Source organism: Lontra canadensis, unplaced genomic scaffold (genome assembly GCF_010015895.1).
Source record: "Lontra canadensis isolate GAN:19392208 unplaced genomic scaffold, GSC_riverotter_1.0 scaffold94, whole genome shotgun sequence".
NCBI classification, from domain to species: domain Eukaryota; kingdom Metazoa; phylum Chordata; class Mammalia; order Carnivora; family Mustelidae; genus Lontra; species Lontra canadensis.
Genome location: NW_022631088.1, coordinates 4,525,551 through 4,668,254, shown reverse-complemented (window position 1 = coordinate 4,668,254; position 142,704 = coordinate 4,525,551). Strand labels below are relative to the sequence as shown.

The 142,704-nt window shown below is 49.8% G+C and overlaps 2 protein-coding genes across 2 annotated transcripts; one reads left to right on the top strand and one right to left on the bottom strand.

Moving 5' to 3' along the window:
• Positions 1-87,172: 87,172 nt before the first annotated feature.
• LOC116854757 (40S ribosomal protein S27-like) lies at positions 87,173-87,534 on the bottom strand. Its single transcript, XM_032836903.1, has 2 exons — positions 87,300-87,534; positions 87,173-87,216 (listed from the first exon to the last, which is right to left on the bottom strand). Exons 1-2 carry the CDS (start codon positions 87,532-87,534, stop codon positions 87,173-87,175), a joined length of 279 nt encoding a protein of 92 aa, XP_032692794.1.
• A 15,586-nt stretch (positions 87,535-103,120) lies between these two features.
• BNC1 (basonuclin 1) lies at positions 103,121-128,837 on the top strand. Its single transcript, XM_032836845.1, has 5 exons — positions 103,121-103,227; positions 118,765-118,864; positions 119,935-120,170; positions 121,938-123,814; positions 127,860-128,837. The coding sequence occupies exons 1-5, from the start codon at positions 103,219-103,221 to the stop codon at positions 128,542-128,544; spliced, it is 2,907 nt and encodes a 968-aa protein (XP_032692736.1). The 5' UTR covers positions 103,121-103,218; the 3' UTR covers positions 128,545-128,837.
• Positions 128,838-142,704: the final 13,867 nt, after the last annotated feature.

Genomic DNA, 142,704 nt, shown 5'->3' with positions numbered 1-142,704 from the left:
CTTGGGGTGGGCCCTACTCCAGTGGGACTGGTGTCCTTAGAAGAAGTTTGGACACAGGCATGTGCCAAAGTTAACCGTGTGGAAATACAGGGAGAAGATAGAACCATCTACAGAGCAAGGAGGGAGCTTCAGAAGAAACCAAGCCCGCCTGCACCTTGATCTTGGACTTCCGGCTTCCGGGACTGTGGAGAAAATAAACCCCTGCTGTTCATGCCCCAGCCTGTCGTATGTCGTTATGGCAGCCCGAGCAAACTTACAGCCATGGGGTCGCTCTGTGCGCAGAGAATCACAGCAGATTTGGTCTCCTCTTTGGTCTTCATGATTCTCCCCATTGTCTGCTTCCTCCTCTCTGCCCAGCTTCCTACAGGAGCTGCAGACATGAGCACAGGCAGGCTCCAGGCCCCAGGGAAGGGCCCTGACGGGTCCAGTGTGAGTCGGGGCTCCATCAGTAGACCAGTCCCTTGAGGCCAGGAGGCTGGTATGGAATGACTCGTTCAGGAGGCATCGAGGACTCGCCCTCCACACAGGGGCTGCCTGCCACTCACATGCCAACTTCAAGCCAGCCAGAGACACCCCGAGAGCGCCCCACTTCCTGGCCTTCCAGAGTGTCGCCCTGAGCAAAGCCATGGCATGACAGATGAGGCAGACCCGGACGGGGACTCCCGAGAATCCAGAAGAACCCTAGACCCTCTTGGAAAACACACCCATGTTCCTGGTAGTGGTTACATGTTGAATTAATGGTCACGCTAAATAATTTCTTCATCGTCCTTTATTTTCTTTGTAAATGAATGGAGCAGAGGGTCCTAGAAATTATGGGAAAGTCAAAGACGATAGCTCTCGGAGGGGAGTTAGAGACAGGCAGTGAGTTTCACAGATTGAAAGCTCTTGCTGGGGCTGCCTCTGCCTCTGGGTTCCCAGAGAGGAACCCTTCACATGAGATTAGAGTCAGAGTAAACACGTGCACGTCTCATTTAGACGCTACCCAATCTAGGGGCCCGAGGTTTGTGGAACAAAATTCGTAAGTGCTTTGTCCTTATCCTTCTCGTGGTGCCATAATTTAACTGTGTTCCCTAAAAGAAAAAAATCAGAAACATCCCCAAACTTGACCTTCTGTCTTCCCCCACCAAGACAGAGATCTGTCTTACCAGACTGCTGGCTCTCACAGGTTTCTCAGTTTCAAGGTTTTACTGGTAACTACCAGCAGGCGAGCGTCACATGGTCTAGTCATCCACAGGGATGGAGGGGTGGGGAGGAGGCTGAGATTGGCTCACCGGGCAGGTGGCCAGGCTGCAGGAGAGCCACTGGGGCAGGGGGAGTGGCTAAGAAGTTAGGTCACAGGATCCAGGGCTGATGAGACTTTGCAGGACTGTAAGCCTGAACCAGTGTAAGGGCGAGGCATGTGGGTAACAGGCCTGGGGCAGCAGCAGCGGCAAGCCTGCTTGGAGGTCCAGCACTGAGGCTGCCATGTTGGCCTTCTGGATCTGGCAGTGTTTCCAGAAATGATGGATTCCCCCATCGGCCCCTGAAGCTCCTTGGCTTGTTAAAAATACAGATTTCCTTAGCTGCACCTCATCCAGAGCTAGCCCCCTACCCCCCAACAACCCAGACCCACTGAATCAAAATCTGTAGGGTCCGTGCCCAAGAAAGAACAATTTCAGAGCCCTGCACCATGGTTTTACAGAGCTATGTTATTAGAACTTTACTGAAGTAGAATCTTGTGCCTTCGGAGAGTTGGTAACTGGGTGCAAGTAGCGAGAGGGACATTTCTGAAACCGGAACAGCAACCAGGAGCCATAGTTTCCCAGCTTGGTAGATCTGGAAAGTTTGGCTGACAGACTCCTATCTCTTGCCCTGACATTGGCCCTTCCAGCCTGCCACTCCTGGTCTCCTGGTGTCTCTATGCAAAAGCTCAGCCTGACTCCTCCATTCCAGAAGGCACACATGAGGCAGGAAGTCCTCAGGCTCCCCTCCCCCAATGCCTGGAAGATCACTGCCCCCGGCCGACTAGCCCAGGACAAGGCAGTTCCACCAACCTTGCCTCTCCGTCCACTACGAGGTCCAGCTCACAGGATCAGAGATCAGCTGCTCGGACTCCTGTTTTTAGTGTTACTGCTAGTGCTTTGGGGGCCCGAGGTTTTGGTCCCAGTTCCTGGTGGTTGGGATTCCTTTTCCCTCAACCATTTCTGGAGCCGCTGTCTGGTTACCCATTTTCTTTAGACTCTGGCCAACCAGCCTCTTCATGAAGGTCTGTCTGGTGCCAAACCCAGGGGCTAGGAGAGTAGAAGGATGGAGGGATGGTCCCTTCCATTGAAGGGACATTGATCTAAGAACGTGACAGAAGTCACGTTGATCTGAGGTGAGGTCCTGAGACCACAGGTCTGTCTTGCTTCTGCTGTCACCCCAGGGAGCCTCCGCTAAGCCACTTCCGTGAGAGGTACACACAGCTGTGCAGCTGGAGACCTCCACCCCATGCCTCCGGACAGCAGGTAATGCCCACCAGCCCCCACATCGGAGGTATTCCTTTGGGTGGTCCCCAGGGCCCGTGGTCAGTAATCAATCCGTTCCCTTCTCCTGCCTCGCTCTGATGCCCCAAATGTAGCCTCACTCAGAGGCTTACTGAACTGCTGGATTGAAACTTGAGATCCAGCCACATGAAAAAGAAGAAAAGAAAGAAATCATTCCAGTTGCAAACATTAAGCATCGGAAGGAGACTCAGAACACACACGAACTCAATACAGCCTGGTCTCCGCTTCCCTGTCCGTAAAAGTCAGCCCAGTCCCCAGATCCCTCAGGACGAACCGGCGGCTCCCAATGCCAGGAAAGTGCTCCCCCAGCGCCAGGTGAGCCGGACAAATGAGAGGTAATTGACAAGCGAGCCGGCCGGAGCAGCCAGTCCGGTCAATGCCGAGAGCTCTTATGCACTTAAAGCCCAGGCTGGGTGATAATGGCCTGAACCCCACCAGGGATCTCCCGAGTCTAACTTCCAGGCCACGTGGCCGTGGTGCTCCATTTCCATCGGGCTCATTAAGGCATGGCGAAGACGGCATCCGACTGAGCAGCTCCCCCTGGCCTTGCTCTAGATTTATGGAGGAGATAAGTTGCCAAGAAGGCGAAGTAGACATCAGCGGGGCTTCCCCCAGGATGATGAGGTCCCAGGAGCGGGAGGACCCTGAGAGGCAAAGTGAACATAGGTTGGTGCTGAGCTGTGCGGAGAGACGGGAAGTCGTTCGCTCACTGAGGGGCCTGGGTTTGCTTCACTGTTCAAAACATTAATGTCTTCGTCTGCAAGGTAGAGCTGATATTATCTATCCCAAAGGTGGCTGTGAAAGTGGAATGTAAGAGGGTAGTATTGAGCCGGACACGGAATGAATGGCCAAGAAACAGTAGCTATTTTTTCATATTATGTTATATATAATGGTTGGTCTTTTCTGCACAGGGAAATAGCCCCACAAGGGCCCAGCCCTGAAAAGTGAAAGTCAGTTGATCTTTCAGACCCAAAGACAGCCTAGGGATACCTGCTCCTTCAAGGAAGATCTATGGAGATGGGGATGCATTTGTCCACAGCTGTTACTGTTTCTATCAGCTCCGTCAAAGAACCAGTCACTTCAGCTGGAATGTGTGCAATTTATCTCCTCCACCTCCAGAACTCTGTAACATTAGCATTTTCCCCATTTCTGTGCATCCGTTTCCCACGAGTGCCGCATGCTATGTTAGACCATCGTCCGGGGGACCATAGCCTGGGAAGGCTGCAAATACAGAGGAGTCCATGCCCATCTCCAGATCATTCCTGCTGACTCTCCTCAGAGATAGTAGAGACATAGTATCCCCATGTCCAAGCTGGAAAAACAGGTGCTAGCAGTTGGAGTTACAGTTTGTAGCTCAACGGAAGAAGAGTAAAGAAATTTCCATGGAGTAGGGCCATTCAACATGTGTACATATGCACAAATACGTATGTGCATCCATACACTGTGAAAAAGAATTTCAAGGGGGGCCACCGTCCAAATCCAGTCCATGCTAAGGTCAGACACTGGAAGACACGTTATTGTTTACACTTTAATCCTTTCCAAAATTAGTCTGTGAATTAAGTCCAATCCAAATGCCAGAGGGCAATGTTTATTGAAACATTTATTTTTGTTGAAAAATGATGAGTTCATTATAAAGTGTATGTGGAAATACAAAGAGCCAAGAATAGAGCAATCTTGAAAAAAAAAGCGCGAAGACACACACTGTTTGCAAAATTTTTTTATAAAGCTATAGTAGTCAAGAGAGGGGCACCTGGGAGGCTTAGTGGGTTAAGTCTCTGCCTTCAGCTCAGGTCATGATCTCCGGATCCTGGGATCGAGCCCCGCATGAGGCTCTCTGCTCAGTGGGGAGCCTGCCTCCCCCTCTCTCCCTGCCTGCCTCTCTGCCTACTTGTGATCTTTCTCTCTGTGTCAAATAAATAAATAAAAATCTTTTAAATAAATAATAAATAAATAAAAGAGAATGTGGTATTAGCAGAGAAATAAAGAGGTTAACGGCAGACACTAGAACCTGGCAATAAGCCCACATATATAAAGACAACTGATCTTCAACCCAGGTGATTGAATAGGGAAAAAGAAAGTTTTTCAATAAAATGAGCCGAAATGACTGGACAAACATGCAGAAAAAAAAAATGAACCTTGACCTCTACCCCAACAAAAAATTTGAGGTGGATTTATAGATATAAAAGCTAAGATGGTAAAGCTTCTAGGATAAAAACAGGCTGGACAATGATTTTTTACAAAGGCACAAAAGGTACTAAATGTAGACAAAAGTTTTGATGAACTGAGTGGCCTCAAAATCAAGATATCCTGCTTATCAGATGACACCACCGAGAACGTAAAAGAACAGAGACTGGAAGGATGTAGTCCTAATACATATGCAGGACCCCCCAAAACCTTGTATTTAGATTATATGAAGAACTACAGATCTATAATAAAAAGACAAAACAGTTGAATTCTAAGTGGGCAAAATACTTGAACAGCTGTTTTGCAAAAGAAGCTACACAGGTGACAAATGGGCCCGAGAAAAGATGTTCATCATCACTTGTCATCAGGGCTGTGCCAGTTAAAACCACGATGAGACATGGTCTCACATCCTAGAATGGCTACAGTTAAAGCAAACCAGTTACAACAGCAAATATTGGCAAGCATGGGGAGCAACTGCAATTCTCATGCATGGCTGCTAAGAATATACAGTGAAATAACGGATCTGAAAATGGTCTGGGCATTTCTTAGACAGTCAAGCACGCAACCATCCTATGACGTGCTGGGTATTTACTTAAGAAAAATGAAAACATTTTTCCGTAAGGAGACTTTTGCAAGAATGTTGATGGCAACTTCATTCATAATTGCCAAAAACTACCAAATGTCCATCAAGAGGAGAACAGATAAGCAGATGGTAATATAGTCACACTGTAGGATACTTTTTAGCAATAACAACTTATATGTAACAATGATGCAACAACATATATGAATGAGTGAGTGCATTCACTTATACATGAATTTGAGTTTCGGGGCACCTGGGTGGCTCAGTGGGTTAAAGCCTCTGCCTTCAGCTCAGGTCATGTTCCCAGGGTCCTGGGATCAAGCCCCGCATCAGGCTCTCTGCTCATCGGGGAGCCTGCTTCCTCCTCTCTCTCTCTCTGCCTGCCTCTCGGCCTGCTTGTAATCTCTATCTGTCAAATGAATTTGAGTTTCTTAGATGAATCTGAAAAATATGTTCCATGGGGCACCTGGGTGGTGACAGTTAAGTGTCTGACTCTTGATTTCAGCTTTTGTCATGATCTTATGGTCGTGAGAGGGAGCCCTGTGATGGGCTCTGTGCTGCACATGGAGCCTGCTTAAGCTTCTGTCCACCCCTGCCCTTCCCCTGCACCTCTCTCTCTCAAAAAAAAAAAAAAAAAAAAAGTTGCATAAAAGAAACCAAACAAAAAAGAGTACATACTATTTATTATGTTTTTATCAAGCTCAAGAATAGGCAAAATTAATCTGTGATGATAAAATTCAGAACAGTAATTGCCCTTAGGGCATAGGATTTACTAAAAAGGGGCATGAGGGAACCTTCTGGGCTGATGGAAATATTCTGTGTCTTGATCATAATGATAGTTACATGGTTACATAGGTGCACACACTGATCAAGTCTCGTCAAGCTGTATATTTAAGATCAATGCATTTTACCTTATGTAAATTTTACCTTAAAAAATTCATCATTCGGGGCGCCTGGTTGGCTCAGTGGGTTAAGCCGCTGCCTTCAGCTCAGGTCATGATCTCACGGTCCTGGGATCGAGTCCCGCATCGGGCTCTCTGCTCAGCAGGGAGCCTGCTTCCCTCTCTCTCTCTGCCTGCCTCTCTGTCTACTTGTGATCTCTTTCTGTCAAATAAATAAATAAAATCTTTAAAAAAAAAATTCATCATTCGTTCTAGTTCATAGATTTTGGTTTTTCACAGTGGGATCTGTTAGTAATTCAGAAGCTACTTTCTGTATGGAGCAAATAAGTATATTTTTTGAGGATAATGGAAGCCAAATCTCTCCCTGTTGAAGAAGGGAGTTAAAAATACGGAAAGACAAAGACTAGAGTAAATCTTATAGTGTTGGACTGGAAGAGAAGTATCAGTATGAATGGTTCATGAAATATGGCTTTTAATTTACACACTGATATGGAAATATATAGAGAGAGCCTAGAAGCAATGACTCTAGTAGCTGTGGACCCAGTCCATGCCCAGATCCGAAGTCTAAATACCACTCTTCCCTCCAGGCTGATAGCTCCTTGGAGAAAGGGCTGATTCCAGGGATCCAGGAACAGGAAAGAGAATGTACAGATGAACGCGAAACATCTTGTCCCACTGGAAAATATGGATGTGTTCAAAAAAAATGGTGGGAACATGTCTAAAGGACACGGAGCCTACCTGAAGGGCTGCCGTTGGCCAAATCTCGAGAATTTGGGAATCAAATGAAATAATCATGAGAAATCAATGTCAGCACATTGAAGGATTTCTATCCTTCTGAGTAAAGTGAGAATCCACTAGTCCACTCTGATACAATAGATATATACAGACAGCTCTTCCTTGCACAGAGAAAAAATAATGCACGGTGGAGTAATGACTTTAAGATTACTAGTGGATGCTTGAATTGGTGACTAACAGGATATTTACATAATCTCCAAGGATCTCCCATAAATTGCTTATTAAGTATAGAAGGAAAAACTAGACCTTTGCAGAGAAGAGCCTTGGCGGGCGTATTCTTTTTTTTTTTTTTTTTTTTTTTTTTTTTTTTTTTTTTGACAGAGAGAGATCACAAGTAGAGAGAGAGAGAGAAGAGGAAGGGGGTGGGACTCGATCCCAGGACCCTGAGATCACGACCTGAGCTGAAGGCAGAGGCTTAACCCACTGAGCCACCCAGGCAGCCCCTGGCGGACGTATTCTTAACCCAGATTGACAGTATCGTGTCAGTATTCGGTTGTAGGTGTGGGATCGTTACACTGTGTAGGATCATGTCCGTGTTCTTAGGAAATCTGCGCTCAGGTAGTCAGGGATCTGGGGGCTGTCCTTATCGGTCTGGGCTGCTGCAAGAGAAAACTATACAGTGAGTGTCTTATAAACAGGAGAAATTTATTTCTCACAGTCCTGGGGGCTAGAAAGTCCAGGAAAGGGGACAGCAGAGTCATGTCTGGTGAGGACTTCCTGGTACTAGATGGCTGTCTTTTCTCTGAGTCCTCATATGGCAGAAGGAACAAGAACAGTCTGGAAGTTCTTTTATAAGGGCACTAATCTCATTCATGAGGGCTCTACCCTCATGACCTATCACCTCCCATCTCCAAGTGCCATCACACAAGGGATTAGGTTTTAACATAGGAGTCTGGGGGGGACACAAACATTTAGTTGATCACAGAGGCCAACGTCTGTTACTTATTCTCAAATGGTTCAGTGCACATCGCTGTGGTACACACAGAGAGAGAACGATGAAGGAGTCAATGGGGCATGTGCAGACCCCCAGCAGATCTGGATTAAGGAGACATAGAAGTTCTTCGTACTGTTTTGGCAACTTTTCCAGAAGTTTGAAATTGTATCAAAATAAAGCTTTAAGAATTAGTTGTCCTGACTCTGTATTCTTCTGAAATATAACAAGAACGAAAGTATTTTTATTCCTTTCCCATCCCTCAAAACTCATGGAAGAAAAAAATAGAGAAAAGATGGGATCTTTGATGGGACAGAACTGTCCAGATCTGGGTGGAGGCAAGAAGTCATGCTGAGAGCCAACACATGCTCCTCGGTGGGTTTTGGGAGGAAACAGAATCTAAGACAGAGTAGAAAGTGCAGAACCTTTCCTGGGGCTGTCAACACCTCTGGAAGGGAGAAGGGAAGCAGGATTGGACAGAGAAAGGAAATGAACCGCGTGCTCTCTTGACAACGGCTTCAGTCCTTCCCATGGGGATCTCTAGAGCTGGGATGGCCCTTTGCAGGTGTCCAACGTTCGGAGGAGGAGGCCAGCCTTTCATATCCCTGCGTCAGTGGTCACTGGGTGAGCGCCAGAGAAGGAGAGGGAACAAGAGAAGTCAGCAAAAAGAGGAGAGTTGATACAAGACCTCAAGAGAGACCAACTCAAAATCTGTCATGAGAACCGACTTAGAAAGACGCGGTAGACTTCTACAGGCAGCAGGAAAACGAAGATAAATCCCTTTAGAGTAAGGAAAGCAAGGACATCAAACAGCATATTCATGGACATCAGAAAACATGAAATATGTTTGAATTGAGACAAAATCTTCTGCAGCTCTCAATCCTGGTTTATCCTGTGACCTGTGAGCACAGTTGAGTTTCCTGTGCTGCAGAAGACTTGGCAGAAAAGCTATACAGCCCAGCAAAAGCAGACCCCCTGACATCTGTCAATGGAAGAGTGAGCTTGTCACAGGCCCAGTCGGGGCTTCTGGACCAGACGCCCCAACAGAGAGCTGTCCCTGCCCCACAGCCCCATGTGCCCCTGGTCCTGCCATCTGGACAGTGGGGGAGCCTGCTCTCTGAACTTCCATCTGCCTTTGACCCTGGATCCAAGTGATTGGCACTGGCCCACATGGACAGACAGCAACGTTCTGTAAGTTTTCTTAATACATTTTCTCTATTCCTTGACTGTGTCCCCAAGATTCTCAAAGATAAGTGATTCTGTGCGAGCCAGCTAGCAACACACAGTGTCACCAGGATCGACTCTGTAATTCAACTAATTACGCGTGAAGCTCCAAGTCTTTTTCTTGCTTGTTCCAAGTTTTACAGCCTGAAGACAGTTTTCCCCCCTCATCCTAAAGACGGTCCCACTTCATGCTGTCAGGCAGACGTCCTATTTCAAGGAATCCTGGAGTATTGGCCCTTTTCTATTTTTCCTGCATTTTTTTCATCTGTGCCAAGGTTTCTCAGCCTTGACGCTGTTCGACATTTGGGGCTGGATGATTCTTTGCTGTGGCAGAGAATGGAATGGCTTCTGTCCATTGTGGGATGTGAAACATCCTGGTTTCTATCAGAAGCCCACCACCCCCAGCTGTGACAGCCATAAACACCTCCATGTGAAGCCAGATGTCCCCCTTGGGGGCAAAAGTGCCTCTGGTGGAGAAACAACTGAAATATTAAAAATGATTCCAAATATTTTATAACGGCTACACTTTATAGCCAATCTGTTCTCTCCCAAGTCAAGGGTTTTGTTATTAAAAAAAAAAAAAAAGCTGGATGAGGTATGATCCCACTGTTCAGGGGTCCCTCTGGCCTCTGTCCATCTCCGCGTACTTGCAAATTGCAATGCCTCATTGATCACCCCTTTCAGAGGTGCCATTATCCATTCATATTTTGACACTAAGAGATGTTTGCTCAAGGCACGTCCACTGTGTCTAATGGTCTCGGTAATTTAAAAGCTTCCTGCCAGGCAGGAGGCATTTCCCACTATTGACTGTGGTCTTCTGGAAAAAAGCGTGCTGCCTGTGCATGATGTGCCTGGGTCTCCCACCCCACGCCAGAGCTTCAAGTGTCCTCTTGTCTGCACACAAAGCAGTGGAATGTCAAGAGGCTGCATTCATTTGCTTGTGATTTTAGTCCCATGGAGATGCTGACTGGACTGTTGGTCCTGATGCTGCTGGGGGAAGTGGACCTCCAGGTGGAGAATAATGGGGAGATTATTGTCCTCTCTCCGCCCCCACCGGTCTAGTCTGAATGGGTTTTCTTTAAATCACTGGGACAGTGATTTAAGTGATTCTTTAAGTGACAGTGATTCTTTACTGCAGACAGGTTTTGTGGTTCAAGTGTTCTCTGGAAACCTACATTGCATTTTGCTCTTGGGAAACCATTTTTTTTCTTCTCTTAGAATAATTTTATAAGATGGACGTGCTTCGTGCGGTGGACATTTGTCCCCTCGATGTTGCTCAGGGAGGAAAAAGGACTATAGGCTCAGCAGCCCATGTGCCTGGGATCCTAAGCCACTTTCAGCAAAGACCTGCCCCTCCAAGTCAGCTGCTTCTCCTTCTGTTTCTTCTACCAAAACTCCATGACATGCTCTGTATGAAACCGAACCTCTGAGCGTTCCGTGGTTCTCTCTCTGGAGCACTGTTCGACTCCTGTGCCCTCTCCTCTATTGTGCCTGCAAACAGATTGCCGAGAACAGGAAATGCAATGAGACACGGGCCCTAAGGCAGTACGTGTGTCGGGCAACATACCTCAGTTCTGTGTTTTGAGGGTTCACTTGCTCGAGGTGGCTCGTATTTTGGAGGGTCCTGAATTATTTCTTATTATGATCATCCATCCTCGGAATCCTAAGGCCCCATTTCGTGTCTTCAGTTGGGAGGTAACGCTGTTCACCAACCTAATGAACAGCCAGAAGACTGTCACTCTGCATGCCCAGGTGACAGGCCTGGGTGGGGACACTCCCTCCCCTGTGGCCCATGGTGAGACCCGTCCTCCCTCGTGCCAGCTTCCCGGGGGCATTAACAGCATGCAACTGCCATCCAGCATGCGTCAAGTTCCATCAAAGATTGTCCTGCATCTCGGTTCTTTTCCTCCAGCGGCGTCTTTTTCTTCCCACCCTCGCTGCAGAAACCCAGCATGAGTTAGTTCAAACCCGAAAGAAATCTAGCTGTGATGTGAAGCCCGGGGTCTTCTCTGCAAGTGTGGCGGCCCTCCTCCAGCCCCCAACATGTGGTTTGGGGGCTCCCACTCTTTGGGAAAGGCCACAAGGTCTCTGAGGAGCACAGTGCAGCTGAGTGTGGCTTTCTTGTTCTGTGGGTTCAAGGTTGCCTCTCTGGTGGAGAATGTGCCGATGGTTTCCTGTCACCTGTTCTCTCCTTCCTTTTGGTGACAGGATTTCCTGAGTATTGACCGAACACTCGACCGCAGGGTTGGAGACAGGATTAGAAGGTCGTATCCAGGATGGACCGACTCCCTGCCCCCTGCACCCATCCGGCAACTGCCTTGGTTCAGACCAGTGGCATCTCCCCACCTTGCACCATCCCCTGGGCCAAAGGCACCAGGTGGTGGCAGTCGCATCAACCAGAACCGGGTCCGCAGGCGTGGAGGAGGGGTCTGGAGTATGTTTTAGAAGCAGAGCTACAGGACTTTCTAGGGACATGGATGGAGCAGATGGAGTAAGGAAGGACTCAAGACCTGTCATGTCCTACAAGATCCTCAAGACCAACATCCTTGTCTTTTTTTTTTTTTCCTAGAAAGAGAGAGCAAACAGGGAGGGGGGCAGAGGGAGAGAGAGAATCTTAAGCAGGCTCCATGCTCAGTGCAGAGCCCAAAGTGGGGCTCAATCCCACAACCTTGAGATCATGACCTGAGCAGAAACCAAGTGTCAGATGCTTAACCAACTGGGCCACCCAGGTGCCCCTCCGATGTCCTTATCGTGAGGCATACAAGGGTTGAGCTCTAGTTCCTGATTGTTTTACAAGCTGCATTTCTCACCTCTTCTTTTTCCCGCCTTCCAGACTCCCTCCCCAACACCACGCTGTAGCCATAATAGACAACATGCCGTCCCCTGGGCTCCCTACGTTCTCTCCATAGCCGCACCCCATCCTTTATCCGACTAACACCGACACCTCATTGCCACCGGAAGCTGCCTCTTTAGGGGAGATGAGACTGGCTGGGGCTTCCTCCTGTGTCCTCTGTAGCACCCCATACTGACCCTGCTGTCACCAGCACCTTGCATTGCTATGACCTTGTAGATTTCCATGTCTCCCACTAGATTACAGGCTCCTCGGGGGCCAGATGGAGGTGTCTTAGTCATTGTCACACTCCCCAGACCTAGCACCAGGCAGTAAACCCTTGACATGCAGTCAAAGCTCAATACACATTGAATATATGCGTAAATAGTATGATTGATGAAGCTTAGAGGGGCGCCTGGGTGGCTCAGTTGGTTAGGTGTCAGCCTTCAGGTCGTGATTTCAGGGTCCTGGTTTGGAGGTTCATGTCAGGCTCCCTGCTCCATGGAGAGCCTGCTTCTCCATCTGCCCGTCCCCCGACTCGTGCTCTCTCTGTCTCTCAAATAAATAAAATCTATTTAAAAAAAAAAAAGGAAAGCTCAGAGCGACTGGCCAACTTTCTCAAGGTCACTGGACAGTAAGTGGCAGAGCTAGGATTCCGGTCCATTAAGCAAAGAATAGAGACTTTCTCTTTCCTCACTCTGCCTCCCAGAAGTGAAAATGATGAAAACAAGGGGCCTGTTTGTGGGGGAGGGAGAGAAATTCTAGGAAAGCAGTTCCCTCAGTCTCTCCCTTCCCAGAAGTGACACCAGTGGCCGGCCTGGCCCTTCCTTGGCCACATGCAGCAGCCTGGAGCTGGAGCGGAGGGAAGGAGGGGCTGGGTCAGGCAGAGTCTCAGACACCTCAGCTTCCAGGGCCTTCCTAGAGAATTCGTGCAGCCCCCCCCCACCGCCCACCTGCCTCTCATCCCAGCCCATCAGCGCAGGCTTTGTGGAGCACTTACTCCCCTTCTGAAAGAGAACAGTCCTGGGGACTTGCTGGGAAATACTAGCTTATTTTTATCCTTTTGTGGACATACACCTGTCAATGAGATTTTTAGAAAGTGAATATGTTCGGGCACATGGCGTATATGCCCGCATTTGCGAGGCTGCCTCAGGCCTCAGGTACGCATCCTGTTGGTGGCTGAATGTGAAAGTGTTCTTCCTCTAGATGTTTCCTCTAGATGAGACCGTCTGGCCTAAGAGTTTTCAAGGTGATGCTCTCCTTCTAAGCGGATTCATGAAAAGTTAACACAGGACTTTTGCGTCACTGCTGCTGTTAAAAGCTGCTCTGTGTTGTCTCTGTCCTACGAAAAATGTGGGTTTTTATTTTAAAATCAGATCCTGGGGTTCATTTAAAGATTACGGCAAGTGTATGTTCCAAATCCACTCGCTCCCTCTGACCTGCAGGAACACATCTGCTCCGCGTTCCCCCCCCCCGACTTCTGATGGTGGCCTGATTCCTTTGATTAAAGAGAAGGGTTTGTTGGGGTGTCATGTACAGTATATCAAAGGAGATCAGGCACCCGCCTGCGAGTCAGATGACCAAAGGAGCGATCGGGACGGGGTGGGCTAAGCAGACATCGTGCCGCATCGGCTCAGGGGAATGAGTCATGAGTTGGAAAGGTGTGCGTTAGCGGTGGTTTTGGTAAACGTCACACACAAGTCCCAGGGTCTGCAGCGTTCAGAGAAGCATGGTGATTTCCCGAGTATCCTCCTCTCCCTCGCACAGGCTTCCAACCGCACTGTACAACTGGCATGGCAAGGGCGATTCCACAACATGTGGCAATAATTTCCCGAACTGAGATGTGCCCAGCTGTGCTGTGGATGGGTCTAGATTAGGAAAGCACCTTTCCTTTAATCAAAGCATGATGAAAAGTGTTGGTTTCTGAATAGCAAGGCTGCCCAAGAACATTGTTTCATTTTTATTGGAATCAAAATGTACATTATTTTCTGTATTTTTTTTTAAACTCCTAGAGTAATTGGCTTCCACGCTGGACCAGTTCCTGTGTCTGCGAGGTGGGCTGTCCACCCGGGGTTTTAGAGATGGGAACAGAAATGGGTCTCGTCCTGTGGAGCTAATTCCCAGACCACAAGGTTCTTAATATGGGAAGCATGGGATCGAGCCCAGCAACACCGGTTTCCTGCGATACCCAGAATGCAGGATCTCAGGCCCCCCCCAGACCTACTGAACCAGAACCCACATTGTAACATTGTGATTCCAGCAAGTCAGATGCCACATTGTTTTCCTTTCACAGCCTGATCATTTTTAAGAGAGAAAATTACATCAAGTGGCAAAAAGCTGCTAGTCCCTCGACACAGAGACACAAAACAGATTGCCTGTTTCCTTCCTTGGTTCCTTTTTAAAATTTTTTTAATTATTTTTTTTAAGATTTTATTTATTTATTTGACAGAGAGAGATCACAAGCAGGCAGAGAGGCAGGCAGAGAGAGGAGGAAGCAGACTCCCCGCTGAGCAGAGAGCCCGATGCGGGACTCGATCCCAGGACCCTGAGATCATGACCTGAGCCGAAGGCAGCGGCTTAACCCACTGAGCCACCCAGGCGCGCCTGGTTCCTTTTTTTAATGTGGATTTTTTTCCCAGCTCTCTTGATGTGTGATTAGCAAATAAAAATCATCTATATTTGCCTGTATCCAAGGACCAGACTGCACACCTTGAACTTACACGTTACGTCAATTGCAGGTCAGGAAAGCTGGGGGATATTCTATCTCTTTAGATTTCTTCAAAATATGTTTCTCTTCTTGCTCCATAGGGTGGAAGGGTGATGGATATCGGGGAAGGTATATGCTATGGTGAGCGCTGTGAATTGTGTCAGACTGATGTTTCACAGACCTGTACCCCTGAAGCAAATAATACATTATATGTTAATAAAATAAAATAAAAATAATTATTGAGCATCTACTATATGGAGAAAAAAAAAAACTAAGTCCCACCAAGTGACAAAAGCAAAGTCTGTTTATTCAGATCTTGATGTAAGAAGGGAGTCAGCCACCGTCCCCTGCATGTGGGCAGAGACTCAAAGCAGACAGCCCTGATTGGTGGCTTTGGTTGGGGTGGGGTGGAGGAGTCTGTAGGCCGCCCGGCCAGAAGCAGGGCATCCAATGTGGTTGGTTAGGAGTCACACTTGGCTTTCTCTGGTCGATCCTAATTTGGAAACCAAGACAAAAACTAGGGAGGTTCTCCGTTATGAATGAAGTCCCGGCCAGTCAGGGCCGACCGTTCCGGAAGCGATCGCCTTGTGGCCTGGGTCGCTGCTGGAGACAGCAAGCTGCCTCCTGCACGGCTGGCTCCAGGCCGGCTTCCTGGACTGAGTGTGGTGACGTGGTGGCTTTCTGGGCAGGCTGCTGCCGGGTGTGAGGCGAAGGCTGCTCGTGTCTACGTGTGTGTTCAGTCTCTCAGGTATATGCCAAGTGCTTGGTGCTGGGACACGAAGTCACGAGAAAGTGGTGTCTGCACTCAGGGAGTTTGCGGTCTGGTAGTTACCGTGGTTATTAACTTTGAAAAGTTCTTTCAATGCAATAAGACGTGAGAAAGAAATGAGGAGTCAAGATTGGAATAGAAGTTTACCCACATCATTATTTCCATGTGGCCTATTGTAGTCTTTGGTGTTAGCATATGGGGGAAGGCAGACTTTCAGGCCAGTGCATTGGCAGTGGGGGCAAGAAGGAGCTTGTTTTTATTTATTTATTAATTTTGCTGAAATTATACTCCTTAGAATATAATGGAGACCTCCTGCTTAGGTAGCACCCTCCAGGCCAGGAGAGACCTGACCCTCAGGAGCAGTCACAGTCTCTGAACATGCACAGTCCAGAGCACCCTGACCTGGCTCTGGGGGAGGGACTCCGCCCCGCACACAGACACGAGCAAGGCAGGCCACAAGCAGGACAACTGGAATGAGGAACCCACAAAGATCACCCCAAAGCAAACATCTTAAAGATCCTCTCCACCCTCTTTTGGGGACTTGGTATGCCTCTCTTTGGCATGGGTGCTAGTGAAAGACCCAGCTCCAAGAGTGTCCTTCTTGAGGCCCTGATGAGAGCATGGAAGGAAGAAAGATAGTTAACTCGTTTTTCTACTGTTTCTGAACGATCAGGATCTCACCTCCTCCTCTGCTCAGAAGAGAGAAGGACCATCTCTTAAAGGGTGAGCTGGCTTTGGACTATGTGGGCTCAGATGGAGCTGGGAGGAGAGTCCTGAGGGACCCGTCATAGCTGACCCACCACGGCGTGAGCACCCTCAGTAGTGATGTCTTTCCATCCATGGGATGGGATGCTGGGTGACAACTCGCGGGGGGTGCCAGGGATGCTAGGGAGAGTGTGGGAGACCTCGTGCTAATGTCCTCTACACCCACCCCTTCCCCACCCCCTGCTGTGTAGCAGCACAAGACAGGAATGCTCCAAGAGTGACCTCTCTTTGATCTAAGTCAACCAGGACAATCACAAATCCTTTGTCACTGTGATTGCCTGAACCAGTCAGCCCTCGGCATTCTCCAGTGAGCTTGTGACCCAATTCAGTGCTCTGGGCTATAAGGTGAGGCCCTTCTGAAAGACAAAAATGCTTACTCAGCTTTTGAGAGCACTTGAGGAAAGGAAACCCTCTGACCTTCCAGAGGGCATGGGGTGCACGTGTGAAGCCAGGAGCTGCCGCAACCATTTTGCTGTCACGAGAGAGACCAGGTTTAGGATGAAGCTTTCAGAGAGAATAAAGTCGGAGCATAAAGACAGCAAGAAAACACCGTCCTTAATTTCCTCACCAAAGTGCTGGATCATACCAGGCCTGAGGCCAACCCAACTACTTCTGGCCTTCAGTTTATAAAAGCCAACACATCCCTTCATTCTTTGAGCTACTTTCAGTTGGGGTTTCTGTTTCTCAACCTTGAACAGAACTTATGCAAAGGGGATGCCTCTCCTGGAAGACAACCAGGCCGAGTTGACTTCTGAGGATGTTTCAGACTTCGAAACATTTCACAGACAAGATAAACATCTTCATCGAGGACTACTGCTGAGCAAACAAATTACATATTAACTCTAAATTCAAGAAGCTAAAAGACATACCTAGACTCGAGGGGCTTAGGAGTACTTCCTCCTCAAATACTGCAGAAGGGACTGAGTGGGGTCTGGGCATCAGACAGAAAGAGGGAGCATCTTGGCTAAGGCCTGTGATATCAATACTTAACAATATGCTTAATTTGCCTAGGATCTGATGCTGTCGTGACAGTGCCCTGTTTGCTTATAAATTTGGTTTTGTTTGGCGGCAACTTCTCAGCGTCCCGGCCATAGATGACGATTAAGACCTCAGAAGGCCCAGGGTCTGCTCTTCCCTAAATCTCTTAAGATGACTCCCCACTTCTATAAGCAGCCTCCCCCCGTGTGTGCTTTGCACACCAGGGTCCACATCAGGGCCCTGCAACAGACAGGAAAAATGTAAACTCTGGGGTCCAAGATAACTTTTTAAAATAAATAAAGATGAGCAAAGACATGATCGTCCACAGAGCTATTTCCCCTTGGTCGTGGTTCCGTTATCTTCTCTGGCCAAGAGGATGCGTGGACACCAGAACCAGGGTGTGGACCGAAGCATGCCTGTTAGGTTTCCAGAAACACGGGGTCATGTTTCCTCCAGAGCATGAACAGGAGAGAGGGGTTGCTGTTTCTCTTACAAAGAAGAGTGCATGGCCGGTGGGAGTCCTGGGGTTATCAGAAGGCGTCCGTGGTCACGGGAGGGGAGCTGTCGAGACGGCTTCGTAAACTGTACTTCTCAAATGTACTGCCAAGAGGGGTGCTGTCCCTCTCCGATGGGAGAGCTGCCCCAAGCTGAGGACAGGGGTGGGCACTGCTATGAGGCCACGGCCGTGAGCCCTCAGTTCTGGCGGGGAGGGGCACGGGGTGGAGGAGATGCTCCGGACCCCGGGGCAGTGGTGGCACGCGGGACTGGCAGGCTTCCCTAAATGCCACTACCTGCCCCTCCACACCCCGTGACCAACCACACATGCCCTCCTGACAGTCCCAAGAGCTAGCTCTTCTCTCACGGAGCCAAGGATGCTGGGTGTTAGGACGTTTTTAGTGAGTTAGTGACAGGCTGCCCCTGGCACCCTGGGCAGAGGCCAGGCCCTCTCCTCCTTAACGTGCATTTTCAGCCCAACGTTGGCCTCTCCGATTATCGCCCTCCCCTGCTCCCCAGGGGCTGCTGTCTGCAATGTAATGGCTTAGCACGATGCTTAGCATCCTTTTAAGGTCTCCAGGATGCCAGCCGTTATGACTACTGTGTGTCTGGCCTTGCCACAGCTGTGCCAACACAAAGCCTTTAAAGATCACCCAGAACCCATTTCCACATTGATGGGTTTTCCTTGTCAGTCACCTTCAGCTCCTCACCACCCCCTTCCATGGGCAGTAACTCACCAAAACGCAGACAGGGAAAGGGGCCCAAGGACGGTGCTGTCCCCCAGTCCCTTTCAAGGTTTCAGTACTCTCCCTGCCCTCAGGCCACCCATCCCATCTCTCCCCCGTGACTCTGATGAAGGAGAACTTGCCTCATACCCCCCGGCCGCACCTCCTGAGCCTGGCATCCCGCGCCAGTTCCCGTCCCCTAGAGCTCTGCTCGGGGGTCACATCCCGTTCTCTTCCCCGGGCAGCTGCTGTGCCCAGAGGAGTGGTGGCCTCCAGTACCAGCCCCTCTCGCTGCGACAGGACCACATGGCCTGTAACAGATGTGAGCCAGGACCAGCAGCAAGGACCAGGGTCTTTCCTCCCTCACCTTCAGTCCCCTGAGTGACTATGGGATGCCTTCGGGTAACCAACCAGGTGGGGAGGACACACCACGGGGCACGGAGACTGCATCCTGAGCCCAAAAGAGTTTGGACTCTTTGCCACAGGTGACAGAGCCCAAGTGTCTGTGTTCGCATTGGGCTGCTGAGGCCGGGGTGAGCCACCGTCGTGAATCAGGGGAAGACTTCCCGTAGGCGGTGATGGGTGCTGTTGCTTGTCACCGCATATGCCTAGGAAAATACTTGAGACATTGTGCTGGTGCTCAGAAGCGTGGTCTCCACGTCTCCCCTTCGGGTCCCCCCTTACCTCCCCGGCGGGGCCGCAGAGGAAGGGAGTGGGCATCGATCTTGGGTTCTAAGAGGTTTCCACCTGCCTTTAGTTAGAGAAGCTGGTTTAGGACCGCAAAGCCTTAAAGAGAGAAAATATTCCCAATATGTGGCCGACAGGTGGGTTGGGGAGGTGGGTTGATAAAATACTTCTTTTCTTTCTTCCTCTCCCAATATGGAACCAATTGATAAATGTAAGAGACGTGAGACAGATGGACAGAGATACAACCCATCAGCTTTAGTATTAACAAGCTGATTGGAAAATGTGTCTTTAGACTCCTCGGCGAAGGCTTGCCAACACTGGCTATAAATGCGCCCCCGCTGTTGCCCCCGGGCAGATGTTGGGGGCAGCCGAGGCAGGGAAGGGTCAGGTCAGTCATGGATGTACGTTCACCCGGGACAGCAGCCTGGCCCCGGCAAGGGGAGGGGAAGCAACAGACTTTTGATAGATCAGCTCCTCCGTCTGTGAACCGGTGTGTGTCAGCTTCTTTTTGGTCTGATAACTTAGCCCCCCCCTCCCCCCCCGCCCTCTGTGCCCACGTGAAGAGAGGAAGGACCCGGATGAGAGACAAGAGGTGTCCCTCTCGATGTAAGTGTCGGCTCTGGAAAACACGAGGAGAAGGGAACGGGCGGCCTTGCCCAGACACGGGTATAAGCCAGGTTTGCTTTGTAACCTTGTGTCCGCTATAGAGAATCATAATGACTCTTCTGCAAAGCGTTATTAACAGGAGAGGCTATGGACTAACAAGGTCATTGGGCATCATCGAGGGGAGCAACAAGTCATGGGACCTACGAGCTGTAGTCACCAGTGGTGCTCCCCGACGGGCAACTGGACTCTTCTTTGGGTACTTTGCCGGTCATCACTGGAGATCGCGGCTCAGGGCGGCTGAGGACTGGTCCTGGGCGGGGGTCCTGAAGAGGTCCTGTGCGTGTGCCTGCCTAGAGACCTCTCCCAGCATGTCACCAAGCGTGCCAAAAACACGGGGACACTTGCCTCCAGTGCCCGGATCCTGCCTGTCCCTGCATTTGGCTCACGTTACTCCTTCACCAGTGGTCTCTAGTCTTTGGCTCACCGGTCGCTTTCTCAGAAAGGCTCTGCCCCCACAGGCTCACGCCCACTGCTCACGTCTTTCCTGTCCGTGCCCGTAGCTCTACGGTCCTTTCCTCTGAGGCATCTACTGGCGTGTGGTCTTGTGCTCCTTGGTATGATTCTTTGGTCCATGTCTGTTGGTCCCGATAGACCGTCAGCTTCAGGAGGACAGAGACCCTGTCTGCACCGTGGCTGGCACATAGAAGGGGCTCAAATGCCGGAGCCTTGACTAAATGAAAAAGCAGATGATTTTCCTGCCACACCAGAGAACAACAACTGAAACCGAGGGAACCCCCACTCCCCGTCTGCTGAAGCGCAGGAAGTGGAACTTGAACCCTCAAGGCGCTACCAGGAGTCAAATCCTACTTTTCAGTCATTGTTTGTAGCATGACCTTTGGCCCATTACATAACCTGGCTTCCGGTTTCTTTTCCTGTCATCTGGGGACAGTAAGAGGACCCACTTGACTACGTTGTTGTGAGGACAAATGCACGCGTAGCCTGGGTCAGAGTAAGGACTCGGCAGACGCCGGTGGTCACTGCTCCTCGGGGAGGGAAGCTCGGAGGAGAGAAGTTGAGAAAGATCCGACAGACGTGACATTGATCCTTTAGCTGTAGGGGAAGGTCACCTGCTGGGGAGGATGGAGGAGGAAGGACGTGGGGTTTGAAGGGGCCGCTCTAGGGCTGGGAAGGAGGGGGCGTGTCATGACTGCAAGGCGACGCAGGAGCCAAGACTGCAGAGCAGCCCGGACCGCAGAAGTGAACGATTCCCCACGCGGCTCCCCGCTGCAGAGGAGGAGCAGGGAGACGGGAACGGGGATCCAAGCAGGACTGAGGTTTTGTAGGGCGGAAATCTCAGAGTTGAAAGCAGGGCAGAGGCAGGATATCAGCAAGGGACAGGACCTGGTACCTACTGCGTGTGAGATAAAGGTGACGGTTCAAACAAGAATGTAAAAGCTTACTCGACAAACAGTGGTGGGGGCCCTTGGGTCACACTTTGGGGAAAAGGTAAAGTTAGATTTTTGTCTAATGTCACATGTCAAAATAAACTGTAAATAAATGGAGTGGGAAGTAGAAGGCAGTGAGGTAAGAAGCAAGAAAACCAAATAAACTTCAAGTGACAATTGATGTGATCTCGGCGAGTGGAAAGCTGTTCCAAGCCCAGCAACCGAGTCAGAAACCATCAACAAGACAACGTAAAGGCCGTATAAGCCAAAATGTTTTATGAAAATTAATTCTCCGCATTCACACTGGGGAAAGGATTTGCAATATCATTTGCAATATCAGCAAAACAAAGGAGTGTGTCTTCAGTATATGCGGTGTGCTTTCCAATCCACGAGTGAGGAAGTTGCTGAGAAAAAACAGAGGATGTGTGTGTAGGCATTTATGGAAGAAGAAATGCAAAGGGCTAACAAGCATATGAAAAATCAAAGTATTAATCAAAACAATCACATGTTAAATTTTTGGAAAAAAGAGTGCTCAACCAGTAAGGTTGGGGGGGTTAAGAATGTTGGGAAAATTGGCCAAACTTTTGGGAAAAAAAGTTAATTAGATCCTCAGTTTAACTCAGACATCAGAATACATATGAGAAGAATTAAAGATTGAAATGTAGATGAGAAAATTATAAATGAGAAGGTATAGAAAATTGTTTTGGGGGATGCCTGGGTGGCTCAGTGGGTTAAACCTCTGCCTTCAGCTCAGGTCATGATCCCAGGGTGCTGGGATCAAGTCCCACATCAGGCTCCCTGGTCAGTGGGGAGTCTGTTTCTCCCTCTCCCTCTGCCTGCCGCTCCCCCTGCTCGTGCTCTCTCTTTCTCTCTCTGGAAAATAAATAAAATCTGTTTTTAAAAATTCTTGTTTTATATTCTTGATAGGGACAAAACTTTTCTTGCTGTAACACCAATTGGGCCACCACAGTTTGGACCACATGAATATTTAAAATTTGTATAAGGCCAAACAAACACACAAGCCCAAAGTTAAAAGACAAGCAGGGATGAAGGCTTCATAACAGAATAAGCACGGGCCTAATAATATTATATAAAGAGTTCCTAGAAGTTAGAGAGGAAAAGCCGAGCACATCAAATAGTAGAAAATGCTTGGGACGCCTGTGTGGCTCAGTGGGTTAAGCGGCTGCCTTTGGCTCAGGTCATGATCTCAGCATCCTGGGATCGAGTCCCACATCGGGCTCCTTGCTCGGCAAGGAGCCTGCTTCTCCCTCTGCCTCTGCCTACCAGTCTGCCTGACTGTGCTTGTGCTCTCTCTCTCTCTCTCCCTTTCTCTAACAAATAAATAAATAAAATCTTTTAAAAAGAATAGTAGAAAATGCTCGATGTCTGGGACATCATAAGCATTCAGGAATAAAATAAATTTTGCAAACGGGCAATGTACACAAGGAGAACTGAAAACAGTGTAAAGATGCCTTGAATACCCTTGCTAAAAATCAAAGTAAGGGGCATCTAAACGGGTAATGATCCCTTTCTTCCAAGTTGACAAAGATTTTATTTTTTTATTATTTTTGTTAAAGATTTTATTTATTTGACAGATCACAAGTAGGCAGAGAGGCAGGCGGGGGGGTAAGGGGGAAAAGCAGACTCCCCACCGAGCAGAGAGCCCGACGTGGGGCTCGATTCCAGGACCCCGAGATCATAACCTGAGCTGAAGGCAGAGACCCAACCCACTGAGCCACCCAGGTGCCCCTGACAAAGATTTTAAAAGATGGATAATATCCAGTTCCGGTGAGGCTGTGGGGCGACAGGCATTCCCCTACTTTGTAGGTGTGTGGGTAAATGGAAACAACCTTTCTAGAAGACAACTTGCCACCATGTATCAAAGCGTTACAAATGTGGTACCCACGTGACCAGCAAGTGTCTTCCTCGGAATTCGTCCTAAGAAACTCGTTTTGCACATACTCGTGTGTGTATGGATTTGTTTCTCGGGCTGGTCATCACCACTTTATTTCATGTCTAACCGTTGTAAGCCACCTTTGTGTCCAACAGGAGAACTGGTTACATCATTTTGGGCAGGCTTACAAAAAGGCATGCCAAACTGCCATTAAAAAATAATGTAAGAGAACATTTATTGATGTGTGCAGCGATCCATGGTATACCCATGAGTGGATACAGTAAATTACAAAACAGCGTGTATAACAGAGAATGCAGAGAGTAGTTACCCGTCGGCATCCGCTAACGAGTGATTTTTGTTGGCCTTTCCGTGGTTTCTCCGGATTGTCCACATTTTCTAAAGAAACAAAAACCGAGTCGTAATCAGAAGACATGCAGTAAGTGGTATTTTATTGGGGGAAAAATGAGAAATAATGAAGAGTAAGTTCTGTGCTTCTGGGTTCCTGTCCTCTCGGATGTCTCCAGCTGGCGGATGCAAATGGGGACACATCTTCAAAACTCCTTCTGGTGTCGGTGTCTCTGGACCCGTCTTGAGCCGCTCCATCTTCCTGGCTGCCTCGAAGCCTGGCTAGGTTATTTCTGGGGAGAGGAAGGGAGGGAGGGGGAGCGAGATGCTCACCACCCTGAGCCCCGTCCTCCACTTGCTGCCCTGAAGCCACTTGAGGGCGCTCGTGACTGTGGCTCTGTGGCCAAAGGGACCTGTCCGGACAGGACACTGCGTCCTGGATCTCCAAACAGGGAGCCTAAACGAGCCCCACAGTGCCTGGTGTCTTCACTTGCCAAGTCGTTCCAGAGCGAAGAGAGGTCCCCCTTTCCTGTTCTGGTCACATCTGGACAGTTGGGGTCCCCTTGTCCCCCGCGCCCCCTACACACAAACACCCTCTCCACTTCTGCCTTCAGCTCTTCTCTTAGGGAACCTCACGCAGTCCTGCCCCGGGGCCCTCCACCACAGCCTGCCGCTTCTGAGCAGACCCCTCCCGCCGCCCGGGGCCAGAAATGACAAGCCACAGCCCCAGGGAAAGGCAGCTGGGGAGCCCCTCAGAGGTTTCGTGCATTCCTCGTATGCATGGAGCATGTTGGAAAGGCCATGAGCGCACCCCAGGAACCTCCACTGGCCTCCCATCCCAGCAGGGAGGGGTTTGTGTCCCCATCGCCTAACAATACACCTTGTCACTTGGGTCTCTGTTTCCCCAGAGATCTGGGTTCCACACCACCTGCCCTGCTCAGCACTGGGAGGCTGAAGGCGCGATGGGACGCAGAGGGTCGCTGGAGCAGGAAGGCGGGGCGGGCCAGTGCACAGAACACCAGCCACGCAACCGGCCTGCCCACTTGGCCTTGCTTTCTGCCACGGATGGCGGAACCTGCCCAGTGTCTGGCGGTGACGAGGCCCGGAGGCCAGGACCCGGCGCTGCCTGGCAATGAATCCCCAAGGTCTTTGGTGAGTCCAGGAGCCCACGGATGGGGCGGTGGGCGGTACCGTCTCCACTCAGTGTTTAAGGGACAGGAAATTCCTACTGGCGGGATGACCTCATGCTGACAGGGCTGGAGAGCGTCTGCCTGGGGCTTAGTCTGGGAGAGGCACAGTGGCCTGTCCCAGGACGACGGAGGCCACGGCCCATGGGTTCCTCCCAGGGGGACGCAGGCTGCTCCTTTAGCATCCTGGAGGCTTACCCTTCTGCAGACCCCAGAGCTGGGATCAGGCATGCAGGCCACTGCCCATCCAAACCCTGCCTGCGCCCACTCCTGTGCGGTTTCCTGGGCCCATCCCTGGTGCCGAAGGCAACCTAGACCCCACACCTCCACATGGCTGCAAAACCAGCTCCCTCCCCCAGAGCCTAGGTTCAGAGGATCCGCACGCACCTGTCCCCAGGACAGGGTTGCAAACAGGCCCTGCAGGGGTTGGAGGCAGGAGGCAAAAGGGGTGGCCTGGCAGCCACAAGATCAGGCCCCAGACTGCTGGGGGGAGCACAGAGGCCTGCTGGGTGACATCTAGGCGACGCTGGGCCCCTGTCAGTAGCGGCACCTCACTCCCAGCCCTGCCCTGGAAGTCGTGATTAGGACATGCCCGGCTTGGGAACGTCCCTTCCGCAACAAGCAGGCTGAGGAGCGGGCGGACCTCGGCAGGGACTCCTGGGCCAGGGCCAAGGGCGGGGCTGCGCGCTCCGGGCAGAGGTGGCTCGGCCCGAGACACGCCCTCCATAGTGGAGCCCAGGGCTCTGGGCCACGGGATCAGCCTCACCGAGGCTGGGGACTCCTGGGAGAGGCCCAGTGTCTGAGCTCAGCTGCCCCTGCTCCAGCTCTCCCTGCAGGCCACAGGTCGTGGATAGGAGGGCGACCTCGGTGCTCAAGGGCAGAGACCTGCTGCAGCGCGCATCTCCGTCTCCCCCTCTCTGCCCCCAGTGTGGGGGACACAGCCCTGGGTGCCCTAGATGGTTTGGCTCAGAGCGACGAGCTTCGGGGGTCATATACCCTGTGTGGACTTGTATCATTTGTCCGTGGTCTCTCCTGAGGCGTGGTCTGGCTGAAGACGGACAGATGTATTCGTGGAATGACTGTAGGGGCTGCCTCTGGTCCAGGTCTCGGGGGGTCTGCAAGCAGCCTCCTGTCTTACCCGGTCCTAAGGGCGAAGTCCCGACCCCAGCGTGGGGCAGGGGGAGCATGGGGGAGCTCTGGAACCTGAGGCGTTCTGGCCCTCTAGAGGGGCAGGGGAAGGGGAGGGCGCTCTGGCTGGCTCTTGGAAGAGCTTGGGGGAGGACATACCGTCACAGAGAAGTGGGAGATGGAACTTCATCTCACACCTGACGGGGAGCCCCGTACAGGTGACACTCAGCAGAGAGGGTGGTGACTTTCATGCCTTTGGATTCTGTCTGTTTCATACTCTTTTATTTCTGGTTCTTCAGGGCCTTGGCCTCAGTGATAACATCGGAGATAAAACTCTCAGGAGATAACAGTCTGATAACAGACACTGTAAGTGTCCCAGCACTGAGGAAAAACAGGGACCCGGGGGTGGGCGGGTGGGGGTGGAAACCTAGGCACATTGCCTGGGAAAGCATGTGTACCCCCTGGAGTGTCGGCTTCCCAGGGGAGGGTGGGGATTCTTACTTGGTTTTTTTGTCTCTGGCAACCACGATAATGCCCAGCACGTAGCAGACAGCCCGCGCATACTTGGTGAATGAATGATGTGGGTGGGGGGGGTGAACCCTAAGCCTGCCAGCGCGCACCCCACGGCCGAGCAACCCTTTCTGCTGGGAACTGGTCCTGAGTCAGCCCTGCCCTCTGCCGGTGTCACCCTCCTCATCCCCTCGCTCATGACTCCAACTCCGCCGCTGGCGACCGCACCACGGGAGTGGCAGGTGTTGTGGAGGACACTGTGAATCAGACAGGATCTCTGCCCTCTGGGCACTCCCAGTCCGGGGCGGGAAGCCGACCAGAAGAGAGACAGATCTCATCAGTGGGTTGATTGTCTGGGGAGAGGATATGTGCGCGTGCGCCGGGAAGGCACAAGTGACAGGGGTGGGGTGAGCCCCAGGAGAGTTCGCCTGGTGCTGGGGAGCAGCACTTTCCGAGTCCCGGGCAGATCGGGGCTTGAATCCCGGCCCCACCCTGGAGGAACGTGGGGCAAGTTAACTTACCCTGTGCTTCCGTTTCTCATCTGCCAAGTGGACATGAACCCTCCCCCGCAGCTTCGTGCGCGGATAGAATTGGGACAGTTCATGTGAAATGCTCAGCCCAGCGCCAGATACCTATTTGCTAGTGATGGTGTTACTGCTGTTAAGGTTTTAAAAAGAGGGGACCTTTGAACCGGGGCTTAGGAGAGGACAAGGAAAGAAAGAGTAGCTCTAGGTGAGTCTTGAGAGAAGTTCTGGGCACTAAGCATGTCCATCCGGGAGAGTAAAGCTGGGAGAACACGTTCATGACCTCTGCTTGCCCAGGGAGGAAGTAGAAAAGAGTTGATGAGAAGAGTAGGGGCTTGATGGGCCATGGGAGACATTTGGAATAGCCACCTCGGGGGCGGGTGTAAGAACCAATGGACTCTATCAAGAACCCGGTTATGGGGCTGAACATCTGGGATCTTGATGGCCCAATCAGCACCATTCCAGCAGGAGTGAGTACCAAGGAGGCAAATGATCAGGCTGGACTAGGACCGGTGCTGGTCAGGAGGCGGTAGAGAAGAGGACGGGACTAAGAGTCAGCAAACTCCTGAGCGTGTTGTTGAAGAGGGTGACCCATGATTCCAGGACCTGGCACAAAGCCTGTCGTGTGGACATTGCCCCATAAACGGTCATTGAATTCGTGCGTGAAGGAAGGGATACATGAAATGAACCTATGTTCTAGCTTGGTGAAGAAGACGCTCGAAGGCAGATCCAAGGGTCTGGTCATGGCCTCTTCAACCCATGTGCTCAGCCTGTTGACTACTGGTAAAAGGATGCGGGTGGGCCCTTGACGTCAGGGCAAGCACTGTGGTTGACAATCCTGTTCTCTTCTGTTTGGGTCAGCATGACGTTGGAGCTCTGGACCATAGCTCTTCTCAGTCCATAGCTTTCTGTCTCTGCCCCTTTCCTTCCACCTTGAGCCACTGGTGTCAGAATACAATATCCAGAGCTATGGCAGGCCTTTTGCGATGCCGGGAGATGAGCAGTGGGCACAAGGCCAGTGTGCTGAGCCTGGGTCTTCGATGGCAAGGCGGAGCTGCTGCCCCGGTCCTGGGAGTGCTTGGCTCCAGACTTCTCGCTAGGTGACCAGTAAACGCCATCTTGGATTAAGCCATCTGTGGTTTACTGTTCCTTGCAGATAGACGCCTCCTAGGTGGGCATAGTGGGAAGGGCCGCCGTGTGCACAGTTCATGCTGTGGTCTAGTGGGAGCGCCCCAGGAGTTGGGCAATGTGGCCTCGTACCAGCAGGAGAAGGGGCTGGAGATCGTGAGAACTTGGAAAGTGGGTTGATAGGACCTGAGCCCAACACCTGAAGCTCTTGCCTTCCCAGGGGACTTTCCCCACCTCCACTTTTGTGCTTTTTCCTCCACTGACCACCTGCAGGTTCCACAGCTCAGCCAGCAGGAACACGAGCCAATCTCCTCCTCCGCCCCTCCCTCCAGCCCCCTTGGCCCAGAACTTGCAGTCCTGTCTGGTCATTCTCTTGGAGTCTCCATCCATCACCTGGCTTTTGGGGGGGGGGGGTACTTCATTCCCCTCTTGCACATGGAGAAGGGAAGGTACGGCCCAAGCATACCCAACCCCTGAAGGCCAGAAACCTTCTCGTGGCTCTTTCCATTGGGAGTGAGAGAGAGGGCAGCTCTCTGGGAGTGGGATTGGTCCGTCCGCCTCCCGGCAAGCCTTGCTGATAGTGACCGCTCTCACTGCAAGACCCTGGATCCTAGATTGAGTGGCTTACTGTAATTCCAAGGCAACGGGAGAATCCCTCTCTCATCCCGCTACTGCCGGGTGAGTCACCCCCTCCACTTGCATAGGCCCACAGGGGCTGCGTGGTCAGCCTCCTCTTTCTGCTGGATTGGGAACCTTGCAAGTTGGAGGTGCAGCTATCCTGTATTTTCTGAGTCTTTTAAGTCCTTTGGGCCAAATTTCTGCCATATATATATATATCTGTTTGGGGGGTCCCTTGGGCATTTTAGAAAATTGATGCCCTGTTGGTCCATTTAGCCCAACTTTGGAACTATTGCTGACTCGTGTGTGTGTGTGTGTGTGTGTGTGTGTGTAATGGAAAAGTTCTTTGTGATTGTCTTAGCTTCCTGAGAGGTAAAGTCTCCGGGGAGCCTAGAGCAGCCCAGATGGGTAATGTAGTTCCAGTTGGAACAATTGAAATCCCAGCCCCAGAACAATTTTCCTAAGAGCACCCAGACCTGACTTGCTCCTTTCCTGCAGCACCTAGAAAAACCACACCACGGGCCGGCCCACCATTACGTCATCAGGACCCAGTACAGTGAAGGGCACCCAGTGGATCCTTCTCAATTATTTAAGGAACGTATGACTATTGGTACCGAGTTAACTTATCAGGGTCGGAACTGGTAGTTAAATTTCGTGAAGATTCTTTGTTTTCTCTAGAGAATTTGTGAATAATAGCTAATAGTGTGTAGATTGTGCATGCTTTGACAGAGATGGGTAAAGATCCGTCATTCAGCTCCATATAAAGAACCGTAAACAAGTCAGGTAGGGCAGGAACTGAAAAGCATCTTAAGGACAGTGAAGTTGATGGTCAGTGGTGACCTGAGGTGGGCGATTTGGGGACACAGGCAAGAGGAGATCAAATCACGGAGGTGTGAGGGGTAAATGAGGGAACCGAAACGGGGAGAAACCAGGATAAGCAGTTCTTTGAACAAGCTTCGTTGTGAAGAGAGCAGGATTTCTCAGGGCATTTTTCTGCTACGCACCCTCCCCTTCCTTCTCCTTCCTGGTACCTGAAAGAACAGAAATAAAATCAGCTTATCCCAGGGCACCCTGGAAAACAACAGGTGTTGGCAAGGACGTGGAGGAAAAGGAACCCTTGTGCACTGTTGGTAGGAATGCACACTGGTGCAGCCGTTGTGGAAAACAGTATGGAAGGCCCTCAAGAAGTCACAAGTAGAACTACCCTAGGACCCAGCAATCACACTCTAGGTATTTACCCAAAGAACATGGAACCACTAATTGGAAGAGATACACGCCCTCCCGATGTTTAGGGCAGCATTATCTACAATAGCCAAATTGTGGAAGCAGCCCAAGTGTCCATCAACTGATGAACGGCTAAAGAAGATAAGCTGTGTGTATACATAATGGAATATTACTTGGCCATAAAAAAGAATGAAATTATCTTTAAAAAAAAAAAAGAATGAAATTTTGCCATTTGTAACCACATGCGTAGATCTAGGGAGTATAAAGCTTAGTGAAATAAGTCAGCCACAGAAAGACAAATACTATATGATTTCGCTCATCCGTGGAATTTAAGAAACAAACTTGGAAAGAAAAAAAAACAGGCAAACCAAGAAACAGACCTAACTCTAGAGAACAAAGTGCTGTCGCCAGGGGGAGGTGAATAGAGAGTGGGTGAAACAGGTGACAGGGATTAAAGGGGACACTGATACGATGAGCAGTGAGTCAAAGAGTTGTTGAGTCACCATCTTTGTACACCTGAAAGTAATACAACTCTGTATGTTATTTCTACTGGAATTTTTTTAAATGCACCTTGAAAAAGCATCCCGGGCCAACCTCTTCAACCCCGAGGACCACCCAACAGAGGGAAGACACAGCATCAAAACACCCTACTTTGTATTAAACCCCAAGTCTTCTGAAAGCCTTCTGTTTCCCATCTCCTAACAACCCCATGGACCATTGGCTCTGAAACACAAGGCAAGTGGCACTTGGCCTCTTGGCCCACAGGTGCCTTGAAACTCAGGTGATAGTAACAGAGAAAAAAAACTTGAAATATTGCATATGCTTGAGGAGGCTTCCTAGAGCAACTAAAGCCCACGGTGGGGTGTCGTGAATCTTGGATATAAAACCACCGTGTCGGGGCACCTGGGTGGCTCAGTGGATTAAGCCTCTGCCTTCAGCTCAGGTCATGATCTCAGGGTCCTGGGATCGAACCCCGCATTGGGCTCTTTGCTCAGCAAGGAGCCTGCTTCCCCCTCTCTCTCTGCCTGCCTTTCTGCCTACTTGTGATCTCTCTTTCTCTCTCTCTCTCTGTAAAATAAATAAAGTCTTCAAAAAAAAAAAAAAAAACCCACCGTGTCAGGGGTTGGATGGTCAGCTAGGATCCATGACCCTGGAACAACTCGATGAAGAGGGTGTCTTGGGTGCTGCTTCTGGGGACATCTTCCTACACCTTGTCTGGGAGACTCCTAAGGAACGCCTTCACTGCTTGACAAAAAGACTGGGAAATCTCCCTCAAATTCATGAACTTACTCTGCTTTCCACTTTAAAATCCCGGGGGATCCCAGATGCGAGGGAAGTTCGAGAATTTCTTCCCCGTTGGGCACGGGTGTGCCTTGGCTCATCCCTCCTCTGCCCCCACCTCCTTGGCAAGGCGAGTGGGGATGATGGAGGATTCCCTCGCCCCCCCCCCCCAAGCAGCCAGGATGCCTAATGCTCTGAATGGTGTCTAGTCTTCAGGCCGGAGGGAAGCCCCTGGCCAGCCGGGGTGCCGGGAGTCTACGCTGTGGTCCTGGGCAGAAGGATGCCCGCCGGGGGAGGGTGCACACCTCCCCAGACCAGACGCGCTGGCACGCCGTCCCCTCCTCCGAAGAAGGCGGGTGGACACTGGAAGCCACACCTTGCCGGGATTTGTGTCAGGCTGTGGACCCTGCAGCTCTGCTTTGATTCCAGAATGAACCAGACTAAGGGTGACCCAGGAGGTCAGTGTGGACATGAAGCTTTCTGCTCCCCGCCCTCCCACTTGTTTCTCTTCTGTCCTCTCTTCAAGCTGAATCTTCCCTGTGGCCGGATCAGCGGCTTCGTGTCTGGCCGTGAAAGCCGCCTGTAGCATCTCCCGTGAGAAACAGGTTTCTGAAATCCCTCCCTGGCTGGACACTGCTATGGAAGGGGCACAAAGACACACACGGCGAAGGGGAGATGTATCCCACGGGGTAGGTTGGGTTTAATAGATCCATCCCTGAAATCATGGAATTCTCACCCAAACATGCAACATAGTGACAGGTGGGCTTACGCAATCATCTCTCCTAAGTCTTCCTGTCTGAATCCCTCCCGGAACGTCCCTGCTCCGAGCCCGCCGGCTCCGGGGCCATGACTCCGTCCATCCTTGCGCCAGGAGGTGAGGTGGCCGGAGAAGGGACGAGGCGGGCGGGGAAGCCTGGACAGAGCGGCAATGGATTTGCCCCTAGCGACTGCAGACACCACACCTCAATTAGAGGGACCAGTCTGGAATGTGAAAAGGTCAGGAGCGTTGGGGGAGACGTGGTCCTGACATTCTGGAATGTAGGCAGCGGGAGCAGGGGCAGGCCGGCCCAGTCCTGAGGCCTCTGAGTCAGACGCAGCAAGGCTGGAATCCCAGCGTGACCGCCGATGGGAGGAGGGACGCTGCGGGAGCGAGGAGGGAGGTCCCCTCCTCCGGGCATCCCTGTGGGTCCTGCACACAAGGCACCCGGCCCAGGAACATGTGTCATGATGGGACAACACTGGGTCACAATTCCCTTAAGTCGGGAGAGCAGAGGCCAAACACTCAGACCAAACGTAGTTTTAACCGTGGCCTTTTAAGGAACTGTTTCTTCAAAAAAGGAAATCCTGGCCACCGTCACATTTTGAACAACCCAGAAGAGCACAAAGATGGGAAGCCTGTGAGGGAAGCTCTCTCATCAGCTCAGGTGTTAAAAGCCCATGTAGGGGCGCCTGGGGGGCTCCGTCGGTGAAGCATCTGCCTTTGGCTCAGGTCATGATCCCGGGGTCCTGGGATCAAGCCCCGCATTGGGCTCTCTGCTCAGTGGGGAGCCTGCTTCTCCCTCAGCCTCTGCCACTCCCCCTGCTCGTGCTCTCTCTCTCTCAAATAAATAAATAAAATCTTTAAAAAAAGAAAAGCCCATGTACCCCAGATGGAAGGGGGTCCCCTCCCCAGGAAAACACCAAATAGCCTTCCCCTCTGCTTCTTACCACTCCCCGTCTTCGAATCAGAGTCAGCCCCCCGCTGCTGCCCCCCTTGTCTTGTTCAGTGATGCTTCCAGCGCGCCTGCCAACTAGACGCCACACCTCTTAGTTCCTCCGTACCCACCTGCGACCCGCCCACCCCCTTTCCACTGAGGCTGTCCTTGCCAGGGTCCCAGAAGGACCCTCTAAGTGCTTCAGGGGACAGCACTCCCCCACACACAGTTCTTACCTTCCATGACCCAGCGGCATCTCCGTTCTATTGGGAAAGCGTTTTTTTATATCCCTGCTCTGTTCCGGGCCCCCAAAATACAAGGGTGACTGTTCCCTAGTTAACTGCTTCCTCTTGGAGCTCCTGGTTTTCCACAGTAGTTTTCTTCCTTCCTCCCATGTTGTCTGCTGGCTCGTCTTCCCCGGTCGCTGTTTAAATGGGGTTCCCTCTCGACGACCTTGTCATGGCAGCTGGCCAGCTCCATCCCGGAGAGCGAATGATCACGTCCAGCCCAGACCTCGCCCCCCCCAGCTACTGACCCTCATCTTCTGCCTCCAGCCGACACGGCCCACTGACATTCACGGGGCCCTCAGATTCCACCTGTCCAAAGCACGCCTGTCTCCCATGACCTGGGGGGCCCCCACATTGAAGCTGCCTGTCAGGCTGCCCCCTGCTTCTCTGTCCTTTCTGTCCCTCCTTATCAGCTTCCTTCTGCCCGGGGCTCTCACCTCCCAGCCTCACCGCCTGGAACATGCTTCTTCCTTCTGAATCTGGCTCCCATCGCTCAGCGCCGCTGGCCCTCGGATCACCGGGCTGCGTTGTTAGAAACGCAGACTTCTTGGGACCCGCCGTGGACATCCTACATCGGAATCTTGGGGAAGGGGGGAGTGCTGGAGTGTTTTTTTGTTTGTTTGTTTGTTTGTTAACGAAGCTGCCCTGGTGATAATGATGCCTTCTCAAGTTAAGAAGGAACAGAAAAACGAGAGGCTGTAGTCTAGACGCATTACAGGCAATAGTTGTCAGAATCTTGTGATTGTCTGGGTAGGGGATGTGAAGGAGAGGGAAGAAAGAAAACCCTTCCGGACGGAATGTGGAGCTGGGAGAATGGCATCCCGGGGAACCAACGGCAGGAGCCCCGAACTGATTTTCCTGGGTGAGCTAATCAATTCAGTTGCTACACCTTCAGTTGGACGCATTCCGGAGCCCCTAGTGGGAAATGAATAAAAACATTGCCAACCTGTTTTCTGAAATTCATTCTTTGTTCAAATTCAGAATGACCTTTTATTCTTTGCCCTCTACTAATGTTGAAACCCAGGTTGTCAAACCCTTATGCCGTATGAAGGCACAAGACCGATGATCTTAACGACTGAGCCACCCAGGTGCCCCAAGACCGATGATTGTGAAGTAGGTGGGTCTGGGGCTGTGTCGACGAACAGAAGGGGTCATATCTGGAGTTGAAGCACGATCTGAAAAAGACTCTGCTTAATTGGACCTCAAACTGATCAGCACGTCCCCTTCTCCAACCATTTTCTGAAACAATTATCCTAATTTATGTTTCTGAATTGCCAAGGGAATAGTTATCCCTGAACTCCCACTTGCCAAAAATATTTAAGCCTCCTTGGAGAGTCTTTTCAGAGGAGCCTCTTACTGACACCATGGTTCAAACCCCAAAATACACCTTATCAATAAATTCTTTCTCTACAGAATCGCTGCTGCCATCCCTGATATGTAAGCCTCTGTCTTAATAAGAGAAAATGCGTGTCCTAATTGTTCATTCTGTGAAGTTAGTCCGTGGAGATCTGAGCCTTGAAAGGACAGCCCAGCCTCAACGTGGTCCAGCGGTACAGAAAATCGTAACCGGGTCCAAGTTTTGCAGTTGCTAACGAGAAGGGAGAAAAACAAACGCTAACCGAATGCTGATGATTAGAGAATAACTGTTGGACCTGAGAAGCATTTTCTGTTAACATTTGTGTTTCAGGACCCCGTGCTTTTATAGATATGAAAGTATTTAAATTTGCTGTCACATTCCTTCCTAGCCTTAAATCAGCAAAGCCCAGGCTTCTGCCAGGACTAGAACCAAATGTTGTTTTCCAAAGACAGGAGCTGCGGGATCAAGGAAGTGTCAGGCAATTCATCAGGAGGAAGGAGGACAAGACACCAAGCCCCTAAGGCTTTAGGGCTTATTAGATACTTAACCCTTTCCATAAAACAGAGAGGCTTTTTTTTTTTTCTTTTAATGAAGAAAACATTTCTGAATTCATGCTTTCTTCTCTGGGTAGACAGCGTTTGGAGTCCTAAGTTGGAATTTACCAACTAGAGACAGATCTTCAGAGCTGGGAAGCTACTGTAGCACCTTCCTTCGCAGGCGGGCGTCCAGGGTAGGGAGCCCTGAGACCAGGTCCGTGGCAGAGCCAGGAGCACGTCCCCTGGCCCCAAGGTCCCTCCTCCATGAGGCCACCATGTGCAGCCTTCCTCTTCCGTGCCTGCCTTCCCACTAAAAAAACACCGTGCTCCTCCCTCACGTGATTTCTAATGGGGATACCATCATAATCAACTTGATAGCTCGTGCCCAAATCCTGAAATAAAATATGGAGGATATATCTGGCATTGTGCTCCATCTAAAATTAGGTTTTTAAGTTAAAGCAAGGATCTCACTAATGAACAGTGTTGAAAATCTCAGTCGCCTGTATGGATACGGGTAGATGATGTCACTACAGAGGTCGGCTTCAATTCAGTAAAGATACAGGAAGGACTTTGTATGCACAGGCCCCTCTGGAAGACGGGGGAGGGAGACAGAGGAGAGACATGGAATCAGCCTTCAAAGAATTCACCGCCTAGCAAGAAGTCAGCTGGCCAGCCAAAATACTTAACTGCAGCGGGTTAAGGACATCTAGGATAGAGGGGGTGGCGTGCTGGAGCAAGCTGGCAGGAGCCCATGTCTTGCTAGCAAGCATGAATCTCGTCCCAGCTCTGCCTTCATCATTGTCATGCTGATAGCGTGAAACTGACCAAAGCTGAGAAAGAAAGAAAGAAAGAAAGAAAGAAAGAAAGAAAGAAAGAAAAAGAAATTGACCAAAGAAAGAAAAAAGGAAAAAAAGAATAAAAGAAAGAAAGAAATTGACCAAAGCTATAAAAGCGAGTTCTGGAGAGTCGATCGTTAAACACTTAGCAGTGCAACATGGGATGGCAAATACCACAGAAGAGATGTGTTTTGAGGGATGAATAGGAGTTTGGTGGAGGGAGGGTCAGGGGGAAGAAAAGTCGTCTAGCCAGGAGGAATACCTGTATCGGGGCAATTGTATGTTTAGGAAAAGCAAGTGCACCCATGGTTCGCAAACCCTAACGTGTGTCAGCATCACCTGAAGAGCTTGTGGCTGGGCTCTGCCCTTGGACTTTCTGATTTAATACATCGGGGGTAAGGCCCACGGAAGGGCATTTCCAGCAAGTTCTCAGGAGATGCTAATGATGTTGGTCGGGAACAGAGGTAGATGCAGAACACCCCATGCTCGCCAGAAACCCTGACTTTTCTGCAGCTCCCCACCTTTCAGAGTGTGGTCGGGGGCCCAACGGCATCAGCATCATCTGGGAGCTTGTTCTAAAAGCACAGGAACCACGGGCCCCCAGGCCTAATCTGCAGCTTAACAAGATCCTTGGGTGATTCGCATGTGTGGAAGTTTGATAAGCATTGGTCTGCATAGCCCACGGGCTCTCGGGCCCGACCCTGCGTGAGAATTACCCAGAGGAGGTCTTCCAACATGTTTATGCCCAGGCCCCATCTCCAGAGACTTGGATCTTACTGATTTAGGTGAGCCTGGGCCTGGGTGTCATTTAAGAGACCCACAGCGGTCCTGATGTGCAGCTGTGGCTGTGGACCTGGGTTCCAGCCACAATCTTCAGGTGGGAAAAGGGCTCCTTGGCAGGGCAGCCATGGCGAATCGGCCACGGCAGGGCTGTGAAGTCATCACTAGGGGTAAGAAGAGCTGGAGAAGGGACAGCTTTCCCTGCTCCCCCAAGACCTGCCTCCTTCCCACCCCTCTCTCCCTCCTGCTCGCCTGGGACCTCCAGTTCAGTGTTCACTTTCTCTTTCTCCCTCTCTCCATGGTCTATATTAGCTAACGTAATAAAGACTCCCCAGGAACGTGTCATTTCCATATGCAAAGTACTCTAACATGAAAGGGAGAACATGTAAAGGCCTTTCCGTTTCTCTAATAAGGTACCTGGTCCTGATCTGTCATCTAAACGGACAGGTGAATTGGAGGGATTGGATTTTTCTCTCTGTAACTCAAAACCGGTACCAGCTGGTGATGGAGAGCCTTTGTGTTTGCAAACAGCCCTCCCCTGGCCCTCCTCCCCTGCAACCCCTTAGAACTTGACCCTGAACAGAAAAGTGAGTTGCTCACTCTATGGCAGGGGACATGTCTATGCAGCACGTGTTCTGAGAGCACACTTAGCATGTACGCATTAGATTACGTAGCCTTCTGGGACAGTTTGGCCAGTCCAAACAGCTTTGCCAACTAATAAAAGCCATTAGCACTGAACTTCAAAAGCATTAGGCTAAGTGAAAGAAGCCAGACACAAAAGACCACCTATTGTAGGATTCCATTTGTATGAAATGCCCATGGAGAGAGAAGGTGAATTAGCTGTTACCTGAGGTTGGGGCTGGGGGGTTGGGGGGGCGCGGCGGGCAGAAACTACAAATGGGCATTGAGGGGTTTGTGTTGGAGGGCTGGTAGAAACATTCTAAAATTAGATTACGGCTATGGCTGCACGAGTCTATAAATATACCCCCACACCATTGAATAGTCCTGTAAAATGGACAAATTCCATGGTATGTATATCACACTTCAATAAAGCTCTTTGAAGGGTAACAACAGAACACGAGCGTTCAGTGCTCGTGCACCTGAGAATATGCTTTTCCGGCCTCCTCCCCCTCTAATGATACACGGTGAATAAGAGACAGCAAAATGATGTTAATACAGACTCCTTTAAGAAAAAAATGTGTTTACATCGCATGTGGCTCGAGAGCATTTTTATTTGCCTTAAAGTGCTATTAGGTCTAGTGAGGCCATGAGAAGGAAAGGAAAAAAGAAGAGGAAAGTTTAAAAAGAGAAGAAATTAATGCTGTTGTATGTTGTTGACACTAGCCCCCTGGGGAAGCTTGGGGCCCTGGGAGGGCGGGGGCCAGAGCTGCGAGAAAGGGTTAACCTGGCGGGCGCCGACATCTGGCGGGAGTGAGGGCGTTGGCAGAGCCCGGTCCGCCCGTACCAGTCTGTACAGGGGAGCTGTCCCGCCTGCTGATTTATCATTCCCTAATGTCACGGGGATGGGATGTTGAAATTGTGGCTAGAATGTGAAATACGAAAAACATGAAGATTATGATTTAGCGTCTGGGGAAGATCAGCGTTCGCCGGAGAGCAGCTTGTAAATGGGAGACATCCGTGGCATCTGCCTGTGGTTTTCAGGACTCGGGCTCTCGGGGAAAGCAAGCCCTCGGGACGGGGGCCGCCAGGGTGTTCCTGTGCTAGAACAGACAGAGGCGAAGATGGAATTCGAAAGGGCGAAACCGCCTCCGTGCTGGGATGGAGATCCCGCCAGCGTGCGCCAGGAGGACCAAAGTCAAGTTTAATTAAACAGAGATGTGATGTTGAAGGATAAATAAAACAATGTGGGGTGTAAACAGCTTAAATCAGTGATTCAAATGACACCGGAGGGTGTCTAGACATGAGCTGCGTCCTGATAATTTGTAGTCTCCGAGAAGTGCAGATGAGCAGAGGGATATCCCCAAATGTTGCTCATTAAAAGAAATAATAGCCTGAATTTTAAGGAGGTGCTGAAGAAGGGACCTAAGGCTAGGATGGTTTTCACAGTTAGACATGGAGAAAAAGGTGAGTCCGCAGAAGAAACAAAGTTGCATATGTGTATACGTCACCGATGGTTGCAGTGGGTGCCTTTCTTTTCTGAGAAAAATTATTTGGAAAGATAGAACAATTACTGAAGGGCCAAAATCAAAGTCCTATCATAAAGGACCTAAAATCTGCCACCACCACCCCCCCCCAAAAAAAAAAAAAAAAAAACAGACCCAAATGTGTGGCGTCTTTCTCCTCGCGTGGCGCCTTTCTTCCCAACTAGATGTTACGTGTTGTGAGATTTTTGCATTTCCCACTTGTCAGCATGCCCCCGTTTCCTGGGGGAGGGTGGGAAATGCAGTTTCCACATTGCTTGTTGGTTATAGAAATGAGCGTTGACAACGTTCCCTCAGTGCTTCGGGTGTATTTTAATTACTTCCTGTCATCCCGAATGCATCTGCAGTGTGGATCATAAGAATTGGCCTCGAGACATGAGTGTGCTACACCGACGGTTAAGTAGGACGGCCTGACTGCGAAGTCTTCACTGTTCGTTCACTGGTTCATGCATTTGTTTGTTCATCCAGAAAAAGCATCGCTCCGGGCACTCTACAAAAATGGACAAGTTGGACCCTGCCTTCAGCGAGCACCCAGTCTGCCCAGTGATGTAGGAAACTGAGCGTGTGTGTGGGTGTGTGTGTGTGTGTTTTGCTGGGGAGGACTTGTTCTGAACCCACTTTGCAGAACTGCATGGGGAAAATAATTATTAAGGAATACTTTTTCTATCCGGCAAGGTTGGGCAGTGGGACTTTGCCCCAGAAGTCAGTGGTTCCTACCACTGAGGGTAATCGCTCTTCAGAACCAATTAAAAAAATGATGAATGTTTGTTGGAACTCACCCTAAAGCATAGGGCTCCCTCTCCCACCTTCCTTGATCTCACTGGGTCAGGCCAACCCCAGGTTACAGTCCCCTTGGCAGAGGGAACTGGGAACCTGCGATTTTATTTTTGGTCTGTCTGTCATATCACGGTTTTACGATTATTGCTGTGCGATTTGAAGAAGGTCCACCGACCTCCCGAATTGTGCTTCTTTATAAAAGGACGGGGTAGAGGTCACAAGATGTTCTTGAAGGGCCGTTTCTAGTTCTGATATGTACCTTTCATGTCGTGCCATCAGAACGGTCCCGCGTGCCTTGTCAGTGGAAGGCGGCGTGCCCATGACAGTGTGGGGCTCCTGCCATAGCACCAGGGCCCAAGGCCGCACACACGGTCTCGGAAGGAGGCTCTGCCAAGCTCCTAGGGTTTCCAGGGCATGAAGCAGACACCACGGCCTCATGCGCTTAATGGACCATCCTTTGGGTTTTTGTGGATTTTTTTTCCTTTTCTTTTTCTCTGTTTTTTTTTTCCTTCTTTTCTTTTTCTTTTCTTTTTCTTTCTTTCTTTCTTTCTTTCTTTTTTTTTAATTTTTTGGGTTGTCTGTGGGTGTTTTTTTTTAAGATTTTTTTAAAAGACATTATTTATTTATTTGACAGAGAGAGAGAAATCACAAACAGGCAGAGAGGCAGGCAGAGAGAGAGGAGGAAGCAGGCTCCCTGCTGAGCAGGGAGCCCAATGCAGGGCTCAATCCCAGGACCCCAAGATCATGACCTGAGCCGAAGGCAGAGTCTTAACCCACTGAGCCACCCAGGTGCCCTGCTTGTCTGTGTTTTTAATCGTTGTCTGGACAATTGAAGTCCATTCAGTCTTACTCTAAATGAGTGGAGTAGAACTGTGCATTTACACACCTGTCCGCGTACTTCTGTTTCTGTGACAGAGTGAAATTTCCCCTCTCGTATGCCCCAAACTTCCAGAACAACGTCACAAAGCACAGGGTGCTTTCTTTGCATCATCGAGTTTCGTTTCATGCCTAAAACTGATGCCAAGGAGTTCAGCAAACACACGTGAGTGCCTGCACCAATCCAGGCCCCGAGCGGGGTGCCAGAGATCCCGAAAAGCCTGTTCCTGCCAGCACGGCCCCCCCCCCCAAGCATCCGCAGCTCCGTGGGAGAACATCCTCACAGAGCCCACCGGCCCCATGACCCTCGCTCACAGATTTGTAGGGTTTTTTTTTCCCCCAGAGAAGGACCTAAGCACAAAATACCACTATCCTTCTATGAGAAAAGAAAACACAGTTGATATTACACCGATCCACGCCCTCTCCAGATATGTTACGATCTCGGAGTGGCTATTCTCTATTGCAAATGTAATCCGTGCTTATAGTAGAAATTTTGGGAAAATACAGAAAAGGAGGAAGAAGGAACACTCATCAGTGTGAGTTGTCCCACGGTCAAGGCAAAACCACTGGCAACATTTTGGCCTGTTTCCCTCTGGTCTGTATTCCACAAATACTAACTGAGACCCTGTGCCAGGCATGGTGCTAGGTACGGGCCAGTGAAGGACTCAGTACAGCCAAGAGGGAGAGATCCTCGCTGAGTGTGATGACCTGAGAGCCCCTGACCTCAGGGCCCTTGCTCAGACCGTGGGTCTAGCAAAGGGTTTCCAGCAGAAGAGATGTGTTAAGGTGGGACCTGAAGAATCAACGGGAGTTGGGCAGGAGAGGGGAGGGGTGGCCGTGGGGGTGCAGGCGTGAGTGAAAGGTGGGTTTAGAATGGCCGCCAGGCAGTGGGCAGGGGCCCCAGCAGCAGGGGTGACGGGAGGTGCTGCCAGAGAGCCTAGCCAGGCCCTGCCACGCAGGGTGCCTATTGCTGTTCTGTAGCTGCAAGACTGGATCCCGCTTCTGTTTGTTTCTGGGTTCAGACTTGCTTCTGCGGCATAATCAGATATGATTACCCACTATCATAATGGATACAGACTCCCCCCCCCCCAGTGGATGAGGCACCATTTACTGAATTTTAAAGGAGAGGGAGAGAGAGAGAACTTGTTTTTCTGAGTTTCACATTCCCCTCCTAGTTCTCCAACGTCTTTGGATAATGGCAAATCAGAAAATTCTAAGTAAGGTCGATGTTCTTTTATTCCAAGTCAGAATTTGAACGCTCCACCAGTACCCACCAGCTGACTTCTGACTGCAGAGGTTAGACTCGCTTCTGGAAGTAGAATCGACATCGCTTTCATTCCCTTGGCTGGAAAACCTACTCAAGCATCCAGAGAAAGATAAACTCACAGGACCCGTTTCTGAGGAGCCACAAGTCCCTCCTTCTCCCTCCACGGGGCTCCGAGCTTGCCCACCTTCCTTCTCCTCCTCTGTAGAAATAAAACATCAAAGACTGTTGACAGTATAGCAACCTTTCAGTAAAGAAGAAGCTTGAGAAGTAAAAGAAAATCTCAGTTCAGAAACAATGCACCAAGAAACTCACTCCTTCATCCCTCTTAACCCCAAAGAAGCAATAAGCCCTGGTTCCTACATTCGTTTATTCAGCGAGCACTGTGCGGTGAGCCTGTCTGCCCTCTTGAGTCTGGAGTAGAGGCCGACACCTGTGTGGCCTCTGCCTTGCAGACCTGACTGTTGAGAAAGAGTCTGATGTTCAACAAAGAAACATCAATAAGCATTTTATTTCCTACAGCGGTAGGTAGGTGCCATGATGGGAAACACAGTGGAGGGAAAAGCAGAGAGAAGCAGGGTACATTTAGGGAACTGGAAGGAGGCTGGGAGGCCAGAGCACAGAGAGAGGTTCGGGGAATGTTGGTTAGAGGAACAAAAGGAACAAAACAAAAACAAAAATTTTCTCCTCTGTTCCTCTTTTCTCCCTTGGCACGGCCATAGACATCTTATGAGAGACCTTGCCCATTTGGAAACCCAGCAGGCTCGTCTTCAGACTGGGTGGGCTTGGCATTGGGGTCGGGGAACAAGTCATGTCACCTTCAACTCATGCAGCTCCTTCCTTCCTTTGGTCTTTGAGGCCCTGAGGGTCTGTAACCTGGTGAGGAAGGCAGCCCTCACGACTATTAAAATGCTAAAAGCATCCATGAATGGAGTTCTGTTTATGTGCGTGCCTTTTACCTACCGCTCATTGATTTTCCTTCTGTTGATTGTTCTTAAAAAGTACCCGAAGATAGAATGCTCTCCTGAGCACAGAGCCTACTAGAATGCCATATTCAACACCCGCAGAGTCTCAGAAAAGGAAGGTTAGCTTTAGACCACATTATTGATTTATTCTGCGCCCCCGAATCAGTTGGAGCTCTTCGAGTTACAAGCTGGCTTGAGCAGAAGGGGAGTCTGATGGCCCATGTTCCTGGACTGTCCTGGCAGGGTCGAGCTAAGTGGACAGTGCACCTTGACGCCGGCAGGGTCCGAGTGATGCAGTGGACTCAGCCCAGCTCCGTGTTTGCAAGTGTGCTGATTCTCTTCTTGGGCCATATCTCCCACCCTCCCCCCCAACCCCCTTCCCCAGGTCAGAAGCTACCGCAGCTCAGTTTATGCCCCAAGATGGAGAGAGCTGAAGACTGTCAGTGCCCACCCGGGGAGCTAGGGAGGGAAGGGAGACCTGCCCAAAGCACCTGGCTGAGAGTCAGCGAGGCAGGGCCTCATAGAAAGAGCAAGGTCCTGGACTTCTTATTTAATCCAAGAAAGGAAAATAGGCCTCACCCTCCCCTTCCTCCCCCCCCAAAAAAATCACTATCCCTCAAACCTAACTTTTGATAGGACCCATTTACGTGATTTGATAGAAGGAAAATTTGCAGACCGGAGGGGCTGGAAAGCCAGCAAAGTCATCTAGTTTGATCATCTCTCTGTTGGCAGGATCAAATCCAGATCTTTCCAGGCGGATGAAAGTGTGTAAATGTTTCCAGCGAAAGAATCAAGTAGTGGGCCCCCGGCCTCTAATGATTCTAAGCCTTACCATCACCCCCCGGCCCGTCCTTCTGGCCAGGCCGTCCACAGAGGAAGAATCGGATTCTATTTTCATTTTCTCCGGGATAAATTCTGTTCTTTCCTGCTTCTAAGGCTTCGAATTCCACCATAACATTTTAGATTCACATCGTTTTATTGTTATGTCATCCGACTTCCTTCCTAGGTTTCTTTCATCTTAATTCAGGTTTTGTGTCTTGAAAGCATTCCTGAATTTTATAGAGAGAATAAAGCAGATGCCATGTGAAATGTATTTTTTTTTTTGCAGTAAATATTTTTTCAGAAGTGTGCTCTTGCCCTCCCCCGTCCTCCAAGTTCTTCAGCCTCTCCGAGCCTCCATGTGCACATCCGTGAAATGGGCACAGCAACACTAAGAGGTCCCCTGGGGGTTTTCTTGTGAGGATGAAACCACTTAGAACCTTATTTCTGGCAGTTTGTCACTTATAACAAATGTTAGCCTCTGCTGCTAGAATTATATGATTGTTATGATCATCACCGACATTTTATAAACTGTCCTTAGACTCTCCTCGCTGTTGGTATTCTCCTACCCTTGCACCATCAGAATTTCCTTGAGACCTGTTTCCCCACTCCACGAAGCAAAAACAAAACCCAGGTTTTCAGTGCTTCTTGACTCTGTCCTCCTGCCCTCTTGGTCTTCGTATTGTTCTTTGATTTGGTTTGCTATGTGATCTTTTTTTTTTTTTAAGATTTTATTTATTTATTTGACAGAGAAAGACACAGCGAGAGAGAGAGAACACAAGCAGGGGGAGTGGGAAAGGGAAAAGTAGGGTTCCTGCCAGGCAGGGAGCCTGATGTGGGGCTCGATCCCAGGACCCTGGGATCATGACCTGAGCCCGAGGCTTAACGACTGAGCCATGCAGGTGCCCCCTGCTAGGTGATCTTAAAACAGAAGCGTTCAGTGGCCCTGCCACCTAGGGATAAGGAGAGGGAGATGGATTCTTGCAAAGTGCATGTTTCTGCTACTAGATTCTGCACCCGGGCTCTGGTCTTGGGGCATGAACAGCCCTCCCCAAGTACTTTCACTGTGTGCCTCCTCATGGACCCCCCCCCACCCTGGGCCCTCGGGGCAGCTCCCACCACACGGGTGCCTCCAGGGGCCTGAGGCTGAATGGAAGGCTGCCTCTGCAGCAAAACTTCCAGCTCAGTGGCCCCCAAACTTACCCAAGTTGCCTCCAGGGGCTGCTGCGGGGACACGTGCCTTCCCTCCCTGCCACCCTCAGTGCCGCTTCCGAGCCTGGGCCTCAGCCCTGCATCCTCCTCTCCCTCCACCTTCTGCCTCTTTAAGCTAAAAGATATTCATGATGTCCAGCATCGGCCCCGCATCTGTCCTGAAGTTTGGCTCCTTTCTTAGGAAGCTCAGTGGGTTATAGGTTGAATTGGGGCCCCATTTGTTTTTGTTTTTGTTTTCCATTTTGTACCATTTATTCTCCATCTAACAGAAACTCCTTGACATTTTCTGACTTTCGTTTGGCACCCTTAGCCGGCTTCTAGCAGGAATGCCGACCTCCCCCCTTTTTATGGATCTTCCTTAATGTAACAGTCGTAACCAGGGTGTCTGTGTACCTGAAAAGCTGGGTGTGCTGTGCTTCACTCCTTCCACATGGAATCTTTCTTAAGTGAACGATTGCAACTTTGAAATGCAGCCTCTCTTCCCGCTTGAGATTGGAAAGAGGGCACTATTTCATATTTTTTGCAAAACGTTTCAAATATCGGAGCCTCCGTAAAATGCTGTTCCTGGCACCATGCAGGGGAGGGGGGGGGAGTGGTAATGAGCAAACCCCTCCTGGGGAAAAGAGTGAGTGTTTCTTTGCAGCGATGCAGGGTCTGAGCACGCCAGGGCTTCTGAGCAAGGCTGCCATCAAGGGCTCTGACTTGCCCGCCCCATGGGCCAAAGCTTGCTGTAGCCGCAGCCGTTTACTATGCACAGACAAAAAAGGAAATTCACGAGCGCAGAGAATGTCGAGGGTATGGGTGCCGCCAAGAACCAGAGCCAGATCCTCCTGGCTCTCTCCGAGGCTTCTCCTTGGCCTGTCCTCGTTCACGAGGGTGGAGCACCACCAGGTAAGCCAGCCTGACCACGTCTCTGTGCGCAAGCCCGTGGCTGGCTGACGGAAGCCTGTCCTTCCTTGCACGGTTGTTTACGGCTTCTCCTTGGCCTGAGTGAGGATGCCCGTTGTCCGCACGCCAGGTTTGCAGGCCAAGTTCCTGTCCTGTGCAGACCCACAACTTGCAGCTTCCTTGGGGAGTGGAGGGCTGTGGGGAGGGGCTGCACGGGCTCTCTCCAAACCATGTTGCCTTCTTTTCTCCTATGATTCCCAGCCAGCCCGCCAGCCCGCCTTGCCTCTGCTCTTTGCTGGAGAAGGCTCTAGGGAGCCCCACGACTAGAATGGAGCTTCACAGTGTCCCTTAAGACCCAGGAGCCGACAGTACCTCCTGACTTGGACTCGGAACAGATCAGGACCAATGAGCATGCCTTGTCCACCTTCAGGGTGGTCGTTCCTTTTGGGGAGGTGGGTGCTGGAAGGGGAGGGGAACGTTTGCCGAGGCCTGTGATGGGCAGGAACTTCCAAAGGACGAGGTTGGAGCCCTCGTTCCTTTGCTAACCAGCAGGGTGGGCTTTCTTCCCCCCTCCAGGCTCCTATCTCCTCCAGAGTGAAATGAGGACTGGACAAGACAATTTCTATAGCCCTTCATGGCTCTAAGCAATAGTACAGTGAACACGGGTTCAGACCACAGCTTCCTGCAAGTCGCGGTTCCAAAGGGAGAGAGGTAGACGAGGCACCGTTGAAAGGCATCTTTCTCCTCCTGGAGACACGGCACAATGCCTGGCAGTGACAGACATCTCTTCTCCCTTGTCTGATGATCCTGGTGGAGTGAGCACTGCCTTTATGGTGCTGGGTATGATCCCAGGACTAGACATCAGCATGGACTCCTGGGTTCTCTTTGTTCTGGGAGGAAACCTGAAGTTCACTTGATTTACATAAATTCGGGGGCCATCCCTCACCTGCCACTACGTGTGAGGTACCACGTGGAAGATACGGAGAAGTAGAAAATACCATTTACACCCTCAAGGTGATTTCTAGCTAATCCGAGCTGCTTTTAGTCACTCAGTGCTCTTGCTTTTTCTTGTTTACTTCCAGGCCTTTGCACACGCTGTGCGCTCAGCCTGAATGTTCTGTTTATCCCCATGCTGTGTACAGTTGTGTGGGTTGCAGACCGCATAATTCTAGATCTATTTACACATGTGAATGGTGCCCTCAGAAAGGTGCAGTGCACAACCTGTACGACTGCACAGCATGGCTTTGACTGTCATCTCACCCCATTTCTCCTATCTGGGGGTAGCTCATAGTCATCTCGGCTTTTGGCTTAGTCGTTGCATTTTTTTTCCTTCCTTCTTTCCTACTTCCCTCCCTCTCTTTCTTCCTGTCCCTCACATTTATTGAGCATGTACAGTACATCAGGACCTGGGCTAGGAGCTGGATATACAGTTGCGAAACAGATAGGGTCCCAACCCTGTGGAGTTTATACTGTTCTTCCTCTGTCTTCCCGGTCTGCGCCCATGAATGCTTCAGGTGCCTGCTGATCGCCTGAGGAATGGCTCTGGCTTGGGGACCTTCTGCTCTAGAATGCAAGGCATCTCCTGGGGCAGGGGGAGTCTGAGGGGGGCAGGAGGGGCTGAGGAGACCAACCTGAAGCCGACTGAGCTAGAGCGCCCCCCCTCCAGCTTCCCGTCCTTGGAGCACCCCGGGGCATTTGTGAAGCTCATTAGTGCAGCAGCGATTAATATGGGGCCCAGAGCAGGACTTCCCCCTGCCAGGGAGGCCGCAAAGTTCCAGAACATTCCAGGGAGGAATGGAGCACCACCCAGGCCTGGCCTCCCGGGGCTGCAAAGCAATCCCTAATGAGTCCTCTCCCGGGGAGGGTGAAGTCACCTGCAAACAGGCAGCTCAGCCTCAGGTGTTCTCCGCGAGGCTTAAAATAGCCGGCCCCCTCCGCGAGCACCTTCCAGCACTGTTTAGGAAGGCGAATGCCAGGAAACTAATGAATCTGAGCTTAGTGAATTAATTGTTGATGAAATAATATGAATAGTGTGCTTCCTGTTCATCAGTCTCTACAGAAATTAATTAGCCCCGCTTGGCAGCAAGCAGGATCAAATTTTCAACTTAATTTATGATTTTGGCCAAATTGTCTATGGGAAGCCTTGCCTGGAGGACCTTCCGTGGCTGCTTCGTGTCCGGACAGGCCTTGCCTTTCATAGAAGACATGACTGCTGTAAGAGCCCCAACAAGAGAAGAGGGGAGGGGAGGAGGAGGTGGGGGGGAGGGGACGAGGAGGGGTGTGGGGGGGAGGAGGAGGAGGTAGGGGGGGGGGGGGGGGGGGAGCGGGGAGGTTCACGCTTAGCCTGTGAGGCTCCAAGAAGATTCCAGGTTCCCACAGCCCTCCCCTGCTTAGCCGTTTGCTGGGGGAAGGGGGGATGGCCCAGCAGTGGGGCTGACTTGGGAGCTAACTGTTCTGAGCTGTGTGCACTCACGCCAGCTTCAGGATGATATGAAATAAAATACTATGAGAAGTGGTTGTGGGGGGGCACTGTTGTAAAGTAGGGCGCAGGGCACTTCTTGGGCCTGGGGGACCCATCCAAGGACCTGGCTGTCATGAGATGTGAATTAGCACCTCGGTCCCGTGTGCCCCAGAACAGAGCCCAGAGGAGCTCAGCTTTCGTCACCCAGGGGTTGGGGGTGAGGAGGGTCAGGCTCTGACTGCACCAGGTGCTGACAAGAACCCCAAGCAGGCCGCCCCCACCCCAGGGCAGCCGAGAGTCGGATGTGAACCTGGAAGCAGACTTCCAAATGATGCCAGTCTCTGACACATTTCCGGGATGTGGATGCGCACGTGTGTCCATATGCTCCTGTTCCAAAAACACCAGCTTTCTGAGGGAAAAGCCTGTAAACTGCCGAGTTAAAACGTGCGTGAGGTTAAGAGGATGTGTTCCGGTCAAAACCGGAAACTTTGGGGCACCTGGGCGGCTCAGTGGTTAAGCATCTGCCTTCGGCTCAGGTCATGATCCCAGGGTCCTGGGATCGAGCCCCGCATCGGGCTCCCTGCTCAGCGGGATGCCTGCTTCCCCCTCTCCACTCCCCCTGCTTGTGTTCCCTCTCTCACTGTCTGTCAAATAAATAAATATTTTTTTAAAAAATGAAAACTTTTGGGCAGGCTCAGCCGTCAGGAAAGGACTAGAGCCCCCCATGGTCATTTCCACTACTCAACCTGAGTCCCGGTTGTCCAAGCCACGGTGAGGCTCTGTTCCCGGCCTTGGAGATCCGGCAGGGACCCGGGTTCTCCCGGCCACACTCCCATGAAGCTTATCTTCTACGATGAGCACCAGACACGAGCCATCGGCATCTGGTTTCTGATTCTGTTAAAGCTTAGACTCGTTAATATTTTATTTGGGTCCACATTACTGAATTCTGGGTTCTGTGCCGGTTTTCCGTTTTTAAAGCGAAATGCACATTGCCTACGAGGCACGTATGACGTCCTGTCCCTTGTGTGTGTGGCTGTTTATGTCCACGTCGGTGCAGATGCTCTCAGATGGAGTCCCAGCAGGTCCTGATCTTCCAAAGGGAGCCGGAATTGGCAACCATTTCAAGATGTAGGATGCTGGGGAAGGAAGCCCATTTGCCCATGACCTTGGCCGTTTGTAGGTGCCCCCGAGAGGTTTGATTCTTGACTGAGAAGCGTGTTGGATCCGGCCGTGTGCGAGGGCTCAGCGGGGCCCCAGGTCTGCTCCTAGGATCGGGAAAAGCCTATTTGGTGGAAGGTGCTGGAACCCGGGCGAGTGCCTGCCTCCTCCCTGTAGGCGTCTGAAGCTGCAGCCAGACTACCCTTCCCTTTAGGAATTTGTGATGTTATTACCCGCTCACTCTGTGACCTCAGGCTCTGTCTGCCCTTTGTTTACCTTTGTTCTCCAACTGCCAGGTATATAATTCCACAGCTTCCCTCAGGTAGCTCCCTGGGAGAAGGTAGATTGCATCAACAAAGGTGTGTGCGGAAGCATGGTCGTCTCCCTTTCGCCGGGCGTCCCTGCTGCACGAGGCACTGTGCCGTATCAGATGTCCTCTGCTTGTCCCGTCCCCGGCCTCTGTCCACCTGTCTCCCCCGTTCTCAAACTAAATGCGGCACGGGGGCCACTCACACGCTAGCCCACCGTCTAGGGCGGCCCACGCTGTCCTTGGAAATGACCCACACCCCCTCACCCATTTGCCAGTCTTCAAGGAACACCCATGCATTCTTAATCTCTGTGTCCGCTGTCGTCTTCGCACTGACAAGAGACTCCATAGGTGTCTGCTCCGTGTCTGTTCCACTCTGGGAACGTCTGAGGACCAAGAACTGTTTACAGAATATGGCGAGATTTGATGCACGAGGTCTTACTGTTAAGTCCACTAGTGCTGAACAGTCTGTTTCTTCTTTACTGAAAGCGAATAAGCGGTTACTCTCCGTGGTGCCCCAGCACCCAGAAATGTGATTTAGTGTGGTCTTTCCACCTTCCCGCGCCTCATTCTTTCTGCTGTGTAGAGCACGCCCGGCACAGAAGGTGGAGACCGTGGGTTGACCGCAGGAGTCAGGAGACCAGGGGTCAAATCCCAGCAGAGGGACCCTGCCCCAGCTTCAGTTTGCTCAGTGCTGGACTAGAAATGATAGTATCCATCTTGCCCGGCTCGAGGACGGCTGTGAAGGTTCAACGAGAGGGCATAGGTGCAGGTGCTTTAAAATGTTCACCCCCGGAGCACCTGGGTGGATCCGACCGTTGAGCGCCCAACTCTTGGTTCTGGCTCAGGTCATGATCTCGGGGTCCTGGGATCGAGCCCCACGTTGGGCTCCACACTCAGCGTGGAGACTGCTGGAGATTGTCTCCGTCTCCCTCCGCTCCTCCCCCTGCTTGTGCACTCTCTCTCTCTCAAATAAAAGAATAAAATCTTTTAAATAAATAAAAGTCTCACCCCAGTGCGTTCTCTGTGGGAGATTCTCCGAGCTGCACAGTACAGCGTGTATCCACCTCACTGCCGTAAAGTTCTTTGCAAATGAATGCTTTGTACAGACATTTCCAGTCGTATTGTTATTAAGCTGTTCGTTGAGGGAAAAGATGGGAGAACACAGGAAAGTTGGCTGGATGGAAGTCATTAACATAGTACAGCATTGATGCTGAGTTCACGTGGGACCTAGCCACTCCAGTGGCTAGGGACAGCTCCTCATTAGGTTATTACTTCGTAATCTCAGTGTTTTAGCTTTATGGTGGTCAAATACAAAAGATCCACCTTTTAGTAATCTGGAGACTTGAGCCAGAAGTAAAATTGAGGCACTCTCTGTGGGAAAGTGTGTGCCCCAGTGAAAGTGATTTCTCTTACTCATAGACATTTTATCTTTGAAATAATGATCAGGATGTAGGAACTATTCTAATTGTTTGGGTTGCCAAAATGAACTATTCGGACTTCATCAAGATAAAAAGCTTTTGCACAGCAAAGGAAACAGTGACAATGACAACTGACAGAATGGGAGAAGATATTTGCAAATGTCTTATCAGATAAAGGGCTAGTATCCAAAATATGTAAAGAACTTATCAAACTCAGGGCGCCTGGGTGGTTCAGTCAGTGAAGCATCTACCTTCGTCTCAGGTCCTGATCCCAGGATCCTGGTATCAAGTCCCGCATCGTGCTCCATGCTCGGTGGGGAGCCTGCTTCTCCCTCTATCCCTCCCCCTGCTTGTGCTCTCTCTCTTTCTCACTCTTTCTCTCTCAAATAAATAAAAATTTTTTAAAAAGAACTTCTCAAACTCAACACCCAAAGAACAAATAATCCGATCAAGAAATGGGCAGAAGAAATGACAGACATTTCTGCAAAGATGACATCTAGATGGCCAACAGACACATGAAAAAAGGCTCCACATCACTCAGCATCGGGGAAATACAAATCAAAACCACAGTGAGATACCACCTCACACCAGCCAGAATGGCTAAAATTAACAAGTCAGGAAATGACAGATGCTGGCGAGGATGTGGAGAAAGGAGAACCCTCCTACACTGTTGGTGGGAATGCAAGCTGGTGCAACCGCTCTGGAAAACAGCATGGAGGTTCCTCAAAATGTTGAAAATAGAGCTACCCTATGACCCAGCAATTGCACTGCTGGGTATTTACCCTAAAGATACAAACGTAGTGATCCGAAGGGGCACGTGCACCCGAATGTTTATAGCAGCAATGTCCACAATAGCCAAACTAGGGAAAGAACCTAGATGTCCATCAACAGATGAATGGATAAAGTGGAGTGTGTGTGTGTGTGTGTGTGTGTGTGTGTGTATACACAATGAAATATTACACAGCCATCAAAAAATGAAATCTTGCCATTTGCAACAACATGGATGGAACTAGAGGGTATTATGCTGAGTGAGTAAAATAAATCAATCAGAGAAAGACAATCGTCATCTGATCTCACTCATATGTGGCATTTAAGAAACAAAACAGCATCATAGGGGAAGAGAGGAAAATATAAAGCAAGACGGTATCGGAGAGGGAGACAAACCATAAAAGAATCTTAATCACAGGAAACAATCTGAGTGTTGCTGGAGGGGAAAGGGGTGGAGGGATGGGGTCACTGGAGGATGGACATTAAGGAGGGCATGTGATGTTACGAGCACTGGGTGTTATACGAGACTGATGAATGAGTCACTGACCTCTACCTTAAGAAGAAAGAACCATACATTGGGGAGGAGTTACCATCAAAACCTCACTCTGGACTTTATCACCGAGCAACTAGATTCCAAATGCGGATGGGGGTGGTTTTCTGGGCCAAAGGCACGCACAGGAAGAGGCCTTGCAGAGCCCACCAGCCCCTCCTTCCACCAATGGGAGAAGTCAGTGGTGCACCCGCATGGGACCACCCTCCTGACGTCCTGCACAGCTGGCATCTCGCCTCCCCACGCTGATGTTCCCTTTCGCTTCATGGCTCTTGGCCTTCGTGCCTTTGGCCTACGGCATTTTGATCAAACTCTGAAACCGTGTGTCGGGTTTGAGGATGCCACGTGGCTCCAAGAGTGTTGACCTCCCTCTAAGACAAAACTGGTGGCCCCCACCTGTCTTCATCCTCACCCCAACTTGCCTCAAACCTGGGTAGTGTCCAGGTCTAATGAGAGAGGCTAAGAAGAAACAGCACAGAGCATCTTTATGCACTGATCTCCGACGACCAGCGTTGGTTTTCTTTACCTAACTTCGGGGTCAAGTCTGTGGAACAAGACCCTCGGAACTGGCTGCCCTCTGACTGTGGGAACAAAAGCAAACGCAGTGGAGTGGATGGAGAGCACAATATTTAACCGGTCTAGGGGTAAGGGAACTGTAAAGATTTTTCTTTAAAGATTACTCTTTTGGGAAAAATCTAAAAAGACTGATAGTATCTGGTGTTAGTGAAAGTAGAGGTCACGTTCTCATAAAATCTTCCAGCGTATATATCCTCAGATCCAGAAATGTCACTTCTGGTTATGTGTCTTATAAAAGCTGTCCCATAAGTATAAGTAGACAGTTATGCACCCGCAGGTACAGAAGGCTGGTCTTTATAGTGCTATTTGCAATAGTGTAAAAATTCAGTAATTACAGGAGAGGTCAGTAATTGTGGCGCATGCGCATAGGAAAAAGCATTCAGCTTCCAAAAGAACAGGGATGACGTGGAAGTGCTAACCATGGGAGATAAGTTTCTATACACGCACATATCGATCATTCAGAGGAAATAAAGCAAATTTCACAATCATATGTGCAGTCCGATCTCATTCTCCTTCAGAAACTCTTCTCACTACACACAGATATATTTACATCTGCACAGAAGACTGTCTTGAAGATCTTCTAACAGGAATTACCCTTAGGGAATTGGAAGGGAGAATGGGGACTTTTGCACTTTACTTCATATTTTGTGGCTGTTTTTACAATCAACACATATGCCCTATTTTTGTAATGTAAATAGTCTGGTGTGAGTTCAAACGGAAGCTTTATAAAGGAAAACCTTCTGTGCCAGGAAGCTGGGGCCAGTTCAGAGCCATCTCTTTCCCATCGTTTACACTTTAAAAAAAAAAAAAAATTTTTTTTTTTTTTTTTCAGGGAATCCCACCGCTAGGAATATTTTGGTAAAGAGGGCTGGTTTCTTTGTGTTCTTTTTTAGAATTATTCTCCTCAGATTTGGAAAAGATTGCTATGCAGGTGGTTCCTTGCTGGTAGAGAAATTCCCAGCCTGGCTATTTTGCCATCGAATTTTCTGTTAGGTGAATGTTAAGATACTCTTCTGTCATCAGAGAGCGAGAAGGATAATGACACTGTCAGCGGGGCTGGACCCGGGGAGTAACGTACGCATGCCACAGAGCTGGAGACCCGTGTTCTAAGCGTAAGGTTTCCCATGTCAGAGACGATAAAGAGAATCCAGAGGTGATGCTGGGGTGAGTAGCACATAGCTCTCACCTCCCAAACACCTACCATCCACCGACCATGATCTTTGGGGATAAAGATGTGAAGAAACGGGGGCCAATTTGTGGTTCCCCTGGAAAGCTCTGCAGGTCAACCAGTGATGTGTGCAGGACGCAGGAAGGGAGGCTAGGGACAGCTGCGGTGAAATGCCCACAGGAGAGAAGCAAGAACAAAGAACGACGAAAGTTCATCACTAGGGTGAAAAATGTGGTGGTTCTTTCTTTTCCATTTTTCTCCATAAAGAACAAATAAACAAAGCTTATTCCGCTGTCATAACTCTAACTTGGAGTTGACAACAGTAATCAAATGACTTCTCTACGACCACGCCATCCAGCATTATGGCGTAGGTAGAAGGATACTTGAGTTCTTGAAACAGCTGCATGCAACTCGAAAACACTGATCTGAGCTCATATTGACTTCTGGTTCTCTTAATAAAGAGTTATTCAGAAATTCTCATTAACCAGCTGATGAAAATGTTCGCGGCTCTAGGCGCCAACTTAAGCAATATATGTGTATTTTCACCGGGTCCAAATTGCCAAAGAAAGGAAGGGATAGGAAAGGTTTTCCCCCAGAGAGCAGGAGACGGTGGTCCGGAACAGGCACAGAAGTTCCCTGCCCAGGAGGACAGGGTCCGTCCGCCGTGCCCCAGGTAGATTAGCCTGGATGACTATTCAAAAGCCCTTGGAGTCAAACCTGATCGCGGTCAATCCTTGCTGATATCAGCACCTGGAGGAGAGGAATTTTGAGTAGGTGAAGAAGCACGAGAGACTTCAGCCTACCACTGTGGCCGCCTTGGCACCGCATGGCCCCTACGCTCAAAACGTGCCTCACTTACCAGCTTACCATCCCCGGACTTCGACATCAGCTCCTTGATGCAGTCCCAGGCTTCCGGGTCTTGGCATGCACTTGACCCTCTGCCTAGAATTCCTTCTGTTCTTTCTCTACTGCCCCTTCCTACTCTGCTCAACTTCTCAGCAAAGTCTGCCCTGATCCCCCCAAGTCTGAAGGACCCTATTAGGAAGCAGAACACTTACCTTGTTTTCCCCTAATTCTTTCCGCTGCTTCCCAGACACTTTCTTGATGCCTGTGTTACACGCCTCATCACAATTAGATTGACGTGAGTAGCTGTGTGCAGAGAACACTCATCACCCCCCACCCAGAAGGCAAGTTTCTCCGTGGCAAGGGCATGTCTCCATTCTCATATCATCCGTGCACCTGCCTCTTTCTTATTACACCAAGTGTGGACTAGTGCAATACCCATAGAGTTTCTCAATATGGCGGGGGTGGGGGCGGTCTAAAATACATCCTCAGCAAATGCAAGGGGCCAGCAAAAGGTACTCAAAGAGGTCATGAGGGAAACATTTTGATGGATTTTCCTTCACTATGTGAAGGACCAAAAAAAAAAAAAAAATCAACCTGGGGAAATAAAATCGCACACATTTTAAAAGAAAGCCATTTGAAAGTACTTATGGTAGACTCAATTTTGAAAATACGGACCTTTGTCAAATAAGCAGGTACACTGGCAATTTTTATAGGAAACAACGTTTTGGAACAAGAATGGAAAGCAACTCAGCTTAGGGAGACAGCCATTACAGTTAGGACTGCATAAGCTGATCGATTATCTTTATGAAGTGGTGTTGAGTGTGTGTGTGTGTATATATATATATATATATATATATATATATGGAGAGGTCATGATGCTGTAGGTAGAATTTATGCACAAAGGACATATTATAAGGGTACACGCTCAAAAATAATGAAAACAGTTAAAACAGCAGTATGTTGGAAGAATGAGATTGCGGGTAATTAATTGCTTTTCCTGGTTACTATTGGTTATAGAATGAGTACAGTTGGGGAGGAGGACCCCAAAGTAAAAAAATTTCACCGAACACATTATCAGTTAACCACACCTGTGATTTGGGCTCTAGGTTGAACGACGTAGAGACGGTACTTTTTTCCACCCCTGGGTCAGCTTCCCTCTAATCTTTTGAATTTCATATTCTCCTATTTTTTCAAAGAGATAAAAATTCTCTGAAGAAAATTTCTGCTTCTGGCAATGACAGACTAGCTCAGTTGCCAACTGATCTTACTACTGACATCAACCTGATAAATACTCAGAAGATACAGCCTCTTGAAGTCACCCAAGAGCTATGCAGACAGCCGATCTGAGGGGCCAAGGTCCTGGCAAGAAAGGAAGGGTAGGAGAGGTGAGCCTGGGAGGCACACTTTCCCCAGTAAGGAATATGTCACCTGGAAGACAGCCACCAAGGAGCTGTGAGCAGAGCAGAAAGCTGCAAACGGGCATCTGGGAAGCTGAGCTGAGCCTTCAGCAGCCTTACAGCAGCCTTACAGCTGGGCAGGGATGAATGTTCAGAAACCAGCAAGCAGGACGGGCTGTGGTCAGCCTCTCGGCTTTCATTTGGAGCTGGGGATAGACCAGCACTCGACAATGTGGAAGCCCGCCCAGTTCCGCCTCATGGTAAGGGATATTAACATGCTTCTGGTCGTAGTAGCTGATAACTGGACAAAAGGTAAGTAATGATGTGGAAAGATCTGAACAAAGTCGATCTCATTACACACAGCACAACATACACACACGGTTAGGGTTAGGGTCAGAGGGCACACTCTTCTTAAATGTATGGGGGAACATTTACCGAAACACCATATTCTGTTGGCTCAAAAGTTAACTCTCAACAAATTTCAAAGTTTTTAAATTATGCAGGATACATTCTGAGATCACAGTAAATTACTGACACAGCTGTAATACATACATAACTTTTCAAAAAAAAATCCCCTGAACATTTGGAAATTAAGTGATATACTTCTAAATACTCCATAGGCCAAAGAAGAAATCACAAGAGAAATTGTAAAACATTTCGAAGTTTAGATATGCTAAGTGATATCTAATATCTCTGTGCGTGGGCTGCAGCTAATGCTAGGTTTAGAAGGGAATTTATGGCCTTAAATGCATATATTAGGAGAGCATGAGATCAATTATTTGAGTGTTTATCTTGGGAAGTTGGAGAAAGAGCTAAATTAAGGAAAGAATTCAGATAAGAGCAGGAACTAGTGAAATAAAGAGCTGAAGGACAGTTGAGAGGGTCAGCAGAGCCTCAAGTTGAGTCTGTACAAAGAACAATAAAACTGTAAAGCCTTGGCAATGTTAACCGGGAAGAAAAGGAAAAAGGCGCAAATGACCGACATCAGGAACGATAAAGGGTACATCACTACAGTTCCCACGGGCATGAAAGAAAATTCTCAACAAGGACACCTCTCAATCCAAAGAAAGATGATAAAAATGCTAAATTTTAAAACATTTTCAATAGCACCAAAAATGGTAGGGCTGCTGGGAGACCTTAACAGCTTTTGTCCTATTCTAAGTTGGGACACTATACGTAAGTTTTAATTATATCTCATCAACTTTGATTTGATAAAATACTCATTACAATTGTCACAGCTCACAATGTCTGGTAAACTTAGAATTTCAGCAGTTAGGTAATAAGGAAAATAGGAAATCCCCAGGATTATTCAATATGGGAGCCTGAGAAGCTCAAGAGAACATCTTACCTGGACCTCACCTTTAAGGTGGCTACGCCTGAAGATATTTAAGAGATGGTAGAACCCAAACTTTCACAGTCATTAATTAAACTGTCAGTACAACCTTTTAATTTTTTGTCTACATTTCTGGTGATAGCCCAAATAGCATTAAATCTTTACTGTGCTATTTGACTAATTTTGAACACCTCTGCAATTAGAACACAAAAGGAAACCGGGTTTAGATTTACAGCCATTTAAAGAGCACTTGTCATGGATTATGTTTCCAAATTCTTGTTAACCCACCTTGTGACATTATGAATTACAACCCATTATCACACTGTTAATCTAAGTGTTTACCTTGCTGAGACAGTGAAGCGTTTTAGATCAGTAACCGTCCCTTGATCATTTTAAAATCTCACCCCCTTTGAGCACAAAGGGCTGGACTAGCTCCCATCCCACTCCGTGCTTTTCTGTGTAGGGGCCCTGTCCTGAGGGAAACAACTATGGAAACGGAGATGAAATAGATGAACGGGCTGGTGGCCCATGTCGAGGGCCCTAGAGCAGGAACCCGGCCACACGGTTTTAGTTCCAATGCGTAATTCACTGAGCTCTACGTGTAATTGACTTATGACCTTGGGTGAGTCTCTTCCTCTTTTGGGCCTCAGTTTTCCCATCTGAGAATGGACAGTGATGGTCCAGGTGATCTCTGAGCGAGGGGTCTAGCTGGGCTGAACATCAGGGCACATCCTCTGTTCATGGAGGGAACAGCAAGGACTCAGTCACTAGGGCTGGCCCCAGGGAGAAGGGGTGCCCAAAGGTACCTTGTTGGGACTTAACTGGACAGATTGGGGGTGTGGAAATAAGGCCCTGCTTCATTATGTTTAAATGTGTGTATATACCATGCCATGCAGGAATGTCATTGGGTAGCTTTAAAGACCCCCACCACCCCCCATTTATCTATTTGAGAATGCAGAGTCCAGTAGGTGAGGGGAGGATCTGCTTGCCCCATAGTCTGAGGGGTAGCTGTATAAGTCAGGGTTCTCCAAAGAAACAGAAGATATGTGTGTGTGCGCACGCACGCGTGTGCGTGTGCACATGTGTATAGAGAGAGAGATTTTAGGGAATTGGTTCACACAGTTATGGAGACTGACAAGTCCAAAATCCGACCCAAAGAAGATGCAAAGTTGCAGTTCAAGTTCAAAAGTCCATCTCCTGGCAGAATTCCTTCGGGCTCAAGGGAGGCTGGCCTTTCTTCTCTGGAGGCCTTCAACTGATTAGATGAGGTCCACCCACATTATGGAGGGAAATAATTTACTCAAAGCCCACTGATTAACTGTTAATCTCATCCAGAGCATTCTCACAGAACCATCCAGAATAATGTGTAGCCACACACCAGGACACTATGGCCCACACTAACTGGCACACAAAATTAACTACCAACAAGTCCACCCCTTGTCATCTTGGCACCCATACACATCTCATTAAACCACACTTGATCTCTGAATAAAGAGATGACACATGACACAACTACCCATCACACAATCGAAAACACACAAACCTTTCCCCTGGAGAGAATGCAAACTCCTTGGATGATTTTTATTTTTGTCCTCGAGATCTCATATCTTAAATACTGTGATAGGAAGGTAGAAATACTTATACAATGTTATATGTCAGTTATATCTCAATAAGGCTGGGAAACAAAATTTAATACTTAAACACTATCCTATAAAGTCACTACAGCCACGTTGTGTTACAGGATGCAGATCCACAATCATATTCACAACAAAATAAGAAAGAAATCCTCATTCCTGGAGCTCGTTACATGGTCACAGCTTGTAGTTGTAACTACCTTCCTCCTCTACCCATTTCATATGACTTTGCTTTCCGCAAGCACCTCCGTCGGTCATGGTTCTTTATCTGGTGGGAAGACCCCGATCTTCATTCGTGACAGGGCTGGCCATGAGTAGTCCTGTATTAGTTGTGTTGTTGTAGTTTTCCTCTGAACTCAATTACAGGGCACGGCAATAGTTGGAGATGCCTGAAGAGATCTCCCGTGCTCTAGACACACTCTTCCTGACTTTCACTGTGGGGAGTGACTTCCCATCGGTGGTCAGAATTTCCCCAACCAGCACAGGAATTCCCTTCCTCACCTGTTGATTTAAAGGCACGAGGAACCCAAAATGGCCAGGTGGCAATTTTAATATCCACTCCGATGGCACATGAAATCTTTGGATCCAGTGGAATCTTCACTGTGTCTTCTTGGTGGAAGCATTCCTCCCTTTGCAACCAAGACCTCTAAGCCAACTGAGCATCAAGTTGCAGGGAGAGAAAGCAAAAATTCTGCTAGTGAGCCATTAGGGGTAATAGTGAATGGCGGCCACCCCCATTTCCATCCCTTGATTCCTGGACCTGTGAATCCTGCCTATGGGAGAAACACCACAACTATACTGGACACTGATTCAGAGCATGTACAGCCTTCTAGAGAAGCTTTGCCAGGACTCCATGGCACTGATGCTGTACCTGAGTCTTTGAAAAGCCATTCCACTGACTGCCAATCCACCTGCATCGGGATGGTGGGCAACATGGTAGGACCAGTGAGTCCCATGAGCATGGGCCATCACTGCGCTTCATTTGCTCTGAAGTGAGTTCCTTGATCGGAAGCAATGCTGTGTGACATGCTGTGATGGTGGTCAAGGCATCCTGTGAATCTGCGGGTGGTGGTTTTGGGGAAGTCTGTATCCAGAGGGAGCATCTGTTCCAGTAAGAACAGAATCTACTGCCTCCAAGATAATGTCCAAACCCTGACAGACATGCAAGGACCACCCTGTTCCAGCTCCTGCTTCCTTCTCCATCCTCGCCTGGCATTGCTGTCCCTCCAGATTCCCTGCTGGAGCCCCCCAGAGATATTTCCTCTTTCCTGACTTTGCTATAATCTTTAAAAACCCTCAGCCTTCATCTGTCCACTCATCGGTCCATTTGCTTGTATGTTCATTCCATCGTGAAGGGTTCCCTGGTGGGCGGGGTGGCATGGTCTTTGCAGAGAAGATGTGATAAATAAGTTAACACATTAGGGAGTGATGGCTGCCAGGATAGGAAGTATACAGGCTACTGGGACAGGGGACAAAACACCTAACCTGTGGGGCCCAGGGAGCCTCCCTGGGAAGGAGGCATTTAAACCGAAATCAGCCCCGTGCACAGGTATCAGCCAGGTGAAGAAGTCAGAGGGGTGTTCTGCTGGGAAGGGGGGCGTAGGGCGCAGGATGTGGGAGACCCTGCAGACAAGAGAGCTGTGAGAAAGCTCTAGGAGCCAAAATAAAGGCAGGAAAGCTGGAGTGGGCAGTGCCCGGGACAGAGGATATGGCGGCCCAGGGAGGTGTGCCTGGATCTGAGAGCTGTCTAGTAGGAGCGAGAGAAGGATTTGTGAAACGTTGGCCATGGACGGTTGGCAGGGCAGGGAAAGAACATCTCCAAGTTTTGGGCTGAGACAACTGGGTGCAAAGCGTTGCTATAGTAACTGAGATGTTCCCTGTTCACTCCCGGGCCTGGGAGGTATTCATCGACTCGATCAATGAGTGAATGGGAAAATGACAATAGTCTAAGAGGAAGACGAGAAGATGCGTCTGGTTTTGGATGCGGTGCACTGAAGGCCCCTGGGGGGTGTCAGGTGCAGGATGCTCCCGTGGGCCCAGAGAGGGCCAGGAAGGGCTCTGGGCGCACTAGTGCTCTGTATAGAGGGAACGACCGTGTCTCCCCTGCCTCTGGTCCCCGCGGAGCATCAAACGAGGAGATTTGCCACAGTGCTTTTGGAGACCGCCATGTGCTGGAGGCAAGGGTTTAGACCTGGACGCAGAGAGGCCTGGCTCGAATCTGAGCTTGCCTCTTTACAGGCCGTGGGACCTTGGGTGTGTCACGGAGCCTTGGGTTTTCATGTCCAGAATGGAGGCGATGCTCCCTGTCTCCTAGGTTACCATGAAGCCATATGATGCTCCTTTATATCTGGTATAGTGGAAGGGCTGGAAATGTCAGCCAATCTGTCATTGTCCTGCAGTGTCCTCAGTCCTGGCGTTTCTAAGGCATTTGAAGAGGTGTCACTTTGAGTTTCTTTTCCTACCGCCCCACCGAAATGTCCCGTGTGGCATTCCCCCCACCCGCCTGCCTCCTGGCTCTTCCCACTGTGCTCCCTCCCATTCTGGTAGAAGGTTCTACTCTCTCCCTCCCGCGTTGGCTTCAGCTCAGTGTCCCCCGCAGCACCAAAGGCATTCAAAGCCCAGGTTCTAAAACCAATAAGGACGAGTTTCAAACACCCGCCTTGGAGCTGGGTGACCTTGGGAACTCGCTGAACCTCTCTGAACCCCGGTTTCCTTGTCTGTAAGACGAGAATGCTGACGGTGCCTGCCCCGCAGGCTTACAGGAAGGAACAAAGAAGGTTGTGGGGAGGCCGATTATCAGGGGATCTCCACTCACTGGGGTAGGTCAACACGGAATTGTTTTATTTACCGAAAACTTGTCATTAGGCATGTTGTGTCAAACCCCGTCTTCCTGGTGGGCAGCAGCGCCGTAGATGGGATGTCCTGGTTCTGTAACGTCTCGGCTCTCTCTTCAGTTCATCCTCTCTGTTGTTGCTTTGAACAGACTTATTTCGATTTTTTAAGACTCCGTTTTCTTCACCGAAAAATGAAAGATCCTGGAGCCAGCGGCCTGGGTTGGGATTCCCGCTCTGCATTCACTAGCTGAGAGCCGGGGGCAAGTTACTTAACCTCTCTGTGCCCCTAGCCTTGTCATCTGTTAAATGGGGATAATGACGGTGCTTACCTCACAGGAGTGTTGCTGCGATTAAAGCGCTAGGAGAGTGCCAAGTACGCCCAGTAAGCATTATGTAAGTTTTGCTATTATTATACCTAGTTCAGAGTTCCTCTCCTGCTCTCCCCGAGGCAAGGCTAGACCTGTGGTTTTGTCTGCTTACAGCTCTAGGTGGTCTCCCTCGTTCTCCTTCCTTCTCCTTCCGTCTCTCCACAGTGAGGCCAGCGCTGGGGCCTAGAGGAGGCCGTGGAAGACAGCGTCATCCCACAGCTGACTGTGGACATCCCATGTGTGGGCCAGCAAGGGTGACGTCCCTCTGACCCAGCGATAACGTGCCCTACGTGGCCTTGATGAGGGCGGGGGGTGCCTTCAGGAGGCCCCAGGGGAGGGCTCCCTCCCGGGCATCTCCCACCAGCATCGATGGTCCCTTTCAACGCCGGGTCTGTATCTTCCTGCCCAGCTTCCAGCATCTTGGTGCATATCTCCCCGCCCAACAGACCAAGCCTGTGCTCCTCCAGTCCTTATAGCTAATATTGGGGGATTGGGGCGGGGGGAGGAGGGGCTGACACCCACTCTTTCTGCCAAAGTGGTTTCCCCAGCAGCCCTAGGCCATGGTTCTCCGGACTAAAAGGCAACCCCTTGACCCCTTTCTTCCTTACCTACTGCATTTGCTTTACCAATTCGGGGACATGAGACCTAACACGGTCCTGGGATGCATGATTATTAATTTTTTTATAAAGGGGGGAGGAGTTACACATTGCTTTTAAAGTGTATATAAGTAAGTGAGTGAACAAAAAACAAGCATATTACAAACCAGTTTTATAAGTACAGTAATAAAGCAATAAACTAAGTGCCAGTAACTAAGAGAATAACAGTAAGATAGGAAAATATGATAAAGGTGGTAATTCTGTAAATGATCTTTAAATAAAACCCTTTCTTTATCGTTAAACAGATTAGAACGAGCTGCCATACGAACCCACTGTTGTCGTAGCTGGAATGCAGTCAAACGCTCAAAGCTCCGTATGCGCCAGCCTAATGCGTAGCTTTCACTGGGGGTCAAGTGTTGTCGCAAAACCTTCACAAATACTCAGGGAAGCCCCTTGGGCCCTAGGATAAAGGGGTTATTATGACCATCAAGGCTGGGTCACAGCTGAGGGAACCAGGGCCTAATCTCCTCCTGGAGAAACTTACCAAGGTCGCACAGCTGGTAAGTGCCAGACCCTGGGTTCAAACCGGGGATGCTGTCTCCAGAGGGCAGGCCCCAGACGGGTGCATTATTTTCCAAAGGCAGTGCTCTAGTGAGCAGTTCGCTTCCAGCCTAGTCCTTTGCCATGTTTACTCGAAAGTTGGGGACGGATGGCAGAACCACACCCTGGAGGGCAGAGCCTCTGGGCTCAGCAGCAAACAGAGCCCCGGGGGCAAAAGGAACAAGGACAGGTCTCCCGAGGCAAACACGGCTAAGCAGATGGAGTATCTTTTCCCTCCAAGAACGTCTTTCCTGTCCGTGTGCTCCTTGTCAGTTTTCCCATCAGGAAAATGGGCATGTACCCTGCACGCGTGCGGCAGTGGCAGCAAGAGCTAATTAGCTCCTGCGATGAGTGTGGAGATCGCCAGCTAGAGGTGCTAGAACAGGGGCAAAGGATTCTCACATGAATTCCAGTTTCGCGTCCTGTGGCCCGATCCTCTCTGGGCAGGAGGTAGTGCCCCGTCTTGTCGAGATCTGATCTCTCAACACAACCATGTGTTTTCTTTCATCCAAATGACTGTGCTCATCTCAGGAGCAGCCTTTAATTTTCTTCTTGGAACCGAGGACCATCCTTACTTACAGCAACAAAAGGTCCCTAGGACGGTGAGGTAAGATTTGAATTAAGATACCTTGGCATAGTCTACTCCCTGGCAATTAACGGGCAGGAGGTTTTCAGGAGCACCCACTCAGCTAAGAGCACCCTTTGTCTCAGGACTGTGTGTCTATCGTGGTCCCCCTGGTTCAGCACCCCCCAGTGGCTGGCGTGCCGCAGGGTGATAAGCACGTGAATGTTGCTGCTGGGACCTTGGAGGGTGCAGCCTGATGGGGAAAGCCATGGGGCTCTCAGACCTCAGGCTGCATCGCTGATATCAGATACTGAGGAGCTGGGTCTCCAGGGGGCCCTTGCTCCCGTGTCTTCCTGACCCTCACCTGCTTTTTGGCCACTGCTGTTTATTAGCATCTCTCTCGGGAGAAGAGGGAACAGGCAAGAAGAGCCAACTTTTGCTTGTCCGTTTGGCTCCTTGTCAGCAACTATGGTAAATGTGTAATCTGATGGAACCACGGTCCAAGATGAGAATTTGGACTCCTTCCCTCTCTCTGCCCCTTGCCAGGCATGTGAACTCCTGTTGAGGCTTCAAGTCCCAGCCTTCCCCGGGGCCCCCAGGCAAAGTCAGAAGTTAGTCACTCCCTCCCCGGCTCCTGAGCCCGTCTCCAGCCCTGGGGAGCACTCAGCACCCGGTTCGGGTGAGCCTCGGGCCCCGTCGGCCGGCCAGCGGGCAGGGGGCTCGCGGTCTCCCTTTAGCTCCAGCCCCACACGTCCCGGGCCCAGGGCTTGGCACAGGAACGGGGGTGAGAAATGTGTGCTGAGTGAACACATGAACCCAAGTAGACCTTCTTTACCATGTCCTCGGAAAATCAAGAGTTAATGCTTTGAGGGTTTTTCCTTTGGGGTTTTTCCGGATATGTGTGCGTGTGCACCTGCTCGTTCGTTTGCCGTCTCTAAGAAAACTACCTCACAGAATATCTAGGGCCCTTGATTCGCCTCATTCATTCCACAAATGCTTGGGGCTTCCCATGATGTCCCAGCGCCGTTCCAGGTGCTGGAGGAAGAGACAAAGCCCTGCCCTTGGAACGCTCACATTCTAGGGATGGAATTCTTTCTCAGGTACTGACTGTGCCCCATAAGTTCCAGCCTTATAGTCACCTCTCTAGTCCTTTTCCCTAAAGACAGTGAACCAACCTTCTGAGCCATGTCCACCCAACAGCCTGAGACACCCAAGTGGCAGGAACCTCTTTTTGGTCTTTTAGGGGGTAGCCCCGAAAACCCGTGCTGGGAAGAAGCTCTTTGGGAGGTCAGATGTCAGGGGGAGGCAGCAAGCTGGGAGCACGGGGGCGGGTGGCAGGACAGGGAAGGCTCGTCCCCTCCCGCAGCTCACTGGCAGCCAAAGACACTTGGGCCTCCCCAGGAAAGACGCAGGGGCCTTCTTGATGTCCGAGTCAGAGCCGGGAGCAGAATGGAGACTGGCCCAGTCCACTTCTGTCTGAGTCAGACCTTTAAGGGGAAGAACACTGAGTTTATCTAAAGCGCTGTGAATTCCCACAGCCTTCGGCAGACCCGTACCCCAGCCTGAGCGCAAAAACAAATTCTGCAGCCAAGGGGATGACTGGTGATGAGCCCCAGGTATGTATTATCACAACTGCTGCTTTCGCCGAGAATTCTCTGCGAGGGGAGGGGATCCGCCCCGCAGATGCGATGTTCAGCCAACTTTTTAGCAACCGCTCTTCGTGCTTGGTACTGACATAGGGACTGGCAGATAGGTCTGTTTGCACAGTCCAAGTGTGTACTGCTCACACCTCAGGGAAGGGGGGAGGTTCCAGGCGAGGCGGTCCCTCTGGGCTTGCCATTCCGGGGATCGGGTTTGAGGCAACCAGAGCCATGATTATAAAGGGAGATCTCTGTGTGGACAGGAAGGCAATAGTTTTTTGATGAGTTGGAGTGATGATTGAAGTCATTTTGGCTTTCCTGGTGTCTGGGTGGAAAGAGAACAGGTGCATGCCTTTGCCAAAAATGACAGCCTCTGAGTTCTGTGGACGCCCCGGGAAAAGGAGTCCTTCCCGCGCCATCCATGAATTCCTCAGAGGCTGGGAGGTCTGCAGGGAAAAGCACTGGGGCGGGGGTGGGACTGGGGGGCAGAGCTCTCCAAGGCCTGGTTTCTAAGCAATTGATGGGAACAAACATTGAGAAATGTTCTCCATCTGCCCAGCCGTACTCGCCCACGAGAACCGCATACCATGATTTCTGCTTCAGAGCAGTGTCGGCTACTGTTGGCCAGCGGAGGGACCGGGCACACAGAGGCCTTCCCGCGAGGCCTTCCGGCTTCATCTACCATGTCTCTGTCCCTGCCTCATGTCCTGCTCTTGCCCAGGGACATCACACACGGCTGGCGGTTTCTTCTAGAAACGCGTATGTACACGCGTGCACACGTGTGCCCCTGAGCAAGTACAATGCACCTTTCCCCGTCGTTCATGTGAGCAGGCGGGATTCCTGCAAAGGCTTTCTCAGGGGGTCCAGAGCACTTGGAGCGAATCCGCACTCGGGGCGCTCTATACGTGGTGGGGGGTGGAGTTGGGAGCCCTGGGAGGGGGGACATGGGCGGGGGACACAGCTGCAGGCTGCCTGGGGCCCTAGGAAGCCAGACCAGGAGAGAGAGAGAGACCCTGGGGACGAGACATGGTTCCCCAAACGACCCCATGCAGCTGCATTTAAGAGGACTCCAAGTGACACGGAGCGCAACGTCTACATCCGGCACCTGCACACTGCTCGGCCGGGGGCCCGGAAAGGGGGTTCCTGCCCCTTCGCGCCATTCAAGGGCAGGCGCGGCAGGCGGGCTTGGCACGGAGCGGACACGCAGCCCACGGCGTGACACCTGCAGTGCGAGGTTCCCAGGAAGGGCTGAGTGTGTGCATGAGGTCACCGGGCTCCGTGGCTGCTCAACTAGCCTCGGCCTGCGTGGCGGTGACACACTCTGCCGGCTGGACGGGTCAGTGCCTCCCGCCGCAGGCTGCCGGGTGGACACGTGCCCCTCCTGCATTTTTCACTCTTGACAGCAAGCATCTGCTGCGCACAATCAGGACAGTGTCGGCGTGTGGGTCCAAGGCGGCTTCCTACACATCTGGCCGGGGCTGGCTGATCCCTTCCCCCGGGAGGGTGGCTGCCAGCCCTGTGACATCTGGAGAGTGGCAGGAAGCGTCTGGATTCATCCCAGAATGATTTTTATCTCCACATGCTTTTCCAATTTCATCAGGGCCTCCCTGCTACATTCCGAATGACATGTCCACATTTGCCACGGACAAGAATGACAGATGGAGAAGATCCGTCTCTGACCCTTGAAAGCCGGTCATGTTCTGTGAGGTAAGAGCTCTGGGGCACAGAAGGTTCTGGAGGAACGGGGCCCAGAGATGGCTTGAAATATATATGTTACATCTGCTGGAGCTTCTGGAAATCAAAGTCCCCCTTCCCAAACTACTGGTTTATCGAAGCCAGGAAAAGGGCGTTTAAAATTCTAACTTTTCTTTCACATGAAGGCATAATTTGTGTTGAGTAAAATGCACTAATCTTTAAGTGCACACCTTGGTGACCATTTAGTTTTCACACATGCACAAACCCCTCAGTGCCCCCACCCAGAACAAGGGGTTAGGACACAACCAGCTTTCCAGAAGGCTCCCAGTCTTCCCCTCGTTGTCAACAGCCCACCAGTGCACGTCCCCACTGTTCTGGTCTCTCTATCACCAGAGAGCAGTAGGAAAGGCATTTTGATTTTGGGGTCTTGCTGCTTCACAAACACACAGCATACGCAAACGACAGCAATTTTGAAAATGGCCCCAAACTTGCACAGCGGACCCGAGTTGAGGTCAGATTAAGGGATTTTTTACCCCTCCCATGTCACGGTACGTGGGGGTCCTCCCAGAGCCGATGTCTCACGATTGAGGAGGAAATGGTCCTGGAGGGAAACTTTGTCTCTGGCCATGGAGGACACCTCTCGGCTTGGTCTCACTTCCGAAGCCCTCCTGGGGCCTCGAGGCTGAGCTCCTGCACCTGTCAACGCACAGCCACATGCCTTCAGGCTCTCCCCCCGCACTGAAGGACACCCAGGCCTCAGGCCCAGAGCCTGGGCTCTCCTCCTCGAGGCACCTCTGCCGGGTCTTACTCCCGTCCAGGAATGAGGCCCACGTTGGAGCTTGCTCGAGGAGAAAACGCTTAGTCAGACCCAGAGCTAGTCCCTGCAGGCCCCGCACTGTCCTCAGGAAATACCAAGAGAAAGGGCCGAGGGAGACGGGATTAAACCCTGCTGAGTATTCTGGTGCCCGGTGTCTCCCTTCTGCGACTGTCCTCAGTGGACTTGCCCGTCCAGCTGCCCTCTCTCAGGAACAGCCGTCACCACGAGCCCCTGCCCAGAGGGACACTGGCCTCAGCAGCATGGGCACACCTTTTCTGGAGGGTTCAGCTCGTCAACACTCTACTTTTACGCTTAGATTTGAAGACACCCACTTGGAAGGATTTCCAGTTCGTTTGGAGGGGGGCAGGAGAAGGGGGCGCTAGGCTCAAGAAAACTAATGGAAGAGTCCAGAACAAGAGCTGTTTTTGCCAGGGTCCGACACTGACCGTCAGTGGGACCTGGACGGGCCACAGCATCTCTGCTGTCCATTCCCCATCTGCACAACACAGGCAGAGCTGTTTTACTGAGAGCAGGGCCAGGGGGAGGCCTGCTGGGCACGTGGCTGCCAGCGATGTAGAGTTTTGAATGAACGCATCCCTTAGCTGCTCTAACTGCAGATCGAGGAGCTGAATTTCCTTAGGCTCCCCAAGGGCCCTGGGTGTCTGGCCGTGCTGACTACAGGCAGCCCTTAAAGATGCCCTGGAGAAGAGGTTCCTTCAGTGAGCGCCCGGGGCAAGGGGCATATCCGAAGGGTCACCGCGTCTGCGCTCACGGGGGGACTTGGGCAAGGTGGGACTCAGCAGATAACTTTGAGAACCCCAGGGAGGAGGGAGGTAGGATGTGTTTCCATGGGAGAAGAGTGGACTCTTCCTTCTTCGTGGCCAAGTTCACTGTCTGTGGAAGCCGACTGTCCACGCGGCGACGTCACACAGACTCCCGGTGTTTGGGGAGCTGGTGTTTTTTGGCAGAACTAGACACATCCCAGGAGAGAACACCCGGGGGGTGGGGGGCCTTCTTTGTTGCCACATCGTGGGGCCCTCCTGGTCAGACCGAGCAACCCTTGTGGGCATCCAGTTTGTACAATGGGCTCTGGTCCCCGAGCTACAGTCCTCTTTGTCTGGCAATGTTCCAAGAAGGCTTTTTCAGGACCTTCAAGAAAGCAGGAAGAATTTCCGTGTTGAGTCTTTTCTTCTATTGGGCTGGTCTCATCCAGGCACCTCCTACTACTGAGCCCTGAATTCATCGCAGCTTCCAGAAGAATCAGCCGGGTGTGTGTGTGTTCCTATAATGCAAACGCCCCATGTTGTAGAGCAGCTCAGAGTGTACACTAGAAGCACATCGATATAGCACTGGGTAGCTGGCTGGCTAGCTACTGCACAGACCGTGCACACACAGTCCCGCAGAGGCCCCTTGTGCGGCCCCAGCAGGGCCACGGCTTAGTGCCATGCACACCTGGCCCAGAAACTCCTTCCTTCAGCAGTCTGCCTCCCTGACCACCGCCACGGTCGAGGGGGGGTTTTCGGTGAAGGCAACAATTTCCAGACTGAGAACAACTTGAAAATGTCTCCCCCACCATGCAGAGATCATCAGCTTCAGCGAGCTTCCTGTGGCAAGGCCTCTCCAGGAATGTGCTGCTTAATTATTTCACAGCCACACCGTGGGGACTGCTGTATTATTAGAATGGCCGGAGACTGCTCTGTCTGGAGTCATCCCTCGCCCACCCACGTCCCCAGGGGAGTGGGACAGTGACTGACACTGTGACTTATGTGCAAGAGCTGTTCCATGGTGAATGGATGAACTTGGCATCTTTGAACTTAAACTAAGCCTCTATTTCTGACATACTCATCTTTGATAAAATAAGCTTGGGTTCAAAAGAAAGCGGCATCTGAAGTGAGGTTTCCTTACAGGAGGAAAAGAAAAATTGCTTTGCATGCATTTTAACAACAGGGATGCTGGAGTGAAGATGCGTTTCCCTCCCCTGAGCTTCCTCAAATCATTTTTAATGAGGTGGATTATCTACAAGTCACGTCAACTTCTATGACTCTCCTCCTCCCGTTTCCTCCCCCCTGAGATGTCCTTTTATCCACCCCAGCCCCAACTTTGAGTATCTAATTGTGTCTATTATCCGAGACCCACATTCCACAAAGCCCCCCTGAATGTCCCTGACTCCCTTCATTAAAGTGTCTCTGCGGCTTCTGCAGAATTCTACCCTGCTCTCCAGCCTCGTGGATCCTCGTCCCACCATCCTACTCTGCGCTCTCTAGAAAACTCCCGGAGAACAGGACCAGCCTCTCTCCGAGATATTTTTTTTTAATTAAGGTATAATTGACATAGAATATTTTCAAGAGCGTTACAGATGGCAGGCAGGCAGTGAATATGCAAGAATGAAAGGTTCCAATGGGAACCCTTTCGTGATTCAGAAGTGATTCGGACTAGCTTTTGGGAACCCAGATTTCGATGATTACCACCTTTCATTTCCTCTTTCGCGTGTCCAAAAATCAAGCTATGGAAAGTCATCTGCACGTTCACTCGCCAACCTTTACGCACGTATATCATAAAACTTATCTTTGCGGGTTCCTAGTTGGACCATTTATAATAGCCCAAAGCTGGAAACCATCCAGATGCCTGTCCCTAGCAGAACAGATAATAAATTGTAGGATTTCACACAATAGAATACTACAGGGCAATGACAATGACAATCTACCATGACAGGCAACAATTTGGCTAAATGTCATTAACACAATGTTGAGTAAAAGACACCAGACACAAAAGAGTATAATCTCTTTAGGTAAAGTTCAATAAAAGGCAATATAGTGTTTGCTGTTAGAGGTCAAGATAGTGACTTCCCTTAGAAGCATAAGGACTGGAGGGGAACACGAGGGGAAGTTCTGGGGTGCCGATAGTAAACTGGTCTCTTGATTCAGGTGCTGACTGTACAAGTTTTCAGTCTGTAATGATTTATTGCCTGTTTCAGCTACGACACAGGTTCCTCTCTCTGGGCATAGCTCTGCCACCTGCACTGTCTCTGCAGAGACCTTGGCCTGGATCCTGCTTTCCATGTCAAGGACCGAAAGGGGCACCTGGGTGGGCTTAGTCAGTTGAGTGTCTGACTCTTGATTTTGACTCAGGTCATGATCTCAGGGTCGTGACATCAAGCCTCATGTCAGGGTCCATGCCGGGCGTGCAGCCTTCTTGAGAGTCTCTCTCTCCCTCCCCCCGCCCACCAGCTCTCGCTCTCTAAAAATAAATAAATAAACAAAAGGTATCAGGGTTCAAGCTCTGCCACAATGACAGGGCACCTGTGTATTAGTTCTCTGCTGCTGTGTAACAAACTACCCCAAAACATGGTGGTTTTAAAGAGCAACCATTCATCATCGTGGAGCTTCCGCAGGTCAGGAATCAAGGAGCAACTTAGCCAAGAAGTCCTACTCAGAGTCTCTCACGAGGTTTCAAGCAAGATGTAGGCAGGAGCTCCAGTCTCCTGAACCTTACCTGGGTTTGTAGTCTCCACCCCCAGGTGACCTGGTGACATGCCTGTGGGAAGGAGGCCCGAGTTCTCACCATGTGGATCTCTCTGTAGGACTGCTTGAGTGTCCTCACAATATGGCGGCTGGTATCCCCCAGAGCAAGAGAGAAGGAGTGGAAGGAACAGCCTGAGTGTTTTTTATTCCTTAGTCTCAGAAGTCCCACGTCATCTTTCCTACCATATTCTAGTCATCAGAAACGAGTCATGAAGTCCAGCCCACACTCAAAGGGAGGGGAATTAACGTCCACCCCTTGAAAGAGAAATATCAAAGAATTTGTGGATATGTTTTTAAAACCATCAACGTCCATCTCCAAAGCACAAATTATTTACATTCTTCCCATATGTAAAAGACAGTTATTGCCTTTCAAGGCCACTGGAATTCTCCCTCATGTGAACATCAGCTCAAGTCCCAGAATCTCATTAGCTGAATCAAGTTCAGGGGCAGATGAAGCTCTTCAGGGATAGTCCTTGAATACACTTCCTCTCACTATAAGCTAAAGATCCCAGTTATCTGCACCATCCCCTCCCAACACACACACCCAACATGCAGTGATGGTACCGGCACAGGGCAGCTACCATAGATGCACCTGTTGGAAAGGGGGTAAAAGAGGAGGCACCCCAAAGCCATTGCCCAGTAGCAGTCCTGAAATGCAGCTGGACAAATGTTGGAAGTTCCCCAACTAGGATTCAGTCCTGCATCTGCTCAGGAGTGATTCTCATGGCTCTTGGTCCCACCTCCGACTGTGTCTTCCTTTTCCAGGAAAGGTGACCTCAGTTTGCAGCCGCACAATTTTATGTGCTTCTTGCCAATGGGATTCTGGGAGTCCAAAGATCTCTTTTCATGTTGTATTGTCTCTTTCCTTTTCACACTATGATTTTTTTTAATCTCTTTTTTATTTTCAAGTAGGCTCCATGCCCAATGTGGGACTCGAACTAATGACCCTGAGATCAAGAGTCACATGCTCTACCAACTGAGCCAGCCACGTGCCCACCTCAACTGTGATTTCTTAAACCTGAGGTTACAGAGACTCTCCGGAGACTCAGGCCCTGCAGTGAATGTGCTGGTCCATTTCACACTGGTGTGTGGCCACCACACCCAACAATCTCTCAACCGGCCACTAACATGCCCATGAAGACACAGGGAAATTTGTTTTTTAAAATTCTCATTGCTGAAAACTAAGACACCCCTTGCCCCAAGAAAAAGACAAAATCTCAGGGAAACCGATATTAATAAGTTAGAGCAAAAATTTCATAAACTAACTGTCATTTTTAAGCTCAGGGAATGATCTGGTTTCACGCTTCAAAACAGAGACCAGCAGGGGTGCCTGGGTGGCTCAGTGGGTTAAAGCCTCTACCTTCCGCTTAGGTCATGATCTCAGGGTCCTGGGATCGAGTCCCGCATCGGGCTCTCTGCTCAGCAAGAAGCCTGCTTCCTCCTCTCTCTCTGCCTGCATCTCTGCCTACTTGTAATCTCTGTCTGTCAAATAGAATAAATAAAATCTTAAAAAAAAAAAAAAATCCAGACCAGCAGAAGAAAAGAAAGGGAGATATCTGTGGCTTCCTTATCATCACCAGAAAATCAGGCAGCTAGCCCTCTACCTTTTGGGTGCCGTGTCTGCCCCATCCACCCTACCCAGGAGAACCATCTCTACACAGAGAAGGACCACCCTGGCAGAAGGAGGTCAGGCACATGGTGACAAATCCTGGATATCCTGAGTCCTGGTTCCCAGAAGTGAAGTAATGGAGACAAAAGACCCTGGGTAGCAAGGCCTGCTGGGAATTGTAGTTTTTGTGTTCTACAGCAATTCAGAGTATAGAAGAGACTAGCCACGCACGGGGCAATTACCATGAGCCCCAACAGCAGCTTAAATAGATGACCTGCTCAGTAACATACCATTAAATACACCTGTGAGCATCTTTTTCTGGAAGAGGATCTCCATTTTGAAGAAAAAGAAGAATCTGTATCTAACCCCACAGATGGAATTTATAAACAAGAGAAACAGAGGAGAGAAATATTTAAATATCAGCTGCCTGCCAACCCTAACAGTGAAAGAAGTGTGGAGGAAAGCAGACTTTGCAAGACTAACAACCTCAAAATTAGAACCTGGATATATGTATTTTAAAGACTAGACTTTGGCCAGAGGAAGTCATACACCTTAGAAAAGCCAAGAAAATGACAGTGTTACTAGTGGTTCTTAAACAAGTATGCCTCAGAGTGACCTGGAAAACTTGTTAAAACACAATTTGCTAAGCTCCACGCCCCAAGGGGTTATAATTCAATGGGTCTGGGTGAGACGTGAAAATTGGCATTTTGAACACGTTCCCAGGCAATGCTGAAGGTCCTAGGAATCCACTTTAAGAACCGCGGAGGACTAGAAAGTGTCTTATAAAAATAAAATGATTGATGGACAGATAAAGAAAATGTATATCCATACAATGGAAACTTTAAAAAGTTTCTATATGTTCTTTTATAGGAAACTATAAAAAAGGAACAACGTATTGATCTGTCCTAGAACATAGAGGAACCTTGGGAACATGATGCTAAATGAAAGAAGCCAGACGCAAAAGGCCACAGAGTGTATGGTTTCATTTACATCAAAGATCTGGGATAGGCAAATCCATAGAGACAGAAAGCAGATGAGTGGTGTTCAAAGGTTGGGAGAAGGGGGAATGCGGAGGGATGGTAATGGTGTGGGGTTTCTATGGGGGCTGTGGGTGATGAAAATGTTTAGGAATTAGACAGTGAGGATAGTTGCATGACCTTGTGAATATGCTAAAAACCACTGAATTCTACATTTTAAAATGGCAAGTTATACGCTATATTAACCAGACATCAATTTTTAAATGTAACCCTAAAGCTTACCAAAAGAGAATGTAAGTGGCTTTCTATGTATTCTTGGGTGAAGATCAACACTCAAAATGAAAAGATTCTAGATTTGATTCCATGTGTCTAAAAAAAAAAAAAAAACTTGAGAGAGAAATAGTAAACTTCAAAACACTATTTTCAACAAATAGAGTAGCGTCAATAATCTTACTCTTTCAGACTTTACAAATTATTACAAAAGAAAAAGACCAACACTTAAGGAAACTGGATTAAAGACCTAAACTGGGGGGCGCCTGGGTGGCTCAGTGGGTTAAGCCTCTGCCTTCAGCTCAGGTCATGATCTCAGGGTCCTGGGATCAAGCCCCACATCAGGCTCTCTGCTCAGCGGGAAGCCTGCTTCCCCCTCTCTCACCCATTCCCCCTGCTTCTGTTCCCTCTCACTGTGTCTCTGTCTGTCAAATAAATAAATCTTAAAAAAAAAAAAAAAAAACCTGAACTGGGAGTTCTTAAAAGCTGAAATACACCTTGCTTGGAAAATGTACTTAAAATAATCAGTCTAATTACCTATCAAAAATAGAAGTTAAACTAAGGGACTTTTTTTTTTTTTTTTTTTTTTTTGGCAAAAAAAATTGGCAAAGAGTTTTAAAAATATATCTTTGGTAGATGAGACGGCCGACTTCAGGAAGGGAGAGGGACAACCTGGCAATGTTCATCTCAAACCTTTAAAGCGGATGTATCCTTTCGTATCCTCGGATCCTACAACATCACTGACATGATTTTATATTAAAGGAATAGTTCAGGGGCACCCAGGCGGCTCAGTGAAGCATCTGACTCTGGATTTCAGCTCAGGTCATGATCTCAGGATCGTGAGATCAACCCCAGGTCAGCTCTGTGCTGGGCATGGAGCCTTCTTGAGACGGTCTCTCTCCCTCTGCCCCTCCCCGCAACCACCACCAAAACAAAACAAAACAAAACAAAAAGGAAAAGAAAGAAAGAGTTAAGAGTTCCTCCAAGCAACTTTCCAGCAGGTGGTTGATCAACAACCCTGTTTAAGATTTCCAGCATCAGAAAAGAGCTGCGTGTGAAACAGTCAGAGTTGTACTGAAAGATGGTCCTTGGCCACTTAAATGAAATGAGACGTCCTCAGCCATTAAACATGATGTTGTAGAATTAATATTTATTGCCATGGAAAGATGCTCACGATACAGTCAAGTGGAAAATAAAGGTTACAAAATTATTTATCTAGTGAGCCAAGTGTTTTTAAGCTCTGTCTGTGATATAACAGATCCAGAAAGCCATACACCTGGGGTTCCAGAAGGTGCCTCTGGGTGATGAGAATAAGATTTTTTTTTTCCTTTCAAGCTGTTTTTTCTCCAAGTACTATGCAGTGCTTTTGTAATGAAACAATTTGCACTTTTCTAAAGGAATGTCATACAAAATTGAGGGGGACACTCCATTTTCCGCGATGACACTCTGATGTACAGGAAATGGAAACTGGGAGCAAACTTCAGAATGGGCAGAGATGCCTCGGGGCCCCACTCTTTCTGCCCTGTTCCTGCAATAATATCCCCTCTGTTCATTCCTACCATAAAAGTGCACGATTCTGCTAACCAGAGGCGCTCTGCTTTTGAGGAAACTTGGCAGCTTCAAGGAGAAGGTGCTTCTTTTTTTTTTTTTTAAAGATTTTATTTATTTATTTATTTGACAGAGAGAGAGAGATCACAAGTAGGCAGAGAGACAGAGAGGGGAGGGGAAGCAGGCTCCCTGCTGAGCAGAGAGCCCGATGTGGGACTCAATCCCAGGACTCTGGGATCATGACCTGAGCTGAAGGCAGAGGCTTAACCCGCTGAGCCACCCAGGCGCCCGAGAAGGTGCTTCTTGAAGAGCAGCAAACGTTCTTAGAGAAATTTTTCATTTCCCTAAATATTTTATCTGGGAGAGACTTCAGAGACCCCACATCACTGAGCAGGTAAGGACACCAGACTTGAACACCTTGGCGGGGGGGTGGGGGGTCTTCACCAGCGAGAATAGCTACTCCCAGGTGCGTTCCCAATATTAACTTACTGACTCCTCACGGCAACCCAATATGCTAGGGCCTACTATTATCCCCACTTTAGAATGAGAAACTGAGGCACAGAGAGGGTAAGCCACATGCCCAAGCTCATAATATTCAAATCTAAACTTTCTGGCTATAAAGTTTTTGTTTTTAAGATTGTGTTTATTTGAGTGAAAAAGAGAGCAAGAGAGTGTGCAAGAAAGGAGCAGAGGGAGACGGAGAAGCAGACTCCCCCCACTGGGCAGAGAGCCCTCAGCAGGGCTCCATCCCAGGACCCTGAGATCATGATCTAGCCAGAAGACGACACAGAACTGACTGAGCCACCCAGGTGTCCCTCTGGCTATAAAGTCCTAGAAGACTTTTCAGAGTCTATTTAACAATAACTTTAAACTTCTGGGTCCAAACAAACATCTTGCTGTTATCATCTGGGAAAGTTCCTTTACCTCCTCATCAGGCTGCGCTCTGTCCTCCCAAAATGGTCCGAGTAGTCCTCGAGATTTCTTGCCCCTCCTGATCCTTGAAGACACGGAGTTCCTTGGACCCCCTAGATCTCCTTCCCTGTTTCCCAATCCCATTGCCTCTTGGGTTCCCATCTGGAGAGCAAGATAGGGGTGAGCAGCCGCCGGGCTGTTGGAGGGGTGGATGCTCCAAGCACCTTATTCTCAGGGCAGGTTAAAGTTAGCAAACTATGTCCCAGTCCCTCCTGCTGGCCCAGCACGCCAGGCACACAGACCTCCAGATCGTTTTTGAAACTCTGAGGCATGGACAGTGCTCTTGAATTTTCAGGGTTTTTTCTGAATTTTCAGGAAGTTATTTTATTTAGTAACAAACGTGGGGAGGGAGCAGGGGAAGGGGATCCCCCCCAGGAGGGGATTCCCCCCCCATGCATGGAATAAAGGAGCTTGTGGTCTCTAGAGAATTTTAAAATAACAAAACTAGGTCTTATCAGCTTATTTGTTTGCCTTTGAGTTGACACAAAGTCTGTTTTTTAGCATCTCCATGCGCCAGTGATTCTAAACAATGTCAGTGATAAAAAACCCCAACCTGGGGGCACCCCTTGGCTCAGTCCTTAAGTGTCTGCCTTTGTTTGGTTCAGGTCAGGGTCCCAGGGTCCTGGAATTGAGCCCCACATCAGGCTCCCTGCTCAGCGGGAAGCCTGCTTCTCCCTCTCCCACTCCCCCTGCTTGTGTTCCCTCTCTCGCTGTGTCTCTCCGTGTCAGATAAATAAAATCTTATTTTACTTATTTTTTTAAGATTTTATTTATTTGACAGAGATCACAAGTAGGCAGAGAGGCAGGCAGAGAGAGGAGAAAGCAGGCTCCCTGCTGAGCAGAGAGCCCAATGTGGGGCTCAATCCCAGGACCCTGGGATCCCAGAACCCTGAGATCATGACCTGAGCCGAAGGCAGAGGCTTTTACCTACTGAGCCACCCAGGCGCCTCAAAAATCTTATTTTAAAAAAAAAACCCATCTGGTGAATTGGACCTCTCCCACCACCGACACCCCCGCCCCACCCTCTGCACACACACAGCTTGGCATACCGCAGCTGTCATTCCCAGCTTTTCTTAGGTTCTGCCTTTTCATTTGTGAGTCATTAACCCTCACTGGGTTCCTGGTACCCCAAGTGATGGGGGGAGGCGGATGGGTGAGGGAGCCGGGTGATGGGAGGGAGGGAGGGAGAGGACCGGCCTTTAAAGGAAGCCTATGATTCCCTCACCTCCCGGGTGAGGGCTGTCTGGGAAGCAGGAGCTGGGAAACCAGGCGTGAGCCGACTCTCCCCTGAGGGCAGACATTGTCCCCAACTTGGAGTCAGGCTCCTGCTGGGAACAGGGCGTGCCTTGGAGACCCAGCCCTCCTGTCCCAGCTTCTGCAAGACATCCCCTGTGCCCCAAGGCAAAGTTAGTCACTTCCTTCTGCAGTCCCACAGAGCGGCTCTGTACACCCCTTGTTAGAACACGGGGCACCTGGAAGCCCCCCCCCTGCACGGGGCTCCCTGAGGGCAGGGAGTGACTTATTCCTCTCTGTTCCCCGGGCTCAAAAGTGTTCAGTGACCCCGAAAACCGAATCCCACGCGGTCTTCATCTTTCCCCCAGGAAACAGGTCCGCTGCCAGTCGTGATAAGTAGGGGCAGGGGCGAGGTGTTTTTCATTCATTGGTTCCCGGTTCCACCGGTGCTGGTTTATTCTTATGCAATGATCACTAGGCGCCTGTCTCTTCAGGGTCCTTGATCTGAGGGATTTTATTTGTGGAAGGCATCCAGTGGCCAAGCTGGTAGAGGAACAGTACTCAGGGCAAGGGGGGACATTTCTGGAAAGAAATGCAGACTTGAGCCACAGGAAGTGTGTGTGCTTCATTCAGTCTGTGTCCCGGCGGGCCTCCATCTAGGGCTTTGCTGGGGCCTCCGTGCAGGACTGGAAGGACTTACTAATCACGGGTGGGGAGGAGCCGGGAGGGAGATGCGACGGGACGCGTCCGGCCTTGTCCAGGCCACACCCAGTTTAGTCAACCACTTCTGAATCCAGAGAACGGAAAGGAACACAGTGGCGCTTGGACCTAAGGCTTCAAAATCAAACTGCCAACCCGCTTCTGCAGCGACGCACCAGCCCGCCCTCCTGCAGGAAGGCCACGCCCCAGCGGCGAGGAAGGTCTGCGGGAGCAGAGGGGGTCCTGCAGAACCCCGGCCTGTCTGCTTCCTTCCCTTGACACAGGGGAGCCGCCCCCCCGCCCCGGGGGCTCCCACCTGGGCCCCCTCAGAATCAGTGCGAAGAACTTTCTGCCAAGATGAAATCCAACGTCTGCTGGAGCGGCGTGTTAAAATACATTTTTCGAGGCACCTGAAATGTCAAAGCATGTAAAATAAATAAAAGCCAACCTACAGTCACATCTGGGGAGATAGAGCGGGGGAGGAAGGGAACGGGACGGAGGGGGAAGCCTGGGGAAGACCCGGCTGATGGCTTTTGCAGCCCTTCCTGAGGCCCAGCTTCCTTTCCCCATGCTCAGAGCCCCCAGAGGCCTCAGGCAGTGTTCGCCCAGGCGGGGTTTGCAAACCCATGTCCCGTGGGCCAGGTCCAGCTCACAGCTGTGTTGCGTTTGGCTCAAACGGTGCGTTCTTTTTTTAAAAGCTGAAAATCTGCAACTAGGACAGGTGCTTTCCAGACAACTGCAGTCCTCACTCCTCCCAAATGTCTTACGACAGGTTGGTCAAGTGACCGGCCGGGCCTCCTCTGTGGGCATCGAGGTCTGTGACCCCCTATGCTCCGGACTTCCAACCCTGGCTGCCTGTTGGAATATTCCAAGGGGGCTTTAGAAAATACCAATGTCTGGGTCCCACCCGTAGAGATTCTGATTTAATCCACCTGGGGTGCAGCCTGGACGGCAGTCTTAAAAGCCCGACAGCTGACGCTAATGTGCGGCAAAATCGGAGAGCCTCTGCCCTTAGAAGAGCTCTGACCCAGGCGGCATTCCACCAGCACTGCTTATCTCTAAACAGACCGGTTCCCTTGACCCAAGGCTGGGCCACCTGGTCACAGAAGCACCACCTCACCCAGACCCTTGAATCTGACCTTCCCTGAAAGGGGTCCAGGCCAAACTCCCCAAAGGATCCCTAATGACTTGGAAGATATGATCCCTTTTAAAAGGGTGACTTTAGTGCTCACTTCGGCAGTACATATACTAAAAGGATAACTTTAGGGCCACTTTTCTAGAGCCTTAATAGATGGCGACTTTAGCCATAGGTACGTTCAGAATCAACCTATATTAAGCACGAAGCACTTTCTCACGTGACGCCCCATCTTAGATCTGTAACGACAACACCGTGAAGGTATTACTCTCCCATTTTACAGGTGGGAAAATGGAGATACCTAGCCCTGGGGCCGTAAAAGCTCGGCTGGGTAACTCCGGCTGCAGTTGAATTTATTTTAATAAACACTCAGTGTCTGTTATGCAGCCTGGGGAGGGCTGTATTCCAGAACATCCCTAAGGGTTGTTCACAGCCAGAATGTACTCTGACGGGTCAGTGCCGGGTGCCACGCTGGTTGGTAAACGTTTATGTTTAGAAAAAATGGACATGTCAGGCACCAGGCACTTTGTCCTATCACTGCTGTTGCTAGATCCACAACAAAGGTAAGTAAGGGCCGCCTTGCTCCAAGGCTCACGCCGCTAGGGGGACGTGGATTCTGCCATCCTCCCCATGGGATGTGCTGCACCATCCAGGAGGTTGTATGCTGAGTATGTGAGAGCATCAAAGGGGAATTATATACTTCGACCTGCAAACACTGATGAAGGCTCATAGAACAAGAGGCATTTACACGGGCATCTTAGAAGATGAGTAGGAGTTTCCCAGGCAGAGGAGGGGGTGAGTGGGCGGAGGTCCTTGCATCCAGGCGGACTACTGCCCAGCATGTTTGGAAAACTTGGCTTTGAGTCAGGAAAAGAATTCCAGGTTCCCTTGAAAGTTACTTTATCCTGTCCTGAATGGCCTCAGTAATTTTTTTCAGTATGTGGCCCATCGAGGTGAGTTGCAGATGAGTTTCCCAGCAGCAAAGACAGACCTCACGGCCACACCACCTCTCTTTTGTTACCCAGCACCTCTCCTTTTCAAAGAGCATTCCAGAAATCTACAAGTGACCCTTATCTCCAGCAGAAAGTAACCTCTTTTCCTCTCTCACTGTATACAGTCCCTGCACCCTGGTGTTGCTAATTACCTTTCCTTGGCCAATTCCAGTGGCAGCATTATTATTTTTTTAAGATTTTATTTATTTATTTGACAGAGATGACAAGTTGGCAGAGAAGCAGGCAGAGAGAGAGTGGGGGGGTGGGGAAGCAGGCTCCCTGCTGAGCAGAGAGTCCCATATGGAGTTCGATCCCAGGACCATGGGATCACGACCTGAGCCGAAGACAGAGGCTTTAACCCACTGAGCCACCCAGGCGCCCAGTGGCGGCATTATTTTTAAAAGCACGGGGAAAGATGGAAATTCCAGAAAAAGGAGCCCACGATGTGAACACGAATCCTCGGGATATTTGCTGAAATTCGTTTTGGACAGTTAGAGCCTAAGTCATTCCACTGATCGATACACTCACGTGAATGTCTGTCATTCCTCTTGGCCATCCACACTCCGTCCCTGCCCCCGGACATCTTTTTTTTTTTTTTTAATGTCGTAAATGAATTGAGAAATTATGGATTTTTATATTCGGGCCCTGTGAGTTATCTAAAGGTTTTTATTTTATCTAATTATGGCTCTACCTTGGAACGCGAATGCACCGTCAGACGTAGCATCTCCTTGTCCGAGATCAGCCAAGATGTCTGCGCATGAACCTGCACTTCTCCTTTCCATGTGCATGTGTGTTAGCCCGGAGCAATGTGCATGACTTTGATATTCTTCAATATATGCAAGCTGGAAGGTCTGTGCAAGATTAATTACAAACTTAGGGGCCTAGGGTAGGTCAGCCCTTCATTATCATTAATGAACCTTCTTCATCTGCGCTAAGAGACCTCTAATTGGGTTTATTTCTTACAGTAGGCATGAAAGCATCCCTCAGAAGTTTACTCCGCCAGCCTCTTTGGTGGGGTAAACCTGCTACTCCACGCAAGCTGAAGGACCCGCAGAGGATAAATAAATTTTGTGACGTGAGCGGGTTAAGGAAGCCACAGTGAAAACCCACTACCTCACAACACACACTTGGTTCATTAATCTGTGAGTAGAACCTGGCCTTAATTATTCATGATAATAGCCTTAATATACTAGTTCGCTGCAGCGTATTTTGTATCGGTAATGGAGGTCTCTGTCCTTCACGAACTTATTACAACTCTCTGCTATTAAATCTTCACGGAGAGGTGGGGTAAGAGCCTGACCAGGGTTTTCATGGGAATATCATGTTCGAAGCGTAATAATCAGGCTTTACTGTTCTGCAGAGACTTTCATCCTGGGGATCTCAAAGCCCTTTACAAGCCTTCATTAGTGCCAGGAGTACCCCGAAGGCACCCTGGTTTTACTATCTTTGTTTTATAGGTGAAGAAACAAGACCAGGGCTGGTGAAGTGACTTGCCCAAGGTCACAAAACATAGCAGCAGGACATCTTGCTAGGGCTCAGGCAGGTTTGGGTGGTGACTGGCTTTCTTCCGAAAGAAACCGTTTGTGTGGGTCTTTGAGCTGAAGTCACCGTGGCCGTGACTTTCAGCGTCTGGGTGGTCCCCCCATCCCATACTCTGGCCGTTTGAGGCACTTACCAGCCCCCGCCACACACACACCCCCCACCCACCCCCACCCCCCACCGCCTGCTGAAGGGAGGGATTAACAATGGTCTTGCTGGTGCTTCCGATGATTCAAAATTCCTTGTGAGTTACTCAAACTTTTTTTTTTTCCCACAATTTCTGTCCCATTCGGTCTAGCTGGTGGGAGAGTGCTGGGAAGTATGCTAACTATGCCACTGCTGTCACTTTCATAGTCACACTAAGAAGAAGTGAGTGTTTGCAGGGTTTGCTCTTAGGAAGAGACAGAGAGAGGTTTCTATCCCCGATATTATAGGATATTAATAAAAGATCTTTGCTCGAGTTCAGCCCTGCCGTTGTGATGGAGAGTTCTAGATAATTAAGTGGTAGGTTCTCCTGCTACGTCCAGCTATGCTTTCTAAACCCTCCCGCTTCCAGAAAACTAAGAAAGAGCTCTGAGAAAGGTATTTTTTTATGGCTAGTGACATCTAGACTAGGGATCCTGCTTTGAGGTTGTCGAGGGTGAATCTCTTTTGTTTGTTTTGCTTTAAATGTGTGTATTTGATCCCAGCTCAGATTTACATTTAAGACATTTTTAAAAGCATCCTCGCTCCCCGTTGTGTGGAATGCCAGGAAACGGGTTCATTCCACGAGGAATGAGCTTTCAGCTCTGTCCTTTGTGACAGATTCCAGAGCGTCTCTACCTTCAGGCAGGCGGGTCACCAGGCCGCTGTGGTGACCCCCCCTAACCTGTACCAGGCTGCCGGCAAGCACTCCTGTCAGCTCTGTTTACTCTGGCAAGACTGATGGCATCCAGGTGGATTTCCCCACCCCCGCGCCTCCCCCCTCCGCCCCCTCCGCTCCTCTCCGCCCCTCTCCGCCCCACAGCCCCATGGCCTTTGCCAGTCACCGAGATCCCGGTGCAAACCCCGGCTTTGTGGTGGTAGCCCTGCTCCAGGTCAGACCACTGGCTGGGCTTCTCAGGAGAGCAGGCCTGAGGCGGGGCAGCCCCCTGAGTCCTCTGCACCCCCCACAGGCCCCCACCCCCAGCCCCAGAGGGTGTCCTCTGGCCTCTGGGAAAATGTGCCTTCATGCTTGTCCCTGCCCTCACTTTTCCAGGGATAAAATCACCCACCTGGGAGGGCTGTGCTGTTAGGCAGATAATCCTGTTAAGCATCTGGAGGGCCTGGTCAGGAGAGGTTTGGCTCAAGAATGTCAGGAGGAGATGGAAGGTGCTGGAGAGGGGCTCAGGGTGGAGGGTAAACGGGCTGCTTCCTGGCGCACAACGGCCTCAGGTCAGCAGCTGCCCGGGGCTGGTGAGAGCTGCGGACCTTGGGGACTCAGGATCACCATGACTGTTAGGTCCTGGGAAGTGTTGTTAGGCCCTTGAACAGGGCTCTGAGCACCAGGGACTCTGACCTTGAGTAAAGCTCCATTCCCTGGGGAAGGGTATGTGCAGAGGTGGGGAAGGAGGAGGGGGAGTTAAAAAAATAGCTAAACACCAGGCCGCAGACTGCAGAAAGGGAGTGGAGAGGGGGTCAAAGGCACAAGAGGGACGGGGACATGGGGTGGGGGGTGGAAAGGAGGGCGCACCTAAAAGAGCAGAGGTGTGTCCAGGGACTGTGGCGCAGGGACGTCTGGTGCCAGGGTTCACCTGGGGGCAGGGGGAGCGGGGTGCTGACTGGCCAGGGTGGGGCCGGGAGGAGAGGGCCTTGAGCAGCCGGCGGAGGGGTTGTTCAGCAGGCAAAAAGAAGAACGTTCTGGAAGGATTAACCAGGAAGGTGGGAGACTGGCATGATCCAGACAGTGTTCTAGAAAATTAATCTGGATCAGTGTGTAGGTGGAAAAAGATTGAGAGCAGGAAGCCGTTTGACAGCAGGAACCCACAAAGGACTTGATAAGGCTTAACCTGTTCACAGTCAGGAGGCTTCTTCCGCCTGGAGCCACCACTCCCTGCCCTGGTTAACTTCATTCACCCCTTAGGTCTTGGCTTTAAATGCCACTTCTGCTGGGGAGTCCTCCCTGACTGACCCCACCTTAGGCAGGGCCCCTCAGAGCCCCCTTGTTTTGTCACAATGACCTCATTGTGTTTTATGTGGGGTTAAATCAACAAGGACACACACCACCTAACATAAAATTTACCATCTTCGCTATTTATACACCTCAGTCGTGTTAAGTACAGTCACCAACAAGCACCACCGTCCAACTCCAGAGCTCTCTTATCTTGCAAAACTGAAACTCCATAACCGTCCTTAGCTCCCCTTTCCCCTCTCCCCCAGCCCCTGGCCACCACCCTTCTGCTTTCTGTCTCTGCGAATGCGGCGACCCTTAGGTGCCTCATATAACAAGTGGCAGCATACAATACTTACTTTTAGTATTTTGAAATAGCCAGTATCTGGCTATTTCACTTAGTGTAATGTCCTTAAACTTCATCCATAGGATAACAAGTGACAGGATTTCCATCCTTTTTAAGGTAAAACAATATTCCATTCCGTAAATATCCATCATGGAGATAGATAGCTAGATAGATAGATAGATAGAGATCGTATTTTGTTCATCCACTCATGAAAATTTGCAGATTTTCTATCTTTAAATAAAATAGACTGTGATAGAAGGAAACAGAAGAGAATAAAAATATGAGAGTGCCTCCTTGTAAGAAGGGTATGTATCGAGTGGGGAGTCCCTTCTCAGAACTCCTACATAACAAGATGGGCAAGATGCAAAACAAAATTTAGAAACGCAAAAACTCCCTCCTCTCTTGCGTGCAGCAGGACAAGCATGCCGGTGGGAACGGATGAGTTGTCTCACCTTCAGCCGCCAAAGTGAGCAGAAGAGGCGTGGTGAAGGGCTCCTTCTCCTAGCGTGCTACTTCTGGCCACATTTTTGTAGGCATTCTCCACTCTCTGGCATTCTCTGTGTCGCAGTGTGCATGGGCTGGCTGACTAGCCCCCGTCGGCCTCGCTGCGTGATCCTGGAGGCTCTCACCAAGTCAGGATGTAGACGCCTGCTGCTCAGCCTCGCTGGCCACTGGACTCCAGATTTAGCTCCTGATAGGAGCCACGAGCCCTTTGCCTCTCAGTGTCCTCCGTTTTGTGCTCCTAGCACCGCCTACTAAACCCTGGACAGGAGTCCTTCCTTAAGAGCAGGACAGTGGGGCACCTGGGTGGCTCAGTGGGTTAAGCTTCTGCCTTCGGCTCAGGTCATGATCTCAGGGTCCTGGGATGGAGCCCCGCATCGGGCTCTCTGCTCAGCAGGGAGCCTGCTTCCCTCTCTCTCTGCCTGTGTCTCTGCCTACTTGTGATCTCTGTCAAATAAATAAATAATATCTTTAAAAAAAAAAGTAGGACAGTGGGGAACTAAGGCAGTTGTCTGCAAGGTTTATACCTTCCAGCCACAAAGCATTAGGAGGGACACACACACACACGCACGCACATGCACGAGAACCCCGGGGCCAAGGAAGTAAAGGGGAGAGGTTGCAGTGACACCTAGGTGCTTGGGGGATGGCAAGAAGAGGATATGGCAGTGACCCTCACCTCAGATCTGCTCCCTGGGTGTCGGCAGGACATCCCGCCCTCTCCACTGTGCTTTCCCTTTGTTCCAACTATTACACTTCTGTGTAACCATGTAAGTGTGCACGGAGGGCCAGAGCCTCTGTGGATGCCCTGTGCACTCGATGGCCTCCAGCCCCAGGGCAGCACTGGACCAGAGCAAAGTCCTCAGTAAATATCTCTGCCTAAGAGAACGAAGCAAATCAGTGTTAAGTAAAAGCTGCGAGCTGGAAATAAAGTAATACTGGTAGTAGGTTAACATAATGGTCACATCCCTTGAAATGATCTCTATGATTCAAAGATTCCCGCGGCATTTAGATGTAGATAAAAGCTGCCCTTGGGATGCTAATATGTCGTATGATTATGCTAATTTTCAAAATGGGTGATAAAATAGAAATTCACAATTAAGGAACCGCATCTGACACTTGCTTGTTGCAAGCGGCCTCTGAAGTTGTTACGGGACTCAGAACACCTTACTGAGATGGAGAGACACCGAAGGCGTGAACTGAGATGGAACTTCCCATATAAATTATATGTTTAGAAGCAGGACTCGAGTCAAAGTTGGGTTAAGTTCACACTCTGGGTTCCTCTTTACCTCTACAGGTGACAATGATAGATAAGATGTAAAAAACAGAACAGGACAAATACATAGCCAAGCTCAAAAAGAAAATAAGTACTTTCGTGGACTCTAAATTTTTCAGAAATCATAGCTGACAAGTGGTGAGCAAAGCTGACGGGTTCGAAAGCACCCCGTGAGAGACTGGAGACCAAAGCCAGGATCGTTGCAGAAAAGTCCAGATTCAAACACTGAGCAGGGAGGGGGGCCTTCTCTCCAGCCTAGGTCACCAGGTAGAGCTTCTCCAACCTCCCTAGGTAGCTGGCTTTTTAAGAGCCAGAGGCCCAGGTGGAAGCCTTAGCATATTTTTTATCCAAAAAGTGCTTATTGGAATGATTTCCCACTCACCTTGATTCAGGGTGCTTTCGTGCTGCTTCCTTAGGAAGAAGCATCCTTCTGTAAGCCTTGCTTTTCCTCCTGTGGGCTGGCAAAGGACAGTGGAGCAGCCAACACACAAAACTACTGTCTCTGCATGGCACTTCACATCCATGGGGTAGGGTTTGGGGCTCTGTACCAGGCCCTTCTTCCTTCGGCTTCCTCTTCTCTTCCAGGATGGGTGGAGGAGGTCCTTCACAAGGGGCATGTACTCGTGGAGATTGTTACCACCTGAAAGGCCATATTTTTTTTTTTTTCAGGTTTCCTTAATGGGTCAGGGAGTCCCACGTCAATCTCGGTTGTACACACTGATCTTAGATCTGGTTCCGACTCTTGCATTAAGTTTTTGTTGTTATTGTTGTTGTTGTTGTTAAAGATTTTATTTATTTATTTGACAGAGAGAGATCACAAGTAGGCAGAGAGGCAGGCAGAGAGAGAGGGAAGCAGGCTCCCCACAGAGCAGAGAGCCCGATGCGGGGCTCGATCCCAGGACCCTGAGATCATGACCTGAGCCGAAGGCAGAGGCTTTAACCCACTGAGCCACCCAGGCGCCCCTCTTGCATTAAGTTTTAAATCAACAGTGAGTAGGTGAATTCATTCCAGCTGACATGATAAGAGTAGAGCTGCCTGAAAATGACTATTTTAGAGTCTTCAAAGGGATAAGTGAATGAATAACATCCATAAAAGAATAAAAAAGCTATGAAACAAAACAGGCAGAAAAGATACAAGAGCAAGGAAAAATGATAAAGAACTTAAATCTTAGAACTGAAGAATGTATTCGCTGAGGTAAAAAAAAAAATACTCCTCTGTATGGAACATAAAAAGAAAAGTAGCAAATTGAGAAATAGTACCAAGAATTTTACCCAGCACAATAAAGATAGATAACAAAGAGAGTTCAGAACCCAGAGGATGGATAGAGAGATTCCAGCAGGTTCCAGCATAGGTCTAATAGTAGTCTGAAGTAAGAGGATAGTGAAGATAGGAGGATAGGAGAACAACAGTTGAAAAATGTTGGCTGAGATTTTTTCCTCATAGTGAAAGAAAAAACACCCAAAAACAGAGCATGCAATGAAATCATTTGTAGATACATCATATTAAGCCGCAAAAAATTAAGGAAAAAAAATCAAAGTCATGTAAGAGGCAAGACCGTTTCTGCAGCGGTGTATTAGACAGATCAACAGCGGACCACTTGTGAGCAGTATCAGAAGCCAGAGACTTACAGTGGAATAACGTGGTCGAAGTGTGGAAAGAAAAAAGAATCTGTTGTGAGTTCTTCACACAGCTAAAGTATCGTTCACAAGTCAGAGCAAAAGAAGAGCTTTTTCAGATTTGCAACGTCAACGGGCATCTGCCCTTCACAGATTCTCACTGAAAAAACTACCAAAGGACTTACTTCAGAAAGAAGAAAAGTGAACCCAAAGAGATGGGAATGGATTGTGAACAAAGAAAGCCCAAATGAGGGGGGAAATAGAATGGTAGATGAACTGTGGACTGTAAATTTGGGTAGAAGTTACCTGAAGATGCTTAAGGTAAGAAGGAAATGTTGTAACACGAGCCAACACAAAGAAATAATTCAGCAGCGTGAATGAGAAAACAGTGTGCTCTAGAGTTGCTTTGCTCAGCCGTCCAGCAGAAGCGGGCTGAGTGACCTATACCTCCTGATTGATTTATACTCCAGTCTTACTCCAAGGAAGAATTAGGTTAGCTAACCTGCAGCTTTTCCTGGTCTCTCCTTCATTTTCAGATCCAGGAACTTCCCAAGGGAGTTGTTGGCAACCTTTGGATTGAACCTTTGGCACTGGTCCCAGGGAGAGCTCTCCATGTTCAAATGAATCACGGGATGTGGGGTTTTTGGGAAATCCAGTCCCTTTAGTCTTCCAGACAAACACACTCAAGACTTTTAGAAAAGCTCAAAGAAACGTGGGACCTATGAAGAAATTCCGCAGTACTGAAGAATATGGAAGCCCCCAAAGGAGAGTCTTTCTTTTCATCTAGGTTAACTTGAAGATAAAGCTGCTATTTCCAAGGAGATGAAGGAATTCATTACACCAATAAACAGGTTATCACAAAAAGAGAATGCCACAAAATTATATCCATAATAATAACTGAAATTGGGTCTTCATTTAAAAGTGGCAAGAGCAGAATGCAAACTGCAGAAAAGCTGGTCATCCAAATAGATGATAAACCATAAATTAGATGCCAAAAGCTGGATAAGTCCATATAAAATATTTTAAATGAAGCAAAAGAAGATAATATATATGAAGAACAAGATACTGACCTCTCCGCCAAACTGAATAAAACTTTCCTGATAAAGAAAACAACAGCTGATTAAGAATAGGTTATGGGCACTGGGCTGGCTCAGCCCATAGAGCACGCAACTCTTGATCTCAGGGTCGTGAGTTCAAGCCCCACGTTGGGCACAGAGCCTACTTTAAAATTAAAAAAAAAAAAGAAATAGGTTATAAAAGTGCGCAGAATTTGGCAGGGGAAAAAATGAGCTTGGAAATCAGGAGGATTTGCCTATTCCAGCTTTGATCAATAAAAAAGAAACAATATTAATACATATCCTCGCATATTCTTAAACTTCAAGGGAAACATTCCAGGGGTTTAAAATCAAGCTTGCTCCGTATGTCTCTTCTGAAATAGCCAACGTTCAAAATGGAGAAAAAACCTGGGGTCCAGTAAGATGTTGATGCAACTCATGGGGATTTTATTTCTAGTCACGGGTTGTTCATCTACAAGGGAAGCTGAAAGACATTGTAAGGTTTGGAGAGACTCAAAAACATTAATAAGCTTAGTGCTGTCCATGCAGATCTTCTTCAAGAGTGTTCAAATCATTGGTCAGAATTAGTGAAGGAACTATTAATTGGGAAGTTACGATTGCAAAAATCATGGTGACTGTTACTGCAATTAAGTTATGGACGTAAGTATAAAAATCTACATCAGGTTTTTACAATGAACAGGGGGAAAGGGTTACTATTTTCTAAATAACTGGTGCAGATATTGGAACAGAAGGGAAAACAGTTGAAAAGAACACAGGACTTTTTTTATACTGCACACACAGCTTTGGAGGGGACTCCCGTAGAGCCCCTCCCCACCCCCCCACCCCCGGGTGTTCAGGTCTTCGTGAGATCCCCTGCCCTGCCGTGTGAGTGGGACACTTTTCCAACAGACTGGAGCAGAAATAATGGCATGTGCCCTGTGAGATCACGTTACGGAAAGACGCCGCCTTCCATCTTGCTCTCCATCTCTTGTTCTCTCTTGCTTTCCCCCTTGCTTGCTCTGAGCAAAGCACTGCCACCATGTTGAGTCGCCCCATGGATAGACCCATGTGGCAAGAAACTGATAACTGGCAGAGTTATCAAAAGCAAAAAGGTCTGACACTTGCCCATAGCCACATAGGGGAAGGGGGCTTGGAAGCAAATGCTCCCCCAGTTGACTACGGGCTTACTAGAGACTGAGCCAGAGGACTCCCAGCTAAGCCATGTCCTGAGACTAAACCATTCGTTGTCTTAAGCTATTACATTTTAGGATAATTTGTTACATGACAACACATACCTATAATCTGATCAGATTTTCAATGTTAGAAGAATCGGCAAGGTAAGGAAAGAAGAGGGAGGGTCAGAAGGGCATAATATTTCTTTTGTCCATAAAGGGGAGTCCAAAGATTCCCACTTTGGTTGAGCGCAGAACAGAAGTTTACAAAATGTTTCGAGAAAATTGTGACTGGGGTGAACAATATGGGGAAGGGCTTCCAAGAAGCCAAAAGTAGACAGGGCTCCTTTCCTATGTCAGCACAAAAACAGAGAGAAACACTAAGGAAGCACATGGCAAGATCTCTAAAGTCAAAGCACGGGTGGCACTTAGATCGGGTGTTATTTTAGAGAGCCAGGAGTCTCGAGTTGGTTTTAAAAAAAGAGAATCCAACAATATTGACTTATTCCACAAAGAGGCCTCTGTTGAATGCCTCTCCTGAGATACTCGGTGAGCTGGGCAGATCCCATCTGGTGGTGACTACGTATAAGAAATTACAACACAGAGTAGTAAGTCCAACAACCAGGAAAGTATGGGACATAAGAAAGCTGACTGATGGGACTCTTTCTACCGTCACATTGTTAACCCTTTCTGCTTGGGACTATCCACAGCTCAGCACACTCCTCCAAGTAGACCTCCAAGATTCCCAAGCCCTATAATCCTAACACACGCACACACACACACACACACACACACACAGGACTGCAACGAAAAGTTTTAATTCACTGTTATTAGGTTGTGACAGATTAAGTAGATTTTGCACCAAAGAAGAATTAGAGACTAGAGAATATGGATAATACAATTTTAAGGTAGAATTAGGAGATGGTATTTTATAAGCAGAATTATTACACAAATTATTTTTGTGTAATGTAAACACCAATAATTTTTGACATAGCCCTGTCAATAAATTCAAACGAGTAGAAATGACATTGGACATAATCTCTTGTCAGAGGGTTGTAAAGTAAGAAATCATAAGCCAAAGACAAAAAAAAAAGCCATCAATCAACTGGAAAGTCTTATGTAGTATCTGGCTCAAAGGAAAATAACATAAGAAGAGAGGGTTTAGAAAAAATGGTTAGGGAAATAATACACAAGAAGACATAGGAAGGGGCGCCTGGGTGGCTCAGTGGGTTAAAGCCTCTGTCTTTGGCTCAGGTCATGATCTCAGGGTCTTGGGATGGAGGCCCACATCGGGCTCTCTGCTCAGCGGGGAGCTTCCCCCTCTCTCTCTGCGTGCCTCTCTGACTACTTGATATCTCTCTCTGTCAAATAAGTAAATACAATCTTTAAAAAAAAAAAAAGAAGAAGAAGACATAGGAAATGGGACTAATGATATACCCAGCATTGAACTTACAGAACGAAATTAGGTTTTGAAAGAATTTAGCATTCAGTGTAAGCTGCTAGAAATAGAACGAAAAAGAACTCCTAGGGAAAATAAGAGGAAGGAAACAATAAAGATGAAAGAATGTGACTCTTTGAAGAAACAACGTGGACAAGAGGGAAAAAAAGACGCGACGAGAATTGAGACAATTGACATGACGAGAGCGAAAATATATTTTAAAGTTATCATGTAATTGTACCTAATTCCGTGCTATGGAATTTTAAAACGGCAGTTGGGTGGACATTGCTCCCTAGAAGTAAATAAATAACCAAAGTAGAAGGAGTAGGAAACCCAGAAAGAAGAAAACGAATAGAAAAACACAGTTATAAAAACAAAACCTCTACCCCAGTCACCAGGTATCGGGAAGAAGTGAGTAGAAAGGACGATGACGTCAAATCTCACAGAAGCAGGTCATTGCCATGTTTGAAAACATTTTCCATGGCACTGGGGAGAAAGGGAGGCTACCAACGGATTGGACAAAACATGTGTACGGAGCCCAGACTCCTGTGACTTACATAGAAGGAGTTACATATGAAGGCCCATTTCCTTTATAGATACAGATATGAAAACCTACAATGGATGGAATGCCATGGGATGTGGATTCTACGGTCCTATATCATTTACTGGGTCCCTATTACTGGGCACAGGTGGTACTTCAACACTGTGCTAAACCCTGGGAAGCCCTACATTATTAGTAAGATATGGTCATGGTGGGACGCCTGGGTGGCTCAGTGGGTTAAGCCTCTGCCTTCGGCTCAGGTCATGATCTCAGGGTCCTGGGATCGAGCCCCACATCGGGCTCTCTGCTCCGCGGGGAGCCTGCTTCCTCCTCTCTCTCTGCCTTTCTGCCTACTTGTGATCTCTGTCAAATAAATAAATAAAATATTGTGTTTTTTTTAATTAGAACATGTTACATGCAAATGCAGTCATTCTCAGAGTGTAGTGTAGAGTGGGGACATCTAGCCCAGCAAGGAGTTAAACAGGGTGCTCCCGGCAAAGACTCCCCAGAGGACAGTGAGCTGGAGCTAAGTCTCAAGGAAGAGTAGAAATTAACCAAAAGGGAGGCGTGGGGAACAAGGCCCCACGTTGGTGCACGGGGCTATCCCAGCATGGGGGACAGGCGTGGAGGCACGGAGGCGGGTATGCTTAAAACAGTCTGTGTGGACAGAACCCGAGGAACGTGAAAAGGGCAGGAGGGGGATGAGGAATGATAGTGAGAGAGGAACAAAGAGAACCAGGAGCATGAGAGGTCGTGGCACGTGGGGAGACGGTGGTCCAGGGAGACCAGTACAGGGAGAGTGCAAGCAGTGGACGAAGGCCCGTTGGATGAGAAATCAGAGGTCGAGAGGGGCAGTGTAGACGAGTTTGAAAAGCTGGGGCCACAAGAAGAGAAAGTGGACCCGGTGTGAGATAGAGGGAGTGTTCTGAGTTTTGCTTTCGAGGTTGTTTTGGGTATTTGGGGCTGCATGCCAAACCGCTCTAAAACCAAGAACCTAAAGAGAGGATCTGTTATTTTTTCCGGATTCTGTGAGTGAATGTGGCTGCTCTTCCGCTGGTTTCCCCTGAGGTCGCTTGCAGGGCTGTGTGCAGTGAGTGGGTCACCTGCTTGGGAGGGTGGGACACTAAGAGGTGGGGATCCTCTTTCCCAGAGTGGCCACTCATGCTCCAGGGCCTCTGTCACATGTCACATGGCCATTCTCTCCAGCAGGACAGTCTGGACTTTCTTAGACATGGTGGCTGGGCTCCCAAAGGGCATAATCCGAGAGAGATAAGCTCAGTATGCACGCGCTTACCCAGGCTCTGCTTGTACCACGCCTGCTCATGACCTTTTAGCCAAAACGAATTACATGGTCAAGCCTAGAGTCCCCCTGGTAGGGGACTATTCAAGGATGTGCGCCTCTGGAGAACGGGGAGGAGGGATCTACTGATACAACAGGCCACTATCAGGGTGGTTTTTTCCCTTAATTTGGGAGAGTTAAGAATGTGTATACGAGGAGCCCAAACTAATTGAAAGGGAGACATTGAAGATACAGTCAAAAGAGATTCTTACTAATGGGGTCCCCGAGGGTGTGCTTGGTGGGGAGGATAGAGAAAAACACCATCCTCTAAGACAGGGGAAGAGATATTAAAAAGGGGTTGTGGATGTGTTTTGGTTAAATTGCTGAAGGGAGGAAAAGGGGGGAGGGTCGTCCATGGAAACGCAGCACTGCGGTAGAGACTTGACATTGGTGGAAACCCCAACTCCGCCGCCATCTTGTTCTTCCATCAACACTCAGTCTGCATGTTAAAGCCGGGAGGCCGATTATAGTAAGGGTCCAGGTTTAGGACTTGGTTGTTGGACGCTTCGGGAGGATAGTGATGCCAGGGAATCATGGGTTACTGGAGAGAGTTATGAGAATCATAGAACAGGGCTCTGAGTCCGTAGGTCAGAAAGAGAGGCCAGGAGGGGACTGATAGAGAGGATAGAGTCCGGACACTGGAGGTCTCTCTGGGTTCAAAACATACTCAAGTGTGAGGGAAGAGGTGAGAAAGAGAAGAGAAGGGGAAGCCCAAGGAGGGGCAAGGATCGTAGGACTGGGTTCCTGGATGGGCAGACCACGTGAACACGGAAATCCAGGGATTCATAAAGGCCCAGGTGGGGCGCAAAGCTCTAAGCCCGTCCTCGGTGTCAGCAGCGAATGAAGGGGGTGACGGGAAGGGACAGTCCTGCTGAGGGGCTGTTCATGAGAGCAAAGACTGGGTGTCTTGGGTCCTGACGCACCGGTAGAGTGCCTGGCACCTAGAAGGCACTCAGTATTAATAGTTATTTGTGGCATAAACAGGTGACTCTAATCCTCAGTCTACAGGTAACAAAGCCAAGGCTCCCAAAGGTTGAGTGTGTTGTTCAAAGTTACGCAGCTAGGGTTCCGCTAGCCCCGGCGTCCCACCTCTTACAAAACCACACTGGATGTGGATTTCCTTCTCAAGCCTCCCAGAGGCAGCTCATGATTTTATCATCTCAAAACTATTTCAATGGCCTTTGTCATTCCTTGGATGCTGGGTTGGAATATCCTGAAGTTGAATGAAAAAAGGGAGTGGTTTTATTTAAAAAAAAAAAAAAAAAGTTCCTTGAGGCCTAGAGGGATTTACTCACTTATTGGAAATACATCACATGTATTTTCAAGGCACATCTAAGGAAGCTGGTCCCATAATCATACCCTTGCCCGTTTGCCAACATTTCATTGTTCTCTCTTCTTTTGAGGTCGTGGTCTCATCTCCCTTGTTAAGACTCGGAAAATCAGGAAGAAACGCATACACATTCGAGAGCTGCCCACCCGTAGTCACCACAGATTTTCCCAAAGACTCTGTAGGATTAAAGAAATTAATTAGCCTTCAGCTGAGCAGGTCTGAGGCTCTTCAAGCCTTCCCATTATCCTTAAAGAAAAATGAAAACATCTCCCCAAGGGCTATTGTCCGTTATGGAATCCAACTTGAGAAGGAGGGTGGTGACATGCTCCACTTCCCTACTTGACCAAAATTTCAAAGCTTCCAATGTGTGGTAAATCTAACCAAAGATAAAGATTTGCAGGTGTTTTTTGCATAAAAGCAAGAAGGGCAGATGTATCTGGAACGTGCTTCTAACCAAATGGGACATCTGCAATCCATTAGGGGTGTCCCGAAGAGAGAAAGTGAGAGGAGAGGGTCAAGCAGAAAGCCTGCTCCGTGAAGACCCGAGCTTGAGGATGTGTGTGGATCCCGCCGTCAGAATGGGAGGACCCCGGGCTTCCACGAAAGGTTACCTTCCCAGGGGTAGACTCCCATTCCTGCCCAAGACCCCGGTTCCTCTTTTTTCTCTCCTCCTCTCAAGCTATCTTTGAAATGTCAATGCCTTCCCTTTACTCAAGTACACCTACATGTTTTAGTGTTTAAGACTTGGCAGTCACCTCAGATAAAGAGAACATTCCCCGCGGAACACACAGACTTTCCTTTCCCAACACTCATGAAGAACGACCCGTGTCCTGACTCGGCTTCTCGCACTCCAGCAGAACAAAGCAAAATTGTCACCACGGGCATTACTTGTGGGTTACTCACTGGCTGTTACACGCCTTGCTTCAGACTCCCAACAAAACCACTAGCTTTTATGAAAGCATGTGTAGCAAAGCCTGTTGCAAAATCCCCATGGCTGTGAGCACGGTGGGAAGGTGTGTAACTCCAAAATGGTTGTGAAGGAGGTCACTGGATTTTGCTCCTGTCGCGGATCATTGCCCTGGGCTTGCATTTGGCCACGTTTTCACAGGCTGCCGTTGAACTTCAGTGACGGAGCCCCAAAGGACAAAACACGGAACCGGGGCCGGGGGTGGGGGGTGCTCCTTAAATACGTTCCTTCACTGAGCATACCAGGTCTGTTTCCTGTGGAAAGGCTCCTACATGCTTACTGGCCTTTTGATAAACCATTAGTGCTGGGGCCTTTTGTTAATTACTAAACTCCTGGTGACAGCGGGGGGGGGGGGACACCCTGACCTGTTGAAACTTGTGTTGTAATTTGAGGATTAAAAGCCACACCTCTGGGAAACATCAGTATCAAAGCTGATTCGGTGTCGAAGACAAGGTGTTAGAAGCCACAGTTTGACAAAGTGGATTTCCAAGTGCAGTTAGCAATTACATTTGTAGAAGTCCTCAATTATGCCATTTACAAGAGGGTACTTTTAAGAAGCTACAAGTCAGGAATGTGTTTTTAAATCTCTTCATTTATACATTTATAGGTAAAGGCCATATTTTAGCATGAAAATCAGCAGACCTTACTCTCCAAGATCTCAAAGCCAAGAAGGAAAAGTCTCTTCAAAAATTAAAATATGTGGTCAGTGCTCTTCTGGAAAATACTTCAGTACAAGGAGAAAATCATGACTCCAGCATCAACGTGCTGTGATTAGAAGAAACTCCTGTCTTGGCCCAGGGTTTGTGGATTGAGGACCCGTGTTAGAAGAGTGTCTCCTGACCTTCCTATCACTAATGTCATCTAAAAGTGAGAGAAGAAAGACTATTATGCCAGAGGACACTTGGTATTTCCTTTATTCTTCATCCCAAAATAATCTTCCAGTAAAACTGAATGTAAGTTTCTATACCAGTTGAGAAGCTTTCTTCTTCTCTACTCTACAAAACAAACAACAACAACAACAACAAAATCTCAAATTGGCTTAAATGACACAAATGACTTAATTGTTCACAAAAAAAGGCCAAAGGCTTCAGGCATGGTTTGATCAGGGCTTCAGTTGACTTTACCCACAATTCTCTGAACTCTACCCGACGCCGTGTGTCAGTTCTGTTCCCCTTCTGATTTTCCATTAGCACAAGATGCTACCAGCAACAACAGGGATCACATGGCTCTTTTCTTCACAACTGTAGAAAAAAACTTGGCTTCTCATGACCACCGAACAAAAGTCCTGAGCTTTGAGCTGATTGGGCCATTCTGAAGCCAATCTCTGTGGCCAGAAAACCATCCGGGTGCTGATTGGTTTACGCATGGGTTACCTATACCAATCACCTGTGGGATTGAGGTTGGGTGCCTCCCCAGATGATATGGCTGCCACCTGCTGGGGTAGGTAGGCATAGGGTGGAGGTCTGAGGAGGCAAGCCCAGCATAGTATCTGCTACAGTCCTTCTTCATACACAGACTCTGGATCACTAATTGATTTTTATTCCATATCAGACACAAGCTCTGTAAAGAGAAATCCATTTTCCTTCTACACTTGCTAAGTCAGATCTTTAAAGATGGCTTTACTTTTTCAAAAACATAACAAAATGGGTTAACTCTAAGTTTGTTTTTTCATAACTCTCTTTTCCCTGAAGAATACCCCGAAAATCCCCAAAGAAATGGTTTTGAAGTTTGATGTAAGTTAGTAATTGAGAATGATTTAAAAATCTGTCCTAAAGTCCATCTTCCCTAAACCTTTCTTCCCAATTTCCAAAAGCAACACAAAACCAAGTTGGAGTTCTCTGTTACAGAAACACAGATATTTTCCCTTAAGGTTCGGATAATGGGTCATGAAATGTGCAGGAGGCGCCACACTCCATGGTATGATGAACCTTAAAACTTTCCTTCTGATGCATGTTCACCAGCCTCCCAAAACTTGTGAAAGCAGCGCCTGTCCTGTCCTCATAAAATCCCCCCCCCCAAATTAATCAGCTCCACACGCAAAGTGCCAGTCGCAGGGATTTCCAACAAGGAAGGATTGCTTCTGCACTTCCGTTGGAAATAGAGTCCCATTAAGTTCAGAGATGTAACTGGAGTAGTCAGTAAAGTGTCCAGGGAGGAGTCTGTCTGTGACAGTCCTCCCACCGCCTTGGTGAGGAGAGAAGTAGCTGGTCAGAGGGCAGATCTCAGCCTTGACTGTGCAAAGGCCGTGGAGGACAGACTTCCTGCACCCAGACATACCCAAACAATCGTAGCCAAACCGGCCATGTTCTCCCCCAGCCTTCCCCTTGGAAGAAGCGTCCTGAGCTCTCCCCTTGTCCGTGCAGGAGGTGAGTGCTCTTGTCTGGTGACAGAAGGCGCCGCTGACGCTTCCAACCTGCACCCCGGACACGTGCACTCAGAAGACGCATCGGGCTTGGGTTTTTCAGTTTGGAATTTACGATCACGTTTATCACTTCCTCACTGACATCTCCCCTTGGAGCTCTGGCCATCTGGACCACCGTGCGCCACAGTGCGACGCGCCCGTGGAGCGTTCCTCTCTGTGTAGCCCAGGCTGGGTGCGTCGTTTTGTCCCTTGGATGCTCCCGCTGTGTGCAAGATGAAGGAACAAGAATGGTCTTCTGCCACCACCTTCGGAATGGCTTCCTCTCTCTCTCAATAAGGAGCAGCCCTGCGGCCAGAGGGAAGAAGTTGCGACATCTGAGCCAGGCCTGCCCCCCGGCAGGCAGCTGGGGTTGGGGGGGGGTGGGGGGGCAGCTTGGCCCAAACACTGCTTAGTCAGGATCCCATGCTGAGCTGAGCTGCAGATGTGCCCAGACCTGCCACCACCAGGTGTCTGCGTCTGGGCTGGGAGGTGACGGCACAAATGTGACTCTTGCCTCCCGCTGTTTCCCAACACTGTCCTCAGAGGAATGTGGAAGACTCAGGCAAGGCCATCTTGGAAGGCCTCTGACAGAGCCACAACTCTCTGGCCACCCAGCCATGTCCAATGCCTTGGCCGGCCCTGTCCCTTTGACCCTCACACCGTGCCGCCCACAGCCCCTGGGCTGGCTCCTCCCTGGAGCTACGGGGAGACTCAGGTGGGAGGCAGCTGCCCACCTGTTCTGCTCCAGTACGTGGCTTTCATCATTAGTGCCCAAACCTCCCCAGCTAAAGGTGTTTCTTTTTAATACAATGGCCCCATGATTAAAAATGCCTTTTTTTAATTAAAAAAAATCTTTTTGGAAATTCATTTGTCCCCACTGGGGAAAAATTTCACACTTCCCACGGAGAAGAGATTCTGTATTTAACAGAATTATTAACGACTAGAGCAACTCTTCCCCGAGTGTAAATATTGGAAAAGCTTACCAGCCCATTAGTGGACTTTCAATGCAACACAAAAAGGTCGTTACTAATCTCTGTGTGGCTTCTGAGAATCGCATTTTAAGCTCAGGCAGGCTGTGAGCCATTTGCTGTCAAGACTTAATAGACAATCTGCGGAAGTTTACTGTGCACCTATTAGGAACTAAGCCCAGGCCTCAAGAAGACGTCACTGTACGTAGCAGAAGGTGCAAATGAACAGCACGTTGGCCAGACCCAGCCTGCAAACATATTTTGTTTGACTCGCACCATATCTATCAAAAATGTGAATTAGTTGCCAACTTCTAGATATCAGAATATTTCCAGCTTCTCTTGAAAACTCAGGAAATCTGGCAAAACCGAGCTCACATTCCTGGCTAACAACTGCCCACTTCAGACAGGCAAAGGCTTTCTTGGTTCACCCAGCCCCCACTTGCCCTGGCTTCCCTCCGACTTAACCTGCCTGGGACCTCAAAATAGACCCCAGCCTATGTCAGGGTGAGCAGTCACAGTACACCCACCCACCAGGGGAAAGGCCTCCCTCAGACACAGCAACCCAACCTGGTCTCAGTTAAGAAGAGACAGATTTTTTCTGATTTTGTGTCTTCTCAGCTTTTCTTCTTTTTCATAGTTTTTTTTTTTTTAATCCCTGGTAATATAAGGTTCAGGAAAACATTCTGTTTTTAGTGCTAAGACAAGGAATTGAACACAAAAGGAAAATGACAAGATTGAAACACAGAAAGCAGCAAGCAAGGACTCTGAGAGCAGGAGGGGCCCTCGGAGATGCCCCCATTGGCCAGGCCTAGAGAAAGTGAAGGTCACACTAAGGTCCCACCACTGAGCAGTAGGAGAACAGAAGCGTGATCTCAACAGTCTTTACCCAGCCGGTGACATATTCTTTTTTACACAAAGGGGTGGTTTCTCGGTCCCAGCTTCTGCTTCCGTATTTCCAAGGAATGGCAGAGAAGCCCATCAGATCTGGAAATAAATCTGAGAACTGATTTCGGAAGTCGCACGGTAATATCAGATACGCGATTCCAAACGAACCTGCAGAAAATTAATTAGCAATTTTCATCTAGACCTACTGACTCCTTCGATATAGGTCAAAATTGTCGTATTTGAAGAAATGTGTCCATTGATCCGGATGGTGTGTGTTGGGAGAAGCAGTCTGTTTTGATGCTTTTCAAATTCTGTATTGCTAGAATCTTCCTTGTGTTTTCAACCAGAAATAGAGTAAAACGGGTTCATCCTAGAATTTGTTGCTAGTGGGAAATTTTTGCTAAAGCAAATATAATTCAGTTGCAACCGACACTATGTTGCTGACCAAAACTCTTTCACTGGACAGATTAAAGGTACTAAAAATGGGCCGCTGCCTGGGACTTAAAACATTTGATATATTAATCATAAGCATATATGGCCATTTGATAATACTGCAATATTAAATTACTGCAATAATAAATACAAAAACCAGCTTTATGTCCAGCAGAGCGGAGGGGAAGAGAGCAGCGTTTGTAGAACAGAGACAATTTTACTTAACCCCACCAGTCTGGCCAGGGACATGGTTTCATGCCTGCTTTTATGGACAAGGACAGTGAGCCAGGAAAGCCTACTTCCTCGGCCAGTTTCCAGTTGCTGGGAACTGGCTTCATCTGGGTCATTCTCACTCCAAACCCCAAGCTTTGTCTGCTACAGCAGCTCACGGCACAGAAGCCACCGAGATGAGCCATGGATTGGTGGGTCCCGGGAGACTTCTGAGAAGCGGTGACATTTGAGAAGCACCTTGATGGACACCTTGTGTCACAAGGGGGACAGAGAAGAGAGGAGCAGGAAGGCCTCAAGGTTGAGCCCTGGCTGGCCGGGGGACGGGAAGTGCACTGAGAAATGGAAGGTGAGGAGGTTAGGTTTGGAATTCTCAAAGCAAAGCTTCATCCTAAAGCTTCCATGTGAAAAAACATGAATCCTCCCAACACCTGTAAGGCAGGTGGCCTCACACTTAGGAGGAAGGGTCCCACACCGCAGACCAAGACACTTAGGGGGCCAGAAGGCCAGGAATGTGCATCTAGCCTGTGGAGAGGCAGCAGAGCCCTCTGGACCTCAAGGAGCCCATGGACCCACACTTTCTCTCACATATACGCTGTTGGCCCTCTCCCCCCCTCTTCCCCTCAGAGGTCTGCGCCTTCTCGAGCCAGAACCAGGCACTGCTGCCTGCCTGCCAGTCTGCCTGACTGCAACGCGCTCTTTCCGACCTGCATCTTCCCCCCACCCCTCCAAGCCTGGGATGCAGGACGCGTTTTGTCGCCTGCCCCAGGACGGACACCAGCAGCCAGGTGGGTATAATGCGCCGCGGGAGGAGGAAGCTGGCCCCCCTCCCCCATCCAGTCCAGTCTCCAGAGGGTCTTTTTAGGGAACTGGAAAGGGAAGCGGGAGAAGGCCTGATTGTGCTCAGGTTCTGTGTCTGCCTGCCCCGGGGCGTCGGAGAGCCGCGCGGGCCACAGCAGCTGCGGGCGATGCAGCCTCGTGGCTTCTCAGGCCCAGGAAGCCGGTTCTCCCAGAGGCTCCTCCCCGTCGGCTCCGTCCCCATCTGCCGGCCAAGCTCCGGTTCGGTGTTCCCGGGACATTTAATTCCTTTACCCTCAGCGGCCTATAGCAGAGGTAACAACGGAATCCCATTTTACAACGGAAACAACTGAGGCTCCGAGAGCGAAGTCCCCCGCGCTGGGACAGCGGGGCAGCCGGGGCAGGAACTCCCAGCCCCAAGGAAGGGGGTGCTTTCTGAGGTCTTACAGCCTCCCGGGGACCCCCTTTCCCCACCTCCCGCGACGCGCGCCCACGCTTCCTCCGGAAATAAACTTCCCCCGGGCGAGGGGGGCGCGGCCCTCCTCCTTGGCCGCGGTGGGACCCCGAGGGCGCCCCGGGGGAGGCAGGGCGGCCGAATCATCCCCAGAGACCCGAGCCAGGGAACTTCAGAGCGTTTCGCCCTTCCCGGGAGAGGCAAACACGGACACGTCTGTGTCTTTGCCGACAAGTGCCTTCAAGCCCGGCGGGGGCAGACACCTCCGCGCCGGCCGCCGGCGAGGGCTCCCTGTCGGCGGGGGCACGGCCTCGCACCAGCTGCGCTGATTTAGTCGTTCGCGGGCCGCCACAGCGGGCGGCGCTTCCCCGGGCGGCGCGGCGGCGCCCACGGCCTCGGGCGACGCGGCGGCCCGGCGGGGGGTGGGGCGGGGGGGCGGGGCGGAGGGCACCCCCCGGGGCGCCAGGGGGCGGGCGTGCGGGCACAAGCGGTGCGCGGCGGACGGGGGCGGCCACCGCGCCGCGCGGCCGGGGCGCCCGGGGAGCCGCCCACTTCGCCGCAGCAGCCCCGACGGCCGAAGCTTGGATGCGGCGGCGCCCGCCGAGCTGGGGCGGACGCGGGGCGGCCCGGGCCGGGGACACGCGCCGGTAGGCCCCGGCGCTGCGGCGTCCGCAGGATGGCCGAGGTAAGCGCGGTTCTCCCCCGGCGCGGGGGGCCCCCTCGGCGCGCGGGGCGGGGCGGGGGGAGTCGGGGGGCGCCGCCCGGCCAGGCTCCGTCGGCTCCGGGGGGGGCGCGCCCGGGGCCACTTCCCGAGGCCACCTGCGCGGCGGCGGGGGCCGGGGAGCTGGGAGCCGTCGCCGCCCGACGTCCCGGAGCCGCAGAAGCGCGCGGGCACCAGGCGGGTCCCCGGAGCCCCCCGGACGGTCCGGGCGAGCCTCGGGGTGCCGTCCACGGCGAGCGCGTCTCCCCCGCACCCCTCCCGGCCCCTCGGCGCCTCGGGTGCGAGTCGGAGGTCGTTCTCCCGGGATTTTGTTTCTGCAGAACTGGGCGCGCGGTAACCGCGGTCAGCCGGCCACGAACGGACACCGGCGCGTGGCGGGGCCCGGGGCGCCCGGTCTTTGGAAGCGCCGCGGAGCGCGGGGCGGACGGGTCGCGCCGGAAGCCCACGAGCCGCGAGGGCGCGGAGGGGGCGCGGCCACACGGGTGCCCGCCGAGCCCGCGGGTGGAAGCCGGTCAGGCCCGCGGCCAGCCCCTCCGTGGTGCTCATTTACCTGCCGGTGCCCGGCGCCGCCAGGACGCGGGGACCGCCGGGCCCGCGCGCTCGCGGCTGGAACTCGGGCGGGCAGAGGCGCCGCGCCGGGTCGGCTCCCGGGGCAGGGGCGCGCAGGGCTTGGGTGCGGGGGAGCGGGATGGGGGCGCCGCCCGCCAGACCCCAGCCCCGCCGGCCGCCTGGTTTTGCATCAGCCCCTACGGATTTGTCAGCCAGATGTGACAAGATTGTGGAGAGGCGAGGGAAGGAGGAGATCTGATATTAATCAGCGCATAGCTCGGAGCCAAACTTTCTCAAATGCGGTGTAAGAACATGCTCTTCTCATTTAAGGCATCCCTTTGTGGCTGTGGGGCTGCCACCGGTCGTAGTTTGACAGTTAAATGGAATGCCAACGAGCAGCCTTAATTGTAGGAGTAAAATTGTGTGTGTTGGGGGGAGGCGGGGGTTCAGACACTCTAAGGTTCAGTTATGTCCCCTAGTTTTATGGCCGTGCTCACCGCGGTTCTCTGAAGACAGGGCATTTAAATCGGGCCAGACCTGGTCGCAGCCAGGCCTCTGCTGTTAACACTTAAGGGGCCTAGCAGAGGCCCCACTGGTGTCCTGGGAATCCCTGTCAGTGAGTGAGTGTGTGTGTGCGTGTGCGTGCAGGGGAAGACGTGTTCCTGCAGCTTGGGCCGACATAGCAGAGCTAGCAGCAGTTTTTAAAAAATATATTCTCATGAAAGTGACAAAGATTTTGGCTTTATGAAAAGTGAATTGAAAAACAGCATTTGGCAAATTACCTTCTCTCTTTCTTTCTGGTGCCTTTTCATTCCCGGTTATCGTTTTAATTTGCAGAGTTCGTGGAACCTTTTCGTACTCTCCCTTAGATGCTTTGCTTGCATAGAAGTGCTTATGTGTTAAAACTTTCGTTCAGTGGTAAATGTGCCGGCTCCTCTGTTGTCCCCTCCCAGATCCCTTGATATGAATTATGAAAACCTCATTCACCGTGTGATGTGTCAGAATAGCCTTTTTGTGTGTCTCGTGAAACACGACTTCACAAACACGACCAGTTGTCCAGGATTGGATTTTTGCTTTCCTTGGGTGTGGAAAGATAACCACCTCTGTTTGCGCTGATAAATCTTGATAAATAGCTTTATCCTTTCTGGCAGACCTAAAAGAATAAGGTGTGAGTCATCATTCACTTTCTCATTGGATAGGCTCACTTTAATTTCACCAAGAAAGCACAAGGATTTCAACTCAGCTGTCGGTTTGAACGTGTTGGTGTCACAGTTCAACACAGAGGAAAGGTGGTGAGCTCTTCCCTGAGCACAAACGCGGCTTATGCTTCGGGAACTCATAATTATGTTCAGACATCTGCATAATTTAATTTGGAAAATCATCTGTACCCATAAATGCTGTTGCCCTCAAGAGCAGTAAGGATTTAGCTACACGCCCCTCTTCCAGTCCGAAAGTGGTTAGCGGGGAGGGGTTCTGTGGTTCTTGATATTCGTTAGGCTGTCTGCTCTCTTTATAATTCATATTAGAAATATTAACCCACATGAAATAATTCCTATTGGAAGTGTAAGGTTTGCATGGGGTGTGATTTTTATTCATTGGTTCCTTTTTACATCTCTGTCCTGAAGCAGTTAGGCCTGTGTCCCACTCCCATATTCTCTATTTCAGAATCATCAGCTTGGGAAGAAGGAAGATCCACCCCACTGGGTGAGAAAAGCCATACAAGTTTCCGTGTGGAACAAATAATCATTGTCCTTTAAGCATCCCGTTATCATTTATGAATGCCTAGGGATAAGTGTAAACATTTTAAAAGTTCGGTTTGCCGGTAAAACTAAACCACGGGTGAGGGGCAGAAGTGTCTTAGCCTGTGTATATGGCTTTAGAAGTTATTTTGACAGTGGCCGTTAAAAGAGTCACCCCGTAGGTTCCACAGGGTAAATTACTTGCAGGGGGAACGTGCTTTACCCCAGGGTGAATTTTCACTTCTACAGATGTCATTTAGAGTGAGTTGCTTTTGTCAGAAACAGCCCTGTTTAAAAAGAACTAGAACTAAGTACCCCAGGTAAGATGAAATCTCAGTGCTGAGCCACCCATGTTTTTTCCTTTGTATATCTAAGATCAAGATTTAGAGAGCCTGTAATCTTTTTTTAACTATCTCACTCCAAATATCCTCCTGCAGATTTTAAAAATTACTTTTTTTTTTTTTTTTTGATGACTTATCTGAGAGATGTTAAAAAATAACTTGATTCGGGGCAGAAGAGACATCTGGAAAGTTTTGTTAAGTTTTTTTTTTTTTCTTTTAAATTGGTTTCCACCTGAAAACGTTATTTCCTCTTACCTTGTCATTCTTTGAAGCTCTTTTTCTTAGTTCTGGGAATGCGACGTGTCCAGGGCAGCCCACTTTCGCTGCACGGACGCATGTCTACTTTATCCCGGAAGGGGTGGACAGAACAAAGAGCCGTCCGATCTGGGGCACTTCCCAAACTTCGTGTAGTTGAAGCAGGCCAGAGGGCTCTCGCCATTCTCCTCCGCGCTCTGGTTCATTTTTATAAACCAGCCTAACACATCATAGGAGAAGTTTGCCTTGGGGGATGATAATTTCACTCACCTAATGTGGAGGGAACTGGTTGTTTCAGTTCAGGAAAAGCTTTAATTCAGACTACTAACTTTTTCTTGTATATGGCTGTATTCGCCTGTGTTGTCCTACATACTACTGTATGATCCTTCCACACACTCACACAAACATCACAACTATCTTCAGCCCTCCACCAGCTTCCAGAAGCCTTGTCCCAGTTCTGAAGCCCTCTGACTGCTCTTTGCTTTATTCATGACGAAGGTAAAATCTCTCTACGGACCACTCAAACTTTCTGGATTTTAAGGCTTTGATCAGGATGGCATAAGTCGCTAACACTGGTCCTTTCTTTTTAAAAATTCATTTTGAAAATCTAAGGTTGCTTTCTCTCTTTCTTTTCTTTTCTTTTTTTTTACACTTCATTCTTAAAATCTAGTTCTCGTTAAGTCCTTGAAAGAAATATCTGCAAAATTTTACATAGAAATTTCACAGTTTCATCATTATCTTGAAGTAGCAGGCACCAGACACAAAGCTGCTTGCTTGGGTAGCTGGCCACCTTAGTTAAAATTATCCGAACATATAAATGTCTTGTGTGTGTGTTGGTTTGTTTTTTCTTCCGCTCCTCCCCTCCAGCTCTGTTTCATTCAGAAGTTCCTACACAATTAACATCCCTCCTTTTTTTTGTTATCAAAGGCTTCTAAAGATCGCTCCTGAGGTCCTCCCAAATTTAGGTTATAAAGGAGGGAAAAAAATATGCCCATGTCATTTGTATTTTATATAGTTTTTTGGTTGTTGTTAGGTTGCCTTTCTTTTTCTTTAATGAAGAAATACTGGGTTCATAAGATAGCATTTGGATATTTTTCTACTTTTTGTGTTTTCTGGTTTCAGAACTAATAATTTTAAGAAAAAAGGGCACAGCTGTTAAATTATTTTGGCACAGAGTTTATACTTTGATTTATAGAGATCAAAAGAACAAGTATTTTCCCCACCATCCTCTTTGAACTAAGCAACAAGAGAATGAGGCAAAGGTGTCACGCATACTTTCTACTCACAGGTAGACTTGGCCCAACATCTGTGCCCTGGGTTCTACCTCCCCCCGACCCCTCCGCTGCCAGACCCTTTTCCATGCTCTCTTCTCACCCCCTCCCCATGCTGGCAGTGAGAAAGCAGACTTGATTAATTCTCCAGTGTTGTTTTTGTATTGCAAAGGCTGCCTACCTGGTTTGGGAGGCTTCCTGGCGCCCTTTTTTCAACTGTGCTCATGGTAAAGGGTGTCCCCTTGTTTTTGGGAATCCAGATGGTTCCATGAAGCCAATTGAGAGACGCCCATCTGGACAGCCCACACCCATCTCACTGGATGGCCTCTCCAGGTGTGCTCCCCTGGCCCAGGGCAGAAACATCTGGTCTGTGGCCTGGCCTCGGGCCTTGACACACGGGGCCGGGATGAGCCTAGGACCGTGGCATTTCCTGCACACGGTGAGGAGAGCACACCTCCGCCAGCCTCAGAGAGCACCTAAAAAAATTAGCCGTAACTCTTCAGTGTCATTAAATTCCCAGTCCGTGTCCAATAGTCCTTGACGGTCTGGCAAGCCTTAGTTTACCCACTAGTGCGTCCAAGTCAAGATCCAGATAAGGTCCCTCCCTCCAGGGTCCCTCTTTGTCTGTCAGTCTATACTTTTTTCCTTGCAGTCTTACTGTGGGAAATGCTGGTTCATTTGTCCTGTAGGATGCTCCCCAGGCTGGACTAGTGATTGCTTCCTCCTGGTATCGTTTACATCGTGTTATTCCTCTGGCCATGTATTTTCCGGACACCGCAGTTGACCCAGGGGTTTGAGCAGATTCAGGTTGAATGTTTTCCACAAGAACACGCCGTCCGTAGTCCTACGTGTCTTTCCATCAGGGGCAGATGGCCTGGTCATCATCTATTACACCAGGAGTTGCAGGGCTATAATCCTTCATTCACTCCCTGGACACTTCTGGAAAGGGAGTCTCTGTCTCATCAGTGGTTTGGTTATTCCGAAACACAGTTGTATTAAGAAAAAGATACAGACTTGATTCTTTTTTTTTTTTTTTAAGATTTTATTTATTTATTTGACAGAGAGAGATCACAAGTAGACAGAGAAGCAGGCACAGAGAGAGAGGGAAGCAGGCTCCCTGCTGAGCAGAGAGCCCGATGCGGGACTCGATCCCAGGACCCTGAGATCATGACCTGAGCCGAAGGCAGCGGCTTAACCCACTGAGCCACCCAGGTGCCCCAGACTTGATTCTTGCCCTCCGTTTGCCAGTTTGAGGAACAATTCATTGGTTCCCTAAAGGCAGCTAATGAACCTCTCTTTTGTTTTTAGTATCTTTCAGAATTGGTTTTAATACAGTGAATGACTCACGCCAATTTCTGAGGAGCCGTATTCTTTCCTCCTTGGTTCTTGAACAGTCGAGCTGTACGGCTGGCTGCCCCCATGAAGACGTGCGCTCCCGTAGGGCAGATGCTGAGCTCCTCGTGTTTGTGTCCCGAGGCCCCTACAATTACCAGTACATAGTAGATGCTTTAAAAACAAATAAAAACTCAGTGACAACAAAAGTAATTTGTTAAATAAATTGGCATCATTTCGTTGAACTGCTCACGGAGGAAGATGGCATGAGACGGATGTCTGGTCTTGTGTCTCTCTCCAGGCCGCCTTGGGTCCAGTGCCACCTGCTGCCTCCGTCGTGGCGTTTCTCCTCTCTTCTTCCCCTTTGTCCTTGTTGCCCATCTCACAAATGGGGCTACTATGTTTAGAATCCTAGTTGTACCTCTGTGGATTTGCATATGGAAGGAAAACTTAAAAATTGAAAGAAGCCACAGGAAAAGGAGAGGATAGGAGGTAGGGAGCAAAAAATTCTGATTCTCACAAAAGACATAGGAAATTACAAAATGTGTGTAAGAGGTAGATCCAGAGAGGCCCAAAGGGCAGTTTGGAAGAGACCTCCCACCGTGAATGACACAGTGTCCCCAACCACCTTGCAGACACAGTGAGAATGGGGTGACAGCTTCACTGTGGGAGAAACCAGGTCCTCACCCCACAAGTTGAGGGCGGCCCTTAGAAGACTCTGTAGATCCTGGTATAGATCCTGATTGGCAGTTTTTGGTCTAAACTGCAGCCTTTCAAGACTCAAACATATTAACAATTGTCTGTATCAACACTTAAAAATACAACTTGGAAAAACCTGAAGCAGTTTTATGCTATAAGGTTGGTGACTTAAAAAGTGGTTTGTGATTTTGCAGATTGGCTCCTTGATTTTTTAAGTTAGGGAGTTAAGATTCTTAACACCAAGAATCTGGCACAGCCTTAGAATCTCACACTTACGAGACGACCACAGGCTCTAAACTTGGCTTCGGTGATTTCTCCTCGTTAGCCACTTTTCGCATGATTTTTTACACAGCTCTTTCCACAGCCAGCAGGACAGTTGGTGTGTAAATTAGGAACTACCTTCTGCTGCTAGTCTAAGCTCCTAACAGTCCCCATCCTTTCTGTGCAGCCTTCCTTAGGGCATGGCTCAGAGTTGCCTCGTGGTCACAAAATGGCCTCTCCAGTCCAGCCATCATATTCTCGTTCCAAGAAGGAAGAAGGAGGACAAGTAAAGAAGTCTCTGCTGAGTCAGCTCCCATTTACAAGGAGCTTTCTGTAAAGCTCCGCCTAGCAACTTCCACGTGCTTACCACTGGCCAATGCTTAGTCACCTGGCCACCCACAGAGACTCAGAAAGGAAGATCCGGCTAAAGGCTTTTGGGTGGGCATCTATAATTAATGAGCATGGCGCTGCTGCCTCATTCGTTCCCTCATTCTTCTCTCAGCTCATCCCAGTGGAGGGGCCTGCAGGCTACCAGGCCCCATGCTAGCTGCTGGGTGCTAGTTTAGGGTTCAGTGGGTTCCTTGCCTCTTTTCAGAACGATTCATTGTGTCGCAATGTTTGTGGATGTTTTTATAATAGGTATTTTTGGTAGCTCTGTGCCAAGGCAGACCACCAGAGCCCAGAGGACCCAAGAACCTTGGTGTGGGTCTTGTCGCAACAACACTCTCATCATACCGATTGGTCTTTTCAGCTCGTATTTGTCCATCCTCATTAATATGGTGACTAGGCCTCTGAGGTTGGCAGGAACGGAAACCCAGGCCTTTGTAGGCAGAGGCTCCATGGCATGGTGCTGAAGGTTCTCTGGCAGATGGGAAGTAAGACCCAAGTCTTCTAAGCCAGTTGTAGGCTTTCCTGCCTCCCCGTGGAAGATGTTCATTGTGGTGAAGGGCAGGAAGTACAGGCTCGTCACCTCTGCGTCCAGAGGGGTTCTTTTTAACACAGGCAAATCAAACTCATTTTGTATTTTTTTTTTAATAAAAGATTACTTAGAACAAAATCAGGACTCCTTGGCCTGTCCCACAAGATCCTAAGCAAAGTGCTCTTTCCCGCCTCTCTGACCCACATTTTCTGCCGTTAACCTTACTAACTCACTCTATCTACACTGACTCCTTTTCTGTTCCCTGAGCCTCTTTGTGCCCCAGGGCCTTTGCACTGGCCATGCCCTCTGCCCTAAAACATTTCCTCCCTCTCCAATTCTTCACTGGCTCCTTGGTGTCCTTTGGATTCAGTTCAAATGTCACCTCTTCAGAAGTCTTCAATGATGATCTTATCTAAGTCCCCTTACTTATACCACTCCCCCTCCAGGCTACCCAGTAGAATTGCTGACGTGGCTTTCTGTTTTTTTTTTATTCAGCACTACCTTACTCTGAACTGGTACTATTTATTTTCTGTCTCTTTTAGATTGTAAGCCCCTGGAGGGCAGGCACCTCATTGGTCTTGTTCAATACTTTAACCCCAGTGTTTAGAACGATGCCTGGCTCGTTAACATTCGGTAACTATGTATTCTTGTATTATTATAAGCGAAGTTTCTTTACAGTGTGAAACTTTAATGTCCTTATCTGCGGAATGTGGATGATAATGACTGACTCTCAGAGTTGCTGTAGGAATTAAGTGAGACCATAAGTGTTAGCCCCAAATAGTGATATTTCAAGATAGAACCTACCTCCAGTATCTAGACTGGAGTCTGCCCTGACCACCCCTGAGTCCCTCTGCTTCGTCGTCCCTAAAACGGAGGCATTTGTACCTTCCTCCCGGGAGGGGGTGATGAAGAAATGAGACAGTACAGGGGCCTACTTAGTGCAGTGCCTCACATGCAGTGAACTCAGGAAAGCTCACCACCTGGGGGACTTTGGGAAAATTGCGAATCTTCCATAAATACAAGTGTCCTGAGAAGAATGCCCTCCTCGCAGTGTTGTACTGACGGTCGAATGAGAACAGCTATGAAATCACGCCACCACGCGGTAGGGCAGGTGCTGGGAGAACATCAGTGTCACCGCTGGATTCACAAGTGTCCAGTGGAATTTTCTGTGATGGTGGAAGTGTTTTGTATCTCCACTGGCCAGTATGGTAGCTGCGAACCCCATGTGTCTGCTGAGCACTTGAAATGGGGCTGGTGTGACCAAAGAATTGAACTTTTCATTGTTTCATTTTTATTCATTTAAATTTAAGTAGGTGGGGGCTCCCAGGTGGCTCAGTGAGTTGGGCATCTGCCTCAGGCTCAGGTCATGATCCTGGGATGGGATCCTGGTCCTGGGATGGAATCCCACCTCGGGCTCCCTGCTCAGCTGGGAGTCTGCTTCTCCCTCTGCCCCTCCCCCTGCTCATGCACATGCACACACACACACACACACACTCTCTCTCTCTCTCTCTCTCTCTCTAAAAAATAATCTTTAAAAAATAAAAATAATTTAAAAATAAATGTAGACAGGCACATGTGGCTAGTGGCTGCCATGCTGGGTAGGGCAGACCGAGTTGCTTGAGCCTACAGAGCTGTCCAGCAGGTACGCAGTTTCATTCTGTATCCGATCCATTCCACAGATGCGCCCTCAAAGCATCAGTGCCCCAAGTTTGGAAGCCCCCTGAGGTCTTCTATAATTTTTCTCCTTCTTCTCGCATTCTATCCCCCAGACTATCCCCCTGCATTTATCCTCAGGGATAGGAAAATACCTGCATGCACTAGAGATAAAATCAGCTTTGAAGTGGACAGTTCTTATTCGGAAGCTCAGCATCCAGATCCCATCAGAGCCCTGCGTGGCCCCTCCACCCCCACCCTGGGGAGTGTCCCTGCGTGGATCCCGCCGTGTGCCTGGGCCGGCCAGTGGCGAAGAACTCAAGTCAGCATCTCCCCAGACGGAAAGTGGAGTAGGGGTGTCTGCAGAAGGAAGCGGGACCCTCAAGTCTTTCTAAAAACGAGGTCGTAACTTTCTGTCCCAAAGACTGCAAGTCACGGACGCATCCATCACGATACAGGTGTGTTGGTGATTTCTGGATGAATGAGGGAGCCGAAGACAGCTACAAAAAAGCAAACGAGAATTTTGAATGTTGATTCATAGCACATCAGAGTGACTAATAACAATTCGGAAATAGTCTGATTAAAATGAGTGCGTAAAAAGCAATAATCATGTCTTGATGAGTTCAGAATGTTGTAAACATCTGCTTTATGTTTCTGAAGAATGGAACAAGTATTAGGATTCCAGGGGAAAGGATGTAAGTTTTAAGAGTTTTCCATAATGATTTGCATGAGTACTTTTCGTCCTGTAATTAGAATTTTGGGGTTTGATTTCATTTTAGAAGTTTTAATTTGTCTTTAGATAATGGTGCTATAATTTTTGCCACATCGTGGAATTCTGATATGGGTGGAAAAACTCAAGGGGCTTAATATTGGAAGTTTTCTGAGGCACTGTAATTAGCTTTTTTTAGCTCATAAATAATTCCTCTGAGATTTATTTCCATGGATGTTTAATGAGCTTTATTAAGCCTTATTCAAATAGGTTCATATAGAGCCACATGAATACTTCTTATAAAACAGCATTCATACATTAAATTTTATCCATAATGCTGCTTAAAATTCTGTCCCCATACCAAAAGCTGCAAAACTGAATAATCGGGTTCAGCCGGTGGGTCTCACCTGGAGGCAGTTTTGCTCTACATCTGGGGAGGTTTTCGGTTTTTACAACTGGAAGAGGGAGAGGCGTTTCTGTGGTGTCTAGTGGGTAGAGACCAGGGGTGCTCCTGGGCACCCCACAATGCCCGGGATAGATGCCGCAAAGGATTATGTGACTCAGGATGTCGATCCGTCTGGAGTTGAAGAACCCGGAGTCCGGTGTCAGACACAGAAAAAGTGAGTTTCAGTCTTGGGCCATGAAATGTGCTCGGGATCGTTTCCCTGTAGTAGGTTTCCTCGTGCCGGGCCTGAAGTGCACTCACCCGGAGCTTCCGGGGGCTTTGCCTGAGCAAGAGCCTTTTAAGCAAAATCTTCAGGAAAGGAAGGAGGTGTGTGCTCCTGGACACCTTTCTGTGCCTGAAGCCAGTCCTGTGTTCTGAATGAATGAGTGTGAATTTACTCTGTGTGGTTCTGGCGTCTTGCTTACAAACAGCGACTGGCATCTTGAGGGACAGGATCCAAAATAAGAATTTTTTTCTCCTTTTAGAAATTTCCTTTAGGGGTGCCTGGGTGGCTCAGTGGCCTTCGGCTCAGGTCATGATCTCAGGGTCCTGGGATCGAGCCCCGCATCGGGCTCTCTGCTCAGCGGGGAGCCTGCTTCCCCCTCTCTCTCTGCCTGCCTCTCTGCCTACTTGTGATCTCTGTCTGCCAAATAAATAAAATCTTTAAAATTTTTTTTTCCTTTAAAGCAGTCACATTTATCAGAATGTAGGTTGTGAAATAGTCCAGAGGCTCAGTACGGAGTATCCTGGGAGCTGCTGAGAGTGCAGATGGCTGGTTCCAGGGTCAGCCGGTGCTCAGAGTCACCGGGCTGTTTGAGAAATCTGGACAGCACGCTTGTGCTACAGACAATGGGACATTCTTGTTGGGACCGTGTGTCATAGAACTTAACCGGTACTCATTTTTATCTTTCCAGATGAGGGATAGCATGTCCTGTGTCTAGGAATACAGATGTGTGGGTTCCTGTGTTCAGCCACCTGTACCGGTCTCTAGGAGCAGAATCTCTCTAACCGAAAGGTGAAATGATACCTGGCACAGCATTTCTCCATCCTTTCTTCATTGGGAGACTAGATTTTTTTAAAGATTTTATTTATTTATTTGACAGACAGAGATCACAAGTAGGCAGAGAGGCAGGCAGAGAGAGAGAGAGAGAGGAGGAAGCAGGCTCCCTTCTGAGCAGAGAGCCCGATGCGGGCCTCGATCCCAGGACCCTGAGATCATGCATGACCTGAGTTCAAGGCACTGAGCCACTCAGGCGCCCCAGGAGACTAGGGTTTTTTTTTTCCTAATTGTGCCTCCCCAGTGAAATTTTAGTATGATACTATATACTATGTTTCTGTTCACATATGTGTATCTGTGTTTCATATGTAAAAAGAATATTTTTTCACCTCCCCCCCGCAAGAACTAATTTTCACCCCATTCGGATAGTATCACCCCTGATAAGAGCGAACGCAGTATTCCAGTAAGGTCTTGGTGATCACAGGGGGTTCTTTGTAGGATGTTGTATGGCTTTACAAAGAGCAAATGGGTTTTCGGATACATGTTTTCTCTTTTCTGTGTCGTGATCCTTCTGGAAGGGATCAGGGAACACCGTTACTATCGGCAGCTATGAGCAGCCCTGCTCCTTCCCCTGAAAATCTCGTCTAGTCGCTGTGTTGAGGCTGGTGGTAATCTGAAAGGAGTCAGGGATAGCCATCACATCAGGGAGATTTTAGCCTGTATTTAAGCAAAGTCACTGACTTTGAGGGGGGACTTTATTTTTTAAAACACTTTTAGATTCACAGCAAAATTGTAAGTAGAGATTTCTGATATACCCCTGCCTCCACACATGAACAGCTACGGGCTTATCCACATCCCCCACCGGAGGGCACACCTGTGACAACTGATGAACCTACACGAACACAACATCATCTCCCAAAGCCCATGGTTTACTTTAGGATTCATTCTTGGTGTTGGACCTCCTATAGGTTGGGACAAATGTATAATGGCGCATACCCATCATTATAGTATTGTACGGGGTATTTTCACTGTCCTAAAAATCCTCTGGGTTCTACCTAACCCCTGGCAAGCACTGATCTTTTTAACTGCCTCCATAGTTTGCCTTTTCCAGAAGGTCATGTAGCTGCAGTCATACCATGTGCAGCATTTCAGACTGGCTTCTTCCACTTAGTAACATGTGCTTAAGGTTCCCCCGTGTCTCTTCATGGCTTAGTGGCTCATGCCTTTTTAGCGCTGGGTGATAGATACTCCAGTGTCTGGAGGGACCACAGTGTACTTAACCATCCCCCTGCTGAAGGCCATCTTGGTCGCTTCCAGGTTTTGGCGATCATGAATAAAGCTGCTGCTTCCAACATCCACGTGTGGGTTTCCGTGTGGACATATGTTTTCAGCTCCTTTGGGTAAATATCGAGGAGCGTGATTGCTGGGTTGTATGGTTAAGAGTATGTTTAGTTTTGTTGGGAACCACCAAACTGTCTTCCAGAGTGGCTACACCATTTTGCATTCCCACTAATAGTGAATGAGAGTTTCTGTTGCTCTCCTGACGAGCATTTCGTGTTGTCAGGGTTCTGGACTTCAGCCATTTTCATAGGCATGTCGAGGACTGTTTTTTTCAGTAGTATTTCTACTGAGATATACTTTATTGACTATAAAACTCACCCCTGTAAAGTCTATAGCTGAGTGGTTTCCCTATATCCACAGAGTTGTGCAACCATCACTACTATGTAATTTCAGAACATCTTCACCTTAAAAAGCAACTCTGGTCAAAATTTAAAACATCTGTGCTGCAAAGGGCACCACGAAGAAAGTGAAAAGATCATCCAAGGGCAGGAGACAACATTCGCAAATCATCATCTGTTAAGGGACTAGTACTAAGAATATATAAAGAACTCTTACAACTCAGTGCTAAAAGACAAACAACCCAATTAAAAAATGACCAAAGCATCTGAACAGATATGTCCCCAGGGAAGACCTACAAATGAATGGCCAATGAGCTCATGAAAAGTTACTGATCGCTGTTAGCCATTGAGGAAATGCACACCAGAACCACAGTAAGATACCATGTCATACCCACTAGGCTGGCTGTTTCTAGACAGACAGACAGCAAGTGTTGGGAAGGTCGTGGAGAAATTGGAAGCTTCCCACATCACTGGTATGGAAGTAGAATGGTGCAGCCACTTTGAAAAACCTTTGACAGATTCTCCAGTTAAACAGAATTACTATACAATCCAGCAGTTCCACTCCTAGGAAGACCTAGAAATGAACACCTACATCCACCATAAACTTGTACACAGTGCTCCTTTTGCAGATGTGGGAAATGTTCTAAAATCAGATCGTGATGTTTGCACAACTCTGTGAATATCCTTAAAATCATTGAGTTGGATACTTTTAAGTGGGCGAATTGTATGATATCTGAGTTGTGTCTAAATTTAAAGCTATTTTTTAAAAGATGAAAACAAACAAAAGGAATAATATTCTCCCCCCATTGCCACCCGTTAACTGTCCCTCCTCGTTCCTGCCCACTCTGCAAAGCCCTGGTCACTGCTAGTCTGCTTCTGGCCTCAGTAGACTGACCCCTTCTTGACGTTTCATGTAAATGGAATCCTACTGCCTGTGACTTTTTGTCCTTGGGTATTTCACCGAGCGTGTTTTCAGGGTTCACGTATGCTGTGGCATATGTCAGCACTTCGTTCCTTTTGACGGCTAAGTAGTACTCCACTGCATGGCAGTGCCCCATTTTGTTTAGCGGCTCATCAACTGACAGACGTTGAGGTTGTTTCCACTGTTTGGCGGTTATAAACAAGGAAGCCAGAAACATTTGGTACTAGCTTCTACATGGGTCTGTATTTTCATATCTCTTGGGCACCTACCTAGGGGTGGGATTTCTGGGTCATACGGTAAGCCCATGTTTAACTTCTGGAGGAATTGCCAGACTGTTTTCCAAAGTGGCTGCACCACTTTACATTCCCACTGGCTACTGGTTTTTAAGTGAAGACAGTTAAAGTGAGTTTCCCAAGTCCTGGGACAGAACGTCCCCTTACCTGTCCCCACAGGAGCCCACAGAGTCCTTTAACTGACAGAGGGAGGTCCCCCCCCAGACACACACGGACACCCCAGTTTCAGGGCTCTCCTTATTCATGCCGGTTCCACCCAGCGGCCCTTCCTGGGAGCCTCACTGACGCAGCTTCTAGGAGAGCTTTTTCTCATTAATAATACTTCACATTCTTCAGACCTCTATCCCCTTTGGAGGAATTCATCCTAAAAACCTATGGGACGCTTTGTTCTCAACACCAGAACTTAACGAACACGTACTTGTGTGTATTGTGTTTCAGCCGTGTGAACTTGAACGTGCAGCTGGGCGTGCGCCTGGGGCCGCCAGCCTGGCCAGGCCTCGGTGGCCACGCAGCCCAAGGGCTGGAACCGGGGAGCTGTCCTCAGTGTGTCTGGCCACGGCACGTTGTCCATCTCTTTGGACTTTTCTCCTCACACACGTCTGGGGGCGGCGGTGGGGGGGGCAACCATGCCCACATTTGGATAATTGTCCATTCAGACCATTCTCTCTCACTTGTTCTGGGACAGTCCCCAGGGGCCACCACTTTGTTTGACTTAAGAGATTGCTGACTGTTCATCCTTTCTGTGCTCTTACTGACCAGTCAGGGGGCACCTGGGGGGCTCAGTCAGTTGAGCATCTGCCTCTGGCTCAGGTCATGATCTCAGGGTCCTGGGACTGAGCCCCAAGTCAGGCTCTCTGCTCAGCGGGAAGTCTGCTTCTCCCTCTGCTTCTCCTGCCCCGCCCCCACCAGCTTGTGCTCTCGCGCACGCTCTCTCACGCTTTCTCTCTAATGAATAAATAAAGGGGCACCTGGGTGGCTCAGTCATTTAAGCGTCTGCCTTCAGCTCAGGTCATGATCCCAGGGTCCTGGGATGGAGCCCAGGCTCCCTGCTCAGCGGGAAGCCTGCTTCTTCCTTGCCCTCTGCCCCTCCCCCTGCTTGTGTTCCTGCTCTTAAATAAATAAATAAATAAATTTTTTTTTTTTTTGAAAAAAGTAACAAGCAAGATATTTCCATCCAGAACTTTCCTTAGAGAGCATGGTGGTGGTCCCTAGCCCCCTCTCTCCCGCAGAGCAGCTGTGGGATGTGTGCGCCCTCCGTGGGCCCCGGGGGCCAGCTGTTCTTGGGTACCGAGTGCGGGGTCCCCGCCCGCGTCTGGCACAGAGTGGGCGCGCAGTGCCCCGGGAGCGTTACCGAAGGGAGGCCCGCGTCCTGTGTAGCAGGAGCAGCCTCGCATCAGCACAGCACTCACGGGCCGCGGGCCCCGTTCTCTCTTGCAGGCTATCGGCTGCACCCTGAACTGTAGCTGCCAGGGTTTCACACCCGGGAAGATCCACCACCGCCGGTGTGAGCAGTGCAGACACGGATGGGTGGCCCACGGTAACTCTGTTTGTCCTCCTCCTCCCTCGGCCCCTCGTGTCCCCTCTGAACGACTTCGAGGGATTCGGGAATGGACTGTGTGTCTGAGGAGGTCCCCGCACTCGCTGGCTCACAGGCTGAGAGCGTGGTATACGTCCCCTTTTTGAAGCCTAATGACCCTGCATGGTGGGTGGGGTCTTAGCCCCATCCTGCAGACGAGGAACAGGTGCCTTGGGTGGTCCTTTGCAGCGACAGAAATGTCCTGTGTTGTCTAACGCGGCTGCCGTCAGGGTGGCCAGTAAAATGGAGAACGCTCCGTTAAGTTTGAATTTCAGGGAAGCAGTAAATGATTTTCTGGCCTGCGTATGTCCCAGTGAATACTGTGAGTGTAAACGTATCCCGCTCTTCCCTGCCTCCGTGAAACTCCCGCTCGCATGTAACCGGGCGTCCCGTATTTTCATTGGCTGAGCCCCGCGATCCCACGCTGAGTCCCGGGTGGGCTGCTGAGTGCTTGAGATGTGACCGGCGGGACTCTGAAGGACTGAATTTCTGATTTTGTTTAACTTCAGAATTAGAATAATTTAATAAGGCAAAAATCATTCCGTAAAATTAAAAATGTTACAAAACCGCATAGCCGTGAGCAACGGACTGTCGCATGGGACAGCGTCCATTCTGGTGGCTTAACTGGCCCTGCCTGGCCGCTAGGACACGGCAGACGAGGGGCCAGACCCGGATCTGTCCGATTCCCCAAGCCGGGCTCTTCACCAGCAGACCCCGTCCTTCCTGATTTTTCAGCCTTTTGATCCTGTGCCCGCCGCCCTTTCCTCGCACCTGCCCTGCACGGGGCTGTTTTTCACTTCTTAGGGGCAGGGAAGGAAGAAAAAGAAGAGTCTCGGGCCAGTCCGTTTTCTCGCAGATCTAAGTCTCTGTGGATGACGTAGAGCCTGGTAGCCGGAAGGACTGCGACCCACGCGCACGGTCGTGTTTCCCTGTCAGAACGCAGAGCTGAGCACTGCTGCTAGCCCCCCCGCGCAGAGTCTCTCCGAGAAGGAGAATCTTCATGAAGGTGTTTCTCCGATTTGCTTTTTCAGCTCTGAGCAAGCTGAGGGTGCCCCCCGTGTACCCCACGAGCCAGGTGGAGATTGTCCAGTCCAATGTGGTGTTCGATATCAGCAGCCTCATGCTCTACGGGACCCAGGCCATCCCTGTGCGCCTGAAAATCCTACTAGACCGGCTCTTCAGTGTGCTGAAGCAGGACGAGGTGCTCCAGATACTGCACGCCTTGGACTGGACCCTCCAGGACTACATCCGGGGATACGTGCTGCAGGTAGGGGAGCACGGCCGTGGTTCCGCTGGAATGTCTCTTCCAGTCCTTTGGAGGAAAGGGCATCCTTTCCTTGCGTAATGGCTTAAGCCCCCACTTCACATTCTGGGAAGAATCCAGTGCTTTCTTCCAGATACTGGGGAAACTTCCAGACATGGGAGCACGACACACTCTGTGATTTGGGTCTCACTAAGCCAGCTCTCCCACAGCAAAGCCTTGGCCCCGATCACTATCCACTGGCCACCTATGGACCCAAGGCGCTGTCTGTGCCTGGTCTTACTGAGGGTGTGGGAGTGAGAGAGGACCGAATGTTCCAGAAGCACGTTGCAGAAGCTGGCCTTCCTCCCCGGGTTCCATCACCCTGTGATACGTCTGTGTTCTTGCTCTCATTGTTCTCACTCCCCTGGAATCCCCGCTGGCCTCTGCATGTGTTCTCTGCTCCCCTCCCCTGTGCCTTTCACCACTTCTCCGTCTGTTACTCTGCGGAGTACTCTTACGTCCTTCTAGGCCACGTCATGGGGGTAGGCCCTCATGTTTCATACATATCCACAGGCAAAGAACATATTTCCTGGGACAAATGGTATCATTTCTCTGATGTAGGAAGCAGTGACAGCTTTTTTTTTTTTTTTTCCCCTTGACACTATAAGAAAATGTCAAAATTTCTATGCAATGGGGGATGAATATACTACCAGGACTAACGTATGCTTGAGTCTTACCCCAGGCAGGCCATGTCATCAACACAAGCACTCGGGCTTTTATCAGCTGGAATTACTGGACCCTCTTCCAATAAAGTCTCCCAGGGCCAGGAAATCATCCCCATTTTCCACGTTGAAAAGCCAGAGGCTCAGAGTGCTTCTAAATCTTGGCTAACATCACTCAGGTTGTGATGGCAGACCCAGGGTTGGAACCTGTTTCTTTCTAACTCTGAAGCCCGTGGTTGGCCTGTGGAGGGGTGTTTGCTCACCTCCGGTGCAGGACCCCCAGCAGGCTAGAAGCACCCTTTTATGTAAAGCAGCATTATGATCCTACATTATGACATAGATCAATATTTAATGATCCTAATAATCTTGCTTTCTAGTGTTAGGATTAAAAATATGGAATCAATTACCTTGAACCTCTAGCACATCAAAAATTTATGATGTTACATCCCTCATCATCTTCAGAACTCTTCCATGCATTGTGCAAAATCTCAGTAGGCCATCAAATACATGTTCTGTGATAAAATATTTATTGTAGTTTTGGGAAAAGTTAGGCCTTGCTAGAGTTTTGAAAGATCTCCAGCACGCCAGGGTAATTACAGTTCTGCTTTGTGAACGTGGGCAGTAGATCAATACGGGTTCATTTGTTTTCTGAGGTTAGTTGCTGGGGGAAGATGATTAAACTTGCAGCAAATAAATACTTGAGCTCTGTCTAGGTCTGACTGCCCCCTCTCTCCTCCTGAGATGAAGAAGGGACTACCGTTTGAACGATACATATTTTCGTTTCAGTGGGGAAAAGGATGACATCTAATGCAGGAGCAACCGATTGGTTTGAAATAAGATGGAAAATAATCACCCCATGTCCCTTCGGCCAGAGTCCTCCTATCTTACTTCTCTCTTTCAGAGCCCTGCTTACATCTGTGTGGTCAATCTTCTACGTGGGGCTCTGGCCTGGGAGAGACCAGAGTAGCGTGAGCAGGGGGGGCTGACTTGATGGGGTGTCCCCTTCTGATACGCACAGAGAAGAGGGTGTGGGGTAGTAAATTAACTGCAGTCCGTGCCTCTGGTCTAGGACGCGTCGGGAAAGGTGCTGGATCGCTGGAACATCATGACCGGCGAGGAAGAGCTGGCCGCCCTGCAGCAGTTCCTTCGCTTTGGGGAGACCAAGGCCATCGTGGAGCTCATGGCCATCCAGGAGAAGGAGGAGCAGTCCATTGTCATGCCGCCGGCCGCGGCGAACGTGGACATCAGGGCGTTCATCGAGAGCTGCAGCCACAGGAGCACCGGCCTCCCCGCCCCCGCGGACAGGGGGACCCCCAGCAGCCTGCACCCCTTTGAGAACCTCGTAAACAACATGACCTTCATGCTGCCCTTCCAGTTCTTCAACCCTGTGCCCCCCACACTGATAGGGTCGCTGCCCGAGCAGTACGTGCTGGAGCCAGGTCAGGACCAGAGTCAGGAGCCCAAGCAGGAGACGCACGGACCCTTCCCCGGCGGTGGCGGCGGTGGCTTCTTGACCTCCGCTCCCACGTCATTTCAGGTCGAGAAAGAGCCGTGTCTCAACTGCCCGGACACCGTTCCCAAAAAGGAAGATGGCGCCCATTTAAGCGACTTGGGTTCCTACCACCTTGTCCCGAAGCTTGAAAGGACCCAGTTGTCCCCCGAGGCCAAAGGGAAGCCCGAGAGGCACAGCCTGGGCTCGAAGAAGGGCCGCGTGTTCTGCACGGCGTGCGAGAAGACCTTCTATGACAAAGGCACGCTCAAGATCCACTACAACGCCGTCCACCTGAAGATCAAGCACAAGTGCACCATCGAGGGCTGCAACATGGTCTTCAGCTCCCTGCGGAGCCGGAACCGCCACAGCGCGAACCCCAACCCCCGACTGCACATGCCCATGAACAGGAACAACAGGGACCGGGACCTGAGGACCAGCCTGCACCTGGCCGCCTCTGACAGCTACGAGCACCCGGGCTTCCCCGCAACGTCCCCGGACTGCAGGCCCCCGCCCGGCTACGCGGTGTCCGGGGAGGACCCCAGGGGCCAGCCGGCCTTCCCGAGCCTGGGGCCGGACGGGGTGCTCTTCCCCAACCTGAAGACGGTCCAGCCGGTCCTGCCTTTCTACCGCAGCCCGGCCACCCCGGCCGAGCTGGCCAACACCCCCGGCGTGCTGCCCTCCCTCCCGCTCCTGTCCTCTTCCATCCCGGAGCCGCTGGCGCCGCACGAAGGCCCACTGGAAGCCCTTCCCAAGAAGAAATCCCGCAAGTCCAGCATGCCCATCAAAATAGAGAAGGAGGCCGTGGGGGCAGCTAACGACAAGCGGCTCGCTCTCAGCTCCGATGAAGATGTGCCCCTGCGGGTGGCCAGCGAGGAGGAGCTCGAGGCCGGCAGCCCCCAGGCGTCGGACAGAGCACCTGAGGAGCCGTGCGCACTGTCTGGGGGCTTAGGGGGGCCTCTCCCGGGAGGAGAGAGGGTCTGCCCTGGGGACTCGGGGCTGGAGTCCGGCGGGGCTATCCGCAGGAGCCCTGAGTGGGCCACACGGCCGCCAGAGAGGGAGGCAGAACAGAAGCCAGCCCTGCCCGCCGTGCGAAGGGAGCCGCAGGACAGTGGCCGTGAACCTCACCTCGCAGCCGGGACTGAGCCCTGCGTCCCCTTCCCTGACTACATCAGACTGCAGCAGCGCCTGCTGGCCGGCGGGCTCCTCGGCGCCCTGTCTGGCCGAGGAGTGGCTTTTCCTTGTTTCGAAGACACCAAGGAGCCAGAACCCGTGGGTCCGCGTGCGTCCGGGCGGCAGAAGGAAGAAGCTCGCTTCCAGTGTGACGTCTGCAAGAAGGCCTTCAAAAATGCGTGCGGCGTGAAAATGCACCACAAGAACATGCATGCCCGAGGGACGCACGTGTGCACCGTGGAGGGCTGTAAAGCCACGTTCCCCTCGCGCAGGAGCAGAGACAGGTAAGACGCAGGTCCTTTCTTCCAAGGCCGTGGTTCGGAAACTTCCGCGTGCGCCCGAGCCACCGGGAGGGTTGTTAAAACATCCTTCCAAGCCCTGCCCATGGGCTTTCCGCTTCTGCAGGGGTGGGGTGAGGCCTGAGGGTTTGCGTTTCTGAGTCACCAGGTGGTCCTTCTCCTGCTGGTCCAGGGACCACAGTTTGAGAAACACTGACCCCTACACCCCATGCCTGAGTCCTCGGATTCAGATCTAAACTCATTTGACCTCCAACCCTGACCTGAAAGGACATGAGGCTATGGGCAGTCTGTCTTTTCTTAAATCTCCCTTTGTGTGGATTTCCTTTATTATGTGTTCAGTGCAGAAATACTCACAGATTTATTACGGGGACATGAAAAAACAATACGGTTTATGCACCATTCTGCCTTTCTAGAGTTTGAGAAACTCTGAATTCGGAAACATACCTAGAGCAGATGGTTTGGGATGAGTAATCATGAGCTAGTCTCCCGAGAGGGGAGGGTTAAATCATCACCACAGACGACAGAACTTGTCCAGTTTTCATCTTATGATATGAAGCCCATCAAAGGAGAGGTTTTCTCCTAAGTCCAGTTAACGAGCTCTGTTCGAACGGAAGGAGAACTGTGTGGTCAGAGAATTTGTCATTATTAAGGTAGCAGAGACGAAAGGCATGTATTAACAGGTTACTGCAGGGCTTGTGATGTGGGTTAAAAGCTGAGATGTCTTTGGGTGGGGGGTGTCCCTGAGGCCCACACGGTGTCACGCTGTTTGCAGAGTGCCCAGGCAGGGTGGCTCTCTCATCAGCCTGGGACACGGCACTGGCCTCACTGTCTTTCTCGTGCTTTTCTTCATGAACTCGAGTCACATCACCACAGTCTGGGAAGGGAGACAAACGCATTACACAGACGTGGTTGTTCATGAGCAAGCTTTACGTTGAAAGAGACAGTCCCACCAATCGGATCATCCTTGATATTATGATCCTCTGCTGGCCTACAGCGTGCACTGCATTAGAAGGCATGCTGAATTTAATGTACACCTTCGTTTTATTTTTTTTCATGTATTTAATATTTCTTATATTCTGAACTATTTATGGACACAGGCCTGCTCTCCGACCATAGGAAAGCGTCTTGAATTATAAATGTAGACTGCTAATTCTGGTGATCTAGAACTTGGAATGTTTAGAATCAGATTAAAATGGCACCCTTTTATTTTATTTTGTATTTTTTAAGATTTTATTTATTTATTTTGACAACGCACACACAAGCAGGGGGAGAGGCAGAGGGAGAAGCAGCCTCCCTGTCGAGCAGGGAGCCCGACGCGGGGCTCCATCCCAGGACTGAGATCATGACCCGAGCTGAAGGCAGACGGTCAACCAACTAAGCCTCCCAGGCGCCCCCAAATGCTACCATTTTGAAAAGAGCTTGTTGACAGGCCTGGGGTCAGGATGAGAACTGTGTTGTCTAGACACCTGTCTTCCCCTCTTGAAGCCGCTGCCATCAGCAGTCACTGGGACCCCTCAGGAAGGGATTGGAGCTGTACCTTGAATGCTTATTTAGCCAAAAAATATTTAAAAACCTTCTGTGAGGTGCTGTGGACACAGTCCCTGCTTGCAAAGGCCAGTGGGGGAGATAGCAATAAAAAGGTGATTACGGCTAAATGCAATAGCCGCTGTAATAAGAAAGAGAGAGGTGCCGGGGCCCCTGACTAGATTCTTTTGAGAAGTTAGGGAGGGCTTCCTGGAGGAAGGGGCATGACTAAACCAGCAGCTCTTTGATGTTTTGGTCTCAGAAGCCCTTTTACAAATTCTTGAAACCTCAGGGCCCTCAAGAACTTTTGTGTGTTTGAGTTTATAAGTGTCAATCAATGTTTACTGCATTAGAAACCAAAACTGAAAAAAATTAATATTTATTTCATCCCTTAAAATAATAAACCTATTATATGTTAACATGAAAAAAAGGGGGGGAAACATACATAACATGTAATGAAAAATAGCCCCGTTTTCCAACCCAAAAACTCAGTGAGAAGAGTGGCTTTGTTTTACATTTTTGCTCATCTCTGTAACGTCTGGCTTAGCAGAGAACAGCTGGCTTCCCACAGCGGCTTCTGTGTTCATCCTGTTCCAATACTGCATGTCACGTAGCCTCTGGAAACCACACACGGTATCATGAAGGAAAGACAGTGGAAAAGATCGCGTCTTAGGATCACGATGATGAGAGGAGTTTTGACTTCAGGGCACCCCTGAAAGAGGCTCGGGAACCATGAGGGGTACCCAGACCACACTTTGAGGACCACTGGTCTAACAAGGTAGAGATAGGGGGTGGGGATGGGAATTCATGGCATTAAGAGTCCCCAAAGCAGCAGGAAGCCTGGCACGCGGCCCAGAGGGTTTTGCAGTTGTGGTCGTCACTGGTTTTAGGAGACGTGGCACCTGGGGAAATGCACCTGACCCTCCAAGGGTGTAAGGAAAAGGTGGGGGGAACCCACAGGTTTGCTCCTGGCGTTCCTAGGGGACTCGAGCCCAGACCTTGGCTTTCTTGCCACAGGGACCTTCCCATGCAAGGTTCCGGTAAATGTGTCTGTCTGCCTTTTTTTTTTTTTTTTTTTTTTTTTTGCCAACCACTTATGTGCCAGGACCTGCGTGTCAGTCCAGTGTCTGGTTTTCTGCCGACACATACCTGCCCCTTCCACCCGGAACGCTGACATAATCACAGGGCAGAGCTGCCGTTGATAAGAGTTGTTTGCAGAGTGGGTGATCTGGGAGCACGGTTCTGATTATGTCCAGAAAAAGAATGCGTAAGGGATAGAAGAGAGACGTTGAATAGCAGATCCAATATGTTTTAGGAACTAGGATGAAATTTCCACCCACCCCCACCCCCACTGTATCTTCCGAGGTTTCAAAGAGCAAACTCAATTCTTAGTTATTTTGGTGGGGGTGTTCCCCCCCCCCGCCCCAGGTGGTCCTGGCAGGCATCCTCATCTGTACGGGTGGGGGAGGGGAGGCAATTTCTCTGTTTGGAATCGTTTTTCTCTCACCTGTAAGCTTGTCCCCCGGCAGTAAGGGCAATTTGTGTCAGAGTCCGAGGTCAGCAGGGGATCTCTGAGCAAGGCCGACATTGATGGCCAAGTTACGTCCAAATGATATTGTGTGAGCGAGAAGCGTGTGTCATCATGGGTACTCATTACCTGCCATTCGGGAGTAATCATCGGGTAGAAGATTGGTGGTGGGTTCAGTGCTGCATTTGCAAAACTCCTGTCTGGTTTATTCTGAAACGTTGCAAATATGAAGTGAACTTAAATTCTCTCTCTCTCTCCTTCTCACACACACAAACACACACACACACACACTCACACACACACACATAATATCTAGCCAATCAGATTCTCTCTCCTATAGTACTTCTGGGGGTCAAGGTAGTGTGAGTGTTACAGATCCTGATAGCACACAGCTTAGAATTTTCTACTAAACACATTTTTAAAAAAGTATAAAAAGACACAGGTGAAGTAATTCCTAATAATGTATTTTGTTTCATTCAGTCTATCCCAAACCATCATTTCTGTGTCTGACGCAGCCACGTTTCGGGAGCTCCCGTGTCCCTTGGGAGTAGTTGTCCTACTGGACACGGGCACTCTAGAAGATATTTCTTGGTTTCATTGCAGTGAAGTCCTCTGCTTAACTCCATATTGGGACCAGTTCCAGTGTCCCAGGGGAACTGACCTGATTGGAGTAGGCTCGCAGTTCTCTGTAGATGAGGTGCGGGAAGTTACGTGTCCGTCACATGGTAGAAAGTAAGAAGGACGACATATTCCCAGCTTCCGGGCAGCCAGCTTTCCTGGTCAGTGCTAACTTCCGACAGGCAGTGAACAGCCCGGGGCCAGTGTCCCCTGGACACACATTTCATCCCATCCCCCCTGTGGTCACTCCTTCTGCGCCACAAAATTTTTCTGGTATCCACCTAGTGTCTCCCCTCAGAGTGATGACTGTTTTTACAACAACAGCCCAACCCACTGCTAACCGTCTGTTCACTCTTGTAGACACAGTTCAAACCTAAACCTCCACCAAAAAGTGTTGACCCAGGACGCACTGGGGGGCCCTGACGACCATTTCCGTGCAGCTTACCTTCTGAAAGACGTGGCGAAGGAGACCTTCCAGGACGTGGCTTTCGCGCAGCAAGCCTCCCAGACATCTGTCATCTTCAAGGGAGCGAGTCGGATGGGCAGCCTGGTTTACCCGATCGCCCAGGTCCCCAGCGCCGGCCTGGAGAGTTACAGCTCCGGTCCGCCGAGCGACGGTACCGTCTTGGATTTGAGCACTACCTCGAGCATGAAGTCGGAGAGCAGCAGCCATTCCTCTTGGGACTCAGACGGGGCCAGCGAGGAGGGCACTGTGCTCATGGAGGACAGCGATGGGACCTGTGATGGGCCGAGCCTTGTCCCCGGGGATGACGAGTACCCCATCTGTGTCCTGATGGAGAAGGCTGACCAGAGCCTCGCCAGCCTGCCTTCTGGGCTGCCCATCACGTGTCACCTCTGCCAAAAGACATACAGTAATAAAGGGACCTTCAGGGCTCACTACAAGACCGTGCACCTCCGTCAGCTCCACAAATGCAAGGTTCCGGGCTGCAACACCATGTTCTCCTCTGTCCGCAGCCGCAACAGGCACAGCCAGAACCCCAACCTGCATAAGAGCCTGGCCTCGTCCCCGAGTCACCTCCAGTAACAGGATGGTGGCCGAGAGGGCGAGGGGAGCTGTTGGCCCTCATTCAGGAACAAGGTGGTCCAGAGAAAGGTCTCTCATTTCGTTGAATACCATTTGAGGCGAGCCGGGCAGAAGGCCTTAGAGCTGACTTTCTCGTCTTGGAGGAAGTCAGCTCTGGGGGGCAGCCCTTCCTGTTATTTTTCGTAGCCCCAGGGGCTTGTCCCTGACATAACAAACACTGGCAGAAACACGGCTTTTCCCCACATTTGTTTACACGTTCCCGGGGAGAGTGGCAGGTCTGTGAACCGACAGGGGAGCCCAGGATCTTGGGGGAGCTCGAAGTGAAGGGTCGGTTGAGTGTCCCGGGGAAGCAGGCAGCCACCACGGGTCAGGAGCCAGGCCCCAAGGTGACTTTTTTTTTTTTTTTTCCAGTTCCTGCTTTTACTGAGTCTGAAATCCAGACTCAGGGGTGGTGAAGTGGCTTTTTGAGACTGTGCCTCCGTTGAGAGAGGAGAGTTGCTTTTGCTTTTGTTTTTGTGTTTTCCCCTTCAGGGGTCTCATGGACCTCCAGGGAGTCCCCAGAGGAAGCAGGTGGGTTTCCAGCACACAGGAACAAGGTGACAAGGATGTCCGTGCTCACTGTGCAGCAAGCGTTCAGGAAGCTGGTCGGGGGGTTGGGGGGCAGATTTCATGCACTTAAACATAGTGGTCCTCAATTTAATTTAAAATAATTTTGGTAATATTTAATTTTTGTTTGTTACGTGAGTCATTGGGGTGAGTGCAGACGTGTCACAGCGTGACCTCTGGGTCTCTGCTCGAGGGCAGAGCGAGGCTGCCCGATTCCATTCAGTGAACCTTGGAGCCTGGCCATCTCGGTCCCCTGTGGAGGGCGTGCAGGACCGTCTGTAAATACTTGGCCAAAGCGTTTAGAGAATGTGGTTCTGATCTTGAGAATCGCTGGGTCTCTCAGCCCTCGTCCTTTTATAAATGTGTAAGGTTAGGAGGAACTCTCCAGTGTACACGGTAGAAGAGAAGTAGGGCGTGACTGCCATACTGTACGTCTTAATATTTAACTTATTCTGAAATCTACTCCACACGTTACACACATCTGCTGTTGTGAAAGGAAGGTTCCGTGGGTCCGGTGAAAAGACCGTCCCTCGAAATTTGGCATCTGCTGTACCCGGAAAGCCTGTGGCAGGGAGAGAGAAACTGACGTCGCGTTAAGGCTGAAGGCGACCCGTCTCATAAACTTGACAGTGGCTTTAAGTCATGAAAGACACCCTCTCGGAGAACGGGGGGCCGTGAGAGAGATGCTTCCTCCAGCCCAAGGGTGAAGAAAGCCGACAGCCAGTTATTGTGGATCGTTTCAACGTTTTCTACAAATAAATGTGACGACACTTGGTCTCTGCTTAAAGTAACATGTATCTTTCCATTGCGTCGTTACTCACTTCATTATTCCAGTTTCCCCCAAGCGGAACAATTTGTATACAAATGAGTTTTCTATGATTTAATAAAAATGTATGCCACACGGTTTTGTTCAAAAAGGCAAACGTTTGTTAAGACCGGTCCTGCCGGACGGACAGAGTGTTGCATGAAGGAGGGGCCGTGGATCAGTTGATTATTAAGAAAAATACAAAATAAAGTGTTTGAAAATACCAGGCTGGCAAAGATAACACTTCCAGGCGGTGCGGGAAGTCAGATGCCGTGAGTGATTCCTGCCGCTTGCCTTCTGAAACGTGCAGAGTTTTCTTAAGTCAATTTTTATAATTAATCTTTTAATGTCCTCGCCTCTTTTATCTGCCTTTCCAATACATAGATAAAAGCATGATCCCCTCGAAGGAAAAATAAGAGGAAAACAGAGTGAGAAAGAGACAAACCATAAGAGACTCTTAACTCTAGGGAACAAAGTGAGGGTGGCTGGAGGGAGGGAAGTGGGGGATGATGGGGTCCCTGGGCGATAGGTGTTAAGGAGGGCGCGCGATGGAGTGAGTGCTGGGTGTTCTGTGCGACTGATGAGTCCCTGAACTCTGCCTGTGAAAGTAATAATACACTCTGTGTTAATTAAATTGTTTTAAAAAACAGAAAAAGCGGGGGAAGGTCCATGTCCCTGCTTCTCGTAAGAGGCGACCCGAGGGGGCATTTTCATCCACCGCACCTGTGCATTCCCGCCTGCTCTAGGCCCGGTCACCTGCTGCCTGTGAGACCCCTGGAGCCTCCTCCCTGGTCTGTCCTGTCCTGCTCACCTCCGGGAGCAGCCAGAGCGGTCCTTCTGAGATGTAAACAGATCCCGCCGTGCCCCAGCCCAGAACCCTGCAGGGGCGGCCAGGACAAAATCCAGAGACTCTCTCAAGGTCAACAAGGTCCTATGCAGCCCTCCCACCCCCGAGACTTCTCCTTCCTCTTTCCCACTCGTCTCTCACAACCCCTGTGGGCTTCCTCTTCCCTCGGGCTCTGTCGAACCTCCCCTCTGCATGATCCCCCCCACACAGCTCATCCTAGCTACAGGAGCTGACTCCCTTTCTGCTCTGAGAATTGCCTGGGAACCCTTCAGGGTCTCTGCCACTGGCCACCACCCGCCTGTCGATCTGTCTTCACGTCTGTCTTCCTGAGGTCTCCTCCAGCCAGACTCTGCTGTCAAACCCACCAAGGTCTCCTTGGGCATCTGAGGGCCCCTCAGATGGGCCCTGCTTTTCTGGTTTTCTCCACTTGTGCCCGTGGGTGGCTGCGTGAGTCTGAGTCCTCCAAGAAGTGGACGCCAGAAGGACTCGTCGTGCGGGGGTTTTGTTAAGAGAGAAAATACTCCTGGAAACAGGAGTGGGGCTGGGGAAAGCAGGGGGAGCCGGCAGACAGAGGGCGCGTCTGAGCCCCGAGGGAAGGACAGAGGGAGGAAAGGCAGGGTGAAAAGGATCCAAGACTGCCTTGTGGAAGGGTCAGTGAGGGCCCTGCGGAGGCTCTGATCAAGGTCAGCCGTCCGAGCAGCCCCCCATCTCCCGGAAGTGGATTCCCTGGGAATGAACCCCTGCCGCCCTTGGTCTGGCTGGGAGCCACCTGCGTGAAGTATGGCTCTGTGCAGACCTGGCCGTGGGTTTAGAGCACAGTACCTGGAGCCCTGGGCCAGATCCTGCCTTTCTGAGATTCCTGGGTCTTGTTCAAGGTAAAGTCAAACCTGCATTTTTCTCTGGACGCAAACGTGGTGTTTCTGCTCTTTTTGAAGGCGGATGCCCTCGCTCACCCCGCCGGCTTCCTCCAGGATGGTGTCCCATCCCTTCTCGCCTCTCCCATCCCATCTGACTCATCCTTTCTACCACTTCCATCCCTCCAGTAGGACTCTTGCAGTCTCTCTGGTCTTAACAAGGGAAAGAAAGAAAAACTAGCTCTCGGGACCCCACGTCCCTTCTGGTGACTCTTCTTCCTTCTCTCTGGGGAGCTGGGGCCCTTAGAACAGTAGGTTCACCTCTCCCCTAGTCACTGCATTTCTTCCCTTACCCTAACAAGGCCCCCACCCTCACCAAGCTTCCAGGGACCCCCAGATAGGCCTTATTCAAAGGACACGTGTGGCCCGGGGGTGTGCCCTGGACTGTCCTCACGCTCTGGCTCTCTGGGATGGCTCATTCACCCCCACGACTTCAACCATCTGTGGCTGATGCCTCCTAAGTCTACCCCTTAGAGCCGCCCTCCTGACCTGCAGGTGCCCACTGGATCTCACGGAATTATCCACAGCAGCCCTGTCCAGCTCCACGGGGCTCAACCCCGTTTGTCATCCCCCCACCCATCAAACGTGTTCCCCTTAGGTTTCTCGGATTCAGGATGGAGGCAGCAGCACCGTCACCCAGCCAACCCCCATGGAAACCCCAGGGCCGGCACCAGGTATGGTCAAGGGCATGGCTCTTCAAGGGTGACGGTCCTTGGGTTGTCCACACACTGGCCACGTGGCTCTGGCCACGAAACAGCTTCTCTGGGTCTTTGTTTTCTCCTCCGTATGACAGGGACAGGTGTAGTCTCTGCTTGGGTGGATCCCAGTGAGGCTCAAAGGACAGGGTGCGTGAGAAGTGTCTGGCAAGTACACACTCAGCAGACGCTGGCTGGAAGCATCTTCACCACCATCATCGTCACCATCATCTTCACCATTGTCATCGTCATCATCACCACCGCTACCCTGGACTTTTCCTTGCTCTCACTCCCAGCAGCAGCCCACAGTCACTGGACTCCGGCGAGTCTGCCTACCGGCCCTGCCCTCAGATCCTCCCCCTTTTTCACATCCATCCGGTCAGCGTCCATCCGACAAGGCAAGCCTCTGCTTCCTCCTCCTTCCCGAGAGCGGCGCAGCGGCCTCCTGCTCTCTGATCTCTCAGACCCTCCCTCCCCGCAACAGCCCCAGGGAGCCCCACCCCAGCACAGGGCAGACTGTACCCCGTCCTCCAGGCTGCCCCCGTGAGGGTGGGACCCGCAGCCCAGCTGACCTCTGCGGCAGCCCCACAGGCCCGGGCTTGTGGGTCCCCAAGGCCCTGCATCTGTCACTTTCTCTCCAGGAACCACCTCTCCAGTCTCTGACCCCTAACGCTCGGCCCTCCTCTGAGATTCAGGTCAGGTGCCCCCTCTTCCAGGAAGCCTCTGGTGACTTCCCTCTCCTTCCTCCTGGGCACCCGTGTGTTCTCAGGGCTTTACTCACAGATGCACCCTACCCCACCCACCCCAGCCCTCATCTGGCAGATCTGCTGTCAGCATTCACCCCTCACCACGGGGCCTCCAGCTGCTGATCATCAGACTGACCCAGAACCCACCTACTAGGCGCTAGGCCTTGCTGCCCGTACTGGGGAGACTGCAGCAGACACGGAACCTGCCCCATAGGATTTAGAGCAAAGGGGACAGGTATCAAACCAAAATATAAAGAAGTAAAAATAAATTATAGAAGCTTAATTTCCGGAAGACAAAGGGTCTCTAGCTCCGATTTCTCTTGCTAGCATCCCTCCTGGCCAGACCCGAGGGCACAAGGTCATGAGCTCCCCACGACCTCTCCCCCTCCAGGCTGAGCTCTCTGGGTCTCCCCGTCCAGGCCTGTGGCTACAGAAATGTAACTTCACTGTCAATGGCCAACACATCCCTAAACCTTCAGCTTTGTGGGGTCAGCCTTCTGTTTATATTCAAATTCAACAGCCTGAACCTTCCCCCTCCTTGCCCCCTACACCGGCTCTTGAGAAAACTGACCTCTGCAATCACTTTCTCCATCAACCTTTGAACAGGAGAAAGGCAAGGGCCTCCTGGATCCACAGCGCAGACTTTCAAATCAACACAACTTCAGCAGACAGCTGAGAACTGGCTGTTTCACCCTGATCCCAGGGGTCTGATCCTGCCTCCTGCCCCTTCCCTCCCTAACCTAGCAGAGGGTCAAAGGCCATGGAGGGGGCATATCCGTAGCCTTTTGGTCTAGCATAGGGTGTTTTTTTCTAAGTGGCTAATCGACTCACACCCAGATTTTGTGTGATTTCTCAGAATCCTCCTCTGTTAGGGAAGTATGTACATCATGGATTCTTTTCCTTTCTTTCTTCTTTTGCTTGAGATGAAATTCACACAGCATAAGACTTATTTAAAGTGTACAGTTCAGTGGCATTTTGTGCATTCTGCTGTGCGCCTCTGTCCAGTTTCGATCGCCCCAGAATAAAACCCCGTCCCCGGTCACAGTCGCCACACGTTCGTCCGCTAACTAATCTGCCTTCCGCCTGTGTGGGTGTGCGTGTTGTGGATCTGTCCTGTAAATGGAATCCCGCGCCCTCCAGTCTGGTGTCACCGGCTTCTTTCATTCAGCCGGATGTTCTCAAGGTTCGCCGGCCGTGTAACATACATACATCACTCCTTCTTGGTGTTTGGCAATAATCCACGATGTGGATCATCCCACATTTATTTTAATCTGTCTTTCTACTCACTGGCTGATGGCCACGTGGGTTGTTTCCACTTCGGGGCCATCGTGTATAATGCTGCTGTGGACACTGGTGTATAAGTTTTGGTTTGGACATATGTTTTCTATTCACACGGGTATATATCTAAGAGCGGAATGGCTGGGTCATACGGTAATTCTGTCGGATGCCAGACTTTTCAAAGGTCACTGATTCTTAAGCAAGGGTGGACGTTGGAATCCCTGGGGCACCCTTTTAAAGCACTGCTTCCTGGTCGTATGTACCCTCAGAGGGTCTGATAGAACGGGTCTGCTCCGTGGCCCGTGTACGGAGAATTTCAAAGCTCCCCGCGGATTTCTCCCAGCTCAGGTTGGCAATTTCTGCTGTGGACCAAGGGGACTCAGAGGTGACATCATTCATCAATGTCTCCTGAGCTTGTCCGCTGAAGTCAGTTTTTTCAGACCTGCTTGATTATGAGAATCTTCTGGGGCACTCTTAAGATTCAGGTTTCCAGACCCCTCCTCTGGAGATGTCCTGAGTACTTACCGGGCCTTGGGGCAAGGGGGAGGGTCGGCGGTGGGGGAGCCTGGGAATCTGGAGTTACAGTAGACATTTCAGGTCTTAACAATCTGGCAAGTTTTGGAAGCAGTATCTTGGATTCTTCTCAAAATGTGGGCTCTGAGCAGCAGCGGCGGCAGCTGGAGCTTGTAAAAAATGCAAATTCTCACGACAGCTACATCGGAATCTGCTTTCTCACCATTCTGCGGTAACTGTAAGCATGCTAATATCTTAGAAGCACGGTGTTAGGCCACTTACGTCAAGCGGTAGAGTCTGCAGGTAAGCAGTTCTCAAACTTGAGCAGGCATCAGATCATCTGAAAGGCTCATGAAAGCACGGGTTGCCCTTGGAGCTTCTGACTCTAGTAGGTCTGACACAGGGCACCTGTCACGAGTTCCCAGGTGCTGATGCCCTTGGTCTGGGAACCACACTTTGAGAATCCCAAATCCCAGATCTAGAATCCGGACTAGGGTTTCTAGAACCTGGCATTATTAACATTCTGAGCCAGATCATTCTTTCTGGGGTGGGGGTGGGGCGCTGTGCTGTGTATTATAAGATGTTTGGCTGCTTCCCTGAACCCCCACCTGCTAGATTCCAGGAGCACCCCCAAAACTGTGACAGCTAATTATTGTCTTCATACATTGCTAAATACCGCCCCTCACCACGGGGTGGGTGACCAAAGAGCCCCCAGGTGAGAACCACTGGTCTAGAACATTTCTAAGAGGGAGGGGTCACTCATCCCACTCATGAGGAGAGCAGACTGGATCCCTAGCTCGGGCATCCTCTCAGCCTCTCCTCCCAGATCCTGGGGCATCTGCAGTGGAGCCTGAGACCCTGTGAGGCAACAACCTTGGAACCAGGATTTCCTCATCGGGGCCAATGATACCATGTTCCCGCCTCCCTGGCAATGGCGGGGTGGGGGGGAGGTGGGGGGGCTGCAGCAGGGAGGTCTGAAAATCTGGACACTAGGTGTGAAGTCCTGAGCAGGTAGCCCCGTCCCTGTCACCCTCTCCTCCTCACCCGGAGCGCCTTCTTTGCGAGGTAGGCTTTGTCTATCCGTTAAAAACCAGATTTTCCGAGAAATTCTAACGGTGGGTTCAGGCAAACTACATAAAGAACGGAATGTCTACTGGTCACCTGATGCTTTTAAAGCTACACCCCAGGAATCGGTGTGATTGGTAAGCTCTCAGTAGTCCGAACGGTATACTTCCTATATGTTCTCTGCAGAGAGCGGGGAATGTTAAAGAGGAAAAAAAGACATTTTTTAAAGAAGCTTCTGGGCTCTCCCCTCTTCCTTGACCTTGAGTCCCATTTCGGATTGTTGGGGAACAGTGCCCTCTGCTGGAATTTTCTGGTTATTGCCGCTGAGTGCCAGTCTTGAGGACTATGGGACCGGACAAGCGTGTTTGGAAATGCCCCTGGGGACCCACCCTTGTCCTCCAGCTCCAAGGCCAGCCGAGAAAAGGACGTGTTTCCTGGAGTACAGTGCCTCGGGCTAGGACGCTAGTCAGGGCAGGGTTCACACTGCCCCCGACACTCCCCATTAAAGAGGTAGGGGCTGAGGGCGACCTCTTTCTTCACCCTGGACAGCACCCGCCCGAAGTAAGTGCTCTGTGGGTGTGACCGGGCTCCCTCGGAACAGTCTTGTGGCAACAAGCCCCCCATCTTGTCAGATGCCAGAGCTGTCCTAGCTACCCTCTAGGAAGAGGGTTTGGTGGGTAAGAACAAGCTCGCTGGGGCTGGCCAGGGAGGGGGGAGTGCGGAGCCTCCTGTCCCGCTCCGTTGTACGTTCTCCAAAGTTTCACCTTCAAGATGTAAGCCTGAGGCACCTGGGGGCTCAGTCGGTGAAGCGGCTGACTCTTGATCTCGGCTCAGGTCACGAGCTCAGGGTCGTGGGATCGAGCCCTGCGTCCGGCTCTGCACTCAGCAAAGAGTCTGCTTAGGATTCTCTCTCTCCCTCTCCCTCTGCCCATCCCCTGCCCTCGCTCCCTCTCTCTCTCAGATAAATAAATACAACTTAAAAAAAATTAAATTAAATATAAGCCCAAGGAAATGGTAGATGCTCAACACCACAGGCTGTGACGTTTGCCTTAGACCCTATAAAGGTATTTATAGGTACGTATACTTTTATCCCTATTTTAAAAAATATTTTGATGTTTTGGCAAATAAGAATTATATGTATTTCAGGTAATGTTTTGATGTATGTACACATTGTGAAGTGATTTCCACAGTCAGACTAATTAACATATCCATCACCTCCCGTGGATGTGATGAGAACACTTGATGTCTACTCTCAGAGAATTTCGAATGCATAGGGCATTACCGCTAACTGCAGTCACCACGCTTCACAGTGGATTTCCAGAATGTATTCACCTCAAAACCGGAAGTCTGTGCCCCTTGATCAAAGTCTCCCCGTCCTCCGCCAGCTACCAGCTTCTGCTAGCCACCGTTCTCCTTTCTTACTGTGAGTTCAACTTTTTTTTCTTTTTGGTTTTTTTAGATTCCACAGGCAAGTGAGCTCAGAAAGCATTTATCTTTCTGTGTCTGACTTTCTTCCCTTTGTGCTTTAGGTTCATCCATGTTGCAAGTGGCAGGATTTACTCCTTTGGCTTTTTTTTTAAGATTTTTAAAATTTATTTGACAGAGACAGAGATCACAAGTAGGCAGAGAGGCAGGTGGGGGATGTGGGGGGAAGCAGGCTCCCTGCTGAGCAGAGAGCCCGACATGGGGCTCGATCCTAGGACCCTGGGATCATGACCTGAGCCGGAGGCAGAAGCTTAACCCACTGAGCCACCCAGGCGCCCCTAAGTCTTTTTTTTTTTTTATTTAAATTCAATTAGCCACCCAATAGTACGTCATTAGTTTCAGAGGTAGAGGTCAGTGATTTGTCAGGTGTGTATAACACCCAGGGCTCATCACACCCTGTGCCCTCCTTAATCCCCATCACCCAGTTACCCCATCCCGCCACCCACCTCCCCTCCAGCCACCCTTGTTTCCTACAGTTAGGAGGCTCTCCTGGTTTGTCTCCCTCTCTGATTTCTTCCCCTTCGGCTTTCCCTCCCTGCCCCTACTGTCCTCTGTGCCGTGTCTTATATTTCACATGTGGGTGGGTCTTCTGAGTCTGACAGTAACGATCCTGACAGGCGAGCTGCTTTCTCACTGTGATTTGATCTGCGTGGCCCTGATGCTGAGCAATGTTGAGCGGCTTTTCCTGTTCCCCCTGGCCATTCGTAGCTCTTCCTTGGTCAAATGTCTGTTAGGGTCCTTGGCCCATTTTTTTAACCAGGTTTTTCATTTGTGTTGTTGTTTTGTTGTTGCCATTGAATTAGGAGTTCCTTATATTTTTTGGATACTAACCCCTTATCAGATAGATAGTTTACAAATATTTTCTCCCATTTCATCGGTGGACTTTTACTTTTGTGGCTGTTTACTTTTGCGGTTTCCTTTGCTGTGCAGAATCTGTTGAGTTTGATGCAGTCCCACTGGTTTATTTTGGCTTCTGTTTCCTGTGCTCTTGGTAGCTGTTTGGAAAAATCCTTTTGCCAAAACCAACGTCAAGGACGTTCTATCCTGTGCCTTATTCTAGGAGCTTCATGATTTCAGGCCTTTCATTTCAGTATTTAATCCTTTAACTGTGTCTTGTATAGGAGACTAATTTCATTCTTTTGCCTGTGGCTGTCCAGTGTCCCCAACACCATTTTGTTTTGTTTTTAAGATTTTATTTATTTATTTGACAGAGAGAGAGACAGCGAGAGAGGGAACACAAGCAGGGAGCGTGGGAGAGGGAGAAGTAGGCTTCCCGCTGAGCAGGGAACCCAACGTGGGGCTCGATCCCAGGACCCCGGGATCACGACCTGATCAGCAGGCAGACGTTTAACTCACTGAGACACCCAGGCGCCCCTCGCCAACACTATTCATTGAAGATACTGTCCTTTCCCCAGTGCATATTCTTGGCACCTTTGTCAAAAATTAGTTAACAGCCCATGTGTGTTTCTGGGCTCTTCTGTTCTCTTGGTGTACGTGTCTGTTTTCATGTCAGTCCCATACGGTTTTTACTACTACAGTTTTGTAATGTAGTTCAAAGTCAGGAAGTGTGATACCTCCATCTCCCCCCCCCAAACACTCAAGATGACTTTAGTTATTTAGTCTTTTGCAAATTTTAGGATTTTTTTCTATTTCTATGAGAAACACCGTTGGAATTTTCATAGGGATTGCATTGAATCTGTAGATCATTGCGCAGGGACATTTTAACAATACTAATTTTTCCAGTCCATGAACAAAGGATATCTGTCTCTATATTGCTAAGTCACGTGCTTATAAATCTACTACTCAATCATCCATTCTAGACATTAACTATTTTCTTCCTCCTATAGAAAATGGAGATGTAAGTCTGTCGTGTTTATGAACAAATAGCTTTTTAAAGCGTTACCACTATACCTACTGAAATTCTTTAATTGAATCAAGAGTAGCTGCTGGGGGGGAAAGATCCAATTGTCTTAGTCACAAAAGACCCGAACTTCAATGTTAAATATGTGAGAGGCTCCCAGACAAAAACAAAACGAAACAAACAAACAAACAAAAACTCAGAGGTAAACCGAGCTAACACCACTGTCTCATTATTATGAATCAACCGTATTGACTAATAATTAATAATCCCTTGGGTTTTTGAAAAGCACCATATAATTTATAAGAGCAAGTAACATAGTTAATTGTCACAGCACCCCTGTAACGGCTGCAAAGGCAGCCTTGTTTTGTAGGTAAAGACAAGCACAAAGCTGGAGGGGCCTGAAGGCATCGGTGGGCCCCCCACCCCCACCCAGCAGGACCCCCGCCTGGGAAGGAAGGACACACAGGTGAGAGCGCTCAGCCACCTGGTCCTTCCTGCCCTCCTCCTTCACCCCATGCTCCCGGTTCCCGGCGTGGGTCGGCAGGACCAGCGCACTGAGGCTCCCTTGGGTTTCTCCGTCAGCCGACTTCCACGGCCTGGTGGTCAGAGGCATTCCCGCCACCAGGTGCCCATCCTCAGTCCCGCGTCCCCTGCCTGCAGCTCGGACGGCGCGTGGCTTTTGAGAGCTGCTCGGGTGAGGGCCACTGGGGCGGCTGCGGGGGCTGGGCTGAGGTCAGCATCCCCGGGGCAGAGGCAGAGAGCTGCTGCACAACGCTTGGGCTAAAAGCGGATTCATACGCGGTCAGGACAGCGCTGACCTCAGATCCAAGCCGCCAGAGGAGAGACCCGAGGATGTAATAGCGTTAACTCTTCTTCGGTATTTTTTCGGAATGCGAAAGTAAGCCAGACCCACGTGGGGTGGGGAGGCGGGGCGTGGGAGACATGCAAGACAATGACAGCAGAAAGCTCCCATATCATGAATGCCACCACCCTGCTGACTTTCTTCCATCCTTTGCCTTTCTCTGGTTAAAAGGGGGGGGAGGGGAGGGGTTTGTTTAAGCACTGACTTTTCATTTTGATGTAAGTAGTATTTAGTTTGTTATTGTGTTTCTATTTATTTTGGATATTATCCCTAAGAGCTCTGTGTGTCAAAGGAGTAGTTCTTGAGGTGCAGGTTTTCCAACTGCCTATGATTCCTCCCTCCTTGGCTTTTGCTGCTGCCATGAACAAAACCTGTACGAGTTTGTTTATGAGGCGTTATCCGTGAATGGGGCTGGCTGGTGGTGTTGAATAGGTGGGGATGGGTGATGCTAGGTGCGGGCAGGAAAGGGTCCGTAATTTTACTCTATAATGTGGGTGTCCTGCAGCATGTGGGAATGCTTGAGACCATACAACAGAAAATTTAAAACAAAACAAAACAAAACAAAACTAGTCTCAAACAAACAATTTATTCCAAATAACATTCTTGTTATGTAGATACAAGTAAATGCTGATTTTTTTCGGGCTCCCAGTCTGTAGGGGTCAGCATCAATGCAAGTCGCTTGCCTTCGCCCTCCATATTGTCAAGGAACAGCGAGGCTGCTGCTGCTCCGGTCATCACACCTGAACTGAAGGTATGAAGAAGGAGTAGAGAAGTGGCACTGATGATGTGGTTTCCTGTATTATCAAGAAAGCAAATGTTTTTCCAGAAGGCCCTAGAAGAAATCTACTTGTGTAGCCTTGACCAGAATTGGGTCACGTGGCCTCACTGAGCAGCAGGGGGCACAGAAAGCTTTTATCTCAGTCCCCCCTTGTCTCTACACTGGAGGGGATGAAAAAGAAAGAGTTTGGAACTGTCTATTGATTTAGCCAGATAACAGTGGCTTCCACATCTTTCCTTTGTCCTGGGTGTGAGTCTCCCCTCCTCTTCCCCTTTCAAGTGGTGGTTGGCTCAGAGACTGGGTCACGACTCCCAGCTCTGTCTGGCTCAGGAGCCACCCTCAGCCACGCGGACCAGGTCACAAGCGAAACGCTCAGCCTTCCAGGGTAGCTTTTCCTTCAGCTGTACCCTTTGCAGTGTGCCACCGTCATGCAGGAAGAGGCCCTCTTGTGACTGACACCCGCTCCTGGATCTCACTGCTCCCAGCCAGTCTCCCAGGTGGGGCACTCGCTCCCTAGGGGGTGCCCAGAATGACCTGTGGGGCTCCAAGAAGGAAAGCGGGAGCTCTGGGCGATGGTATTTTTATCTTCACTAAAGAAAATACGCAGGTGAACAAGGACACCCCCCTTTAGCTGTTATATCAGATGGGCGTGTGGTGCATATGGGGAAGGCGGGGCCACACAAGAAGAGCTGCTGGCAGTTGCCTCTCAGGCAGTTACAAGATCGTGCAGTCACGTGTGCCCAGCTTAGCGCATTAGCAAGTATTACGACACCTAGTTGGAAAGCCGAGCCAGCACAAAGTGCACAAGGACGTTACAAAAATCCCTGATGAAACAACACAAAGAAACATAAAGAAACACCCTCCCAGACAATGCTATGGACTGAAGATAATACGAAAGCAAGCCCAGGCAAGATAGTAAGACGGAAAGGGCACATTTTCTGCTGGAAGTGGACTTTTCATCAGCCACATTACAAAGAAGAAACTACAGCAATCTCATCAAATCTACTGAAAGTCAGTCCAAAAAAAAAAAAAAAAAAAAAAAAGGAAAGAAAAAGAAAAAGCCGGATTTTACCAAGAATATTTTTTGGAGTGTGGGTTTTATATTGTAAAGATGTGCTGTTAATGAATGAAATGAAAATGAGTTGGTTTTAAGTATTCTATTTCATCTGCTTAAAACTTATACTTGAGGGTTCCCCGGGTGGCTCAGTCAGACTCTTGATTTCAGCTCAGGTCATGATCTCAGGGTCCTGGGTTCCAGCCCCACATCGGGCTCCCTGCTCAGTAGGGAGCCTGCTTGAGATTCTCTGTCTCTCTCTTCCTCTCTCCCTCTCTTTCAAAAAAAAAAAAAAAAATCTCAAAAAAAAACTTGAAAATGTTTTATATTTTATATGATTCATGAACATATCATTATCTGTGTATAAGATATAGAGTAACAAATATATGTTCAGGTATATCCAGCTTTTTCTGATAATGGGTGGCCGTAAAAAAAAGTATGGGGACGCCTGGGTGGCTCAGTTAGTTAAGTGTCTGCCTTTAGCTCAGATCGTGATCCCAGGGTCCTGGGATTGAGCCCCACATCAGGCTCCCGGCTCAGAGGGGAGACTGCTTCTCCCTCTCCCTCAGCCCTTCCCTGTGTTCACTCTCTCTCTCTCTAATAAATAAGTAAAATCTTTTAAAAAAAAAAAAAAAGATTGGAGAAGACTGC

Coding starts and splice junctions, on each gene's coding strand:
- BNC1 (XM_032836845.1), top strand. Junction 118,865..119,934: donor ACACGGATGGGTGGCCCACG/GTAACTCTGTTT, acceptor TTGCTTTTTCAG/CTCTGAGCAAGCTGAGGGTG. Junction 120,171..121,937: donor TCCGGGGATACGTGCTGCAG/GTAGGGGAGCAC, acceptor CCTCTGGTCTAG/GACGCGTCGGGAAAGGTGCT.
- LOC116854757 (XM_032836903.1), bottom strand. CDS start 87,534: ATGCCCCTTGTGAAGGACCTCCTCCACCCATCCTGGAAGAGAAGAGGA. Junction 87,217..87,299: donor CGAAAGCACCCTGAATCAAG/GTGAGTGGGAAA, acceptor GCTCTTAAAAAG/CCAGCTACCTAGGGAGGTTG.